The sequence below is a fragment of the Dendrobates tinctorius genome, unplaced genomic scaffold (assembly GCF_039654945.1).
Source record: "Dendrobates tinctorius isolate UK_male_01 unplaced genomic scaffold, ASM3965494v1 ptg000172l, whole genome shotgun sequence".
Taxonomy (NCBI): Eukaryota; Metazoa; Chordata; class Amphibia; order Anura; family Dendrobatidae; genus Dendrobates; species Dendrobates tinctorius.
Window position 1 is genome coordinate 1,197,709 of NW_027361839.1, and position 144,179 is coordinate 1,341,887.

Below are 144,179 nucleotides of genomic sequence, written 5' to 3' on the forward strand. Positions count from 1 at the left end.
ATGGAGCATTATGTCGGGATAGGGGATGACTTTCTGTATGTTGTGGATCTGACCACTGGGACCCCCATGATCCTGGGAAACATGTATCACACACACACGTATCACACACACACACAGCTCACACGTATCACACACACAGCTCACACGTATCGCACACACACAGCTCACACATCGCACACACTGCTCACACGTATCACACACACAGCTCACACACACAGCTCACACGTATCGCACACACAGCTCACACGTATCGCACACACACAGCTCACACGTATCACACACACAGCTCACACGTATCACACACAGCTCACACGTATCGCACGCACACACACAGCACAAACGTATCGCGCACACACACATAGCTCACACGTGTGACACACACAGCTCACAAGTATCACACACACACAGCTCACACGTATCGCGCACACACACACAGCTCACACCCAGCTTACACGTATCACACACCCAGCTCACACGTATCACACACAGCTCAACGTATCACACAAACACACAGCTCACACGTATCACACACACTGCTCACACGTATCACACACACTGCTAACACGTATCACACACACATCGCTCACACGTATCACACACAGCTCAGACGTATTGCATGCACACACAGCTTACACGTATCGCACGCACACACAGCTCACACGTATCACGCACACACACAGCTCACACATATCGCACGCACACAGCTCACACGTATCGCTCACACACACAGCTCACACATATCACACACAGCTCACACGTATCGCACGCACACACAGCTCACACGTATCTCTCACACACACACAGCTCACATGTATCTCACACACACAGCTCACACGTATCACACACCCAGCACACACGTATCACACACAGCTCACACGTATCACACACAGCTCACACGTATCACACACACACAGCTCACATGTATCGCGCACACACACAGCTCACACGTATCACACACAGCTCACACGTATCACACACAGCTCACATGTATCGCGCACACACAGCTCACACGTATCACACAGCTCACACACCCAGCTCACACCTATCGCACACACAGCTCACATGTATCGCGCACACACACAGCTCACACGTATCACACAGCTCACACACCCAGCTCACACGTATCGCACACACACACAGCTCACACGTATGACACACAGCTCACACGTATCGCATGCACACACAGCTTACACGTATTGCACGCACACAGCTCACACGTATCGCACGCACACAGCTCTCACATATCACACACACAGCTCACACGTATCACACACCCAGCACACATGTATCACACACACAGCTCACACACACACGCAGCTCACACGTGTCACACACCCAGCTCACACCTATCGCACGCACACACACAGCTCACATGTATCACACACACACAGCTCACACGTATCACACACAGCTCACACGTATCGCACACAGCTCACACGTATCGCACACACAGCTCACACGTATCACACACACAGCTCACACATATCACACAGCTCACACGTATCGCATGCACACACAGCTTACACGTATCGCACGCACACAGCTCACATGTATCACACAGCTCACACACACAGCTCACACGTATCACACACAGCTCACACGTATCACACACATAGCTAACACGTATGACACACAGCTCACACGTATGACACACACAGCTCACACGTATCGCACGCACACACAGCTTACACGTATCGCACGCACACAGCTCACACGTATCGCACGCACACAGCTCACACGTATCACACATCCAGCACACACGTATCACACACGCAGCTCACACGTGTCACACACCCAGCTCACACCTATCGCACGCACACACACAGCTCACATGTATCACACACACAGCTTACACACAGCTCACACGTATCACACAGCTCACACGTATCGCGCACACACAGCTCACACGTATCACACAGCTCACACCTATCGCACACACACAGCTCACATGTATCGCACACACACAGCTCACACGTATCACACGTATCACACAGCTCACATGTATCGCACACACACAGCTCACACGTATCACACACATAGCTCACACATATCACACACAGCTCACACGTATGACACACAGCTCACACGTATCGCACGCACACAGCTCTCACGTATCGCACACACACAGCTCACACGTATGACACACAGCTCACACGTATCGCATGCACACACAGCTTACACGTATTGCATGCACACAGCTCACACGTATCGCACGCACACAGCTCTCACATCACACACACAGCTCACACGTATCACACACATGTATCACACACACACACAGCTCACACGTATCACACACACACGCAGCTCACACGTGTCACACACCCAGCTCACACCTATCGCACGCACCCACACAGCTCACATGTATCACACACACACAGCTCACACGTATCACACAGCTCACACGTATCGCACACACACAGCTCACACGTATCACACACACAGCTCACACATATCACACAGCTCACACGTATCGCATGCACACAGCTTACACGTATCGCACGCACACAGCTCACACGTATCACACAGCTCACACACACAGCTCACACGTATCGCACGCACACAGCTCTCATGTATCGCATACACACAGCTCACACGTATGACACACAGCTCACACAGCTTACACGTATTGCATGCACACAGCTCACACGTATCGCACGCACACAGCTCTCACATATCACACACAGCTCACACGTATCACACACACACACAGCTCACACACACACACAGCTCACACGTATCACACACACACGCAGCTCACACGTGTCACACACCCAGCTCACACTTATCGCACGCACACACACAGCTCACATGTATCACACACACACAGCTCACACGTATCACACAGCTCACACGTATCGCACACACACAGCTCACACGTATCACACAGCTCACACGTATGACACACACAGCTCACACGTATCGCATGCACACAGCTTACACGTATCGCACGCACACAGCTCACACGTATCGCACACACATCTCACATGTATCACACACCCAGCACACACGTATCACACACACACGCAGCTCACACGTCACACACCCAGCTCACACCTATCGCACGCACACACACAGCTCACATGTATTGCACACACACAGCTCACACGTATCACACAGCTCACACACAGCTCACATGTATCGCACACACAGCTCACACGTATCACACAGCTCACACCTATCGCACACACACACACAGCTCACACGTATCGCACACACACAGCTCACACGTATCACACAGCTCACACCTATCGCACGCACACACACAGCTCACATGTATCGCACACACACAGCTCACACGTATCACACAGCTCACACCTATCGCACGCACACACACAGCTCACATGTATCGCACTCACACGTATCACACACACAGCTCACACGTATCGCACACACACAGCTCACACGTATCACACACACACGGCTCACACGTATCACACACATAGCTCACACATATCACACACAGCTCACACGTATGACACACACAGCTCACACGTATCGCACGCACAGTTCACACGTATCGCACACACACAGCTCACACATCACACACAGACAGCTCACACACCCAGCTCACACGTATGACACACACAGCTCAAACACACAAGTAGCTCACTCACGATGACAGACAGCAGTCCTGCATAAACCAAGGAATGATGCGCACAGGACCTGTGATGAGGTCACGGGAGGGGAGGAGTCATGGGTCACATGATCAGGGGGCCCTGACACCTTCCCTCCTGTGACCGCATCAATTACAGCCTCTTGCACGTCCGCAGCATCAGCGTGCAGAGGCTAAATTGTAGGTGCTGCGGGTAGAGGAGCGCATAATGCCGCCCCCTGCTGCCTGCCGCTTGAGCAGCTGGTGCAAATCGCCTCATTATAGGTGCGGCCCTGGGTGAATGCCATCAGGGCCTGGTGATTTGTCCATTTTAATCTTACTGAGGCGGTCCTGCACTTCTTCCTGGGTTAGGCAGGTAATACTTAATGGGGAGTTTACATTATCACTCTGCATTTCCCCTGGCAAATCCTTTTCCTGTGTGAACACTGTTGAGAAAAAAGTATTTAAAACATTTGCTTTTCCCACATCGCTCTCTATGATTGTCAGAGAGAAAAAAAAAAAACACTACAGAAAAGCCAAAAGGCAATGACCAGTTCCATTTACCAAAAAAATATGGAAAACCTTTATCTCATGGAGTTCACCAGAATAACCTAACCCACAGAAACCAAACATAGGCTACGTTCACATTAGCATTCAGGGGCTCTGCAGAGAGCTGCGTACTTCCTCCGCTAAGCCCCGCCTACTTCTGCTTGCGTCCTGCGTACCTATCTTTAACATTGGGTATGCAGGGCATGCGGATGCGTTGTTTTGATGCGCCCGCCAACCGCACGGGAACGCAACAAGTTCAGTTTTGCGCACGTATCCGTATACATCCGCATGTCCTGCGTACCCAATGTTAAAGATAGGTATGCAGGACGCAAGCAGAAGTAGGCAGGGCTTAGCGGAGGAAGTACGCAGCCCTCCGCAGAGCTTCCGAACGCTAAAGTGAACCCGGCCTTAGCCAGGATCCTGGATTTTCTGCAGGAAGGACTAAAGAAAGGTCTCAAACCTAGCACCCTCAAGGTGCAGGTGGTGGCCTTAAGCTCATACTTTGATCAGTCATTAGCCGAACACCGTTGAATTAGAAGGTTTATGATTGCCGCATCTTGCATATGTCCAAAGGCTATGAACTTAGTTTCATCCTGGGACTGCAATGTGGTCTTGAAGGGACTCGTACTACCACCCTTTGAACCATTGGCATCAATAGATGTAAACAGACTTTCCTGGAAAACAACCTTCCTGGTAGCAATAACTACAGCCAGGAGTGCGCGAAATATAGCGCTCTCTATCAGTGAACCCTACATGAAGATCTTGCAGGACCGACTCATTCTGCTACTGGATCCGTCATTTCTTCCCAAGGTCGTCTGAGTTCCACAGGTCTCAAGAGATTATTCTTCCCTCTTTCTTTCAAGAACTGAGAAATAAAGAAGAACAATACCACACCTTGGATGTTCGAAGAACAGTATTCCATTATCTCCAGGTGACGGAGAAAATTAGGAAGGACCAAACCCTTTTTATTCACCTTCAAGGTCCAAATAAGGGGAAGACTTCCAGATCCACAGTCGCCAACTGGATCGAGAAAGCAATCTTCAAGGGATATCAGGCACAGGGCATTCCACCACCAAAGAAATTTACAGCTCACTCTATGAGGGCAGCATCTGTCTCCTGGGCTGAGAAAGCCAGTGCTTCCATCGAGCAGATATGCAGAACCGCTACCTGGTCCTCGGTCCATACATTTTCTAAACATTACAGGCTAGACCTGATGTCAAAAGAGTACTTTGCCTTCGAGAGAAAAGTCCTTCGAGCTATAGTCCCTCCCTAAATGATACTCTTGGGTACTGCTCCAGGTGTGCTGTCGTGGGGGGTTACTAAAGAAAATAGAATTAGACTTACCGGTAATTCGGTTTCTAGTAACCCACGACGACAGCAGGAGTAATCCCTCCCTTTGCTTAATTTACGTTCTTAGAGAGAATAAATATAATTTGAAGCATTCTTTTCCTGTGGTCCTTTATAGTAACACTGAAGGGGGAGGATGTGGAGGGGTATTTAACCTCTTTGTCAAATCCTGTCCCTATTAGGAAGGTGGAACATCCTCAAGGTGTGCTGTCATGGTGGGTTACTAGAAACCGAATTATCAGTAAGTCTAATTCTATTTTATGCTGGTCAAATTGCTGAAAAATCAAACAATCTCAATTTACATGTCACAATTTTTGAAAGTTGAACGAGAATTTAGTCACATAAACGATTTGATGAGTTATGAGCAAATGTATCCGTACAGATCGTTCGGTTGCTCTAACCATTCATGTTACACAATTATCGTGAATGTTGGATCTGACAGATCATCGGATCTCTCTGGTCTGATAGCCTCAGTGTGAACCATCTCTGTACTATGAGTATCTGCAGCTTGTGTAGCGAGAGGAGACGAGAGATCTATGGATCTGCAGACGAGTCATCACTGCCAGCAGCCTCTAGATTTGGAAATATTTTGTTACACATCATTGCTACGTGTTCTGTGCCGAAATCTGTTTCAAATAAGCTCATCCCTCCCATTGTTCTCACTGGGAATTTCTGCTTGTGATGTTTTGTTTTTTTCACAGCACCTGAATGACATTTGGTCAAATCCCATTCTCTTTGCTGCTGCAGTATTATTTATCCACCCTCATATGAAATAGTAGTTTTGCTGCTTGCTTAGGGCACAATCATTTGTTCTGCATGCTCACACAATGTAAGATTGTCTGTGGGCACTAGGGTGACCGCAAAAAATCGATGTCGGAATTTTGTCCGTCTGGACCCCAAAAACGATTCCCCTTTCCAGATATTGAGATAGCCAAAATTTGAGCTCGATCAAACGACGTTAACCCGTGCCGCTCGTCGCTCAAAGTTTGAAAAAATCCAAATTGAGGTATTTTTAGATTTAGGTATTTTGCATAGTCTGTTAGACTATAAAGAATGTGACAACAACATTGCAGAAATAGCCCTGACCAAATTTTCGAACCATTTGTGGTATTTGAATGCAGAGTTGGTGGGATTATCGTTTTTTGATCCCACCATTACAGACAATGAAAACAGAGATTAGACCTACTGGTAATGTTATTTCCAGGAGTCCATCCTGACAGCACCATGGGGGTTGACCTTTCATCCTTACAGGGACAGGAAATACACGAGAGGTTAAAAGGTCCCCTCCCACACCACACTCCAGTGATTTTCCAAGTACCACACCAGTATGGATGCAATTAAAATTTATTGAGATTTAGTACAAGCATATTGACACCAATACAAATCCTAGGGAGGGAACTACCAGTGCTGTCAGGATGGACTCCTGGAAATAACATTACCGGTAGGTCTAATCTCCGTTTTCCAGGACGTCCTATCCTGACAGCACCATGGGGAATACCAAAGTAGGAATTCGCTTAGGGTGGGACTACTGCTTGTAGCACTCTACGACCGAAGGTCGACTGGCTAGCTGTCAAAGTGTCCAACTTATAGTGTCTACAGAAGGTGTTCGGTGTAGACCAGGTGGCGGCCATACAAATTAGATCTACTGAGGCCCCCGCCCTCTCTGCCCATGATGTCGCTATTGCCCTGGTGGAATGGGCCCTAAGTTCTACCGGTATAGGAAAACCTTCGGCCTCGTAACCCGAGGTGATAATTGTCTTAATCCACCTTGCCAGGGTCTGTGTAGCTGCGCTTTTACCCTTATTTTTACCGCCGTACTGGATAAATAGTTTTGTGTCCTGTCGCCAATCCCGGGTGACCTCTAGGTAGCGGATGACTGCACGTCTAACATCCAGGGAATGGAACAGTTTTTCTTTATCATTTTTTGGGTCTGGACAAAATGAGGGTAGGATTATCTCCTGGTTTAGATTCTGCGGAGATGCTACTTTCGGGAGGAACCTCGGGTCTAACTTGAGCACTATGTGATCCTCAAAGATCTGAATGTAGGGGTTCTGGACTGAGAGGGCCTGGATCTCCCCTAAGCGCTTGGCTGAGGTGATCGCTACCAGAAATACGGTCTTTTGTGTGAGCTTTGCAATGTCTATCTCTGATATTGGCTCATAAGGGGGCCTACACAGAGAGTTGAGGACTAGATTTAGGTCCCATGGGGGGACCGTCCTTCTTAATGTGGGTCTTAACCTCTTGGTGGCTTTGGTAAATCGCGCTATCCATGGATGGGAGGATAGGGAGAAATTTAAGAAAGTACTTAAGGCCGCTATCTGGACCTTGAGAGTGCTCGGGGTTAGGCCCTTATCAAATCCTGCCTGTAGGAAATCTAGGATTTGAGGGATATTGGGCCGAGACAGGTCTAAAGGGGCACTACCACTTTCTGAGCAGAACCTCTTCCAGATCTTATGATATATTGCCCGCGTGACAGGTTTACGGCTGGCCTGTAATGTAGAGATCACTTGGTCCGAGAGGCCACTGGACTTCAGGATGTCCCTCTCAGGATCCATGCTGCTAGTTGCAAGCTTCCTGGGTTTGGGTGTTGAATTGGGACCTGGGCAATTAGGTCCAACGACGTTGGTAGATGGAGTGGTCCCTTCTGAGCCATTTTCTTGAGGAGGGGAAACCAACTCCGCCGGGGCCAAAAGGTTATGATTAGCATCACCCGAGCTCCCTCCTCCTGGATTTTCCTGAGAACCCTTGGTATTATGGCGATAGGGGGGAACCCGTATAGTAGTCCCCCTCTCCAGCTCTGGTTCAGGGCATCGATCTCTTCCGGGTGGTTCGCTGGACTGAGGGAGTAGAACCTCTCCAGTTTGGCGTTTCTTCTTGTCGCAAAGAGGTCCAGTTGGGGTGTCCCCCAGCGACGGCACAAGTCTCTGAAGACTTCTTCTTTTAGCTCCCACTCGGTGGCCCGGACTTCTTGCCTGCTTAAGTAGTCGGCTATAATGTTTTGGGAGCCTTCCAGGTGTATTGCAGACAAGGAGCGGGTGTTGTTTTTTGCGAGCCGCTAGGTCCTGAAGCTTCCCGTGCCTTGGACCCCCTTGGTGGCGTAGGAAGGCCACTGTGGTCACGTTGTCCGACATGATCTTTATATGCTGGTTCTGTAGGCATGACTTGCTTCTCTTCAGTGTTTCCCAAACCGCTTGTAGTTCTCGGTAGTTTGAGGACTGTAAGCTGATGTTCTTGGGCCATGTTCCCTGCAGGTATCTTCCCTCTAGGTGAGCTCCCCATCCTTCTCTGCTGGCATCCGTGGTGATGGTCACACATGGAGATAGGATCCAAGGAACCCCCTGGCTGATATTTCTGTGGTTGGTCCACCACTTCAGGGATGATCTTAAAGCTGGAGACGGCCGGAACTTCTTGTCCAGTGAGGACTGACGTCTGTCCCATCTTGACAGGATCTCCCTCTGCAGGATTCTTGTGTGGGCCTGGCTCCACATAACGCAGGGTATGCATGCGGTTAGGGTGCCCAGAATCTTCATCGCGGTCCTTATTGAAACCTGGTGCTGATCGAGTTGACGAACCTTGTCCATGATGGGCCTTTTCTTCTCTTCGGGTAAGAGTGAGATTCTTCTTCTGGAGTCCAACATGACCCCCAGGAATTTTTTCTGAGAACTGGGCCGAAGATCTGACTTTCCTCTGTTCAGGATCCAACCTAGGCTCTCGAGCCTGGAAATTACTGAAATGAGTTGTTCCTTCAACTCCTCCGCTGTACGGGATACCACTAAAAAGTCGTCTAAGTAAGGCACGATGATTATGCCCTCTTGTCTTAAATTGGCCACGATCTCGGCGACCAGTTTCGTAAAAACTCGAGGTGCTGACGCCAAGCCGAACGGAAGGGCCTGGAACTGAAAGTGGTAGTATCTGCCGCCTTTCTTTAGGGCGAAACGTAGGAACTTCTGAGATTGAGGATGGATGGGCACGTGATAATACGCACTTTTTAAGTCTATAGTGCACATGAAAGCGTTGTGGTCTATCAGCGGGATGGCGGTTTTCAGGGATTCCATTCGGAATCTCTTGTACCGGACCCATTGATTTAATGGTTTTAAATTTATGATGGTTCGGCTTTCTCCTGACGGTTTTTTTTTATTGTGAAGAGAGTTGAATAGTGCCCCTGACATCTCTCCGCTTCTGGGACAGGAACCACTACCTCGGTCTTTAATAGATCTCCTATGTCGGCCCATATAGGATCTATCAGGGCTCTGGAACAGGGTTCTGTGACTACGAATCGTGCAGGGGGGTTTTGTGTAAATTCGAGGGAATAACCCTGGGAGATTGTATTGAGGACCCATGGGTTCTGGGAGATGAGATGCCAAGCCCCCGCAAAGTGTCTGAGATGCCCCCCTACTGGTATGGCGTCATTGCCTTCTGCTCCTGGAACTTTGCCCGGAACGAGACGCGGGAGCCCTACTTTCCCCCCCCCTCGAATACTCCCAGCGAGGAGATTTCCCCTTTCCTCTATATTCCTGCCTTTGGTAAGGACGGAATCTCTGAAAGGAAGACTGCTTTTTTGGTTTCTCCTCTGGAAACCCTTTTTTGTCGTCAGAGGCACTCTCTAGAATTTTATCTAAAGCCGGCCCAAATACTTTCCCCCCCCCGAGAAGGGTATGGAACATAACTTATTTTTAGACTGGTAGTCCCCTGACCAGGTTTTCATCCATATGGCTCGATGGGCCGCGTTGGATAAAGAGTTATTCCTCGCCGCAAATCTTACAGATTCTGCCGAAGCATCCGCCAGAAAACCAGTTGCGATCTTTAATAGGGGAATGCTCTCAAGGATATTGCCCCTAGGGGCTTTTTCCTTTAATTGTTGTTCCATCTGGTCGATCCATAGATACATGGACCTAGCGACTGAAGTAGCGGCTATGTTTGCTTTCATCACCGCCGCTGAGGCCTCCCAAGCCCTTTTCAAGAGCACGTCGGCCTTCTTGTCCATGGGTTCTTTGAGACTGGAAGAGTCCTCAAAGGGAATTGAGGTCTTCCTCGACACCTTAGCCACCTGGGAATCGATTTTAGGCACCTCATCCCAAATGTTGATGTCTTCCGGGTTAAATGGAAGTCGCAGTTTAAAGTCTCACGGCACAATTAGTCTTTTCTCAGCATCCTCCCATTCTTCCAGGATCATCGCCCGGATATGGTCATTGACTGGGAAGACCTGACGGACCTTGGCTCTTAGCCCCCCGAACATAGCATCCTGGATGGATTGCTCTTTCGGGGCTTCCTCGATCTGCATCGTACTCCTCACTGCCCTGAGGAGCTCGTCCGTATTCTCTGATGTGAAGAGGTACTTTTTCCCTGTCTCCAGGGGTTCAGAGGTGATCTCGCCTTCTTCCTCCGAGTCCGTACCCCGTATCTCCTCCTCTGAAGAGTGGTCGGACTCCCATCTTGGCCTTTTGGATTGGGACCAGTCGGCCGACTGCGTGGGTAGGCATGCAGAGACGGAGGCCTGGACCTCCTCTCTGATCAATGTGCGCATCTCCGTGAGGAACGTGGCCTGCTCTCCTCTGATGATCCGCAGGTTACAGTCCTCGCATAAGGGTTTCTTCCATGTGCTCGGCAGCTTGCTGGCACAGATGGGGCATTTGGGCTTGCTTGACCCCCTAGATGCTGCTGTCGCCGGGGTCGGCGCCGACTTGTCCTAACAAAGGAACAGGAGACTGTTTTACTAACAGCTCCTGCCTTTGAACTCATAACCCACCCGGCCTCCTACTCACGGCCGCCGGGTCTGGCTCGCTCCTGTGTCCGTGTTCTTCGTCCATGATCCTGAAGGTGACCGGTCGCTCTGTACCGCTGCCCGCTTTCCCCCCCCGTTCTTATCCTACCTTGTCTTGCGCTGGAAACGCTTCTCCCGCCATGACGCTCTCTCCTGACGACGCAGGCCCAAACCGGAAGTCGTCATACCCCGGCGACCGGAAGTGACGCGCCGCCGGCTCTCGCGGGAGTCGCGCTGGAGGGGGGGAGCAATACATCGTCCCGGAGCGACGCTCCACGGGACCGCAGGCGGGAAACCCCCCTTAGGGTGGTGCCGCGCGCACCGTCCGACCGGAGGAGTTGGCGGTTGGGACCCCGAACCTCCTGGCCCCGGTAAGTATTAACAGCTCCTGCTGCTTCCTGCCGCCGCCGCTGCGGCGCTCTCGTGCTTGTCCTTACAGGGACAGGAAAAACACTGGAGTGTGGTGTGGGAGGGGACCTTTTAACCTCTCGTGTATTTCCTGTCCCTGTAAGGATGAAAGGTCAACCCCATGGTGCTGTCAGGATAGGACGTCCTGGAAAAGTTGTTAATGGCTAATAAATTGCTCAGTAGCACAGATGAACCATCAGAGCACGCTAGGGTTGTAAATCCAAAAGTTAGGAAAGAAAAATTAAAAGAGGTAGGAAGTAACCGACTTTAACGACCTTCTGACAAAAGATGAAGAACAAAAGCAATATGTCCTGCAAGTTGTAAGCAAATGCCGAGCATTATATTCTGACGTTTCAAAAACTACTTTAACAAAAGCTCTAGAATAGATTAGATAACTATGTAAAATGATCAACTCATGTAGGTTAGCGTGCTCTGATGGTTAATCTGTGCTACTGAGCAATTTATTAGCCATTAACAACTTTTCATTGTCTGTAATGGTGGGATCAAAAAACGATAATCCCACCAACTCTGCATTCAAATACCACAAATGGTTCGAAAATGTGGTCAGGGCTATTTCTGCAATGTTGTTGTCACATTCTTTATAGTCTAACAGACTATGCAAAATACCTAAATCTTAAAATACCTCAATTTGGATTTTTTCAAACTTTGAGCGACGAGCGGCACGGGTTAACGTCGTTTGATCGAGCTCAAATTTTGGCTCTCTCAATATCTGGAAAGGGGAATCGTTTTGTGGGGTCCAGACGAACAAGATTCTGACATTTTTTCCCCCCTATATGAGATCTGGTCACCCTAGTGGGCACTATATGGCTATACTGTGCCCCAGTCCCTTGCTATACGAGGTACCAGTGTCATGTTTTGCTAATGCTAGGTCCCCTGTACTCTGCATCCTGGTTTCTTCCAGTGCGCTTCCATTTCCATGCATCCTGCTTAGAGCTGTCACTTTCCAGGTCTGGCACTCTATGACGTGGATTTTGCTCACACCTACCACTCTCTCTTGATTTAAGTCCTCTGTGGCCAGTATCCCATCCACTTGCAGTCATTCATCTACCTTTCTGCTCACAACTGACGCTCTACAGTCCGGGTTCTCTGGGGTCAGGATTCTGCTTGCATCTTATGCTCTCTATGGTTCGGGTCTCATGCAGTCAGCATTGCACTTGATACTTTTTTTTTCTTGCTGGACCTCATGAGGAAGCGTGTTGAGGTCAGATGGGCACACCTCTGCATGAATCAGAAGCATCTGAAAAGTGGCGTCTGCCACACCACAAGTCTTATTTTAATTCCTGAGTGATGTAATATTCCTGGTGTAGGGAACACCGACACCATAGCTCATCACCAGAGTCCGCTATCGATGAACTCTCTTCATGACCCTTTACAATGTGGTTTCCTTTCTTTACACTCTACAGAAACTGCCCTCACTAAAGTCTGTTATTAACAGCTACATCTGATTATACCTATTCCCTGCTGATTCTCCTATATTTCCGCAGCATTTGACATCATGGATCACCAGTTCCTCTTCAGGATGCTCTACTCTCAGTCTCAAGGACACTGCTATTGTCTGGTTCTCATCTGATCACTATTTCACGGTATCTTTTGCTGGCTCCTCTCCTCCTACTTCTTACAGTTGGGGTTCCTCAGGGCTCAGTCCTAGGTTCCCTTCTCTTACTGTTGGGGTTCCTCAGGGTTCAGACCTATGCCCCCTCCTTTTACTGTCAGAATTCAGTCCTAGGTCTTCTGCCTCTTGCTGATGGGGTTCCTCAGTCCCTATTGGACAATCCACCAGCAGATTTGATTTCCAATACCATCTCTCTGCTGATGACCCCCCCCCCCCCCCCCAATTGTACACTTCTTCGTTTGACATCACCCTCGCATTACTACAAAATACCAGGGATTGTCTGTCCACTGTCTCTAACATCATATCCTCCCTCTATCTGAAACTGAATGTGTCAAAAACTGAACTCCTCATGTTTCCTTCTTCTACCCACCTATCTGTACTCAATATTGCCTTATCTGTTGGTGGTTCTACCATTAATCCCCAGCAGCACACTTGTTGTATGCCGTCACGCCCCACATCCGATCACGTACTCACACATGTCATCTGCACCTCAAAAACATCTTTAAAATCCAACCTTTTCTTACCTTTTGACTCTCTAAAGTTCATAATTTTGCTCCTATACGTTCTCGCAAGGACTACTCCCAACTCTCTACTAATCGGTCTGCCTCTTTCTAAACTTTCCCCTCTCCAATCCATCTTGAATGCAGCAGCCAGGTTGATATTTCTGTCCAGCCGTTATACTGATGCCTCCACCCTGTGCCAGTCATTGTACTGGTTATCCATCTGTTACAGAGTACAATATAAATATATCCCTGTCACTCACAAAGCACGCCACAGTGTTGCACCACCCAATATCTCCTTCCTCATCTCTATCACCCTATTCTTCCTGCCCACAGTGCTGCACCGCCCTACATCTTCTTGTCATCTGTCTACCACTCTACCCATGCTAACCAGAATGCTGCACTGTCCTGCATCTCAACTGTCATACATACTCAACATACTCATTCACTCCACATTACTACATCACCCTACAGTTCTTCTTCATCTCTACCACCCTTCCTGTTTCTTTGAGGTTCTGCACCAACCCACATTTCCTCCTCATCTCTGCCTATCACCCTACCCATCTTCTGCAGGACCCTACATCTCCTCATCTCTGTCTAGCATCCTCTCCACAGTGCTGCACCGCCTTACATCTCCTCCTCATCTGTCTACCACCATAACTTTCCTCTCCACAGTACTGCATCACCCTACATCTCATCTGTCTACCACCTACCCATCCTCTCCACATTGCTGCACCACGCTACATCTCCACATCTGACTACCACCCTACCCATCCTCTCCACATTGCTGCACGCTACATCTCCACATCCGACTACCACCCTACCCATCCTCTCCACATTGCTGCACCACGCTACATCTCCACATCTGACTACCACCCTACCCATCCTCTCCACATTGCTGCACCACGCTACATCTCCACATCTAACTACCACCCTACCCATCCTCTCCACATTGCTGCACCACGCTACATCTTCACATCCGACTACCACCCTACCCATCCTCTCCACATTGCTGCACCACGCTACATCTCCACATCTGACTACCACCCTACCCATCCTCTCCACATTGCTGCACCACCCTACATCTCCACATCTGTCTACCACCCTACCCATCCTCTCCACATTGCTGCACCACCCTACATCTCCACATCTGTCTACCACCCTACCCATCCTCTCCACATTGCTGCACCACCCTACATCTCCACATCTGTCTACCACCCTACCCATCCTCTCCACAGTGCTGCACCGCCTTACATCTCCTCCTCATCTGTCTACCACCATAACTTTCCTCTCCACAGTACTGCACCACCCTACATCTCATGTCTACCACCTACCCATCCTCTCCACATTGCTGCACCACGCTACATCTCCACATCTGACTACCACCCTACCCATCCTCTCCACAGTGCTCCACTCTACAACTCCTCATGTGTCTACCACCATAACTGTCCTCTCCACAGTGCTGCACCGCCCAACATCTGCTCAATCATGTCTGTCTACCACACTACCTATCCTCTGCATTCTGCTATTATTCTGAGTCTCCCACTCCTGGCTCCAGAACAATCCTGTATATCCACAGTTTTAAGCCAGCCTTTAAAACACATCTCTTTAGTCTGTCCTTTCCTCAGAATTCTGTCAATTGTATTATCTGTCACCACATCCTCAATGCCCTCAGCTCTCTGTACCTGTGGTTATATACAGCGCTGGCAAAAATTATGAGACCACTGCACAATGTTCAGTTTGTCTGATTTTTCTCTTTATATTTTTGAGTAAAATGTAAATTTCTCTTTTATTCTATAATCTACTGACATGCCTCCGAATTTTCAAGCACTAAATTTTGTATTTATTTTCAGAAAATGAGAAATGGTCAAAATAACAAAAAAAATGCAGTTAATGCTAAGAAAACAAGTTCATAATCATTTAGAAACAACAATACTAATGTTTTACCTCAGGAAGAGTTCAGAAATCAATATTCTGTGGAATCCCCATGATTGTTAATCCCAGCTTTCCTGCGTCTTGGCTGCTTTCCTCCAGTCTCTCACAAGGCTTTTGGGTGACCTTATGCCACTCCTGGTACACATGGCAGCAGTTCTTCTTTGTCTGATGGCTTGTGACTCCATCTTCCTCTTGATTACATTCCAGAGGTTTTCAGTGGGGTTCAGGTCTGGAGATTGGGCGGCCATGACAGGGATTGGATGTGGTGGTCCTTCAGCCACACATTGATTGACCTAGCTGTGTGGCATGGCGCATTGTCCTCAGAGTTGGGGAACATTGCCTGAGCAGAAGGAATCAGCCGTTTTTCCAGGATAACCTTGTCTGCGCCTTGATTCATACGTCCGTCACAAAGATTAACCTGCCCAATTCCAGCCTTGCTGAAGCATCCCCAGATCATCACCGATCCTCCACCAAATTTCAAAGTGGGTGCAAGATACTGTGGCTTGTACGCCTCTCCAGGTCTCTGTCTAACCATTAGATGACCAGGTGTTGGGCAAAGCTGCAAATTAGACTCATCAGAGACTACCTTACTCTAGTCCTCTATGGTCCAATCCTTATGGTCTTTGGCAAACTTCAGCCTAGCTCTCCTTTGTTTCTCATTGATGAAAGGCTTTTTTCTAGCTTTACATGACTGTCATGAACTCATTTTCTGCTCCATCAGTTGAGAGTTCCTCTTCCGTTCTCCCTCTGGTGGTGACAGGAGGTAGTGCTGTTGGCTTAAGTGGTAGTGATCTGCCACCTGATGAGGAAGATAACAATTGGATCTCTGGATAATCAGACTGGATATAAGACAGCAGACGCCCTATCCGGGTGCTGGTGATTCAGTCTGCTTCTCAGGTCCTTGACTTCAGCTCTCTTCCAGTCTTCTCAAGTTAAGTTTGTTTTTTTGCTAATGTTCACACTTGCGCTTGTTGGTCAATTCAGTTTTTTGTGTAATCAGCCTGCCCCTGCTGGGGCTATGCTGAATTTCCACTCCTATTAGTAAGTATTTACCAATCTGCTTTTTGTCCCTTATTAGATTGGCCTCTTTTTTGCTCTGTCTCAGAATATTTCAGAGTGCTGATATAGGTTTAGAAGTCTAGTGACTTCAGGGTTAATTTTGCTATCAGAAGTGTTGGACAATATTTTTGTAGGTTTTTTTTTGGCAGATTGCAGACAGTGTCTTTCCTTTCCTGTCCTTTTAAGTTAGCTGGGCCCTATCGTTTGCTCAGCCTATTTCCCTGCCTTTGTTTTTATTTTCATCTTGTTTCACCGTCAATACATGTGGGGGGCTGTCTTTTCTTTGGGGTCTGCTCTGGGGCAGTTAGTTTTCCTCTTTTCCTGCTTTAGGCTTATGTAGTTCTCCGGTTGTGACGAGGCGTCTAGGACCATCGTAGGAACGCTCCACGACTGCTGCTAGTTGTGCGGTTAAGATCAGGGATCTGCAATCTGCATAGTTACCAACTTCTCTGGTTTTATGAGACTTAGCTTGTTGTCTTTTTTTCCTCCTCGGTTACCCATTCATAACACATGACTTGAGCCCTGCCTCTAGGAGCCGGTTACGAACTGCTCTTGCCGTGCACTTCACCCCAGCTGCCATTCCTTTTGTAGGTCACTTGATGTCATCCTGTGGTTGCTAAGTGACATTCTAATAAGATGATGGTCATCCTGGTCAGTGAAGAGTCGTTTTCGCCCTCTGCCAGTCTGTAGCTTTGTTGTCCCCAATATCTGCTGCTTGACCTTGTTGTAATGGACTGCCGTCTTAGAAATTTTAAGGATGGAGGCAACATGATGCTCACTGTATCCCTCTGCTAGTAAAGCCGGAATTGAGCCCTTGTTTTCCTCACTCAAGACTTTTCTTTTCAACTCCTCTGGCATGGTTAAAAGTTATTTTTTCATTCCTATTACTTTTGGGATATTACTAGCACTTGTTTTGTCATCCAGGTTGTCCTATTGCAAGAGGATTGTGAACACCACAGCAGGATTTTTATACTTTCCTTTGATAAATAAGATTTGGTTCAGGTGATCACTAATCAGAAGCACATTAAGTAGAATAAGGTGGACTCTGGTTAGAATTCAACTGACACTGGAATGGAGGAATGGCTGTCAGACATGGAGAGAAGTGGATTTTTATAAAACTGTGCAGTGATCTCAATTTTTGCGACAGAGCTGTAGATCCTGGCTGATGACTGGATCATGCACCTTTATTTGAAAATCCCCTAATTTATATTGATGGTTGGACTTTACAGTACAAGCACTTTTTGTGCCTCCCCAGAAATCTCAGGGATTAGATGATGTGAGTGACTTAAATCATGATTTTGTTTAGTGTGCAATTGTCTATTCAGAGTCTCAAAACCCATCCTTTTACTAATACGCAGCTCGCAAGGTGGAGAAGAGCAATAAATTAATTTTGCCGATCCTCTGGAACATGCTCTGGCCCCTACAAGATTCTTAGGTTGGACAGAGATGCAAAAATAACTCTTCTCCATGAAACGTGATAGGAAGGGTCTCGATCCATTTTTGGATCTGTGGCCGATCTGGCTTCTCACATTAAAACTTTTTTTTTCCTTTCAGGCCAGTGGGGGTTAAATGCAGTTTTTCCACCGCTGGCATGCTGGTGTTACTGCAGTGCTTCTGGGTCAGCTGTTGATCCTTTAAAAGGTCACTTGTTGCATCAGCTGACTGTTGGTGATACAGTTCCTCTTTGGAGACCAACCTTTTCAGAAGCAGCTCTCTGGTGCCTGCCAAGTGTGGTGTTTGGAGTTCTGTTGCTGTGCTATCTGTGCTGTGGAGTTAAGCAGCGGTGTGCACAAGCCAAGTGTTGTATTTTTGTTACCTCGTCCCTTTGGTGTCTGTCACTTCCCCCTGTGTTTTATCTGCAGAGGTGAGGTTAGCGCAGCTTGCCAGCCAGTGCACTAGCCAGAGCAGATCTAGGTGACTAATAGGGACAAGGTATCCTGACGTCGGCAGGGGGAAGGACCTGCATAGGGTGTTAGGTGAGAACAGGGCCAGTCTCAGGGTGAAGCTTAGGATGTGACCGTTCCATGATTCCCTATTGTCAGGACCTTCCTCTCCCCTATTCCATTGGTGTTGTGCTGTTATGCCGTTTGGTGACCGACCAACCGTTGGGTCGCGTCACACTGGTCAGTCACTCTGACATTATCACCAACCGCTCATTTTTTTTCCTGGTGAGCCATGGCTCAGATGCAGGCCTTTGCCCAACTGCTCCAGACCCTCACCGATGAGCTCAAGGTGCTGCGTGGTGAGGTGGTAAAGAAACAAGACAGAAGAATGAACGCCTTTGAAATGTTGTGCTATGGAAGGATGTTATAAATATTATGGATGGCAAGAAGGACAAATCAAGACAGACATGTCACTTGGAGCAAGGATCACTAAGTCTTGTGGACACATCATACGAAGAAAGCAATCACTGGCGAAGGACATCATCGTCAGAAGAATAGAAGCAAGAGGGCAAAGAGAAAGACGAGCAACCCGATGGCTTGATGCTATCAAGATAACAGCAAAGACCCTGGTTAGACCTATCTAGGTTGCACAAGATCAATCTTCCTACAAAGCATTCATCCATTAAGACGCCATGGCTCGAGAATGCACTGAAGGCTGTTAAGAACACCGGAGCCTCCTCCGGAAGATCTGATGAGCAGCAATGTGAGGGTCTGGCAGGATATCCACAAGGGCAGCAGTACGGACATTATGGAGATCGGTGGAGATGGAGCAGAATGTTTCCCACCTGTTGATATTATAGTCTCTGTGACCCCTTCACCTTCTCCTGGGCATCTGCCCTCACAGCTCCCATTACCGCTGGTACCAGCGATTCTTTACAGCTGGTGACCGGCGCGGGCTCTTTCCTGGCTGTCAGCGATCCCTATAGGTTGTTCTGCTCACCTGTACAAACATCTGCAGAGCCTATGCCACGGCCAATGTGGTCCAACGTATAGAAATAACTCTGTACAGGGAAGGTAAGCCCACATTAACCCCTTGTTTCCATCATGATTGAGAGGTGCAGATGTCGAGATACCGAGACACCAAACCCATGTGGGGACATCAACAATTTTATCCTCCACGTCATACAAACTCATGGGGAAAGAAAAGCCTATTTTCCTTCTCCACCAGCGCGGCCATATTTTCATGTCTTTGTGGGACGGGTTGATTGGTGCAATTCTGGGGTACACAGAAGCCATTCATCTTTTCTTTAGGCAAAGACAGCAATTTCCACCACATTTTGGAGAGATCTGTGTGTTACTTCTCAAGCAACACACGGACTGGGCCACACAAGTCCATGTGGATCCGTGTCTGTACCTCAGTGATCACCTGGAATAGACGTGACTTCCAGAGGTCTTCTGATTGGTTTAGGAACCAGCCCACCTCTTCAGTGAAAAAAAAAAAAAAAATCGGATGCAACGTGAGGACACGAGAAAAAAATGTTTTGTTTCTTAGTGATGGCAATATCTGTATGAATTTCTGGTCTTATGGAGACAGCATGTCGCAGCCCTTATGGCAGCCTTCATAGCTCCGCACTTCTGGGCCCGGCGGACCACCAGAGATTCATAGCTGAGATTGGACAATTTTGTGCCAAATATGGAAGTTTTATAAGATAAAAAAATATATATATATATTTTCCTGAAGTAATGCTGGACTGAGTCTTTGTTGGCTCACCACCTATATTGGTCCCAAATTCTTTCTGCTGCACCTTCCCACTACTTGGGACATAACATGCTACCCACTTGTCATGAGTAGACTGAGTGACATATGGCTGAGCTGCGGCCTCTGGGGTGGGAGCTGTGACTGTTCTCCGCTCTCATGGTGTCCTAGAATTACAGCAAAAAAGCACATGAAGGATTAACGCCGGGCACAGGTCACGTGACTACAGGGTTCACATACATGATGCGCTAGCGCCTTATGGCCACACACGTGCACATTCCCTCTGTCACGGTTTCTGCAATGTAATGCAACGTAAATTTATATACAGTGGGGAAAATAAGTGTCTGCTCCACTGCCGATTTTGCAGTTTCCCCCCTACACAGAATGGAGAGGTCGGTAATTGTTATCGTAGGTCACTTCACCTGTGAGAGACAGAATCTAAAGATAAAATCCAGGAAATCACAAAGTAGGATTGTTACATAGTTAATTTGCATTTTATTACATACGTATTTGATCACCGACCAACCATCGAGAATCCTGGCTCTCACAGACCTGTTACTCTTTCTGTAAGAAGCCTCCTACTCCGCACTCATTACCTGTATAAAAGACACCTGTCCGATCACTCTCCAACCTCTCCACCATGGCCAAGACCAAAGAGCTCTGTAAGGACACCAGGGACAAAATTGTAGACCTGCACTAGGCTGGTAAGCGTTACAGGACAATAGGCAAGCAGCTAGGTGAGAAGGAAACAACTCATGGCGCAATTAATAGAAAATGGAAGAAACACAAGATGACTGTCAATCTTCCTCGGTCTGCGGCTCCATGCAGGATCTCTCCTGGTGGGGTACGGATGATTCTGAGAAAGGTCAGGGATCAGCCCAGGACTATACGGGAGGACCTGGTCACTGACCTGAAGAGAGTGGGGACCACAGTCTCAAACAATACCATTAGTAACACACTACGCCGTCATGGATTACAATCCTGCAGAGCACCCAAGGTCCCCCTGCCCACACCAGCACATGTCCGTGTCCGTCTGAAATTCACCAATAACCAGTTGGATGATCCAGAGGAGACTTGGGATAAGGCCATGTGGTCAGATGAGAACAAAATAGGACTTTTTTATATTAACTCCACTCGCCATGTTTGGAAAAAGGAGGAGTGGTACAACCCAAAAGAACACCGTTCCAACTGTGAAGCATGGTGGGAGGAACCATCATACTTTGGGGTGCTTTTCTGCAATGCATACAAAACAACTGCCCTGTATTGTAGGAAGGATGGATGGGGGGTCATGTATCGTGAGATTTTGGCCAACAACCTATTTCCCTCAGTATAAGCACTGAAGATGGATCGTGGCTGGGTCTTCCAGCATGACAATGACCAGAAATACACAGCCAGACAACTAAGAAGTATTTCAAGGTCCTGGAGCGGCCTAGCCAGTCTCCAGCCCTGAACCCAACAGAAAGTCTTTGCAGGAGCTGAAACTCAATGTTGCCCACCGAAAGCCCAGAAACCTGAAAGATCTGGAGAAGATCTGTATGGGGGAGGGGGCCAAAATCCCTGCTGCAGTGTGTGCAAACCTGATCTATTTTTGTCTCCTTTCAAAAGATGTTTTTATCCCTAGTCTATGAAATTAAAGGAGGTATTCCCATCTCCAAGATCCCACCCCAATATGTAGTAGGTGTAACAATAATATTAGCACATACCAGTTTTTCTGATTTCTCTCTTTCCTCATGTGCAGGCATTGCAGGACCTTAGGTATCCATGGTTACAACCACTAGCTACTTGCTGTCACTATATCAGTGGTTGTAACCATAGACACCTAAGGTCCTGCAATGCCTGCACATGAGGAAAGTGACATGATCAGAAATACTATACTACGTTTCTAATTGGAGGAATGTGCTAATATTAATATTGTTACACCTACTACAGATGATGTTGCAGATGCACAAAATAAAAAAAAATGTTCTTTTACAACCTTTCAGAGCGAAAAGTCGCAAATTCTGCTCCAATGTTGCACCAAAATGTCAGGTGCACATAAAATTACTCTGCTGGGAGGGGAGGAAGGGACAGGACGACATTTGTGACAAAATGTACAACTTTTCAAATGCAAATATATTTGGGAACAGCAGCAAATAAAAAAACAAAACAAACATACAAATACATAAAAAAGGGACTTAAAAAAAAAGGTGCAATCGGAAAGATAGATGAGGCCCAAAAATAAAAGGAAGCGCAAATTAGACAATACTCAACAGAAGAAAATTTGAACGGAGCGCGTATCGCCATGAGCACCGTTCCGCCTCGGGCTTCCCTGCGTGCACCAGGTCTGACTGATGCGCATGCCAGTCCTCACGCCTGGTTCAGCCGCCTGCGCATTTGTGGCGTTTTCCCGTTTCATGGCTTGGGTCTGTACATGGAGGCGTGCCGATACCTGGACGGTGATGAGCCGTGCACCTGTGCATCCATCACGTGACCAGGACTGTAACTAATAAAAGATGGCCATTGGGGAGGGGAGCTTGTATCATCTGGTGTGTATACTTTTACAGCAAATATTATTAATGCTCCAATAAAAAAGCAAAAACGCAAAAAATTGTATTTATTTTAAAAAATAATGCCAGTGTTGCATCTCCATGGCAACAGACTACAAACAAACCCTGCGCAGTCTGATTCTGATCATGCAGTCATCCCTGCATCTGCGACCAGCAGGAGCGGCACACGACTGAAGACCCCTCCAAGTGGTTAGTCCCTAACCAGAGAGACACAGCGGTTGGTGGAGGAGCTGCGAACACACAACGGGACTTTCGCTTTTTTTTTTTTTTTTATAATGCACTGGAGCAAAAAAAGAATGTTGGAAAAGTATACACACCCATCACCCCGGCAATGCTGGTCAGGCCTGGAGCGCTCCAGTCCGGTCCCCACGTTGTTGTTGCTGACGCCCTGGTTATGGCATTCGCCCCTTTCCTTGCACCGTGATGGTGCGGGGAAACATTTCTGCCACAACTATTGCAGTCGACACAAGAGCATCTATTCGGGCCTCCTTATTGCAGTGAGGTACGCGGTCTCCCCACATCCCCCCAGTACCAGCACCCCCCAGTGGCAGGAAGGAGCCCAATGCAGTGTATGTACAATGTCTTTAATCTCCTGCTTGTGGTGTTGCTCATGCCGCTAAAACCCCAAAAAAGTGAAATTAAAAGAGGAGGTGGGAAAGTCCCGGGGTGCGGTGTCAGAGGTGGGGACGGCTTTACAGAGACCCCTACTAATGGTCCTGATGACTGGCGCTTACATCAACACCCATACTTGATTTTCTGAAGTCGTTCCAGTCCCCTCCAGCGGGGGGCGCTGCAGTCTGCTCTTCTCCACAGTCGCTGGGATAGACGTAAACTTTGGCAATGGCGCAGGATAGAAACCAGACAGTGCAAATCTGCCGCAAAGTGCAGGTAATAGTCTTGTCCTGAAACTTGCTCCGGACCCCCTATTTACCCTCATAAAAGCCCCAGCCCTGGATTTTGGCCCCGTAGTAATCCCCTGCAGTAGCAGCCTGGTCAAGCAGAGCAGTTTGGTCAGTGATTGCCTCCCTCCAACGTGCTCTTCTGTTGCTGGCGGCCAACGGAGGCAACAGAGAAAGAGAAATGACAGTAAAATGGAATTGTGCCGGGAACAACGTGTCGTCCCAGTCCTGTAAGAGGAGGTCTCCGGGAATAGCCCCCATATGCCTGCAAGTCTGAAGAAGTGGTCCCAGGATAATGGTCCTATCGCGCCACGTGGTTTCCCGGCAGCGTGCTGTTGGCCGTGCGGATGACCGGTAACGGGTGCGCCTCCGTGTTAAACACCCAATTCTCTAATGGTAGAAGGTCGTCACTGGAGAAGAGTAGATACAGGTACCTGGGGAGGAGAGGGTTAATGAGATAAGTGATCAGTGAAAGGGTGAATAAGATGACTGATCAATACCGATATTGGTCCCTTCTGGTAAAGTAAGAAAACCCCACACTGGTCAGTGAGATAACCGGACACCGGCAGCAGTAATCTGTGAGCCCACCTGGACATCAGTGATGAGGATCAGACTGTGCTGTTTTGCTGGGGACTACTGCCCTGGCCCAGACACTACTGACTCTACTGCCCTGGACACTATGGACCTTACTGCCCCAGACACTAATGTCCTGGCCCAAACCCTACTGCTCCAACCCAGACCCTTCTGACCCAACCAGGACCCTACTTCTCCGCCCCGGACAACATTGACTATACTGCCCTGGTCCAGACACTACGGATCTTACTGCCCCAGACACTACTGCCCTGGCCCAGACCCTACTGCTCTAACACAGACCCTTCTGACCCAACCCGGACAATATTAACTATACTGCCCTGACCTGGACACTCCTGACCTTACTGCCCTGACTACTCTCCTTATTGCTCCACCCAGACCCTAGTGCTCCATCCCAGACCCTTCTGACCCAACCCGGACCCCACTGCTCCGCCCCGGACACTACTGACCTTACTTGCCCTGGACCCTACTGCTCCAACCCAGACACTACTGCTCCAACTCAGACACTACTGACCTTACTGCCCCGGACAGTACTGACCATACTGCCCTGACCTGGACACTACGGACGTCACCTGGACACTACTGACCTTACAGCCCTGGACCCTACTGCTCCAACCCGGACACTACTGCTCTAACTTGGACACAACTAACCTTACTACCCCGGATCCCAACTGCTCTGTCCCGGAAACGACTGGCCATACCACCCTGACCTGGACAATACTGGCCTTACTGCCCCGGACCCTACGGACCTTATTGACCTGACCCTATTTATACATAGTTAGTCATCATACATTGTTACATAGGTTGAAATAAGACCTAGCACCATCAAGTTCAACCTTTCTCCACCAATTGTAGATATTGTCACTAAATTATCTCTAATCCACAATGTTCTGTGTATCAAGGATATCATCCAGCCCTTGACAGCTCTTATAGCTGTCATAGTGTCAGCCATTACTACCTTTTGTGATAGGGTATTCCATAGTCTGACTGTTCTATCTGTAAAGAACCATTTCCTCTCTAGCTGTCGGAATCGCCTTTCTTCCACCTGTAATGAGTGTCCCCTGGTCCTCAGTATGGTGTTTGGAAGGAATAAGTCAGGTGCCAGTGTTTTGTACTGGCCACACATACAGCTCTGGCAATAATTATGAGACCACTGCACAATGTTCAGTTTGTCTGATTTTTCTCTTTATATTTTTGAGTAAAATGTAAATTGCTCTTTTATGATATAAACTTCTGACAACATGTCTCCGAATTTCCAAGCAATATATTTTGTATTTATTTTCAGAAAATGAGAAATGGTCAAAAGAACAAAAATGCAGAGTTCTTGTAGACCTCAAATAATGCTAAGAAAACAAGTTCATAATCATTTAGAAACAACAATACTAATGTTTTACCTCAGGAAGAGTTCAGAAATCAATATTCTGTGGAATCCCCATGATTGTTAATCCCAGCTTTCCTGCGTCTTGGCTGCTTTCCTCCAGTCTCTCACAAGGCTTTTGGGTGACCTTATGCCACTCCTGGTACACATGGCAGCAGTTCTTCTTTGTCTGATGGCTTGTGACTCTCCATCTTCCTCTTGATTACATTCCAGAGGTTTTCAGTGGGGTTCAGGTCTGGAGATTGGGCGGCCATGACAGGGATTGGATGTGGTGGTCCTTCAGCCACACATTGATTGACCTAGCTGTGTGGCATGGCGCATTGTCCTCAGAGTTGGGGAACATTGCCTGAGGAGAAGGAATCAGCCGTTTTTCCAGGATAACCTTGTCTGCGCCTTGATTCATACGTCCTTCACAAAGATTAACCTGCCCAATTCCAGCCTTGCTGAAGCATCCCCAGATCATCACCGATCCTCCACCAAATGTCACAGTGGGTGCAAGACACTGTGGCTTGTACGCCTCTCCAGGTCTCCGTCTAACCATTAGATGACCAGGTGTTGGGCAAAGCTGAAAATTAGACTCATCAGAGAAGATTACCTTACTCCAGTCCTCTATGGTCCAATCCTTATGGTCTTTGGCAAACTTCAGCCTGGCTCTCCTTTGCTTCTCATTGATGAAAGGCTTTTTTCTAGGCTTTTGACATAACTTGAGCCCTGCCTCTAGGAGCCTGTTACGAACTGTTCTTGCCGTGCACTTCACCTCAGCTGCCATTTGCCATTCCTTTTGTACGTCACTTGATGTCATCCTGCAGATGTTGAGTGACATTCGAATAAAATGACGGTCATTCCGGTCAGTGGAGACTCGTTTTCGCCCTGTGCTGGGCTGTAGCTTTGTTGTCCCAAATGTCTGCTGCTTGACCTTGTTGTAATGGACTGCAGTCTAAGAAATTTTAAGAATAGAAGCAACATGACGCTCACTGTATCCCTCTGCTAGTAAAGCCAGAATTGAGCCCTTCGTTTCCTCACTCAAGACTTTTCTTTTCAACTCCTTTGGCATGGTTAAAAGTTATTTCTTTATCGCCTTATTGGGGGACACAGATTACCATGGGTGTATGCTGCTGCTGCTAGGAGGCTGACACTATGCAAAGACACGAAAATTGGCTCCTCCCCGGCAGTATACACCCACCGACAGATACCAAGTACCTCAGTTTTGTGCTTAGTGTCTGTAGGAGGTGGACCGGGATCTTCTCAGATCCGCAGTTACTAATTCCTTTCTTTCCTTAGGTGTTTGTCGAACTTTTTAATCCTTTCTCGTTTGTTTTTCAGGTTCTCGGTCAGGAAACAGGGTGCAGTTATCACCCTGATTTCCCATATCAGGCGGCTGAGCGAGCAGTGTGGTGTCATCCACATCGCAACTCTCAGTACCGCAGGCAGGACTTTTCCCCTATCACCATTCGGTGCTATGGGCTGATGACGGATGGCCGGTCCTTGCCAAAGCAACTCCTCACCCCTCTCCCGGGACAGGGCTGAGAGGAAGACGGCGGCAGCCAGTGGGCTATCCTTCGCTCCCAGCAAGAAAACGCCATCTTCTGCATGACAAAGGGTAAGAGGACCTCTCCCAGCGGCCAGTCTGCTCGCATGGCCCCTGCGGTCATCCTCTTCAGGGACGTCAGGTAAGAGTCTGATCGTTCCCTTCAGCCCTGCATTTCTCTGAGCACCATTTGAATTTCCCGCTCCTCCTTCTCCACTACAAGCCGCGCACCTCACGCTGCAGCCGCGCTCCCCTCTGTGCAGAGGCACACAGCGATCCTACATGGAGCGGTCTCCTGAGTTATCTGCGGGGGCTTTATTTTATCACAGGGGGGGTTTTCACAGCGGTGTGGCGCAGGCTCACCTCTATGTATCGGTGCCGCGGCCATTTCAGTTTACAGTTCCAGGCGGGGGAGGAGACCGCATCACTTTCACTTTCTCTCCTCCTCGCTCTGGACGCGCTCATTTCCTCACTCTGGGCGCGCTTTTTTCGCGCCCATTCCACCCTATCACAGGACGCCTTTCCTTTTAGAGGCATCAATCTCTTTTATTACCGCGCCCCTCTGTTGCCATTGTGCAATCATGGCCTGGCGCCAAGCTCCGCCCACCGACTTCACTGCCAGCTTCCATCCTGCAATTTCACTTGCTTCCTCACTGCTTGGGGGACACTTCAGGGTCCTGCTGCTCGTCAGATTCCCGGTAGGCTCGGCGCTTTATGGCAAATTGGCTCTCCTCTGCAGTCCCTGTCTATTCAGTGCGGCCATAACGAGTGACCCACCTATGCCCAACCCTTCAACGGCGCTTTCCTTTAAGCCCACAGTTACTCACTACGCCTGTGCACGCTGTAAAAAGTGGGCTTCGGGTCAGTCGTCACCCTTCTGTCCGTCCTGCAGTCCTTCAGCTATGTCAGCCTCTCAGGAGCACACCGATTCCTGTTATGAGGGTACTTCCCCTCTCCCAGAGTGGGCCATTGCTATATCTCAGTCGGTCTCTGATCTGACTAACGTGTCTCAGTCCCTGGTCCAGGTCCTAGAACGACTACCACAGCTATCTACTGCCACCTGTGCGCCGACCGCCTCTCAGGGTGTGTCGTCCGCTCCTGACCGCGACCTTCCGAGAGACAGGGCAGGAGCTCTAGGAAGCGGGCTCTGTCTACTTCGTCCTCTAGCTCGCAGGGTCCCTCCGTGTCTGCCAGGTTTCATTCCCCTTCCTCCGATGACGACCCTAAGTCTGGCGATGAATCTCAAATCGGATTCTAGTTCAGAAGCAGACGTTTCTAAAAAACGGGACGTGGTCGATAGTCTCATTTCGGCTATATTTCAAACCCTTAAAATTAAGCAAGATAAGGCTCCCCCTCAGGAATGCTCTGTGCTCCTTAAACGAGCAAGACCTCCGTCTCGAACCTTTCCCAATCACAAAGAGTTCGATACTACCTTGTCCAAACACTGGGAGCGCCCTGAGCAACGTTTCTCAGGCCGCAAGTACTTAGACGTGCTGTACCTTTTTGAGGCAGACCTGCTCACAAAATGGACCAAGGCTCCCGAGGTGGATCCCCCAGCTTCCCGGATAGCCTCTAAAACGGTTCTATCCCTGCCAGATGGGGCATCGCTTAAAGATCCTGTGGACAGGCAGATTGAATCTCTGGCTAAGTCAATTTTTGAGGCATCCAGTGCCTCCCTCTGTCCTATTTTCGCACCCGCCTGGGTATCGAAAGTCATATCTGCTTGGGCAAAAATTCTTCGCAGGGGAATCTTGGCGACAGCTCCTCAGGACGAGTTGGCAGATCTGGAAGATCAGATTAACCATGCAGGTAAATACCTTTTGGCCGCCTCCATGGACGCGGTCGGGTGCGTAGCAAGGGCTAATAGCAACATAGTAGCTATACGCCGAGTCCTTTGGCTAAAGTCAAGGAATGCGGATACCACTTCAAAAAGGTCCCTTACTAATCTGCCATTCCTCGGTTCTAGGCTCTTTGGAGCCAAGCTGGATCAGCTAATCTCCGATGCCACTGGTGGTAAAAGCACTTCTCTTCCCCAGTCTCGACCAAAACGTTTTTTTAATAGAAAGGGTTTTCGGCCGTTTAGGCCTTTTCGTCCCTTCTCTTCCACGGACAGATCTGCCCAACAAGATCGCTCCTCTGCCACTAGAGAGCGAGAACAGAAAAAAACATCTTACAAGCCCGCTCCCCGCTGGCGATCTAGGAGGACAATACTCCAGGTCTTCAGGCGCTAGTTCAGGCAGGTTTTCCTCCAAGTGACGGGTCACCCCCACCTGGAAGTTCTTCCAGGGTGGGAGGCAGACTTTCCTTTTACGTGGATGCTTGGCTGTCTGTTGTCGACGACGCTTGGGTCAGAGAAATCGTTGCATCCGGATACAAGATCGAATTTGCTTCCCCCCCGAACAGACGTTTTTTCCTGTCTCGGCCTCCGTGACAGCGGTCCCAGATTCCGGGGGGTTCCTCCAGGCCATTTCCTCCCTTCTTTCCGCCGGAGTGATTGTCCCCGTCCCCCCAAACGAACGGTTTTCAGGGTTCTACTCAAATCTCTTCATAGTCCCGAAGAACGACGACTCCCTTCGTCCAATTCTGGACCTCAAATTGCTCAATCGCCACGTGAAGATTCTTAATTTCAAAATGGAGTCTCTTCGGTCGGTGATAGCCTGCATGGAACCCTGGGAATTCCTCTGCTCTGTGGACATACGGGACGCCTATCTGCACATTCCGGTTTGTATGCAACATCAGAAATATCTTCGATTTGCGATTCAGGGAGATCTCTATCAGTTCACGGCTCTTCCCTTCGGCCTAGCTTCCGCTCCCCGTGTTTTCACGAAGGTGATGGCGACAGTCATGGCCATCCTTCGCTCCAGAGGGATCCTCATCATCCCTTATCTGGACAATCTTTTGATCAAGGGCTCGTCCCGTCAGGAGTGCCTTCAGAGTCTTCCGATAACCCTGGACACACTCTGCCGCCTCGGTCGGCTAGTCAACAAGGAGAAGTCCATTCTGATCCCCACTCAGCGTCTGACCTTTCTGGGCATTGAATTCGACACGAATGTAGCCCGGGTTTTTCTTCCGAGGGAAAAATTTGCGGTTCTTTCCAAGGGCATCAGAATTCTCAAAACGGCCAACTCCCATTCTCCCATTCGGTTCTGCATGAAGGTTCTGGGGAAGATGGTGGCTTCCATGGAAGCAGTGCCCTTTGCACAATTTCATCTTCGCCCCCTCCAGCTGTCTCTGCTTTCAGCCTGGGACAAGACCACGATGTCCTTGGACCGTCCCATTCTCCTCCCTCTCAGAGTGAGGCAATCCATCATTTGGTGGTGACTGCCAGCGTCAGTTCTCCAAGGAAGGTCCTTCCTTCCACCTCAGTGGCAAGTCATCACCACCGATGCCGGCCTTCTAGGATGGGGAGCCGTGTTCCATCAGAAAGCGGCCCAAGGACGCTGGAATCCACAGGAAGCTCTTCTCCCTATCAATCTTCTGGAGATGAGAGCAATCTTCCTGGCCCTTCTTCACTGGCAGCCTCTCCTCTCCAGCAAGCCGGTCCGTATTCAGTCGGACAACGCCACGACTGTGGTGTACATAAACCACCAGGGGGGCACGCGCAGCAAGCAAGCAATGTCAGAAGTGGCCAAGTTACTCCGCTGGGCAGAACGTTACGTTCTGGCAATCTCCGCCGTTCACATTCCAGGTGTGGAAAATTGGGCTGCCGATTGGGTCGTCAAGGCCTAGCATCAGGCGAATGGTCCCTTCATCCCACAGTCTTCAATCAGATATGTCACCGTTGGGGCACCCCGGACTTCGATCTCATGACATCTAGGATGAACCACAAAGATCCGCGTTTCGTAGCCAGGTCCAGGGACCCTCTAGCCGTCGCATGCGAGACACTAGTAATTCCGTGGTCCCAGTTCTAACTTCCTTATCTGTTTCCGCCTCTGGCCTTGATCCCACACGAGTGGTCAAAAAGATAAAATCGGAAGGAGTACCAGTGATTCTAGTCGCTCCAGATTGGCCAAGACGACCTTGGTACGCGGAACTGGTGAACATGCTCGCGGACGTTCCCTGGAAACTTCCAGTCCATACAGATCTTCTCTCGCAAGGCCCCCTTTACCATGAGAATTGTCAGTCTCCGAGTTTAACGGCATGGCCATTGAGGCCGCCATCCTGAGAGAATCAGGTTTGTCCAATCAGGTGATTCAGACTATGATCAGAGCCAGAAAACCAGCCTCTTCCTGTATTTACCATAGGTACTGGAAGGCTTTTTTCCGTTGGTGCGATGATAAAAAAGTCTTTCCAATGTCCTTCTCCATTCCATCTATACTTGGTTTTCTCCAGTCTGGCTTAGATGCGGGGCTGTCCCTCAGTACCCTCAAGGGCCAGGTCTCCGCTCTTTCTATCCTCTTCCAAAGAGAGCTCGCTTCCTTACCGCAGGTCAAAACCTTTCTCCAAGGGGTCGCCCATGTGGCTCCTCATCATTCGCCGATAGACCCGTGGGATCTCAATCTCGTCCTTAGCACTCTCCAGAAGGCGCCGTTCGAGCCTATCCAGGACATTCCTTTGTCCCTTCTCTCGTGGAAGGTAACCTTTTTGATTGCCATTACATCCATCAGAAGAGTTTCTGAGTTGGCGGCCTTGTCATGTCGTTCCCCTTACCTGATTCTCCATCAGGATAAGGTCGTCCTCAGGCCCGTTTCTTCTTTTCTTCCAAAGGTGGTATCCTCTTTCCACATCAATGAGGATATCGTTCTCCCATCTTTTTGTCCTGCTCTTTCTCACCCTCTTGAGAAGTCACTCCACAAACTAGACGTAGTTAGAGCCCTGCATGTCTATCTCGCCAGGACCTCTTCTTTTCGTCAGTCCGATTCCTTGCTGGTCATCTCTGATGGTCGCCGGAAAGGGCTTCCAGCATCCAAATCCACGATCGCTCACTGGATTCGTTCTACCATTCTGGAAGCGTACCGACTTCAGGAAAAACTGCCCCCTCCGGGAGTAAGACCTCACTCCACCCGGGCTGTGGCGGCTTCGTGGGCAGTTTGTCACCAGGCTTCGGCCTTGCAAATTTGCAGGGCCGCAACCTGGTCGTCCTTGCACACATTTGCAAGGTTCTACAGGGTTCATACCCAGGCCCTGTCTGATGCAGTTGTTGGTAGGAAGGTTCTGCAGGCGGCGGTGGCTCACCGGTCGACCTAAGCCTTTCTGGTTCTTTCGTTCCTTATTGCTGTTCCCGCCCTTGGGACTGCTTTGGAACGTCCCATGGTAATCTGTGTCCCCCAATAAGGCGATAAAGAAAGATGGATTTTTGGTTCTTACCGTAAAATCTCTTTCTTGGAGCCTTCATTGGGGGACACAGCACCCTCCCTGTTTAAGTTGTACCGTGATGGGCTTTGAGCTCCTTGTTGGGTTGGTACATATGTTTAAAGTTCCATGGTTTCTCCTACTGTTTTCTCACCAACTGAGGTACTTGGTATCTGTCGGTGGGTGTATACTGCCGGGGAGGAGCCAATTTTCTTGTTTTTGCATAGTGTCAGCCTCCTAGCAGCAGCAGCATACACTCATGGTAATCTGTGTCCCCCAATGAAGGCTCCAAGAAAGAGATTTTACGGTAAGAACCAAAAATCCATCTTTTTTCATTCCTATTACTTTTGGGATATTACTAGCACTTGTTTTGCCATCCAGCTTGTCCAATAGCAAGAGGATTGTGAACACCACAGCAGGGTTTTTTATAATTTCCTTTGTTAAATAAGATTTGGTTCAGGTGATCACCTAATAGGAAGCACATTAGGTAGAATGAGGTGGACTCTGGTTGGAATTCAGCTGACACTGGAATGGAATGGCCGTCAGCCATGGAGAGAAGCGGATTTTTATAAAACTGTTCAGTGGTCTCGTAATTTTTGCCAAAGGTGTGTGGGTGTGTGTATGTATGTATATACACACACACGTAAATGAGATCTCCTGTGAGGAGTCTTCTTTCTAAACTAAACAAGCCCAACTAATCCAACCTTTCATCATATGACAGGCCTCCATGCCGTGTAATAGAGGAGAGGCCTCCATGCCGTGTAATAGAGAAGCCTCCATCCCGTGTAATATAGGCAAGATTTCCATGCCATGTAATAGAGGAGAGGCCTCCATGCCGTGTAATACAGGCGAGACATCCTTCCCGTGTAATATAGCGGAGTCCTCTTTCCCGTGTAATATAGGAGAGACCTCCATCCTGTGTAATAATCTAGTTGACGGTCTTTGAAGTGATTCTAACTTCTGAATATCCTTTTTAAAATGTGGAGCCCAAAACTGGATCCTGTATACTGCTCCGCTCAGGACACTACTGACCATACTACCCTGACCTGGACTTTACAGATGTGACCTGGACATTACTAACCTTACTGCCGGGGACCCTACTGACTGACCTTACTGCCGCGACCTGGACACTACTGGCCCTACTGCTCCGACCCGGAACTTACTGCCCAGGACACTACTTATTCTACTGCCCCAACCTGGACACAAATGATGGTCCTGTAACTTAATGTGTTGTACAACCTTGTGAGGCACTCGCTGCACACAAAGGAATTCTCTGTCTCTCAGTAAGAATTCTGCCCCCGTCCACTAGTATTTTGGCTCCTCGTGAGCACATGGCTTCTTATAGCTCAAGTGTGGAGACGTCTTCTTCAGACTAAAGGTCTCCACTCTGTCCACAGATATTCTGTAGGATGTTGATCAGGGTCATAGAAGCTTCTTCAGTAGAGTCCAATGAGTTCCTCTCAGCCTTTCTTGGATGTTCTGTGTGATTGGGTCATTATCCTGTTGGAGGAGCCATGACCAACGATCAGACAGTTTTCTCACACTCAGCAGCACATTTCTTTCCAGAATGCTGGATAATCTTGAGATTTCATTGTACACTGAATGGATTCAGGACCCTTGTGTCAAATGCAGCAGTCACCCCAGAACATTCCCAAGCTCCTCCATGTGTCAGATGCAGCAGAGTTGCCCCAGAAAATCCCCATTGCCTCCTTGTGTCAGATGCAGTCACTCCAGATAATCCCTGAGTTTCTGCATGTGTCAGATGCAGCAGTCACCCCAGAACATCCCCGAGCTCCTCCATGTGTCAGATGCAGAAGAGCGGCTCCATAACATCCCCAAGTTCCTCCATGTATCAGATGAAGGAGTCGCCCTAGAATATCCCCGAGCTCCACAAGGTGTCACATGCAGCAGAGCTGCCCCGAAACATCCCCGTGCTCCTCCATGTGTCAGATGTAGCAGTCGTCCCAGAACATCCCCGAGTTCCTCCATGTGTCATATGCAGTAGAGCCGCCCTGAAACATCCCCGTGCTCCTCCATGTGTCAGATGTAGCAGTCGTCCCAGAACATCCCCGTGCTCGTGTCAGATGCAGCAGTCGCCCTAGAACATCCCCGTGCTCCTCCATGTGTCAGATGCAGCAGAGTCGCCCCAGAATATCCCCAAGCTCCTACATGTGTCAGATGTAGCAGAGTCGCCCCAGAATATCCCCAAGCTCCTCCATGTGTTAGATGCAGCAGAGTCGCCCCAGAATATCCCCGAGCTCCACAAGGTGTCATATGCAGCAGAGCCGCCCCGAAACATCCCCGTGCTTCTCCATGTGTCAGATGTAGCAGATTCCTCCCAGAACATCCCCGAGCTCCTCCTTGTGTCAGATGCAGCACATTCGTCCCAGAACATCCCCGAGCTCCTTGTGTCAGATGCAGAAGTCACCCTAGAACATCCCCGAGCTCCTCCTTGTGTCAGATGCAGCAGATTCGTCCCAGAACATCCCCGTGCTCCTCCTTGTGTCAGATGCAGAAGTCACCCTAGAACATCCCCGAGCTCCTCCTTGTGTCAGATGCAGCAGATTCATCCCAGAACATCCCCGTGCTCCTCCTTGTGTCAGATGCAGAAGTCACCCTAGAACATCCCCGAGCTCCTCCTTGTGTTAGATGCAGCAGATTCGTCCCAGAACATCCCTGTGCTCCTCCTTGTGTCAGATGCAGAAGTCACCCTAGAACATCCCCGAGCTCCTCCATGTGTCACAGCTGGCGCAAAATTCTTTTCTTCATGTTTCCATCTATGAACATAAAGTTGATGTGAAACCACAAAGCTCCATCTTTATCTCCTCCATCCACAGGACATTCTTTTGAAGCTTTGTGACTTTTGCTTTCAGTTATCTTCCATGAAGTCCACTTTTGCCCTAGCAGCGGCGGATGGTGCGACCAGATACTGATGGACTTCGAAGTTCACCTGTAATCTATCTGGAAGATGTTCTTGTCTCTGTGGCTCCCATTCGTATCATCAGTCTCTTGTGGCTGCATCCAGGGCACTCAGCTACAGCCCCATAGACCTTACACTTAGCATGTCCAGCGAGGGACATCCGTCTGTAGATGTCTTAAAGCCTTCACTTCTAACATGTTGTCTAGAATGTGCTCTCTCCTCAGCTTCTTCCATGTCCAGTGCAGACACACCATGATAACAAACAGCACAATAACTACTTTTCACCCTGTAAATAGGCGACTGATGACCAGGCTACAGCCACCGATGAGGATAATTATGGGAAGCACCTTAGTGTCACACATCCCTATGGTCACATCACTGTTAATCTATTCTATGGATCCATCTTTTGTGTTCAGGGTCATTAGTTATTTACATTGGTTGAACCAAAATTCAAAAGCGAAAAAAGTGAAACCTAATCCTCATCATCAATATTCAGAAAATTTACAATGAAAATTACTCGTCAGTGTCCAGTTATCTCAGGGATTATTGTGGGTCTTTTTACGTTACCAGAAGGGACGAACGATTGTGTCCATGAGTGTATGATGACGGATCACTATTCGGGGAGCAGAGAGTTAATAGGATGGTGGCTCAACCCTGTATTTTAGGAAGAACCTTACATATATGAGGGGACCGATCAGATCCTCTGAGGGGTGGTAAGAACCCCCCAGAATAGGCAGATACAAGTGAGATCACACTGATCAGCTCCATCTAGAGAGAAACCTGGCAGAAGGTGGTCAGCTCCCTGCAGCGCCGCCACAGGTGACATAAAGCATTACACAGTCCATCCACACCTATGGGAGATGTGAATAATGCAGGACAAGGCGGCTCCCCCAAGGAGATCTGCTTTTTACTGCAGCTCTCAGCCCAGGTCATTGGTCAGCAGGCATGGCATGGTAAAAGTGCTCATGTTAATATATCTGTGACTTTAGCATCTATTAGAGATCATCCTGCAATCAGGATTGGGCTCAGTAACTACAGACAGTGTCAGGTCGGCACAGTTAAACCGATTACAATGATACCTAGTGATGAAATCTGTCTTGTGGTTGTTGTGGAATGTGGATTTCTAATTACTCAGTTAATGAGATTCTCGTGCTCCGGGGCGGGCTGTGCGCAGCCTGTGGGCAGCATGTGCACGTGACTTTATGTGGTGCTCTGCTTAGATATTCATCTGTATGAGCGAAACTGAATAGTAAATTTCAGCGTCCGTACCAAACACTTACTGTTCGGGCACGGATACCGAACACAGACTTCACCAGGAAATCCGTGTTACTGTTGGGTTCGGGCCCTCGAACACCGGGTGTTTGTCGCACGACGGAGCGGAACACTGCTTCTGATCGGTTGTAAAATCATCACCGCCAGTCAGACAGTGTGAGCCCGCAGCTATGATTGAAGGTAAAACGTTTACCTCTGGTCACTGGCATCAGGTGAGAGGACTACTACTCCCATCTGTCGGTGCCCACGCCCTAAATAAATAATTAACAAAACGAATGGGTACCCCTATATTTTTGATAACCAGCCAGGCAAAACTGACAGCTGCGGGCTGAAACCCTCAGCGGTCAGCAAGGCTGGTTATCAAGAATGAAGGAGTCCCCACACCGTTTTAAATAAAAAAAAAAACGGCCTGGGGTCCCCCCATTTTTGACAACCAGTCTTTCAAAAGCAGACAGCTGGGGGCTGGTATTCTCAGGCTGGTAAGTGGCCATGGATATTGGCCCACAAACCTAAAAATAACAGGCAGCTGCAACCCAGGAAAGACATATCTATTAGATAAAAAAAAATAAAAAAAATAAACAGTTATACTCCCCTAACGCCTAATTCAACTGAAGCCCTTGTCTCCTGTAATAAAATGAAAATACATTACAATATCCCTCACCTGTCCATCGTTCTCTCCCACACCGTAATCCATGTCTGGGGATAAATAGTTTTCAACCTGGACGGTGTCAAGATGTGAAGGTCCAGGCTGAGAACCACTGATGAATTAGCTGCTGCGATCGCAGCATCAGTGACATCATTGAGGTTACTGCTGATCACTGAGGCTGCGTTCCCAGCCAGGCCCCTGAACTGCGATGATGAGATGACCACTTACACCGAGAGAAAAAGTCTCACGATGCAGCGGTGAGTTCACCGGGAGAAAGTTCTCACGGTGAACTCACCTCTGCACCGTGACCCTTTTTTCATTGTGCTAGCGGTGATCAATGCAGTTCAGGGGACCGGCTGGGAACACAGCCTGCATAACCTGCAGTAACTTTGATGATGTCACTGATGCTGCACTCGCAGCAGCTCATTTATCAGTGGTTCTTAGACTGGACGGTCGCATCTTGGCACCGTCCGGGTTGAAAAATAATTATCCCCCAGACATGGATTACAGCGTGGGACACAACGACGGGCAGGTGAGGGATATGGTTGTTTTTATTTTTGTTTTGTTACTGGAGACGAGGGATTTGGTGGAATGGGAGAAGATGCGAGTATGGTTTAATTTAGAATCATTTAAGGAGTGTGTCATTCTTTCAATTAAAAGGACTTTATTCTGGTTGTGTCTTTTTTTTTTTTTTTTTTACAATATATCTATAGGATTAGTAATGGATACTAAGCCATGGGCTTGATGTCACCGGACAATACAAAGGTGACACCGACGCCATACATAAGAACCCCACTGCCACGGCTACAGGGTGTCATGAAAATATGAACCATTTTCCAGGGGTTCGAGTACACTTCCAGAACTTTCCGCTGCAACTACTGGGACACACATGCTGCCATTCTCCCTATTAGGTTGTACAGTACACACACAAGCTGCAGCGTCCAACCCGCTCCATCTCTCCCGGCCAGCATTCTGTGATTCTCTCTCACTCTTTCCCCCCATCCTCAGGAATGTGTTTGTGCTCAGCTCACTCAGCTGTGTGCAAGAGCACATGGTTTTGAGAATCTCTTTGTCCCTTTAAACTGGTATATAATAACAGACTAGGTGTGGAAGTAGGAAACCTATATTTTTGTGATCTACATCATGAAAGCTATCCTCAGTGGCATTTTCCGGCTTATGTGCGCCTCAAGAACTGAGAAAAGGGTTCCTGCCTTCCCCTAGCCGGCAGATAGTTCTCGTTTGGTATCAATAGAAAGCTTATTTCGTAATAAGAAAAATGATAGTCCTGCCGTAATCCTGTTTGTAACATCTTTTTATATTTCTGTAAACACTGCCTATCTTTTCTGGAGTAAAACTAAAAATTTACTAGCTTCGTTTTCCTTGCTCTAAACCTATTGCCAGGTCCTCTGGGCTAAATTCATGCTACTATTGAGTTGGCGCCTGACCCGATATTGATTTTAACATCAGAACTAGAAGTTGGTGGCAGCAAAGTGTGTCCGGGGATATTTGGGGAGACTCTGGCAGTGACGAACAGAGGTTATTATGTGTATTACCCACCTAGGCCTGGATATACATACCGCCCTCCCTGCAGAGTGCCCAATAGCCAGTACATGACGAGGCAGCCTTTCTGGCGGCTACTTATCCTAAGTGTAGTTCCCTGACTGACCTGAGGGTAAGGGGGGCATCAGAGAGCTGCAAGTTCCAAAACAGGAACTGAAGATGGGATCGTGAAATAGGATCCCTGACACAGGGCTAGTGTGAATAGCAGGGGAACGCGACAGAATTGGCACATCTAATAGATGTGCCTTTTCTGGGCAGCTGCCCACTGCTATTTTTAGGCTGAGTGGGGGTCCCAATATCCATGGCCCCTTACCAGCCTGAGAATACCAGCCCCCCAAGTGTCTGCTTTAGCTTAGCTGGTTGTAAAAAATGAGGGGGGACCCCATGCCGTTTCTTTTAAATTATTTAAATAAAAAAAAACAGCATGAGGACCCCTCTGTTCTTGATAACCAGCAGTGCCAAAGTTGACAGCTGAGGGTTGCAGCTGAGTTTTGCCTGGCTGGTTATCAAAAATACAGGGGAACCCACAACATGTTTTAAAATTATTTATTTAAAGTCTCACAGTGAAGCGCTGATATCAGAAAGTTAACCAGGAGAAATTTCTCACAGTGAACTACGGTGAACTCTGAGCTCAGCGCTATACCATGAGACTTTCTCACTGCGTTAGTGGGGATCTCACCGAGGTCACCGCAGTTCATTGACCCAGTTGGGAAAGCAGCCTCAGTGTCCGGCGGTAACCTCGATGACGTCACCACTGTTCATTGATGCAGGTCATTCCTCAGTGGATTACGGTGTGGGACAGAACGTTGGACAGGTGTTCGACCGAACATGAACGTCCAGGGGTCCGCCCATCTCTAATACTGCATATACTATTGTGAGGTTACACGCAATAGCGTGTATAGCAATATGCCTATAATATTGCTGGGTAAAAAGAATGTAACTTCATCAAAATGGCGGCGCATGCACAGTAGCATCTATCGGAACACAACAGATGTTACTGCACATGCGCCGCTATTTTGATGGGGTTACTTTTTTTTTTTACCTGGGAATATTGTAGGCGTAATGTTATACACGCTATTGCGCAGGCGCCATTTTGCTTAATGTAATATTTTTTTTTAGAACCCCACAATAGTATATGCTGTATACAGATGAATATGTAAGCAAAGCCCCACAAAGAGCCCCACCCACAGGCTGCGCACAGCCCCACCCACAGCTCTGTCCAAGGGCCGCCCCGGAGCACCAGAATCTCATTAATTGAAAACTTTTAACATTTATTACACAGCAATCACAAGACAGATTTCATCAGCAGGTATCAGTGTAATCAGTATAACGGCACCGACCTCACACTGCCTGTAGTCACTGAGCACAATCCTGATCACAGGTATCAGTGTAATCAGTATAACAGCGCCGACCTGACACTGCCTGTAGTCACTGAGCACAATCCTGATCACAGGTATCAGTGTAATCAGTATAACGGCGCCGACCTGACACTGCCTGTAGTCACTGAGTAAAATCCTGATCACAGGTATCAGTGTAATCAGTATAACGGCACCGACTTGACACTGCCTGTAGTCACTGAGCACAATCCTGATCACAGGTATCAGTGTAATCAGTATAATGGAGCCGACCTGACACTGCCTGTAGTCACTGAGCACAATCCTGGTCACAGGTATCAGTGTAATCAGTATAATGGAGCCGACCTGACACTGCCTGTAGTCACTGAGCACAATCCTGGTCACAGGTATCAGTGTAATCAGTATAATGGAGCCGACCTCACACTGCCTGTAGTCACTGAGCACAATCCTGGTCACAGGTATCAGTGTAATCAGTATAACAGCGCCGACCTGACACTGCCTGTAGTCACTGAGCACAATCCTGATCACAGGTATCAGTGTAATCAGTATAACGGCGCCGACCTGACACTGCCTGTAGTCACTGAGTAAAATCCTGATCACAGGTATCAGTGTAATCAGTATAATGGAGCCGACCTGACACTGCCTGTAGTCACTGAGCACAATCCTGGTCACAGGTATCAGTGTAATCAGTATAATGGAGCCGACCTGACACTGCCTGTAGTCACTGAGCACAATCCTGATCACAGGTATCAGTGTAATCAGTATAACGGCGCCGACCTGACACTGCCTGTAGTCACTGAGCACAATCCTGATCACAGGTATCAGTGTAATCAGTATAATGGAGCCGACCTGACACTGCCTGTAGTCACTGAGCACAATCCTGGTCACAGGTATCAGTGTAATCAGTATAATGGAGCCGACCTGACACTGCCTGTAGTCACTGAGCACAATCCTGATCACAGGTATCAGTGTAATCAGTATAACGGCGCCGACCTGACACTGCCTGTAGTCACTGAGCACAATCCTGAGCACAGGTATCAGTGTAATCAGTATAACGGCGCCGACCTGACACTGCCTGTAGTCACTGAGCACAATCCTGAGCACAGGGTACTTTAAGAACAAAGCCCTGATCTCAATACTATTGAAAATTTATGGGCAGAGCTGAAAAGGCTGGTGCGAGCAAAACGACCTACAAATTTGGATCAGTTACACTAGTTTTGTCAGGAGGAATGGGCCCAAATTCCAACCAACTATTGTGAGAAGCTTCTGGAAGGAGATCCCAAACGTCTGACCCAAGTCATTCAGTGTACGGGCAATGGGACCAAATACTCATGAAATGGATGGAAACTTCTGACTTTGCAGTAAGTAATAAAAATGTCTTAAAACATTCTCGCTCTCATTCTGGCATTTAGCAAATATTAATAATTATGGTAATCCTAACTGGCCTAAAACGGGAAAGGTTTATTCTGATTTCGTGTCTGATATTGAGAGAAACCTGCAGATGTGTCGTTATATATTGTGGATGGAAACTTCTGGTTTCAACTGTATATATAAATTTTAGCATAAAGGGTTGGGGTATTCCTATAGATTAGCAAAAATTTGTGAAAACCGCCAGAATAGAGGATCCACAAAACATCAAAAGTATTAATAACTAAATATATATACGCATGCAGTATATCTACTTATTAATACTTTTGATGGCTTGTGGCTCCTCCATTCATGACCCCACCCCTGTACTCTGCTTACTAAAATTAAGGGGTCACCTAAATTGGTTATGTTCCCAACCTGGCTACATAGTTTGTGCTCTATAAATGTTTTGATCGTGGTACTGCATACATGCGCTCTGGGCATACTCACTTCAGAGTCTCGGCCAGGAAGAAGCTCTGCTGGACGTCATCGTACGCAGGACCTGACGAGTACACGTCCTTCAGACCTGAGAAGCCGCCGCTAACTCTGCAGTACTTATCGATAGCCTGGAGGGGGAGACAAAGCCACAATGAATCAGCATGGAGCAGAGAGGAAGGGGCAGGACAAAGGAGGAGGACCATCACAGGGGGTGAGGCAAAACCACAGATGGAGCGTCGTGCGGCAAGAGCGCGGGGGGGGGGGGGGGGGGGAGCGTCGTGCGGCAAGAGCGCGGGGGGAGGAGCGTCGTGCGGCAAGAGCGCGGGGGGAGGAGCGTCGTGCGGCAAGAGCGCGGGGGGAGGAGCGTCGTGCGGCAAGAGCGCGGGGGGAGGAGCGTCGTGCGGCAAGAGCGTGGGGGGAGGAGCGTCGTGCGGCAAGAGCGCGGGGGAGGAGCGTCGTGCGGCAAGAGCGCGGGGGGGAGCGTCGTGCGGCAAGAGCGCGGGGGGGGGAGCGTCGTGCGGCAAGAGCGCGGGGGGGGGGAGCGTCGTGCGGCAAGAGCGCGGGGGGGGAGCGTCGTGCGGCAAGAGCGCGGGGGGGGGGGAGCGTCGTGCGGCAAGAGCGCGGGGGGGGGGGGAGCGTCGTGCGGCAAGAGCGCGGGGGGGGGGGGAGCGTCGTGCGGCAAGAGCGCGGGGGGGGAGCGTCGTGCGGCAAGAGCGCGGGGGGGAGCGTCGTGCGGCAAGAGCGCGGGGGGGGAGCGTCGTGCGGCAAGAGCGCGGGGGGGGGAGCGTCGTGCGGCAAGAGCGCGGGGGGGAGCTTCGTGCGGCAAGAGCGCGGGGGGGAGCTTCGTGCGGCAAGAGCGCGGGGGGGAGCATTGTGTTGGAGGGATGGGGGGCAAGAGCATGGGAAGTGTTGAGGTGCAGGAGCGCAGGGGGAGGAGTGGAAGCAGCCTAGAGGTGGGGGGAGGGCGAGAGCACAGTTGGAGAGAGGGAGCAGGAGTGCAGGCTGAGGTGGAGGATGCACTCCGGAGGGCGCACCTGAGCAGCTTCCCAGCCCCAGTTTCGGTATTTGGGGTCGTGAGTGAAGCGCCACATGTACCAGTAAGTCTCGATCACCTCCGGTCTCAGGATGTAATACTTCTCGTTCTGGCGGACGGCCACAGCTTCTGCGCCACCATCAAACTTAAAAGCTTCAGGACCCAACTTCAACACTGTGAGGAGGACAAAAATCAGCACCCGCTGCAGGACTGGCACCTACATGACACCCAGTCACAGCATCACCCAGTGTCACCCACTCCTGGATCCCGGCACTGACCTGTCCTGTCGTAGGACTCGTGACATGTGTGAGCGATCTCCGCGCCCAACTGAAGGTAGTGGCCAGCTTTGTCCCCTGGGGACCCGTCTGCTCCCAGTGCCAACATGCCTCCTGCAAAGCAGGTCAGGTGCCCCATCTTCCTCTCCAGGTGCCCGTTCTTCCACTCGCCTATAAAGGTCAGACCGCCGTTTGATTTGCGGATGAGATGCTTCTCAATGGCCTGGAATAGATAAAAGATGGTGAGAGGACAAGAGATCTAAAACTAAAATCATAGCACCTCAGGATGACCAGGAGGTGGCGCCAGAGAAGGTGATACAAGCTTGCAAAAAGATTCACCCCCTTGGCATTATGTGTGTTTCATACCTCACAACCTGGAATTTCACTGTTTTTTTTAGGTTTTGCACCAGTTCATGTAGAAAACATGTCGACAACTGTGAACATTGGGTTCTCTTTTTATTGAGACACAAACAACAAATAGAACAAAATAACTGAAAACTTCAGTGTGCAAAACAATTCATCCCCCTACAGTCAGTACTTTGTAGAGCCTCCATTTGTGGTAATTACAGCTGAAAGCCACGTTGGATAAGTCTCTATGAGCTTTCCACATATTGCCACTGGGATTTTTGTCCATTCCTCAAGGCAAAACTACTCTCGCTCCTTCAGGTTAGATGTTTCCTCTGGTGAACAGCGATCTTCAGTTTTCAGGTCTGATCATAGATTCTCCATTGCATTAAGGTCTGGGCTCTGACTGAGCCACTGCACAACATTTACACATTTCCCCTTACACCACTCAAGTGTTGCTTTAGTGTTGCTTTGGGTCATTGCCTTGTTGGAAGCTGAACTACCTTCCCAGTCTCAAATCACTGACAGACTGGAACAGGTTTTACTCATTAATACCTCTGTATTTCACAACATCCATCTTCCACCTAGACTCGGACTATTTTCCCTGCCCCTGCTGGTGAAAACCATCCCCACAGTATGATGCTGCCACCACGTTTCACTGTGGGGATGGTGTTCTTGGGGTGATGAGCTGTGTTGGTTTGGCGCTAGACATAGCGTTGACCCTGGTGACCAAAAAGTTCAATTTTGGTCTCTTCTGACCACCTTTCTCCATACATGTGGGGAGTCTCCCACATCTTTTGGCAAACTCAAAACGAACCTTACAATTTTTGTGTGTAACTAAAGGCTTTTTTCTGCGCCCTCTTTCATAAAAGTCCACCTCTATGAAGTGTATGGCTTATTGTGGTCGTACGGACAGATACTTGTCTCTGCTTGGGAAGTCTACAGCTCCTTCAATGTTGCCTGATTATTGCCCACGTTGCCTGGGCTGAGAGTTCTGATGGGCGCCCTCTCTTGGCAGGTTTATTGTGGTACCATGTTCTTTCCATTTAATGATAATGGATTTGATGGTGCTCCGGGGGATCATCAGAGATTGGGATATTTTTTTTTTTTTTTTTTTTTATAACTCAACCTTGTCTTGTACTTCTCAAGAACTCTGTCCCTGACTTGTGTGGAGATCTCCTTGGTCTTCCTGGTGTTGGGTGGAGATCTCCTTGGTCTTCCTGGTGTTGGGTGGAGATCTCCTTGGTCTTCCTGGTGTTGGGTGGAGATCTCCTTGGTCTTCCTGGTGTTGGGTGGAGATCTCCTTGGTCTTCCTGGTGTTGGGTGGAGATCTCCTTGGTCTTCCTGGTGTTGGGTGGAGATCTCCTTGGTCTTCCTGGTGTTGGGTGGAGATCTCCTTGGTCTTCCTGGTGTTGGGTGGAGATCTCCTTGGTCTTCCTGGTGTTGGGTGGAGATCTCCTTGGTCTTGTGTGGAGATTTACTTGGTGTTGTGTGGCGATCTCCTTAGTCTTCATGGTGTTGTGTGGAGATCCCCTTAGTCTTCATGGTGTTGTGTGGAGATCTCCTTGGTCTTCATGGAGGTGTTTGGTTAGTGGTGCCTCTTGTTAATGGTGTTGCACCCTCTGTGGTCTTTCTGAGAAGGTAAAGTGTATATACTGACAGACATGTGACACTTAGATTGCACACAAGGGGACGTCCTGTCACTAAACACAGGACTTATGGGGGGGGGGGGGGGGGAATTACTTGCAGCAGAAATGTTTAGGGGCTTCATAGCAAAAGGGGTGAACACATATGCACATTACAATGTTTAGTTATTTGAGCCCATAAATTGTATTTATGCTGATATTTTTCTCACTTCACCATCTTGGACTATTCAGTGCTGATACATCAAACACAAAACTGATACAAAAATATTTACACACAGGTTGCAATGTAACAAAATAGGTAAAAAGCCAAGGGAGTGAATACTTTCACAAGACAATGTTTATATTTTCACAGACCATATATACTGGAGAATATATAGTCATGGCCAAAAGTGTTGGCACCCTTGAAAATGTTCCAGAAAGTGAAGTATTTCTCCCAGATCATTATTACAAATCCCCATGTTTTGTTATGCACAGGTTTATTTCCTTTGTATTGGAACAACACAAAGAAAAAAGAAACAAAAAATTAAAAAGGCAAATTGGGCATAATTTCAAGCAAAACCACAAAACCGGGTCAAACAAAATTGCTGTCACCTTTCCAAAATTGTGGGTAAACAACTTTGTTTTCAGCATATGGATATGATGCTCGTTCACACTCACCTGTGGCAAGTGTGGGCAGTATGAAAATCGCACCTGAGCTGACACCTCATACATTGAAGTAGAGGCCTCCTGCAGTGGACAGCTAATGACCACAGAAATTTGTTCTGTGAAAAATACACCAAGACCAGGATTCGTTTACGCATAGGCTGGGAAGTACACATCCTAGGGATACAGCTTTCTCTGGTAGAAGCACTGTTCTGAGACATTTTGGAGCCAGTGGTCAGGGATGAATATCGGGATTTGCATCGATACGATATTTACGGAAATACATTCTCAGCGTCATACTAAAGGAACGTATATAACGTAACATCACATTCACTCACCATAAGGCCACACAACCCCTCCAACTTAATATCTGTCAGATGGATGATGTTATCCATGTCATGTTTAACCCATTCATGACATGCGCCGTATAATTATGGCGCAAGTCTGATGCGGGTGTATGGAGCGGGCTCGCTCAGGGAGCCCGCTCATACCCGGTAGGCGATGACTGTATTACAGCCAGGATTGTTAACCTGTTAAATGCTGCTGTTAATCTCTGACAGCGGAATTTAACTCGTACCCGCGCGTCCGTACTTCTGTCCACTGGCGTGTCAATGATCTGTTCTCGGGTTGCCGATGGGTTGTCATGACAGCCGGGGGTCAGCTAATAACCTCCATGGTTGTCATTACGGAACTCCTTTGAAACCCTGCTTGTGGTAGAGCTTCAAAGCACAATCGATCGGACGATCACATCTTTAAGCTCGCAAAGGGGGGGGGGGGGGGGGGGGTAACAAAATCAGTAAAATGTAGGAAAAAAATATTGTGACACAGAAATTAATCTCAATTATACAGACGTCCATTTTCGTGGGGCATTGTCCTGGACGATTATCCGGTATATCCTCCCGCATGGGGAAGCACTTTACCTGCCCCTTTTTCCATCACTTTAGGAGAGGAATCATGTTATACTTTAGGATACCTTTTTCTTCCTCCCCTTTTTTTTATTACTGCTCCCTTTCCCCTATATATATGAACAGTCTATTTATATAATTGCCTTGTAATGTTTTCATTTCCTGTTCTGTCCAGAAGTCACCGTACACCAGAATTCCAACCGGAGGAAGTTCACCGACCGCCATATTGGGACACCCAAGTGATGGGTGTCTCAATATGGAAACTGCTGCTGGTACCAACCTATTGCGCGGTACCACCAGCGGAACAGCGTCACACTGCACCTGTGTAAATTCCGCACAGGCACAGTGAATCATTCGGCTGATCCCGGTGGCAGATGCGCGACGTGTATACAGGCAGAGGAAGCCGGTCACATTAAAGGGGTTTTCCCACGAACGAAAGTTCATTTTAAAATTTGTCTGTGTCTGACTGTGTACAGAGCATACCACATCTACTGGGCAGGGGAGGAAGCAAAGACAATACCGACAGTACAGCAATGGATCACAGAGGATTCTATTTGTGGGGTAAAATATTTCACTGACTGTTTTTAAACAATATTTTACCTCACAAAATGTATCCTCTGCGATCTCTTGCTGTAATGTCAGTATTGTCTTTTGCTTCCTCCCCTGCCCAGGAGCTGTGGTATGTTCTGTACACGGTCAGACACAGGGGTGAGACAGAGCACAGGTGGGAGACAGCTCAACCGGGACAGCACATGAGGGGAGAACACAGCACAGGAAGGAGACAGCAGACAAGGGGGAGAGCACATGGGGTAGACAGGTCAAAGAGGAGAGCTCAGACGGGAGAAGTCAGCACATGGGGAAAGAGAGTGGATAGGTGGGTGAGCACATGGGGGGGAGAGAAAGCCTGCCCCCATCGTGACATTACTGCCGTCCCGATGTGACAGCATCCGGCCTCCATCTAGTAACATTTGATTGTCTTCGGTCTGGTTCCGCTTTGCTGCTTGTTTACTCCTTTGGCACGGTCCATAATAATTTGCAATTCATAGAATCATAGAATCGTAGAGTTGGGTGGGACCTCCTGGGCCATCTGGTCCAACCCCCTGCTCAAAGCAGGATTCGCTAAATCATCCCAGTCAGATGTCTGTTCAGCCTCTGTTTGAAGACTTCCATTGAAGGAGAACTCACCACTTCTCGTGGCAGCCTGTTCCACTCACTGATCACTCTAACAGTCAAAAAGTTTTTTCTAATATCTAATCTGTGTCTCCTCGCATTCAGTTTCATCCCATTGCTTCTAGTCTTTCCTTGTGCAAATGAGAATAAAGTTGATCCTTCTACAATGTGACAGCCCTTTAGATATTTGTAGACAGCTATTAAGTCTCCTCTCAGTCTTCTCTTTTGCAAACTAAACAATCCCAAATCCTGCAACCTTTCCTCATAAGCCAGGGTTTGTAGACCGGTCACCATTCTGGTCACTCTTTTCTGAACTTGCTCCAGTTTGTTGATGTCTTTTTTAAAATGTGGTGCCCAAAACTGGACACAATATTCCAAATGAGGTCTGACCAAAGAGGAGTAGAGGGAAATAATGACTTCACGTGATCTAGACTGTATGCTTCTGTTAATACATCCTAGAATTGCATTTGCCTTTTTTGCTGCTGCATCACATTGTTGACTCATATTCAGTCTGTGATCTATTAGTATACCCAAGTCTTTTTCACATGTGCTGTTGCTTAGGCCTATTCCTCCCATTCTGTATATGCTTTTTTCATTTTTATTGCCCAGATGTAGTACTTTGCATTTCTCCCTGTTAAAAACCATTCTGTTAGTTGCTGCCCACTTCTCCAGTTTATTTATATCTTTTTGAATCCTCTCTCTCTCTTCTCTAGTATTAGCTATCCCTCCTAGCTTTGTGTCATCAGCAAATTTAATCAGTTTACCCTCAATTCCTTCATCTAAATCGTTGATAAAGATGTTGAACAATACAGGGCCCAGGACAGAGCCCTGTGGTACCCCACTTGAGACATTCTTCCAACTGGATGTGCAGCCATTTACGACCACTCTTTGGGTCCGATCACTAAGCCAGTTATGAATCCACCTAACAGTTGCCTTGTCCATTCCATACTTAGTCATTTTTTCAATAAGGATTGTATGAGAGACTTTGTCAAATGCTTTGCTGAAGTCAAGATATACTATATCTACAGCATTTCCCTGATCCACCCAATCAGTGATTCCGTCATAGAAGGAAATTAAGTTAGTCTGACATGACTTATTAGTTACAAACCCATGCTGACTCTGTTTAATCACTTCATTCTTATCCAGGTACTGACATACATGTTGTTTAATAATTTGTTCAAAGATCTTTCCTGGTATAGAAGTCAGACTCACTGGCCTATAGTTGCCTGGGTTCACCTTCTTCCCCTTTTTGAAGATAGGAACAACATTTGCTCTTCTCCAGTCTTCTGGGACTTCTCCTGTTCTCCAAGAATTTTCAAAGATTATGGAGAGGGGTTCAAAAATTTCTTCTGCTATCTCCTTCAGTACTCTGGGGTGTAATTGATATATGTACCAGAACTAGACTCAGGCAACTAAGTATCTGCCATCCATTGACCTCAGGGGTCTGTGGCACTATGTAGGGGAATGGATGCAGGGTTGGGGCAATAGCTGGATTCTCACCTCCAGGTCCGATTTTGTATTCTGACCTACACTTATTTGTGATTACTATCCTTGTCTTTTTAATTTTGATTCCAAAAAATATATTAATATTTTTAGTCTTCATACTTTGTCCTATAGGGCTACATGCTTCCTTGTTTCTGTAGGTTTCTGATGATGCAGGGCGTTGTCCCTGTTCCACTAGTCGCATGTTGATTATCTTTACCCAGTGTGTCGGTTTTGTTACTTATCTTTATGTTGACTCTTCTTGTTGGTTGAAGTTTGTTGACTTACCAACATTGAAGGATAAACTATAAATAATCAAACAATGCGAGTTAACCTCATCACCCCTGCCCCTTGATCTGTGGATGATGGCTTGAAGGAATAGTTGTGAATAAAGTGGGATAAGCCTCTAACAGAATATTGAAGAGAACCAGAGAGCCAAAGAACGAGAGACTTATCAAAACCACAGCGAGGAACACTCTACAGCAGTGTTCCCCAACTCCAGTCCTCAAGAGCCACCAACAGGTCACATTTTCAGGATTTCCTTAGTATGGCCCAGGTGATAATTGCAATACCTGCACAGGCAATAATTCCATCACCTGGGCAATACTAATGAAATCCTGAAAACATGACCTGTTGGTGGCTCTTGAGGACTGGAGTTGGGGAACACTGCTCTACAGGACAGCTGCCAGATCATGGCTCCATCACAAGGGACGCAGATTTCACATTCTACAGGATGCAGCTTAGGGGACCACGGTCCTGGCTGAAAAAATACAGATCTGCTCCACTTACCATGGCGAATCCATGGATACATTTGGGATAGTCCAGATTTGGCCCCACCGGTCACCTGGCTCCATGGATACGTTTGGGAAAGTCAGGATTTGGACCAACCAGTTGCCTGGCTCAATGGATGTTTGGTGAAGCCAGGTTGTGACCCTCAGGTCAACTGGCCTTGTACCTGAATGGACTGTCATCTTCCTACGCTTGTTGTTACCTTCTCTCTGTGTGCATTGCACAGATGGGGTAGTCGACCCGGGAAGGTCTGAAGTCGTAGCTGCTCTTATTCCAGCGACTCAGCAGAAGGTTGAGACTCTAATGTGAACCATCTTGGGGTATTTTGCTGGGACTGTTCTATATGATATTTGTCTGTTTTGTGGTTCAGTAAAGTAATGTCACACTGTTTGCCCTCACCCTGTGTTGTAAGAGTAGTATTACACCCACGGGGAGAGAGAGTGGACGTTCGGTGGGACGATCCCTTGTTCATGCGGTTTCAGGCTAGTAGAGTAGAGCACCCACTGGCCCCGTGTCTCCTCAAATATGGAAAAAAAATAAATAAGAGTTCACCCCAGTGAAGATATAGATATTTGTCCCTGAAGGTATATACACTGCTCAAAAAAAAATAAAGAGAACACTTAAACAACAGAATATAACTCCAAGTAAATCAAACTTCTGTGAAATCAAACTGTCCACTTAGGAAGCAGCACTGACTGACAATGTCACATGCTGTTGTGCAAATGGAATAGACAACAGATGGAAATTGGCAATTATCAGGACACACTCAAAGGAGTGGTTCTGCAGGTGGGGACCACAGACCACACATCAGTACCAATGCTTTCTGGCTGATGTTTTGGTCACTTTTGAATGTTGGTTGTGCTTTCACACTCGTGGTAGCATGAGACGGACTCTAGAACCCACACAAGTGGCTCAGGTAGTACAGCTCATCCAGGATGGTACATCAAAGCAAGCTGTAGCAAGAAGGTTTGCTGTGTCTGTCAGCGTAGTGTCCAGAGGCTGGAGGCGCTACCAGAAGACAGGCCAGTACACCAGGAGACGTGGAGGGGGCCGTAGGAGGGCAACAACCCAGCAGCAGGGCTGCTACCTCAGCCTTTGTGCAAGGAGGAACAGGCGGAGCACTGCCAGAGCCCTGTAAAATGACCTCCAGCAGGCCACAAGTGTGCAAGTGTCTGCAGAAACGGTTAGAAACCGACTCGATGAGGATGGTCTGAAGGCCCGACGTCCACAGATGGGGGTTTTGCTCACAGCCCAACACCATGCAGGACCCTTGTCATTTGCCACAGAACACCAGGATTGGCAAATTCGCCACTGGCGCCATGTGCTCTTCACAGATGAGAGCAGGTTCACACTGAGCACTTGTGACATGCGTGACAGTCTGGAGACGCCATGGAGAGCGATCTGCTGCCTGCAACATCCTTCAGCATGACCAGTTTGTCAGTGGGTCAGTAAATGTATGAGGTGGCATTTCTTTGGGGGGCCGCACAGCCCTCCATGTGCTCACCAGATGTAGCCTGTCATTAGGTACCGAGATGAGATCCTCAGACCCCTTGTGAGACCATATGCTGGTGCGGTTGGCCCTGGGTTCCTCCTAATGCAGGACAATGCCAGACCTCATGTGGCTGGAGTGTGTCAGCAGCTCCTGCGAGATGAAGGCATTGAAGCTATGGCCTGGCCCGCCCGTTCCCCAGACCTGAATCCCATTGAGCACATCTGGAACATCATGTCTCGCTCCATCCACCAACGTCACATTGCACCAGAGTGTCCAGTAGTTGGCGGATGCTTTAGTCCAGGTCTGGAAGGAGATCCCTCAGGAGTCCAATCTTCTGCCTCATCAGGAGCATGCCCAGGCCTTGTAGGGAGGTCATACAGGCACGTGGAGGCCACACACAATACTGAGCATAATTTCCTTGTCTTGAGGCATTTCCACTGAAGTTGGATCAGCCTGTAATTTAATTTTCCACTTTGATTTTGAGTATCCTTCCAAATCCATACCTCCATGGGATATTCATTTTGACTTACATTGATAATTGTTATGTTTTATTGTTCTCAACGGATTCCACTATGTAACTAATAAAGATTTGCAATTGGAATATTTCATTCAGTAATATCTAGGATGTGGTATTTTAGTGTTCCCTTTATTTTTTTTGAGCAGTGTATATATATTTTATATCCTGCAGTACACAGTGTGAAAAAGTGTTCACCCCCTTCCTGATTTCCTATTCTTTTGCATGTTTGTCAAACTTAAATGTTTCCGATCATAAAGCAAATGTAAATATTAGACAAAGAACACAAGTAATCACGAAATGCAGTTTATAAATGAAGGCCTTTATTATAAAGGGAAAAGAAATTCAAACCTACAGATCCCTGTGTGAAAAAGTGATTGCCCCCTAAACCTAATAACTGGTTGGACCACCCATAGAAGCAACAACTGCAATCAAGCATTTGTGATAACTGGCAATGAGTCTCTTACAACGCTCTGGAGGAATTTTGGCCGCTCATCTCTGCAGAATTGTTGTAATTCAGCCACATTGGAGGTTTCAGAAAATGAAGCACCTCTAAGGGTACCGTTACACTGAACGATGTCCCAGCGATCCCACCAACGATCCGACATGGATGGGATCGCTGGGACATTTTAGACAGCCCCTCCAGCGATCAGGAACAGCGAGCATGCTGGTATCCAACGTAAACATCGGGTTTCTAAGAGCCGTGGGGCCCTTAGAAACCCGATGTTTACCCTAGATACCAGCGTGCACTGCATGGCGGGAGGTAGAGACAGAGCGGCGCACAGACAGACCTGAGTAGCAGATAGCAGAGCTACTCCGGTCGGTGCTCCCACCCTGCAGTGCACGCTGGTATCTAGGGTAAACATCGGGTTTCTAAGAGCCCCGCGGCTCTTAGAAAACCGATGTTTACATTGGATACCAGCGTGCAGCGTCACTCATCGCTGGCTCCCGCTACCACACGCAGCGATGTGGGTGGGGGGGGGGGGGGGCGGTCGCTGCTGGATGTCACACACAGCGATATCGCTGGAGAGAGCTTCTCAATCTGATTAAGGTCAGGACTTTGACTAGGCCACTCCAAAGTCTTCATTTTGTTTTTCTTAAGCCATTCAGAGATGGACTTGATGCTGTTTTGGATCATTGTCCTGCTGCACAACCCAAGTGTGCTTCAGTTTGCGGTCACGAACACACGGTCGGACGCTCTCATCCAGGATTTTTTGGTAGACAGCAGAATTCATGGTTCCATTTAACACAAGTCTTCCAGGTCCTGAAACAGCAAAACAGCCTGAGACCATCACACTACCACCACATTTTACTGTTGGTATGATGTTCCCATTGTGAAATGCTGTGTTACTTCTATGCCAGATGTAATATAGACATACACCTTCCAAAAAGTTCAACTTTTGTCTCGTCAGTCCACAGAATATTCTCCCAAAAGTCTCAGGGATCACCAAGATATTTTCTGGCAAAACTTAGACAAGCCTTTATGTTCTTCTTATTGCTCAGCAGTGGTTTTTGTTTTGGCACGCTGCCATGCAGGCCATTTTTGCCCTGTCTTTGTTATGGTGGAGTCATGAACACTGACATTAAAAGAGGAAAGTGAGGCCTGCAGTTCTTTGGATGTTGTGGTAGGGTCTTTGTGATTTTTTGGACAAGTCATCACTGCGCCCTTGGGGTAATTTTGTTCGGCTGGACACTCCTGGGAAGGTTTACCACTGTTCCATGTTTTCACCATTTGTAGATAATGGCTCTCACTGTGGTTCACTGGAGTCCCAAAGCTTTAGGTTACGAAACCATTCCTTTTCCAGACTTACAGATCTCAATTACTTTGTTTCTCATTAGTTCCAGAATTTCTTTGGATTGCGGCATGATGTCTAGCTTTTCAGAATATTTTGGTCTACTTCTCTTTGTCAGGCAGGTCCTATTTAAGTGATTTCTTGATTGAGAACAGGTGAGGCAGTAATCAGGCCGGTGTGTGGTTGGGGAAAGTGACCTCAGCTTTCCAAAGATGTGATAAACCACAGTTACTTCATGTTTTATGATGTTTTTATGATTTGTTTGGTGATTGGAAAAATTTAAGTGACAAAGATGCAAAAGAATAGGAAATCAGGAAAGGGGGGGATACTTTTTCACACAACTGTATATGGCCTATATAATATACAGTGAAGGAAATAATTATTTGATCTCTTGCTAATTTTGTCAGTTTTTAAGTTTGCCCACTGACAAAGACATGAACAGTCTATAATTTTAAGGGAAGGTTAATTATAACATTGAGAGATAGAATATCAAAAATAAAATCCAGAAAATCACATTGTATATACTATATACATTTATTTGCATTTTGCAGTGAGAAATAAGTATTTGCTCCCCTACCAACCATTAAGAGTTCTGGCTCCTACAGGTCAGTTACACGCTCCTAATCAACTCATTACCTGCATTATAGACAGCTGTCTTACATAGTCACCTTTATAAAAGACTTCTGTCCACAGACTCAGACTGTAACCTCTACAACATGGACAAGACCAAAGAGCTTTCTAAGGATGTCAGGGACAAGATCATAGACCTGCACAAAGCTGTAATGAGCTACAAAACCATAAGTAAGACGCTGGGTGAGAAGGAGACAACTGTTGGTGAAATAGTAAGGCTATGTGCACACGATGCGGATTGGTCTGCGGATTTTTCAGCGCGGATTTTGCCCTTTGGTTTATCACCTCTACAATGGAGGAGATGGTAAACCGCAGAAAAGAATGACATGTCAATTCTTTCTGCGGATTGGAAACCGAAGCAAAATTCTGCACCGTGTGCACTGCGGTTTCCATTTCTCATAGGTTATAACGGTGCTGTACAACGCAGCAGATTCTGCTGCGGTTCCGCAGGGCCAAAACCGCTGTGGATCCGCGGCAGAATCCGCAGCGTGTACACATACCCTAAGAAAATGGAAGAAAGACAAATGTCTGTCAATAGACATCGATGTGGGACACCATGCAAAATCTCACCTCGTGGGGTATCCTTGAGAGATCAGCCTAAAACTACACGGGGGAACTTGTTACTGATCTTAAGGCAGCTGGGTAAACAATCACCAAGAAAACCATTGATAACACATGACGCCGTAAAGATTTACAATCCTGCAGTGCCTGCAAGGTTTCCTGCTCAGGAAGTTCTGGGTAAAAATCCGGTCAGAAGGCAGCGCAAAAAAACGGAAAAAGTGGTTGAAAGTCGTCTTTATTACATGTCCACAATGCGTTTCAACAGACTAATCTGTCTTCCTCAGGTGAGGGTACAGATCACATGGGGGGCAGGTATTTAAAGGACCGATAGCCAATGGAAAATGGCTATTAATTAAAACATCATGGCAACAATAAAAACAAAGTGCATGGGGTAAAAACAAAGTATAAATTAAAAAAATTGGACATAACACATACAATGAACAATCAATATTAATAGAAACAGTAAAATAAGCTAAAATATATTAAAAGCAGCAGGGTGGGTAAAACAAAAAGAAAGGAATGTCAGAAGGGTTTCTCGATTGTGAGATTTAACCCCTCTGGTGCCAGTGTCCCCAATTTAAAAATCCCAAAACTTTCCCTCCTGATTAAACTCTGATAGCAGTTAGTGACGTCATCTCTGATATGTTCTATAACTATAAGTTTCAGCGCACTTGGATTGTTTGGACAAGCTGTGCAGCAGGTCCCCGTTTCTGATATTTTGGCGATGTTTATTCAGTCTATTGTGCATTGATTGAAGGATTCTGCCCACATATTGCAGCCCACAGTCACTCAGTCAAATAGATGACATCATTTGACTGACAGTGGACGTGGCTATTGATTTTAAAAGACGAACCAGTAGTGTGAGATTTAAAATGTTGCACCCCATTCAAAATGGATGTGTAACAGAGGCATTTGGGGGTTCTGCGGGCAAAGCAGCCTGGGTGATGTGAACCATATGTGGTTGGTAGGGGTGAATGTCTGATGGATGTGTTGCTTGGAGCCACAAAGTTACGGAGGGTCCGATTCTTCCTAGAGATGGTCATGGGTTGTGCCGGTATATGGTGTGACAAAATAGGATCACCATTCAAAATAAACCAATATTTTTTTTTATCAGATTGCAAATGCAGGCATGAGACCTATTAAAGGTAGCAATCAGGCCCCATCTCACAAACTCCGCAGGTTCAGCCTTCTTTCTGTGGAGCAATACTTCTATTTCTGATTTTCTCAATACAATCCTTCTGGGAGAAGTGATTAGCCCTAGTGAAGGCGTCCTTCAATAGTTTTTTAGGGTAACCCTTGTCAATAAACCGGTCTTCTAGAATTTTCGCCTCTTTTAAGAAGTCACTGACCTTTGTGCAATTTTTACGGACTCTCCAATATTGCCCGTAGGGAATATTCAAGATCCATTTAGGGAGATGGCCGCTGGAAAAATTAAGGTAGCTGTTGACATCAACTCTTTTAAAATGGGTCGACATTAATCATTAGATCCAGAAATTGGATCCCTGTGGTGGACATGTCAGAGGAAAACGTGAGACCCCACGTATTCTGGTTCAGGGACTGGGTGAATTCAATCGCTTCTGATTCCGAACCGGTCCAAATAATGAACAGGTCATCAATGAAACGTCTATAAAGTGCTATCCTGCCTACCGCCAGAGGGGACTGCGCGATGAATGTGGACTCAAAAGGCGCCCATGAACAGATTAGCATAACTGGGGGCAAATCTCGTCCCCATCGCGCAGCCCCTTACCTGGCGGTAGCAAGTACTCTCAAAAGAGAAGACATTGTTATTAGGAACTAAAAGGATGGCCTGTTTTAAAAATTATTTCTGTGAGGGGGGTAGAGAATCATCATTTGAAAGGAATTGCTGGATTGCATCTATCCCCAAGTCACGACGAATATTCGCATAAAGGGCCTGCACGTCAAGGGTTATCAGGAGACAATTGGTAAACGTGGGTAAGGAGAGTAAAAGATCGATTAGATGAGAGGAGTCTTTAAGATAGGAAGGTAGATTTAAAACATACTTCTGTGATTACAGGTGATTGACTTAACCCCTGAAATGATGGGGCGACCTGGGGGGTTTACAGGGTCTTTATGGATCTTGGGTAAGAAATAGAAGAAGGGTAATCTGAATTTAGAGATATTGAGGAATCTGTACTCCTTCAAATTAAGGATCCCAAGTGATCTAGCCTCTTTTATGAGTGTGGTGTATTCCAGAAAGATGGAGGATGAGGGGTCGTGGGCAAGTTTATCATAATATTCGGAATCATTTAGTAGCCTGAAGCCCTCATTGTTGTAACGGTCTCTATCCATAATCACCACCCCGCCCCCTTTATCCGCGTTTCTGATGATTATGTCCTAATTCGCTCGAAGAGATGGGAGCGCTGTTTTTTCAGCGAGACTTAGGTTCAGAGTTTTATTTGGACCAGGAGGTAGAGAGCGTAGTTCTTTCAGTAGGAGTTGCTGAAAGGTTTCAACGTGCAGGCCTTTATGATGAACAGGATGAAAATTGCCCGAACTACTTTTTGGATTCACATGAATATAGAGATCAGGATTTATCACTTGCGACTCAGGGTTTTTTCTTATTAGCTTCAATGAGAAAGTGTCCCCTGCTCAAGAAGGCACATGTGCAGGCCAGGGCTGTGGAGTCGGGAGTCGTGGAGTCGGTGCTCATTTTGGTGGAGACGGAGTTGGAGTTGGTATAAAATGGACCGACTCTGACTCCTAAAATATATAATAAATTGGGTACAGTAGTTCAATGCAGGATGTGCTGAATATTTTTTCATAGGAATTTGGGAAAGTTATGAAATGTCCTATAAATGACTGTTATATTCCTGATCTAAGGCTACATTCACACACAGCGTTTTTCCTGCGTTATTTGAGGATACGTTTTTCAGCTGCAAAAGCAGATCAGCTTTTTAAAAAACGGCATCAACTGAAAGGCTTTTGAGCTCATAGATAATGTTTTCAATAGCAAAAGCAGATTAGAAATCTGCTCTATCTATCCATTTATCCATATCTGTCTATCCATACCTTATCTGTACCAAAAAGAATGAAAGCCGGGTAGCACGCAGACTAACACTCTCCTGCCAGGCAAAGGAGGAGGAAAGAGCGTCTCAAACATCATTAACAAGACATTTTGTAAGTGACAAAGTTCCTGTAACAGTGACAGCAGATATGTCTAACAGACGGCTCCTCCAGCTTGTTGTGAAGGACGGTGTACCATTATCACTATTGGCACGACCGGCTCTTACACCTCTTAATGGAGAAATGGCCGCAAACTTGGTGTTTCTTTGGAAAGAGAAAGTATTAGAAAATTAGTGATTGAAGAAGCCCTTAAACAAAAGGAAGATCTTAAAAAGACTCTCAAAAGACGCTGCATGTTTCTTACAATGGACGCCTGCACACGTCACAGAGTGAACTATTTTACCATCAATGTTCGATATGTTTGTGACAACAAAGAAATTGTTACCAACACGCTGGCAGTAACAGATACTAAAGCTCCTCACAGCAGCCAGTGTCTCCAGGCCTTAGTGGAAAAAGTGCTGCAAGATTACGAACTCAAAAAAGAACATGTTCTTGTTATTGTAACGGACAATGCTTCAGACATAAGTGCAATTACACTGATGAGTGAGAATAATGAACAGCAGCTAGAAGAACATTCAGGATTCAGTATGAGATGGAAGGCCACAGTGCTGTTCATGTAACTGAGGAACAAACAGATATTACTACAGAAGAACATTAACATTATACTGTAGAAATAGAAGCTGCCTCACACCTCTTTCCTATTCATCACATGCGCTGTGTTGTGCACACGCTGCAGCTGGCAATAAGAGAGAGTCTGCAAGAGGGACATGCTGGAAATCTGATTGGAAAAGTGAGGAAATTGGTTATTGCCGCCAGAACCCCTAAAATTGATTCCATCTTGAAGAGACGTGCTGGAAAAGGGCAATTGATCAACTAAAACCGTTTCTTATAGATATGGCGAACCCTCAGGTAACCCTAAATGAAGGTCAATGGACACAGGTGGCTGAATTGAAGGAATTGCTTAATCACCCATTTACTGTGACTAAAAAATTACAAGCTGAGGATTTAACTCCTGGCATTTTCACGAGGGAGCGGAAGAACTTGCTATTTTGCTGATTAATCGCAGATGGCATTTCTGCTTCAGTGAAACGGAGAGAGACACAGCTATTGGAAAATACAATTCTTCTGGCAGCTGTTTATGTGGACCCAAGTCATCGTATACTGCTTGATGATCAACAGCTTACTAAAGGAAGAGAATCTCTGACTGAGGTAGCAGTTAGGAAGAGTGGTCTACAGGAGGACTGCCAGGCGCAAGAGGACTCGGGTCCTGACAGCGCTACTGCTGCCATATCTTCATCCTCATCAGATGAGGAGTTTGACTTTGACAAGTATTTGGATGACATGGAGCCGGCAAAGCGTTGCCGCAAGGAAAAAGATTCCACTCCGTCTCCTATAGCAGCAGATTGACCATATTTCAGCAAAATGTTTCACTTGTTCTCAAATAAATAGAAAAATTCAACCGTTCATCAAAACTGACTGTGCACGAGGCAATTCCTTTATACCCGGAAATTGTTAGAGATGTTCCCATGATGTTATTTAGTATGTTTTTGTTGAAAACTGTTTTTTGCCACTTACAGATTATTACATAGTGAATATATATATATGATCGATACTACATAGTGTATTACATATTTACAATTTATTACAGTTTTTTGTATTCTAAAGTTGTATTCCAATAAATAGATATTATGTTCTATCTAAATATCTTGATTATTGTATCATAAAAGTGATTTAATGTCAGATGTTCACATTGTACTACAATACATTTTTCACTTAAATATAAGCAATATATGTGGGAGTTGGAGTCGAAGTCGTGGAGTCGGTGTAAGGGAAATTGAGGAGCCGGAGTCGCAGGTTTGGCTTACCGACTCCACAGCCCTGGCAGGCCAGTCTGAAGTTTGCCAGTGAACACCTGGATGATTCTGTGAGTGATTGGGAGAAGGTGCTGTGGTCAGATGAGACACAAATTGAGCTCTTTGGCATTAACTCAACTCGCTGTGTTTGGTGGAAAAGAAATGCTGCCTATGACCCAAAGAACACCATCCTCCAGTGTCAAGCATGGAGGTGGAAACATTATGTTTTGGGGGAGTTTCTCTGCTAAGGGCACAGGACTACTTCACCGCATCAATGTGAGAATGGATGGAGCCATGTACCGTAAAATCCTGAGTGACAACCTTCTTCCCTCCGCCAGGACATTAAAAATGGGTAGTGGCAGGGTCTTCCAGCAAGACAATGACCCAAAACATACAGCCAAGGCAACAAAGGAGCGGCTCAAAAAGAAGCACATTAAGGTCATGGAGTGGCCTAGCCAGTCTCCGGACCTTAATCCCATAGAAAACTTATGGAGGGAGGTGAAGCTCCGAGTGGCCAAGCGACAGCCTCAAAATCTTACTGATTTAGAGATGATCTGCAAAGAGGAGCGGAGCAAAATTCCCCCTGACATGTGTGCAAACCTCATCATCAACTACAAAACACGTCTGACTGCTGGGCTTGCCAACAAGGGTTTTGCCACCAAGTATTAAAGGGAATCTGTCACCCTTTTTTTTTTGCCCATCAGCTGACGGCATTGACATCAGGGGCTTATCTCCAGCATTCTGTAATGCATTCTGTAATGCTGTAGATAAGCCCCCGATGTAACCTGAAAGATGTGAAAAACACATTAGATTATACTCACCGGAGGGGGCGGTCTGGTCTGATGGGTGTCGCGGTCCGGCGCCTCCCATCTTCATAAGATGACGGCCTTTTTCTTATCTTTCAGGTTTCATCGGGGGCTTATCTACAGCATTACAGAATTCTGTAGATAAGCCCCTGATGTCAATGTCGGCAGCTGATGGGCAAAAAAAAAAAAAAAGGGTGACAGGTTCCCTTTAAGTCTTGTTTGCCAGAGGGATCAAATACTTATTTCTCACTGCAAAATGCAAATAAATTTATAGAATTTATACAATGTGATTTTCTGGATTTTATTTTTGATATTCTATCTCTCAATGTTAAAATTAACCGACCCTTAAAATTATAGACTGTTCATGTCTATGTCAGTGGGCAAACTTACAAAATCAGCAAGGGATCAAATACTTATTTCCTTCACTGCATATCTCCTGCAGTATATATGACCCCCAATATATACACACACATATCTCATGTAGTATACGGTACTCACTTCTATCGCGTTGTCATAGATGCTCCGGGCCTCGGTATCTGTCCGGTCCGACACCAGCCAGGCCTTCAGAAGGTACTCGTAAAAACTGTCCCCTAATCCCCCCACTGACGTGTGGTCTGCAAGGACATGAAGGGTAAATTTTACACAGCTCTGCCTCACCCCTCCATCTGTATGTGCGGATATTAGGAGTTGTTATTCTACCACTTACGTTGCCCCCAACGCCCCGTCCTGGGATTCAGGTAGTTCGGGTAGAGCCCATTGGGACGATCCATTTTCTGCAGGAGTTTTCTGATGTGCATGACCTAAAAATCAGAGGTTGTGAGTCTACAAGAGGTGGGGGGTATAACAGGCAAGGGGGTACAATGGGCAGAGTGCGGACCCGTAATAGCAGCTGATCAGGTGAAATGAAAGGAGGACAGAGCAGGAGAGAAGAACAATGGTCCCAGAATACCCCAAAGCCCAATGAGAAGAGTAAAGGGGACCCCAAACAACACCATGAGTAGGCCTAGGAGTCCCTCATATCCCCTCAGTAAACTGGAGACCCAGACACTTCCTGGGTAGGCTGTGGGGGGGCCCCGGAGACCCAGACACTTCCTGGGCAGGCTGTGGGGGGGTCCAGGAGACCCAGACACTTCCTGGGTAGCCTGTGGGGGGGGGGGGGGCCCAGGAGACCCAGACACTTCCTGGGTAGGCTGTGGGGGGGGGCGGCAGGAGACCCAGACACTTCCTGGGTAGGTTGTGGGGGGGCCCAGGAGACCCAGACACTTCCTGGGCAGGCTGTGGGGGGCCCCAGGAGACCCAGACACTTCCTGGGCGGGCTGTGGGGGGGTCCAGGAGACCCAGACACTTCCTGGGCAGGCTGTGGGGGGCCCCAGGAGACCCAGACACTTCCTGGGCAGGCTGTGGGGGGGTCCAGGAGACCCAGACACTTCCTGGGTAGCCTGTGGGGGGGGCCCAGGAGACCCAGACACTTCCTGGGTAGGCTGTGGGGGGGGGGGCGGCAGGAGACCCAGACACTTCCTGGGTAGGCTGTGGGGGGGGGGGGGGCCCAGGAGACCCAGACACTTCCTGGGTAGGCTGGGGGGGGGGGGGCCCCAGGAGACCCAGACACTTCCTGGGTGGGCTGTGGGGGGGCCCCGGAGACCCAGACACTTCCTGGGCGGGCTGTGGGGGGGGGGGGGGCCCAGGAGACCCAGACACTTCCTGGGTAGGCTGGGGGGGGGGGGGGCCCAGGAGACCCAGACACTTCCTGGGTGGGCTGTGGGGGGGGGGCCCCAGGAGACCCAGACACTTCCTGGGTGGGCTGTGGGGGGGGGCCCAGGAGACCCAGACACTTCCTGGGTGGGCTGTGGGGGGGGGGGGCCCAGGAGACCCAGACACTTCCTGGGCGGGCTGTGGGGGGGGCCCCGGAGACCCAGACACTTCCTGGGTAGGCTGTGGGGGGGGCCCCGGAGACCCAGACACTTCCTGGGTAGGCTGTGGGGGGGCCCCGGAGACCCAGACACTTCCTGGGCAGGCTGTGGGGGGGCCCAGGAGACCCAGAAACTTCCTGGGTAGCCTGTGGTGGGGGGGGGGGGGGCAGGGGACCCAGACACTTCCTGGGTAGCCTGTGGGGGGGGGGGGGCCAGGAGACCCAGACACTTCCTGGGTAGGCTGTGGGGGGGGGGGGGGGGCAGGAGACCCAGACACTTCCTGGGTAGGCTGTGGGCCCAGGAGACCCAGACACTTCCTGGGTAGGCTGTGGGGGGGGGCCCAGGAGACCCAGACACTTCCTGGGTAGGCTGTGGGGGGGGGGGGGCCCAGGAGACCCAGACACTTCCTGGGTAGGCTGGGGGGGGGGGGGGGCCCAGGAGACCCAGACACTTCCTGGGCAGGCTGTGGGGGGGCCCCGGAGACCCAGACACTTCCTGGGCAGGCTGTGGGGGGCCCCAGGAGACCCAGACACTTCCTGGGCAGGCTGTGGGGGGGGCCCCGGAGACCCAGACACTTCCTGGGTAGGCTGTGGGGGGGCCCCGGAGACCCAGACACTTCCTGGGTAGGCTGTGGGGGGGCCCAGGAGACCCAGACACTTCCTTGGTAGCCTGTGGGGGGGGGGCCAGGGGACCCAGACACTTCCTGGGTAGCCTGTGGGGGGGGGGCCCAGGAGACCCAGACACTTCCTGGGTAGGCTGTGGGGGGGGGGGGGGGGCAGGAGACCCAGACACTTCCTGGGTAGGCTGTGGGCCCAGGAGACCCAGACACTTCCTGGGTAGGCTGTGGGGGGGGGGGGCCCAGGAGACCCAGACACTTCCTGGGTAGGCTGTGGGGGGGCCCAGGAGACCCAGACACTTCCTGGGTGGGCTGTGGGGGGGGGCCAGGAGACCCAGACACTTCCTGGGTGGGCTGTGGGGGGGCCCCGGAGACCCAGACACTTCCTGGGCGGGCTGTGGGGGGGGCCCCGGAGACCCAGACACTTCCTGGGTAGGCTGTGGGGGGGCCCCGGAGACCCAGACACTTCCTGGGTAGGCTGTGGGGGGGCCCAGGAGACCCAGACACTTCCTTGGTAGCCTGTGGGGGGGGGGCCAGGGGACCCAGACACTTCCTGGGTAGCCTGTGGGGGGGGGGGCCCAGGAGACCCAGACACTTCCTGGGTAGGCTGTGGGGGGGGGGGGGGGGGCAGGAGACCCAGACACTTCCTGGGTAGGCTGTGGGCCCAGGAGACCCAGACACTTCCTGGGTAGGCTGTGGGGGGGGGGGGGCCCAGGAGACCCAGACACTTCCTGGGTAGGCTGTGGGGGGGCCCAGGAGACCCAGACACTTCCTGGGTGGGCTGTGGGGGGGGGCCAGGAGACCCAGACACTTCCTGGGTGGGCTGTGGGGGGGCCCCGGAGACCCAGACACTTCCTGGGCGGGCTGTGGGGGGGGCCCCGGAGACCCAGACACTTCCTGGGTAGGCTGTGGGGGGGCCCCGGAGACCCAGACACTTCCTGGGTAGGCTGTGGGGGGGCCCCGGAGACGCAGACACTTCCTGTGCAGGCTGTGGGGGGGCCCAGGAGACCCAGACACTTCCTGGGTAGCCTGTGGGGGGGGGGGGGGCAGGAGACCCAGACACTTCCTGGGTAGCCTGTGGGGGGGGGGGCCCAGGAGACCCAGACACTTCCTGGGTAGGCTGTGGGGGGGGGGGGGGGGCAGGAGACCCAGACACTTCCTGGGTAGGCTGTGGGCCCAGGAGACCCAGACACTTCCTGGGTAGGCTGTGGGGGGGGGGGCCCAGGAGACCCAGACACTTCCTGGGTAGGCTGTGGGGGGGCCCAGGAGACCCAGACACTTCCTGGGTGGGCTGTGGGGGGGGCCCAGGAGACCCAGACACTTCCTGGGTGGGCTGTGGGGGGGCCCCAGGAGACCCAGACACTTCCTGGGTAGGCTGTGGGGGGGCCCCGGAGACCCAGACACTTCCTGGGTAGGCTGTGGGGGGGGCCCCGGAGACCCAGACACTTCCTGGGTAGGCTGTGGGGGGAGGGACCAGGAGACCCAGCCACTTCTTGGGTAGGCTGTGGGGGGAGGGACCAGGAGACCCAGACACTTCTTGGGTAGGCTGTGGGGGGAGGGACCAGGAAACCCAGACACTTCCTGGGTAGGCTGTGGGGGGAGGGACCAGGAGACCCAGACACTTCCTGGGTAGGCTGTGGGGGGAGGGACCAGGAGACCCAGACACTTCCTGGGTAGGCTGTGGGGGGAGGGACCAGGAGACCCAGACACTTCCTGGGTAGGCTGTGGGGGGGCCCCGGAGACCCAGACACTTCCTGGGTAGGCTGTGGGGGGGCCCCGGAGACCCAGACACTTCTTGGGTAGGCTGTGGGGGGGCCCCGGAGACCCAGACACTTCCTGGGTAGGCTGTGGGGGGAGGGACCAGGAGACCCAGACACTTCCTGGGTAGGCTGTGGGGGGAGGGACCAGGAGACCCAGACACTTCCAGGGTAGGCTGTGGGGGCCCCGGAGACCCAGACACTTCCTGGGTAGGCTGTGGGGGGGCCCCGGAGACCCAGACACTTCCTGGGTAGGCTGTGGGGGGGCCCCGGAGACCCAGACACTTCCTGGGTAGGCTGTGGGGGGAGGGACCAGGAGACCCAGACACTTCCTGGGTAGGCTGTGGGGGGAGGGACCAGGAGACCCAGACACTTCCAGGGTAGGCTGTGGGGGCCCAGGAGAACTAGACACCGCCTGAGTATGCTGCAGGGGGCCTAGGAGATTTTCTCCATCCAGCAGACTGAAGCGCTCACCTTGTTGTAGTACACAGGGTTGCCGGTCAGGTACGTCAGGTGCACAAACTCCAGGTGGAGGGTCCCGAATTCTGCCAGGATACTGCTGCCTGCAGATGCCCAGCCCCAGTTCCTGCCAACACCACTAGAAATAGGAGCGGATGTCAGATGGCGCCCTTGGTGCCGAGGTGTAAGGAGCGGGGCCCCTGATGCCGGACACCACCCCCCCAGCCCTCACCTCTTGAGATTCACCATGGCCCAGGGGATGCCGGTCGGGGTGTTAAATGCGGGGAGCAGCTTTTCCGCCAGCAGCACGGCCTTGTTCTTAAACACCTGGAGCGAGGACAAAGGTTTAATCCATGTGAAGATGGGGAGGCTGGGGAATAAAGTACTACAACTCCCAGGAGTGGATGTGAAGGGTTAATCAGCGGTGGGCGCTTCACCTCTTAAGGAGAGTCAATCAACCACTTAGTGGGGAGGACAGCGGACGCCTCCTGAGCCGCGAAGTGCTAAAAGCCTCTTAATATCCGCGTGTGGCCGGACCGCCATCACTGACACGGGGGGACGACCGAGAATTAAAACAGCTGTACCTCACAGCGGCCCTGAGGGGTGGGGGGTCTGATGGACCCCACTGGGTGCTGTCAGCCGTTCACACCAAGTGCCAGGACAGGACGCAGGTAATGACGTGTTCACGGGTGGGGACTACTATCGATTGTCCTCTGTTATCTGCCATTTCAGGCCGTGGTGTGGCAGGAATTATGGGGTTACAGCCATATAAATGATTCCCATTCCTGACGAGCACTACTACCCCCACCGTCATTGGTAAGTGATGCGCTCAGCATGGCGGTATGTTTATGTGGACGATTAGTGTGCATACGGACCGCAGAGACCCCTGGGGAGCGCGGACCACTCAGCGGCAGTTCTGCTCTGATTTACAGGAAGTTGCTGCGGTCGGCGAGACGGCAGACACTATATCAGCGCACGTAGCAAAGCTGCGCACCACCCAGCGCACGCCGGAGGGGCCGGGAGCACGGGGAACTCACCTCTTGTCCGGACAGGTAGTATGCCGCCAGCAGACCCCCGATGAAGCGGATATTCACCTCAAACACAGACACCTCCGAATTCTGGAAGATCATTGAACATACAGGAAAATGAAAAGGAGGCACCAGGGCCACACCCCCCGCCCCCTGGCCACCACACACACTAAACTCTCCCCCCCCCCCCCCCGGGGGGCCCGGCCACCACACACACACACTAACACCCCCCCCGGGGCTCGGCCACCACACACACACACACACACACACACTAACACCCCCCCCAGGGGCCCAGCCACCACACACACACACACTAACACCCATCCCCCCCCCGGGGCTCGGCCACCACACACACACTAACACCCCCCCCCCGGGGCTCGGCCACCACACACACACACTAACACCCATCCCCCCCCCCCCCGGGGCTCGGCCACCACACACACACTAACACCCCCCCTGGGGCTCGGCCACCACACACACACTAACACCCCCCCTGGGGCTCGGCCACCACACACACACTAACATCCCCCCTGGGGCTTGGCCACCACACACACACTAACACCCCCCTGGGGCTTGGCCACCACACACACACTAACACCCCCCGCCGGGGCTCGGCCACCATGCACACACTAACACCCCCCCCCCCAGGGCTCGGCCACCACACACACACACACTAACACCCCCCTCCCAGGGCCCGCTCCATGGCAGTTACCACTCCGAAGTCCAGGTTATTCGTCACCCACTCCTGCCCATCGCGGAATTCGTCCAGGAGCCCCATGATGTAGAGCGTGTCTAGCGCATCCACAATGGTGGCGCCCATCTGCGAGTTCCCTATGACAAGCAGAACAAGGGGTTAACAGATGCCTGGTGGTGCCAGAACCTCCTGCTGTGAGAATGAGGATGACCCCAAGCCGCCAGTCACCATATGGGTCAGCGCAACGCCCACGTATATTGCCATGCTCAAAGGGATGATCTGTTCTTCTGTAACAACTCTCTAATAAGCACTGTGTGCCCTCACCTTTTATAAGATCCCTGCTGCTGTCAGAGGAAAAGACTACGCACCTCCCACAGCAGTGTGAGCAGGACGCGGTCAGCACTCACCGAATATATTGGTGGAGTGCCCCTTCCGGGCGATGGGCTTCAGCTCGTTGTGTCCCCAGCCGTACTGTCTGTAGTTGTCCCAGGCGTGCTTCATCATCTGCGGAGGACACGGGTCAGCGGCATCTAACAATCCCCCCAGTATCAGATAATGCGACCTGGGAGGGTGACGGCGCAGTCGCCAGCAATAGAGGGTACGTTACAGACGCCAGCGGCCGGAGGGGGACGATGGCGCAGTCGCTAGCAATAGAGGGTACGTCACAGACGCCAGCGGCCGGAGGGGGACGACGGCGCAGTCGCCAGCAATAGAGGGTACGTTACAGACGCCAGCGGGGGACGACGGCGCAGGCGCCAGCAATAGAGGGTACGTTACAGGCGCCAGCGGGGGACGACGGCGCAGGCGCCAGCAATAGAGGGTACGTTACAGGCGCCAGCGGGGGGACGACGGCGCCGGCGGCCAGAGGGGGACGACGGCGCTGGCGTGGGAGTGGTGGGTTACAACAAAGAGCAAAACAACTTAACAAGGTGCACTACAATAATTATATACAGTATATAGGTGCTATATCCAGTAGTAAAAGCAAGAGTACAATTAGAAGAGGAGGATAGTACTACAGAAATGATGTGCACAATCTGGAAGATATACAAGAATCATACAAAATGTTTATTTTAACCAGAAAAGACATACACATAACAAAACCATATGATCGTCCAACCAACATTGCTCATGACCATATAATATGCATGCAATAAGCAATCAGGGGAGGCCTGTACGCTATCCAAAAATCAGGGACACAACGATATAATGAATTGCCCCCTGTGGTTGAAAAACTCTAAACCTTGTGTAAACCATCGCCAGTGTGCAGACAATATGAAGACGTGTACCGTGTAGTAATGTAATGTGCTCCCTCACTGGGGCTAATAAGAGTCACCGTAATGTCAATCTCCACACACAAAATAGCAGACCCAGAAAACTCCCACTATGTGGCATGCTGTGCCGTCGGGGGGGTACGAAGGCACAGACGCAAGCGACTGCAGGATGGAAGGTTGGGTTGACGATGGCACAGACACCAGTGGCCAAGGGCCACGTCTCCACAGACGCCAGCAGCCAAGGAGGATGGGTTGGGTTAACGGTGGTACAGATGCCAGCAACCGGGGAGGGGGATGGGTTGGGTTAACGGCGGCAAATCCACCAGCGGCTGTGGGGGTATGATGCCACAGATGCCAGCAGCCAAGGAGGATGGGATGGCTTAACAATGGCACAGACGCCAACAACCGGGGGGGATGGGTTGGGCTTACGGCAGCAAAGATGCCAGCGGCCGAGGGGTGTGACGCCACAGACAAGGGAGGATGGGTTGGGTTAGGGGGGCAGACACCAGCGGCGTACAGCGGCACAGACGCCAGCAACCAGGGAAGGGTGGGTAAAGAATGAGAACTGTGCAGAGCAGAAGTGGTGTAGACCAGCTGCCAAGTCCCGCCCTCTGGTGCACAGTTGTGATATAGGCTGTAGAACTTGGCCCATCCAGGGCGCTCTCTCTGCCCGGCGCCCCCTGATCTCACCTCCTTGATCTTGTCCCGCTTCTCTCGAATGTCAGGGTCCCCGGGGTCTCCATTCTTCAGCTCAGGCAGGTTGGGCACGGGGGCGAGGGGCACGGGAGGGTTCTCCTTCTTCTTCAGCTCCTCCAGCAGTTTGTTCTTCTCAGTCTGGATCTCGGCCCGGATCTCGTCCCGGGATTTCTTCAGCTTCTCCTTGGCCTCCTCCAGGGCTCGCTCGTGGTCCGCTCGGATCTTATTCCTCAGCTGCTCTTCCTCCTCCCTGCAGAAAGATGGAGAACGTCAGAGAACGAAGAATCGGGAAAAGAGGGGAGGAAGGAAACGAAGGGCAGCGGTGGAGTGACCTGGGTACAGACGAGTCCTTAGAAGGTGAAATGAATGCTCCTATTCACCAACAACAGCACAAGAATCAACTGCATCATGGAACAATGCGTCCGACCAGCAGCAGATTCCAGAGCCCACATGTATGCTGAAGACCGTCACTAGTGTATGGGCAGAGGCCACACATACCGACATCACCGGTGTACGGGCAGAGGCCTCACACACAGACGTCAAAGTACGGGCAGAGGCCTCACACACCCACGTCACCAGTGTACCGGCAGAGGCCACACACCCACGTCACCAGTGTACGAGCGGAGGCCACACACCCACGTCACACACACACACACGTCACCAGTGTACAAGCGGAGGCCACACACACACACCCATGTCACCAGTGTACGAGCGGAGGCCACACACACACACACACGTCACCAGTGTACGAGCGGAGGCCACACACACACACGTCACCAGTGTATGGGGCGGAGGTCTCACACACCCACGTCACCAGTGTACGGGGCGGAGGTCTCACACACCCACGTCACCAGTGTACGGGCAGAGGCCTCACACGTCACCAGTGTACAAGCGGAGGCCACACACACACCCATGTCACCAGTGTACGAGCGGAGGCTACACACACACACGTCACCAGTGTATGGGGCGGAGGTCTCACACACCCACGTCACCAGTGTACGGGCAGAGGCCTCACACGTCACCAGTGTACGGGCAGAGGCCACACACCCACGTCGCCAGCGTACGGGCAGAAGCCACACACGTCACCAGTGTACGGGGGGGGGGCTGTTATGAATGGGTCACCGAGGAGGAAAAAACCTAAACATGCTAAGCCCAGAAAAACCAGAGAGGTTGGTAACTATGCAGATTGCAGATCCCTGATCCTACCACAGAACTAGCAGCAGCCGTGGAGCATGCCTACGATGTTCCTAGACGCCTCGTCACGGCCGGAGGACTAAATAAGCCTAAAGCAAGAAAAGGGAAAGCTAACTGCCCAAGAGCAGACCCCAAAGGAATAGACAGCCCTCGCACATGTATTGACGGTGAAACAAGATGAAAACACAAACACGGGTAGAAAAATAGGCTGAGCAAACAATGGGGCCCAAACTAACTAGAAAGGAGAGGAAAGGACAGACACTGTCTGCAATCTGCCCAAAACCCTACAAAATAATGTCCAACACTTCTGATAACAAAATTAACCCTGAAGTCACTAGACTTCTCCCACTATATCAGCACTCTGAAATATTAAGAAAAGGGGGAGACAGGGCGCTTCCAATGAGTAGGTTTGTATGGAAAGTAGATGAGTGCACGGCAAGTGTTAGGCTCACCTGATAGGGTTGTGAGAGTCACAACACCTATAATCGCATAAAACAGCTGCAGCAGTCTGCACGAGGTCCAAGGACTTGGTACAAAGAGAAGGCTGGTAGTGCAATAAGAGACTGCGCTGCTGTGGTAGAATTCAAGATATCTTTATTGCCCCACAGGCAATAAAGATATCTTGAATTCTACCACAGCAGCGCAGTCTCTTATTGCACTACCAGCCTTCTCTTTGCACTCTGAAATATTCTGAGACAGAGCAAAAAGAGGCCAATCTAATAAGGGACAAAAAGCAGATTGGCAAATACAGATAAATAAGAGTGGAAATTCAGCACAGCCCCAACCGGGGCTGGCTGACCACACAAAAAACTGAATAGACCAACAAAATCAAGTGTGAACATTAGCAGAGAAACTTAGCTTTAGATGACTGGAACAGAGCTGAAAACCAAGAGCTGACAAGCCAGAAGGAATCACCAGCAACTGAATAGGGCGTCGGCTGTCTTAAACCCAATCTGAGACTCCTGAGATCCAATCGTCATCCTCATTCTCAGGTGGCAGATCTCCACCGATCAAACCAGCCGCACCACCTCCCGTCACCACCAGAGGGAGTCTGGAAGGAGAACTCACAACTGGTGAACCAGAGAATGAACTCACAACAGGGGACCTCACACACCTCCACGTCACCAGTGTACGGGCGGAGGCCTCACACACCCCCACGTCACCAGTGTACGGGCGGAGGCCTCACACACACACACCCCCACGTCACCAGTGTACGGGCGGAGGCCACACACTCACACCCCCACGTCACCAGTGTACGGGCGGAGGCCACACACACACACCCCCACGTCACCAGTGTACGGGCGGAGGCCACACACACACACACACCCACGTCACCAGTGTACGGGCGGAGGCCTCACACACACACCCCCACGTCACCAGTGTACGGGCGGAGGCCTCACACACACACCCCCACGTCACCAGTGTACAGGCAGAGGCCTCACACACACACACACACCCACGTCACCAGTGTACGGGCGCGGAGGCCTCACACACACCCCCACGTCACCAGTGTACAGGCGGAGGCCTCACACACACACACACACACACCCCCACGTCACCAGTATACGGGCGGAGGCCTCACACACACACCCCCACGTGACGTCACCAGTGTACGGGCGGAGGCCTCACACACACACCCCCACGTCACCAGTGTACGGGCGGAGGCCTCACACACACACCCCCACGTCACCAGTGTACGGACGGAGGCCTCACACACAGATCAGGTGTGCACAGAGCTGTGACATCCACCATCTACAGGGCAGACTCGAGCCATATCCAGAACTGCACTCATAATTCTGCATGCTGCAGTTAGTGCTCAGGATGTGGCGCTGACCTGTGGCTGTAGAACGAGCTGCAGTGCAGTGTGGAAGGAGGTCAGTAATACAGCAGAGAGCAGGATGAGGGGCAGAAGAGTGGCGACTGCAGCTCTGGCTGTGACTGGAGTCATGATGTGGAGTTGGGTATGGGCAAAGGTCGGATTATACAGACCAGATGCCAACAATGAGGGGCACCAGCCGAGGTCTGCAGCCCCTGTGGAACCTCCATCCTGGCCCAGACCTCACATTAGCTAGGACCCTCATAATCTGCTGTCGTCACTGCAGTCCTGAGAGTCTGATGTTATTCTCAGTACTGGTTGTGTGGAGGACAACAGAGTCCAGAGGGAGGAGTTTGTAGGGGAGCCCAGGGGGAGAAGCCTAGCGGGGACGGATTAAAGTCGCACACTGATTTCAGGGTTGTGAGTGCAGCCCTCCAGTGTGTTGTAGGCTTGGATGCCCTAGACTGTGCTCACACTTAGGGTCCTGACCAGTTGCTGTGCAGTGGTTCATCTATAGTGCTCTGTGGTCAGTGATGGATCTGAGCTGCGGCCACATCACATACAACACTCCTATATTACCCGAGACGTATGCAGCCATATGGCGGCATTATTCCAGTGTAAGCTGTGAGTGCGGTCATGTGCCCTCCCTCAAGATCGTGGCCCCTAATGTGCTGCACGACAGGGGCTATAAATCCACTTAACATTTCATATCGGCAGGCGTAGCATTAATATTTCACATCCTCAGTCCTCCCCTGGCTCAGGTAAAACCTCCTGTCAATTATAAAAGAAAAGCCGTATACCGGACTGGGGGCCAAGGGCCTGAGCGACATAGTATAGGCAGACAGTGGACCCATGATGGAACAACACTACAGGCTCTGCTACAACACAGGACTCCTGTGATCTGGGCTCCGGAGATTGATTGGCTGCCGACCTGTCGCCCGCGGTCCGTCTGCCGTGACGGCTGCAGACCTGTGGCCCGCGGACTCCTGGCACGTCAGGAATGATTTATACAGTGACGGCCTGGGGGGCAGCTGCTGACAGACTGTGCTGTCCTGCTATTCTGTATGGTTGGCAGCATCACCACCAGCAGAGTAGCCTCCTTGGGTGTCCTGCAGCTCCGGGACATGGCAGAGCTTCATCGCTAGGTGTCATTATACATACGGCGCAGGAGGCGTGCCCGCCCGAGCCCCGCAGACGGCGCAGGAGGCGTGCCCGCCCGAGCCCCGCAGACGGCGCAGGAGGCGTGCCCGCCCGAGCCCCGCAGACGGCGCAGGAGGCGTGCCCGCCCGAGCCCCGCAGACGGCGCAGGAGGCGTGCCCGCCCGAGCCCCATTTCCAATACATGTTGTATATGATGCTTTCTGCTTGTTGTCACTGAATTACTTGTCCGCTGACCATGGCATAAACCTAGAACAACGTAATTGGTGGGGGCCTATTCGCTATGGAGACCTTCTCCCCCAAACCGGCACTCCAAGGGACATTAAATAGTGGGGATTCCTCCTGGGTGGTACAGGTCACAGTGGATTCCGGGGCAGAAGGGAACTTTATGTCCTCGTCCTTTGCCCAACAGCATGCTATCCCGTTGGTAACACTTCCTCACCCAGTGCCCATCAGGGTGGTAAACAGATCGACCTGGTCATCCCAGATTACCCACCAAACAGCACCCCTTAGGCTCTCAATTCCACCATCTCATCAGGAGACGCTGTCCCTGCTCATTATGCCAGAGCGCATCGATCAGGTGCTCCTCAGGGTCCCCTGGCTCCGTTGCCATTCCCCTCATATAGAGTGGTCCTCGGATTCGGGGATCCTCGGCCATTCTTCCTTGCAGATCCTCTCCAGTTCTGTCAGGTTGGATGGTGAACGTTGGTGGACAGCCATTTTCAGGTCTCTCCAGAGATTATTCATTGGGTTTAGGTCAGGGCTCTGGCTGGGCCAGTCAGGAATGGTCACAGAGGTGTTCTGAAGCCTCTCCTTTGTTATTTTAGCTGTGTGCTTAAGGTCATTGTCTTGTTGGAATATGAACCTTCGGCCAAGTCTGAGGTCCAGAGCACTCTGGAAGAGGTTTTCATCCAGGATATCTCTGTACTTGGCCGCATTCATGTTTCCTTCAAAGGCAACCAGTTGTCCTGTCCCTGCAGCTGAAAAACACCCCCATAGCATGATGCTGCCACCACGTTTCACTGTAGGGATTGCATTGGGCAGGTGATGAGCATTGCCTGGTTTCCTCCACACATGCCACTTAGAACTTTTTGGTGATAATTCTATCTTCGTCTCATCAGACCAGAGAATCTTATTTCTCATAGTCTGGGAGTCCTTCATGTGCTTTTTAGCAAACTCTATGCGGGCTTTCATATGTCTGGCACTGAGGAGAGGCTTCCGTTGGGTCAGTGCCATAAAGGCCCGACTGGTGGAGGGCTGCAGTGATAGGTGACTTTGTGGAACTTTCTCCCATCTCCCTACTGCATCTGTGGAGCTCAGCCACAGTGATCTTGGGGTTCTTCTTTACCTGTCTCCCCAAGGCTCTTCTCCCACGATTGCTGTTTGGCTGGACGACCAGGTCTAGGAAGACTTCTGCTGGTCCCAAACTTCTTCCATTTAAGGATCAGATTTATTACACACAGCTGGACTCCAATGAAGGAGCAGAACCATCTCAAGGAGGATCACAAGGAAATGGACAGCATGTGACTTACATATGCGTGTCTGAGCAAAGGGGCTGAATACTTATGACCATAGGATATTTCAGTTTCTTTTTTTTAAATAAATTTGAAAAAATGTCTACATTTTTTTCAGTTAAGATGGGGTGCAGTGTACATTAATGAGAAAAAAATGAACTTTTTTGAATTCACCAAATGGCTGCAATGAATCAAAGAATGAAAAATGTAAAGGGGTCTGAATACTTTCCATACCCACAGTACAACTCCCAGCATGGACTGTGCCCATCGTCATACTCCCACAATGGATAATATGGACCAGAGAAATCGCTGATCAGAGCTAAGGAAAAATAAGAGCTTAAATCCTCACAAGATCTCCTCCTCTACTCCCCTCTTATCTCCTCTTCCCACAACCACATACAAGACTTCTCCCGTACTCTGGAACTCTCTACCACAACATATCAGACTCTCGCCTACCATCGAAACCTTCAAAAAGAACCTGAAGACCGACCTATTCCGACAAGCCTATAACCTGCAGAGATGTGAATGGGGCGTACGCAGCACCCATGGCTGTCACTATAGGGGTGCGGGGTGAGATCACAAGGCCTGACCAGTACAGAGGACAGCTGTATACAGTGGCATGTAAAGTTTGTGCACCCCTGGTCAAAATTATTGTGAACAGGTGTAAGCAAGCTCAATAAATGATCCCTAAAAGGCCTAAAGTTACAGGTGACATTTCTTTTGTATCTTAAGACAAAAAAAAAAAAGAAGCTATATATACATATTCTAAAATAGGTTACGACCGTCAGACAAGAAAGCGCCCAATGTGCTGCCCAGACCTTGGACAGACCGGTTGGGGCAGTCCTCCCTGCACATTACACATTGGGCGTCTCCTGTTTAACACCTGGATTATTTACTGTTCTGGGTCATTGGAGGCCGCGGGTCACACAAGACACTCATCACCCAGCAAGTAACAATCCCCAATATCAGGACAAGGGGGGGCGAGAGACAGCGGAGGACCACGGGATCGGGGCCAGAGTATCAAACACCAGAAATATTACTCCCCCACCAAAATACACAAAGGAGGAAAAAAGCCACCAGCCCTAGAGCTAATGATAGCCATACAGCACTCCAGAGCTGCGCTCACTATTCTGCTGTCCTGTAAGTCTCTTATACACTTTGTACTGTCCTCTCGCTGACCATACAGGTAGTATTTCGTGTTGACCCTTCCGCCCTTGTGCTACTCACAGGAGGGTTTTTTTTGCACCTACACTGATGACACTGTCACGCACCCTCAGCTGAGTGAGCAGGATTTCTGTATCTCCTTGGCTATAAACAAGGATTCTTCATTCACTGAAAGCAAGCAGAGGTCTCAGAACACAGAGTAAGGCCGGGGTCACACATGTGAGAACCTCGCATGAGTGTCGCATCTCAATACTCGGCACTGCCGCCGGCACTCTTTACCGGAGCGTTCAGCTACGTAGAGATACATGCAGCCACACACTCCGGTCCGAGTGTCGGCGGCAGTGCCAGGTATTGAGATGCGACTCGTGCGAGTTTCTCGCATGTGTGACCCCGGCCTATTAGAGATTTCCCTAAACCTTTGGTCTGTGCTGCGGAGGGTGTAACCTGCACCCACTTAAGGGCCCCAGAGCCTCCAATGCTGTCATGTGACTTACTTGATGCACCCGATTGGCTGATCTATCCAGTGGCAACTACCCACAGACCTGTGACCACACAGCGATGACCCCTCTATTACATGTCACAGCAGGATGGGGCTGAGGCCTGGGGATGCCCCCGTGCAGCATATCTGGGGGCAGCTCGGCTTTGATGCTTTCAGCATTGATTTGTTTAGAGTTATCATCTGAGGAGATGTGGTAGGAAATGATGAGTGAGCGCCGAGTGCCCCCAGGACCGCCAACTGCATTAACCTCTTCACTGCCAACACGCAACAAGTGATTCCTGGGGCTTCCCACAATACAAAGACAATCAGGTCTACGCCTGGGGGTACAGTCAAGGAAAGGGAACTGTAGGCAAGAACAGGAGCACGGGGCAAGAAGATCCGGGGAGAGAGAAGGCCACCGGCACAGAGAGAGAGAGAGAGAGAGAGGCGGCCGCCGGCCACCTGGACACAGAGAGACGGAGAGGCGGCCACCGGCACACAGGGAGAGGCGGCCACCGGCACACAGGGAGAGGCGGCCACCGGCACACAGGGAGAGGCGGCCACCGGCACACAGGGAGAGGCGGCCACCGGCACACAGGGAGAGGCGGCCACCGGCACACAGGGAGAGGCGGCCACCGGCACACAGGGAGAGGCGGCCACCGGCACACAGGGAGAGGCGGCCACCGGCACACAGAGAGAGGGAGAGAGGCGGCCACCGGCACACAGAGAGAGGGAGAGAGGCGGCCACCGGCACACAGAGAGAGGGAGAGAGGCGGCCACCTGGAGAGAGGGAGGGCCTAGAGAGGAGATCTCCAGAAACCGTGGCATGGGTTGAGGAGACACAGAGGAGATCCTTGCTGTGGGCTTTCTGTGGCCCCGATCAGCGTTACCTGCAGTGGTTCTGACTCCTCTGGTTCTTTGATGGCAGCGACTCTCTACCAGGCACGACTATAGCTCAGTTTCGGGCATGTGTGGAGCCCTGTGCCTGGCTGCAGTGTCATGGGGTCCACCTGTGCTGCCCTTACCTGTGGCGGTGGTCGTCGTGGCCCAGGCCGTGGATCAGGAATCCACCCGTGTTCTTGTCCCCCTTGTTGGACTCGATGTGGGGGATGAGCACGTCCTCCAGCCCCAGGTCGAAGCGCTTGTGCTTGGTGGAGTCCGGCAGGAAGAAGAAAGCACCAAAGCAGAGAGTGATGAAGGCACTGAGGATGAGGAGCAGGATGAACTTCTCCGAGAGCCTCAGTGTGGCGCGGTGGTGAGGGATGGACGATGTGCCCAGGCTGAGGGGAGGGATCCTGCGCCCGGACAGTGGCAGCAGCGCTGGGGTGGTCATGGCCGACAGCGGAATCAGGTGATGCCAAACGTGCAATGCATCGAGGGACTATGGGCGGTCAGAGGCCCTGCCAGGCAGCACCCTGGGCACCAGACGGGCGAGGCCAGCAGGGGGAGAGTGTAGACCCCAGGGGGCCAGGTGCCACTCGCTGCCGGGGGCCCAAGGGTGCCACTCCCTGCCGGGGGCCCAAGGGTGCCACTCCCTGCCGGGGGCCCAAGGGTGCCACTCCCTGCCGGGGGCCCAAGGGTGCCACTCGCTGCCGGGGGCCCAAGGGTGCCACTCCCTGCCGGGGGACCAAGGGTGCCACTCGCTGCCGGGGGACCAAGGGTGCCACTCGCTGCCGGGGGACCAAGGGTGCCACTCCCTGCCGGGGGCCCAAGGGTGCCACTCGCTGCCGGGGGCCCAAGGGTGCCACTCGCTGCCGGGGGCCCAAGGGTGCCACTCGCTGCCGGGGGCCCAAGGGTGCCACTCGCTGCCGGGGGACCAAGGGTGCCACTCGCTGCCGGGGGACCAAGGGTGCCACTCGCTGCCGGGGGACCAAGGGTGCCACTCGCTGCCGGGGGACCAAGGGTGCCACTCGCTGCCGGGGGACCAAGGGTGCCACTCCCTGCCGGGGGACCAAGGGTGCCACTCGCTGCCGGGGGACCAAGGGTGCCACTCCCTGCAGGGGGCCCCGGTATCTGTGGGGTCTCCTCACTGACAGATATTCCTGGGCTCCGTCACTGACAGCCTCACCCTGACTGTCAGCAGCGCCGCCCGTGCCCTTCAGTCCCGGCTGCGCCCCGGGCTCGGCCTGTGCGGTCTCCGCGCTCCCGTGCCGCTCGGTGCACACTGTGTCCAGGCCGCTTCCTGAGCGAGGAGAGACGGCGCCGCTTGCCGCTCGGGGCTGACGCCTCGGCCGCTGCTGCTCCCAGAGATCTCCCGGCTGCTCCTCTTCCGTCTCATACGTTAATCGGTCCCTTCGCCATCTTGGCCGGGTAGGCGGAGCGAGGAGGGGCTGCCATGGAGACGCCAAGTCCACAGCAACCAATCACAGCACCAAATGCCCCAGAGTGAGAGACACGTCACATCCGGCGGCGACAGTCACATGATCCGTTACGTGTCCTACAGCCGCCATCATTATAGAGGGCAAAGGCCAAATCACCACAGGATGAGATACACAGGAGAGGATGAGATACACAGGAGAGGAGGAGATACACGGCTCAGCAGTCAGTATCACACAGGAGAGGATTAGATACACGGCTCAGCAGTCAGTATCACATAGGATAGGATTAGATACACGGCTCAGCAGTCAGTATCACACAGGAGAGGATTAGATACACGGCTCAGCAGTCAGTATCACACAGGAGAGGATTAGATACACAGCTCAGCAGACAGTATCACATAGGATAGGATTAGATACACGGCTCAGCAGTCAGTATCACACAGGATAGGATTAGATACACGGCTCAGCAGTCAGTATCACACAGGATAGGATTAGATACACGGCTCAGCAGTCAGTATCACACAGGAGAGGATTAGATACACAGCTCAGCAGACAGTATCACATAGGATAGGATTAGATACACGGCTCAGCAGTCAGTATCACACAGGATAGGATTAGATACATGGCTCAGCAGTCAGTATCACACAGGAGAGGATTAGATACACGGCTCAGCAGACAGTATCACACAGGATAGGATTAGATACACGGCTCAGCAGTCAGTATCACACAGGAGAGGATTAGATACACGGCTCAGCAGTCAGTATCACACAGGAGAGGATTAGATACATGGCTCAGCCGTCAGTATCACACAGGAGAGGATTAGATACACGGCTCAGCAGTCAATATCACACAGGAGAGGATTAGATACACGGCTCAGCAGTCAGTATCACACAGGATAGGATTAGATACACGGCTCAGCAGTCAGTATCACACAGGATAGGATTAGATACACGGCTCAGCAGACAGTATCACACGGGATAGGATTAGATACACGGCTCAGCAGTCAGTATCACACAGGAGAGGATTAGATACACGGCTCAGCACACAGTATCACACAGGATAGGATTAGATACACGGCTCAGCAGTCAGTATCACACAGGAGAGGATTAGATACACGGCTCAGCAGTCAGTATCACACAGGAGAGGATTAGATACACGGCTCAGCAGTCAGTATCACACAGGAGAGGATTAGATACACGGCTGAGCAGTCAGTATCACACAGGAGAGGATTAGATACACGGCTCAGCAGTCAGTATCACACAGGAGAGGATTAGATACACGGCTCAGCAGTCAGTATCACACAGGAGAGGATTAGATACACGGCTCAGCAGTCAGTATCTCAGGATAGGATTAGATACATGGCTCAGCAGTCAGTATCACACAGGAGAGGATTAGATACACGGCTCAGCAGTCAGTATCACACAGGATAGGATTAGATACACGGCTCAGCAGTCAGTATCACACAAGATAGGATTAGATACGCGGCTCAGCAGTCAGTATCACACGGGAGAGGATTAGATACACGGCTCAGCAGTCAGTATCACACGGGAGAGGATTAGATACACGGCTCAGCAGTCAGTATCACACAGGATAGGATTAGATACATGGCTCGGCAGTCAGTATCACACAGGATATGATTAGATACACGGTCCGGCAGTCAGTATCACACAGTAGAGGATTAGATACACGGCTCAGCAGTCAGTATCACACAGGATAGGATTAGATACACGGCTCAGCAGTCAGTATCACACAGGAGAGGATTAGATACACGGCTCAGCAGTCAGTATCACACAGGAGAGGATTAGATACACGGTTCAGCAGTCAGTATCACACAGGAGAGGATTAGATACACAGCTCAGCAGTCAGTATCACACAGGATAGGATTAGATACACAGCTCAGCAGTCAGTATCACACAGGATGGGATTAGATACACGGCTCAGCAGTCAGTATCACACAGGAGAGGATTAGATACACGGCTCAGCAGTCAGTATCATATAGGATAGGATTAGATACATGGCTCAGCAGTCAGTATCACACAGGATAGGATTAGATACATGGCTCAGCAGTCAGTATCACACAGGAGAGGATTAGATACACGGCTCAGCAGTCAGTATCACACGATAGGATTAGATACACGGCTCAGCCGTCAGTATCACACAGGAGAGGATTAGATACACGGCTCAGCAGTCAATATCACACAGGAGAGGATTAGATACACGGCTCAGCAGTCAGTATCACACAGGATAGGATTAGATACATGGCTCAGCAGACAGTATCACACGGGATAGGATTAGATACACGGCTCAGCAGTCAGTATCACACGGGATAGGATTAGATACACGGCTCAGCAGTCAGTATCACACAGGAGAGGATTAGATACACGGCTCAGCACACAGTATCACACAGGATAGGATTAGATACACGGCTCAGCAGTCAGTATCACACAGGAGAGGATTAGATACACGGCTCAGCAGTCAGTATCACACAGGAGAGGATTAGATACACAGCTCAGCAGTCAGTATCACACAGGATAGGATTAGATACACGGCTCAGCAGTCAGTATCACACGGGATAGGATTAGATACACGGCTCAGCAGTCAGTATCACACGGGAGAGGATTAGATACACGGCTCAGCAGTCAGTATCACACAGGAGAGGATTAGATACACGGCTCAGCAGTCAGTATCACACAGGATGGGATTAGATACACGGCTCAGCAGTCAGTATCACACAGGATGGGATTAGATACACGGCTCAGCAGTCAGTATCACACAGGATAGGATTAGATACAGAGCTCAGCAGTCAGTATCACACAGGATAGGATTAGATACACGGCTCAGCAGTCAGTATCACACAGGAGAGGATTAGATACACGGCTCAGCAGACAGTATCACACAGGAGAGGATTACATACACGGCTCAGCAGTCAGTATCACACAGGAGAGGATTAGATACACGGCTCAGCAGTCAGTATCACACAGGATAGGATTAGACACACGGCTCAGCAGTCAGTATCACACAGGAGAGGATTAGATACACGGCTGAGCAGTCAGTATCACACAGGATAGGATTAGATACACGGCTCAGCAGTCAGTATCACACAGGAGAGGATTAGATACACGGCTCAGCAGTCAGTATCACACAGGATAGGATTAGACACATGGCTCAGCAGTCAGTATCACATAGGAGAGGATTAGATACACGACTCAGCAGTCAGTATCACACAGGAGAGGATTAGATACACGGCTCAGCAGTCAGTATCACACAGGAGAGGATTAGATAAACGGCTCAGCAGTCAGTATCACACAGGAGAGATTAGATACACGGCTGAGCAGTCAGTATCACACAGGAGAGGATTAGATACACGGCTCAGCAGTCAGTATCACACAGGAGAGGATTAGATACACGGCTCAGCAGTCAGTATCACACAGGAGAGGATTAGATACACGGCTCAGCAGTCAGTATCTCAGGATAGGATTAGATACACGGCTCAGCAGTCAGTATCACACAGGAGAGGATTAGATACACGGCTCAGCAGTCAGTATCACACAGGAGAGGATTAGATACACTGCTCAGCAGTCAGTATCACACAGGATAGGATTAGATACACGGCTCAGCAGTCAGTATCACACAAGATAGGATTAGATACGCGGCTCAGCAGTCAGTATCACACGGGAGAGGATTAGATACACGGCTCAGCAGTCAGTATCACATGGGATAGGATTAGATACACGGCTCAGCAGTCAGTATCACACAGGATAGGATTAGATACATGGCTCGGCAGTCAGTATCACACAGGATAGGATTAGATACACGGCCCGGCAGTCAGTATCACACAGTAGAGGATTAGATACACGGCTCAGCAGTCAGTATCACACAGGATAGGATTAGATACACGGCTCAGCAGTCAGTATCACACAGGAGAGGATTAGATACACGGCTCAGCAGTCAGTATCACACAGGAGAGGATTAGATACACGGCTTAGCAGTCAGTATCACACAGGAGAGGATTAGATACACAGCTCAGCAGTCAGTATCACACAGGATAGGATTAGATACACAGCTCAGCAGTCAGTATCACACAGGATAGGATTAGATACACGGCTCAGCAGTCAGTATCACACAGTAGAGGATTAGATACATGGCTCAGCAGTCAGTATCACACAGGAGAGGATTAGATACACAGCTCAGCAGTCAGTATCACACAGGAGAGGATTAGATACACAGCTCAGCAGTCAGTATCACACAGAGCAGGATTAGATACATGGCTCAGCAGTCAGTATCACACAGGATAGGATTAGATACACGGCTCAGCAGAAAGTATCACACAGGAGAGGATTAGATACACGGCTCAGCAGTCAGTATCACACAGGATAGGATTAGATACACAGCTCAGCAGTCAGTATCACACAGGAGAGGATTATATACACGGCTCAGCAGTCAGTATCACACAGGATAGGATTAGATACACGGCTCAGCAGACAGTATCACACAGGAGAGGATTAGATACACGGATCAGCAGTCAGTATCACACAGGATAGGTTTAGATACACAGCTCAGCAGTCAGTATCACACAGGAGAGGATTAGATACACGGCTCAGCAGTCAGTATCACACAGGAGAGGATTAGATACCCGACTCAGCAGTCAGCATCACACAGGATAGGACTAGATACACGGCTCAGCAGACAGTATCACACAGGAGAGGATGAGATACACCGGAGAGGATGAGATACACCGGAGAGGATGAGATACACAGGAGAGGATGAGATACACAGGAGAGGATTATATACACGGCTCAGCAGTCAGTATCACACAGGATAGGATGAGATACACGGCTCAGCAGACAGTATCACACAGGAGAGGATTAGATACACGGCTCAGCAGTCAGTATCACACAGGATAGGATCAGATACACGGCTCAGCAGTCAGTATCACACAGGAGAGGATTAGATATACGGCTCAGCAGTCAGTATCACACAGGAGAGGATTAGATATACGGCTCAGCAGTCAGTATCACACAGGAGAGGATTAGATACACAGCTCAGCAGTCAGTATCACACAGGATAGGATTAGATACACAGCTCAGCAGTCAGTATCACACAGGATAGGATTAGATACACGGCTCAGCAGTCAGTATCACACAGTAGAGGATTAGATACACGGCTCAACAGTCAGTATCACACAGGAGAGGATTAGATACACGGCTCAACAGTCAGTATCACACAGGAGAGGATTAGATACACAGCTCAGCAGTCAGTATCACACAGGAGAGGATTAGATACACAGCTCAGCAGTCAGTATATTAGATACACGGCTCAGCAGTCAGTATCACACAGGGCAGGATTAGATACACGGCTCAGCAGTCAGTATCACACAGGGCAGGATTAGCTACACGGCCCAGCAGTCAGTATCACACAGGAGAGGATTAGATACACGGCCCAGCAGTCAGTATCACACTGGATGGCATTAGATACATGGCTCAGCAGTCAGTATCACACAGGATAGAATTAGATACACAGCTCAGCAGTCAGTATCACACAGGAGAGGATTAGATACACAGCTCAGCAGTCAGTATCACACAGGACAGGATTAGATACACGGCTCAGCAGTCAGTATCACACAGGATAGGATTAGATACATGGCTCAGCAGTCAGTATCACACAGGAGAGGATTAGATGCATGGCTCAGCAGTCAGTATCACACAGGAGAGGATTAGATACACGGCTCAGCAGTCAGTATCACACAGGATAGGATTTGATACACGGCTCAGCAGTCAGTATCACACAGGATAGGATTAGATACACGGCTCAGCAGACAGTATCACACAGGAGAGGATTAGATACACGGCTCAGCAGTCAGTATCACACAGGATAGGATTAGATACACAGCTCAGCAGTCAGTATCACACAGGAGAGGATTAGATACACAGCTCAGCAGTCAGTATCACACAGGGCAGGATTAGATACATGGCTCAGCAGTCAGTATCACACAGGATAGGATTAGATACACGGCTCAGCAGACAGTATCACACAGGAGAGGATTAGATACACGGCTCAGCAGTCAGTATCACACAGGTTAGGATTAGATACACAGCTCAGCAGTCAGTATCACACAGGAGAGGATTATATACACGGCTCAGCAGTCAGTATCACACAGGATAGGATTAGATACACGGCTCAGCAGACAGTATCACACAGGAGAGGATTAGATACACGGATCAGCAGTCAGTATCACACAGGATAGGTTTAGATACACAGCTCAGCAGTCAGTATCACACAGGAGAGGATTAGATACGCGGCTCAGCAGTCAGTATCACACAGGAGAGGATTAGATACATGGCTCAGCAGTCAGCATCACACAGGATAGGACTAGATACACGGCTCAGCAGACAGTATCACACAGGAGAGGACGAGATACACAGGAGAGGATGAGATACATAGGAGAGGATGAGATACACCGGAGAGGATGAGATACACAGGAGAGGATGAGATACATAGGAGAGGATGAGATACACAGGAGAAGATGGGATACACAGGAGAGGATGAGAAACACAGGAGAGGATGAGAAACACAGGAGAGGATGAGATACACAGGAGAGGATGAGATACACAGGAGAAGATGAGATACACAGGAGAGGATGAGAAACACAGGAGAAAATGAGATACACAGGAGAGGATGAGAAACACAGGAGAGGATGAGAAACACAGGAGAGAATGAGATACACAGGAGAGGATGAGATACACGGCTCAGCAGTCAGTATCACACAGGATAGGATTAGATACATGGCTCAGCAGTCAGTATCACACAGGAGAGGATTAGATACACGGCTCAGCAGTCAGTATCACACAGGATAAGATTAGATACACGGCTCAGCAGACAGTATCACACAGGAGAGGATTAGATACACGGCTCAGCAGTCAGTATCACACAGGAGAGGATTAGATACATGGCTCAGCAGTCAGTATCACACAGGAGAGGATTAGATACACGGCTCAGCAGTCAGTATCACACAGGATAGAATCATAGAATCGTAGAGTTGGAAGGGACCTCCTGGGCCATCTGGTCCAACCCCCTGCTCAAAGCAGGATTCGCTAAATCATCCCAGTCAGATGTCTGTCCAGCCTCTGTTTGAAGACTTCCATTTAATGAGAACTCACCACTTCTCGTAGCAGCCTGTTCCACTCATTGATCACTCTGTCAAAAAGTTTTTTCTAATATCTAATCTGTGTCTCCTCCCATTCAGTTTCATCCCATTGCTTCTAGTCTTTCCTTGTGCAAATGAGAATAAAGTTGATCCTTCTACAATGTGACAGCCCTTTAGATATTTGTAGACAGCTATTAAGTCTCCTCTCAGTCTTCTCTTCTGAAGCTAAACATTCCCAAATCCTGCAACCTTTCCTCATAAGACAGGGTTTGCAGACCGGTCACCATTCTGATCACTCTTTTCTGAACTTGCTCCAGTTTGTTGATGTCTTTTTTAAAATGTGGTGCCCAAAACTGGACACAATATTCCAGATGAGGTCTGACCAAAGAGGAGTAGAGGGAAATAATGACTTCACGTGATCTAGACTGTATGCTTCTGTTAATACATCCTAGAATTGCATTTGCCTTTTTTGCTGCTGCATCACACTGTTGACTCATATTCAGTCTGTGATCTATTAGTATACCCAAGTCTTTTTCACATGTGCTGTTGCTTAGGCCTATTCCTCCCATTCTGTATATGCTTTTTTCATTTTTATTGCCCAGATGTAGTACTTTGCATTTTTCCCTGTTAAAAACCATTCTGTTAGTTGCTGCCCACTTCTCCAGTTTATTTAAATCTTTTTGAATCCTCTCTCTCTCTTCTCTAGTATTAGCTATCCCTCCTAGCTTTGTGTCATCAGCAAATTTAATCAGTTTACCCTCAATTCCTTCATCTAAATCGTTGATAAAGATGTTGAACAATACAGGGCCCAGGACAGAGCCCTGTGGTACCCCACTTGAGACATTCTTCCAACTGGATGTGCAGCCATTTACGACCACTCTTTGGGTCCGATCACTAAGCCAGTTATGAATCCACCTAACAGTTGCCTTGTCCATTCCATACTTAGTCATTTTTTCAATAAGGATTGTATGAGAGACTTTGTCAAATGCTTTGCTGAAGTCAAGATATACTATATCTACAGCATTTCCTTGATCCACCCAATCAGTGATACCGTCATAGAAGGAAATTAAGTTAGTCTGACATGACTTATTAGTTACAAACCCATGCTGACTCTGTTTAATCACTTCATTCTTATCCAGGTACCTACATACATGTTGTTTAATAATTTGTTCAAAGATCTTTCCTGGTATAGAAGTCAGACTCACCGGCCTATAGTTGCCTGGGTCCACCTTCTTCCCCTTTTTGAAGATGGGAACAACATTTGCTCTTCTCCAGTCTTCTGGCACTTCTCCTGTTCTCCAAGAATTTTCAAAGATTATGGAGAGGGGTTCAAAAATTTCTTCTGCTATCTCCTTCAGTACTCTGGGGTGTAATTCATCTGGACCTGGAGACTTGAATTCATTTAGGTTAGCTAAGTATTTCCTCACTATCTTTCTGTTTATAGATATCCTGGATTCTTCTATTCCCTTAATAGGACAGTGAATAACAGTTGATGTTACATTTCCTTTCTGAGAGAAAACAGATGCAAAATAGGAATTTAAAAGTTCAGCCTTCTCAACATCCTGTCTTACCATTTCATCATTTTCATCCTGTAAAAATCCTATAGCATCTTTGACTTTTCTTTTACTTTTGACATATCCCCAAAATCCTTTATTATTGCTTTTGACATCTCTTGCAAGCCTCAATTCATTTTCAGCTTTAGATAATCTGATCTGTGCCCTGCAGGTTCTGCAGACAGCATTATATTCTTCTTTAGATATGCCTCCCTCTTTTGATTTTATAAACATTTTTTTCTTCCTTTTTAGCATGTGCTTAAGTTCTGTGCTCATCCATCCTGGCTTCCTTAAATGCTTCCTATTCTTCCCTCTTTTTGGAATTGTTAACAACTGTGCTTTGAGAATTTCATTTTTCAAGATTTCCCATCCTTCCTGGACATTTTTGTCTTTAAGGATATCCAGCCATTGGATCCCTCCAATTCTCTTTCTGAATCCCTTAAAATCTGCCTTTCTGAAATCTAACCTTGACGTCTGAGTCTTCACAGGTCTTCCGCCTCTAGTTATCCAAAATTCTAAAATAGCATGGTCGCTACCTCCTAGGGTCCCAGCCACTTTTACCTCCTCAACCATTTCCTCCCTGTTTATAAGGATTAGATCCAAGGTAGCAGTTCCCCTTGTTTTCTCCCTTACCTTTTGGAAGATAAAGTTGTCAGCAAGAGAGGATAAGAATTTCTTTGACCTGTTAGTTTTGCCTGAGAGAGATTCCCAACAAATGTCTGGATAGTTGAAATCTCCCATGACAACTATGTCATATTTTTTGGAGAACTTGGCCATTTGATGCATAAAGAGTTCATCCATAGCTTCAGCTTGCACAGGCGGCCTGTAGTAAATGCCTACAATGGTGTCCTTTCCATTGTTCTGTCCTTGTATTCTTACCCAAACAGTTTCCACAGAACTCCCAGTCTCTGAAGCTTCAATCTCTGTGCAGATATACGCGTTTCTAACATACAATGCAACACCCCCTCCTCGTTTATCAAGTCTGTTTCTTGCAAATAAGTTGTATCCTTCTAGTCTTGTATTCCAATCATGTGTATTGTCCCACCAAGTCTCAGTGATTCCAATGACATCATATTTCTTTTCCTGTGTTAGTAGTTCCAATTCTCCTTGTTTGTTGCCCATGCTTTGTGCATTAGTATAGAAACATTTTAGTTTGTGATTGGTTTCTCTTTCTCCAATATTTTTATTAATTAGATTCTTTCGTCTTTGTTCTTCCTTTCCACTTCTAATAGCAGAGTTCTCAATAGCATTTGTCAGGTGTATGGCTTTTTCTGGTCTTTTGCTTCCCTTCCCATGTTGTTCTAGTTTAAAGCTCTCCTTACAAGTGTAGCAAGGCGACTTCCAAATACATGTTTTCCAGTCTTCGTAAGGTGCACCCCATCTCTAGCAAGTAGTCCATCGTATAAGTAGTTCACTCCGTGATCCAGAAATCCAAATCGTTGCTGACGGCACCATCGATGTAGCCAGTTGTTCACCTGCAGAATCTTATTCCACCTCCTTGTTCCATGGCCATCCACTGGGAGGATGGAAGAGAAGACCACCTGCGCTAGGATTAGATACACGGCTCAGCAGACAGTATCACACAGGAGAGGATTAGATACACGGCTCAGCAGTCAGTATCACACAGGATAGGATTAGATACACGGCTCAGCAGTCAGTATCACACAGGATAGGATTAGATACACGGCTCAGCAGTCAGTATCACACAGGATAGGATTAGATACACGGCTCAGCAGTCAGTATCACACAGGATAGGATTAGATACACGGCTCAGCAGTCAGTATCACACAGGAGAGGATTAGATACACTGCTCAGCAGTCAGTATCACACAGGATAGCATTAGATACACGGCTCACCAGCCAGTATCACACAGGATAGGATTAGATACACGGCTCAGCAGTCAGTATCACACAGGAGAGGATTAGATACACGGCTCAGCAGTCAGTATCACACAGGAGAGGATTAGATACACAGCTCAGCAGACAGTATCACACAGGAGAGGATTAGATACACGGCTCAGCAGTCAGTATCACACAGGATAGGATTAGATACACGGCTCAGCAGTCAGTATCACACGGGATAGGATTAGATACACGGCTCAGCAGTCAGTATCACACAGGAGAGGATTAGATACACGGCTCAGCAGTCAGTATCACACAGGAGAGGATTAGATACACGGCTCACCAGCCAGTATCACACAGGATAGGATTAGATACACGGCTCAGCAGTCAGTATCACACAGGAGAGGATTAGATACACGGTTCAGCAGTCAGTATCACACAGGAGAGGATTAGATACACAGCTCAGCAGACAGTATCACACAGGAGAGGATTAGATACATGGCTCAGCAGTCAGTATCACACAGGATAGGATTAGATACACGGCTCAGCAGTCAGTATCACACAGGAGAGGATTAGATACACGGCTCAGCAGTCAGTATCACACAGGAGAGGATTAGATACACGGCTCAGCAGTCAGTATCACACAGGAGAGGATTAGATACATGGATCAGCAGTCGGTATCACACAGGATAGGATTAGATACACGGCTCAGCAGTCGGTATCACACAGGATAGGATTAGATACACGGCTCAGCAGTCGGTATCACACAGGATAGGATTAGATGCACGGCTCAGCAGTCAGTATCACACAGGATAGAATTAGATGCACGGCTCAGCAGTCGGTATCACACGGGAGAGGATTAGATACACGGCTCAGCAGTCGGTATCACACTGGATAGGATTAGATACACGGCTCAGCAGTCGGTATCACACAGGAAAGGATTAGATACACGGCTCAGCAGACAGTATCACACAGGATAGGATTAGATACGCAGCTCAGCAGTCAGTATCACACAGGATATGATTAGATACACGGCTCAGCAGTCAGTATCAGACAGGATAGGATTAGCTACATGCTCAGCAGACTGTATCACACAGGAGAGGATTAGATACACGGCTCAGCAGTCAGTATCACACAGTATAGGATTAGATACACGGCTCAGCAGTCAGTATCACACAGGAGAGGACTAGATACACGGCTCAGCAGCCAGTATCACACAGGAGAGGATTAGATACACGGCTCAGCAGTCAGTATCACACAGGATAGGATTAGATACACGGCTCAGCAGTCAGTATCACACAGGAGAGGATTAGATACACAGCTCAGCAGACAGTATCACACAGGATAGGATTAGATACACAGCTCAGCAGTCAGTATCACACAGGATAGGATTAGATACACGGCTCAGCAGACAGTATCACACAGGATAAGATTAGATACACGGCTCAGCAGTCAGTATCACACAGGATAGGATTAGATACACGGCTGAGCAGTCAGTATCACACAGGATAGGATTAGATACACGGCTCAGCAGTCAGTATCACACAGGATAGGATTAGATACACGGCTCAGCAGTCAGTATCACACAGGAGAGGATTAGATACACGGCTCAGCAGTCAGTATCACACAGGAGAGGATTAGATACACGGCTCAGCAGTCAGTATCACGCAGGATAAGATTAGATACACGGCTCAGCAGTCAGTATCACGCAGGATAGGATTAGATACGCGGCTCAGCAGTCAGTATCACACAGGAGAGGATTAGATACGCGGCTCAGCAGACCGTATCACACAGGAGAGGATTAGATACGCGGCTCAGCAGGCAGTATCACACAGGAGAGGATTAGATACGCGGCTCAGGAGTCAGTATCACACAGGAGAGGATTAGATACACGGCTCAGCGGTCAGTATCACACAGGATAGGATTAGATACACGGCTCAGCGGTCAGTATCACACAGGAGAGGATTAGATACACGGCTCAGCAGTCAGTTTCACACAGGAGAGGATTAGATACATGGCTCAGCAGTCAGCATCACACAGGAGAGGATTAGATACACGGCTCAGCAGTCAGTATCACGCAGGAGAGGATTAGATACACGGCTCAGCAGTCAGTATCACACAGGAGAGGATTAGATACACAGCTCAGCAGTCAGTATCATACAGGATAGGATTAGATACATGGCTCAGCAGTCAGTATCACACAGGAGAGGATTAGATACACGGCTCAGCAGTCAGTATCACGCAGGAGAGGATTAGATACACGGCTCAGCAGTCAGTATCACACAGGAGAGGATTAGATACACAGCTCAGTAGTCAGTATCACACAGGATAGGATTAGATACACGGCTCAGCAGTCAGTATCACACAGGAGAGGATTAGATACACGGCTCAGCAGTCAGTATCACACAGGATAGGATTAGATACACGGCTCAGCAGTCAGTATCACACAGGAGAGGATTAGATACACAGCTCAGCAGTCAGTATCACACAGGAGAGGATTAGATACACGGCTGGGATTAGATACCTCAGTGACCTCTGTATCACACCTGTACCCGACGTCGGTGATAGTGGAGTCTCAGGGGTCTCTGTGGTGTTGGGATCTCTTGATCGCTGTAACGGCCAATCAGAACACAGATATCGGACGCTGCGACCATGTGACTCCTGGTTGCTATGGGTGACAGCCTGGAGGATTTGGATCTTTGTGTGAGGAAAGGGAAGAAATCGAATTGTTGGTCACAGGTGCGTTGTCCTCGGTCGTCATAGTAACACGGACCGGAATGGTGGAAGTAAAGGGAATAATTATTAGCAGGAGACCTGGGGGGACAGTCGCACTCTCTACATTGATGTTTGGCCTCTCTTCACCGGGCGGTCGCTGTCGTGATTAGTGGTCTCTGTGGCCTATAGCGACCAATCACAGCGCAGCTCTCATCGTCCGTTCTGCCCTGTAAGGTGAACGCTGCACTGTGATTGGTCGCTCTGGCACCACAGGCCGTTCATGTACCCAGTGCTATACAGCTGCCTCCCTGCGACGGGTAATGAAGGGTTAACGTCCCCGGGGAGCGCGGTGTGAGCGATCACCGTGACGATTACCGTATGTCCCTGACACTGTAATTACATGTTGGCCCCGGGGGCGTTGTGGAAAATTGGGCCATAAATTATCCACACGAGCCCTGGGTGCACCCGACAGCGCGTACAGTCACGGCCGAAAGTGCTGGCACCCGTGGCGTCAGTCCGGACCTTTATTACGCTCCCCATGGCTTGTTATACACGCGATTATTTCCTTTGTGTTTATTGGAACAACAGAAAATAACAGAAAAAAAGGCAAATTGGCCAAAATTTCACAAAAAAAACCCCCCAAAATGAGCCGGACAAAAGTATTGGCGCCCTCCCAATATGGCGGGTGTCATAGAGGAAAATTAATCTCCGTAAGTCGTGTGCCCCTCACAGTCAACATATGGGGACGTGGGAGAATGACACTTCAGAGCCTCTGAAATAGGACGAGCCCCGGAACGCCTGGGATTAATGAAACCCAGGGAGAGAGAAAGCAACTACAGCCTCCTCTGAAGCAGAGGTCTCCTGCGGTGAGCAGGTGATTAACCCCCTTCACCCCCAAGGGTGGTTTGCACGTTCATGACCGGGCCAATTTTTACACTTCTGACCACTGTCCCTTTATGAGTTAATAACTCAGGAGCTTCCATGGATCCCGGTGATTTTGACATTGTTTTCTCGTGACATATCGTACTTCATGTTAGTGGTAAAATTTCATTCATATAACTTGTGTTTATTTGTGAAAAAAAATGGAAATTTGGCGAAAATTTTGAAATTTTCGCAATTTTCCAACTTTGTATTTTTATGCCCTTAAATCACAGAGATACGGCACACAAAAAACTTAATAAGTAACATTTCCCACATGTTTACTTTACATCAGCACAATTCTGAAACCAAAATTTTTTTTTGTTAGGAAGTTATAAGGGTTAAAAGTTGACCAGCGATCTCTCATTTTTGCAACACCATTTTATTTTTAGGACCACATCACATTTGAAGCCACTTTGAGGGGTCTATATGATAGAAAATACCCAAAAGTGACATCATTCTAAAAACTGCACCCCTTAAGGTGCTCAAAACCACATTCAAGAAGTTTATTAACCCTTTAGGTGCGTCACAGGAATTTTTTGAATATTTTAAAAAAAATGAACATTTAACTTTTTTTCACTAAAAAAATACTTCAGGTTCAATTTTTTTCAATTTACCAAGGGTAACAGGAGAAATTGGACTGCAAAAGTTATTGTTCAATTTGTCCTGAGTACGCTGATACTTGATATGTGGGGGGGAACCACTGTTTCGGCGCATGGCAGAGCTCAGAAGGGAAGGAGCGCCGTTTGACTTTTTCAATGCAAAATTGGCTGGAATTCAGATCGGACACCATGTCGTGTTTGGAGAGCCCCTGATGTACCTAAACAGTGGAAACCCCCCACAAGTGACCCCATTTTGGAAACTAGACCCCCCAAGGAACTTATCTAGATATGTGGTGAGAACTTTGAACCCACAAGGGCTTCACAGAAGTTTATAACATACAGCCGTACAATTAAAAAAAAAATCATATTTTTTCCACAAAAATGATCTTTTTGGACTGCAAAAGTTATTGTGCAATTTGTCCTGAGTACACTGATACCCCATATGTGGGTGTAAATGACCATTTGGGCGCATGGCAGAGCTCGGAAGGGAAGCAGCGCCATTTGACGTTTTTGGCTGGAATTGAGATCGGACACCATGTCGCGTTTGGAAAACTCCTGATGTACCAAAACAGTAGAAACCCCCCACAAATGACACCATTTTGGAAACTAGACCCCCAAGGAACTTATCTAGATGTGTGGTGAGCACTTTGAACCCCCCTGTGCTTCACAGAAGTTTATAACGCCCGTGCGTGAAAATACAAAAATCATATTTTTTCCACAAACATCATCTTTTAGTCACCAATTTTTTCATTTTCCCAAGGGTACAAGGAGAAATTGGACCCCAAAAGTTGTTGTCCAATTTGTCCTGAGTACGCTGATACCTCATATGTGGGAGAAAACTACTGTATGGGCACACGTCGGGGCTCGGAAGGGAAGTAGTGACGTTTTGGAATGCAGACTTTGATGGAATGGTCTGCGGGTGTCATGTGCGTTTAGAGAGCCCCTGATGTACCTAAACTATTGAAACTCCCCACAAGTGACCCCATTTTGGAAACTAGACCCCCCACGGAACATATCTAGATGTGTGGTGAGCACGTTGAACCCCCAAGTGCTTCACAGAAGTTTATAACGCCTGGGCGTGAAAATAAAAAAATCATTTTTTTCCACAAAAATGATATTTTTGCCCCCAATTTTTTATTTTCCTAAGGGTAACAGGAGAAATTGGACCCCAAAAGTTGTTTTGCAATTTGTCCTGAGTAGGCTGATACCCTACATGTGGGGGTAAAACACTGTTTGGGCGCATGTCAGAGCTTGGAAGGGAAGGAGCACCATTTGACTTTTTCAACGCAGAATTGGCTGGAATTGAGATCAGACACCATGTTGCATTTGGAGAGCCCCTGATGTGCCCAAACAGTGGAAACCCCCAATTCTAACTCCAACCCTAACCCCAACACACCCCTAACCCTAATCTGAACCCTAGCCCTAACCCTAACCCTAGCCCTAACCCTAGCCCTAACCCTAACCCTAATGGGAAAATGGAAATAAATACTTTTTTTTATTTTATTATTTTTCCCTAACTAAGGGGGTGATAACGGGGGGTTTGATTTACTATTTATGGCGGTTTTTATGTTTGGCGGCTGTCACACGCTAAAAGACGCTTTTTATTGTAAAAATAGTTTTTGCATCACCACATATTGAGAGCTATAATTTTTCCGTATTTTGACCCACCGAGTCATGTGAGGTCTTATTTTTTGCGGGACGAGTTGATGTTTTTATTGGTACCATTTTCGGGCACGTGACATTTTTTGATCGCTTTTTATTCCGATTTTTGAGACGCAGAATGAACAAAAACCAGCGTTTCATGAATTTCTTTTGGGGGGGGCGTTTACACCGTTCCGCGTGTGGTAAAATTGATAAAGCGGTTTTATTCTTCGGGTCAGTACGGTTACAGCGATACCTCATTTAGGTCGTTTTTTTATGTTTTGTTGGTTTTTTGCAATGAAAACAATTTTATATAAAAAATAATTATTTTTGCATCGCTTTATTCTGCGAGCTATAACTTTTTTATTTTTTCGCTGATGATGCTGTATGGCGGCTCGTTTTTTGTGGGACAAGATGACGTTTTCAGCGGTACCATGGATATTTATATGCGTCTTTTTGATCGCGCGTTATTACACTTTTTGTTTGGCGGTATGATAATAAATCATTATTTTTTGCTTCATTTTTTATTTTTATTTTTTAAGGGGTTCGCTAAAGGGGTTAACTAATGGGACAGTTTTATAGGGCGGGTCGCTACGGACGCGGCGATACCAAATATGTGTACTTTTATTGTTTTGTTTTTTTCAAAAAACTAATTTATTGGGGAATATTTTTTTTTTTTTTTACTAATTTATTTAGCGATTTTTTTAAATTATTTTTAACACTTTTTTTTTTTTTTTTTTTTTACTTTATTACCTTGTCCCAGGTTGGACATCACTGTCCTGTGACAGATCGCTGATCTGTCACATCACAGATCACTGTGACAGATCAGCGATCTGTCACAGGCACTACTGCAGACTTCCTCATGCCTGCGCTTTGCAGGCACTGAGGAGCCAGCTCACTACAGGCCCCCGAAGGCCCCCGTCACCATCTTGGATCCGGGGGCCTGTAGGGAAAGAGACCCCCACAGCAGCGCTGCACATTGCGCTGCCGTGGGGGGCTCAGGGAAGCACGGAGGGAGCCCCCTCCCTGCCGAAGCTTCCCTTTAACTCCCGGTACACCGCGATCGTGTTTGATCGCGGTGTACAAGGGGTTAACGTGTCGGGGGCGGACACATTGTGCCGGGTGTCAGCTGTGATAATCAGCTGACACCCGGCCGCGATCAGCGGCGCTCACCACGTGGGCGCCACTGATCGCTATGATGTACTTGGGAATTAAGTCCCAGGGCACATGGACGGAATAGTACGTCTAATGGCAGAAAGGAGTTAAGGCCGGGGTCACACTCGAGAGGAGTACGGACGAGTGCTGTGTGATGAAACATCTATGCGGCAGAGCAAATCAGCGGTTTTATTATGTGTGAGTGAAGTCCCAGCTTGCAGCGCTCATCACCGGCACTCGGCCGAGTGTCGGCTCACTCACACCTATATAAGCCTACGGGTGCGAGTGAGACGACGCACATCACTCGGATGTCATCAGAGTGCTGTGCGCTATACGCTGCCCCCGCCATGGAGGAGATGGAGGGGTGAGTTTTTCACACAATGAAAGCCTATGAGCGCCGCAATGCGCCGGATCCGGTTTTTTGGTCTGAGCATGCTCAGTAGCTCTGCCCACAGGAGATATATAAAAGCAAGACAATGGGACCCTCAGCCACACCCAACATGCCACCCAAGCCAAGAACCAGGAGCAGGAGAAGGCAGCAGACATCTGCAGCAGCATCACCATCAGCACCACCCCAAATGGAGCAGCAAATGGAACATGCTGAGGAGGGGAGTCCAGCAGCAGATGAGAGACGGTAATTATCAAATCCCCCATTCCTCCAAACTAGGGCCATGGAATATCAAGATATTCATTGGCCCTTTGTTTCTCTTTATTCAACAGCCGCCAAAGAGATGCAGCAGCAGCAGCAGCAGAAATGGCATCACTGGCAGCAGCAACAGCAGCAGCAATACCCACAGCCATGGAGTCTGGCCATCAACAGGACAGCACATCTTCTTCTGGGAGCCCTCCCTCGCATCGTCAGCGTTTGACGGTAAGTTTTTATTTCCAAAATCCATCTTCTCTGTAATATATGTCTATTCATTGCCTTTTATTTCAAAACAGGAATCACAAGATGAAGAGGAGCTCCCAGAAGAAGAAGGAAGGGGTGGACAGACACCTGGAGTGGGCTCACAATTGGTAAGTTTTTTGCATCAAACGCAGAAACACAACATCACACTACACACAACACATAGAAAACAATGTTCTGCAGACCACACACAGCAAACAAATGCCTACATCCAAAGACATAACATTTTTTGTTTTCTTCTCTAGTCTTCCCAATCTGGTGCTCGGCCAAGAGGTCCTCGCAGTGCCTCCCAGGGTCGTCGGCGACAGCAACGCGGCGGTCACCAGCGTGTAAGTATAAATATTTTTGCTTTGTTTTTTTGCACTTTTTATTTCATTTCTTTTGTGGAGGCTAATTATGTTATTTTTGTCTTTTTCTTTAACAGCCTTCACAGCGTGCTCCCGACTCTGACGGTGAGGATGGAGGGATTGATGTGGACCGCCTCATCGATCTCGTCAGAGAAAGGGAGCCGCTCTGGAATATGGCTGACCGCCGCCACGCTGACCTGATCGTTACCCGACGACTCTGGGAGGAAATCTGTTCGCTCCTTGTGGGCCGCTGGGAGGACCTCGAAGCTCGGGCCCAGATTACAGAGCGTAAGTATATACAGTACCGGTTGCTTGATGTAAACCAGTGTTTCCCGAACTCCAGTCCTCGTGGTCCCCACGGATCATGTGTTCAGGATTTCTGTTTACTATGGAAATCCTGAAAACATGACCCCTGGGGACCATGAGGACTGGAGTTTGGGAAACACTGATGTTGTATACTAACCACTCCTTTCTCGTTTCAGGGAACAGAATTGTGAAGCGGTGGCGGTCTGTGAGGGATCGTTTCAAGAAGGAGTTCAATAAAGAGATGTGGGCCCCGAGTGGATCTGGAGGACGCAGGAGCAAGTACAAGTACGCACGAGCCCTGTCGTTCCTCCGGGAAACAATGGTCACCAGAAGGTAAATATTACACACCACATGTGAAAAAAATGTTAGATGTAAATTTTTTTTTTCAGCCAGGGCCATACCATGTCAGTATTTTAATTGTTTTTTTTTCTCTTTATTCCACAGCACGGTGAGCAGCACTCGGGAGCCGGCACGATTGGACCCTTCTGAGGCGATCCCTGAGGAGACCGGCACCGAGGGACACTTCGACCGCCCCGGTACATCTGCACCTTCCCAGCCTTCCCACACATTCGACCCATCTGTCCCATCCACCAGCACAGGAGCATCGTGGCTGCCTACATTACATGAAGCTGCTGGTGAGGAGATCGCTTTCCCTTTACCCCAGCCTTCTGCCCCTGCCACCTCTAGTACACCTGCGGGTACTGGGCGGCAGCGGCAGAGGGGTCAGGAAAAGAGTTATGCGCCAGAGTTCTTGCATCTGAATGCATCTTTCCAGAACTGTCTAAAAGTCTTGTCAGAGCAAATCTCCGCAGGCTTTCAGCAGATCAACTCCAGCATTCTGGAGGTGAAGACACTTCTGCAAACCATGCATTCAGAAGCAAGATCTTCGCCAAACCACACCTTTTTCAGGTCTGTTGTGGAGCGCATGGCAACATTATCTCCTACCCAGCAGATGCATGTAATGCATTCGTGCCACGGTGCTCTACAGCAGGTTACCTCCCAACCTCCACCTCCCACCACTGTAGTTCCTCCACCTGCACCCCCTCCAGCCACTTTCCATCCTCCCCCTCCTATTACATCTGCACCCCCTCCAGCCACTTTCCATCCTCCCCCTCCTATTACATCTGCACCCCCTCCAGCCACTTTCCATCCTCCCCCTCCTATTACATACCAGCAACCTCACCAGTACCAGCAACCTCCCCAGTACCAGACATCTCCCCACTTCCAGCAACCTGCCCCGTACCAAACTCCTTCCCCATACAACTTTCCATCAACATCATCTGCTCCTACAGTCCCTGCCCAACCCTCCACTCCACCGCCCACCACCTCTTCTGCCTCCCACATGTCCACCCATTCTGTAGCTTTTTCCACACCTTCACCTCTAACTGTTCCTTCCCCACCACGATCCCAGTCCTCTCTCCACACACCCAGTGTCGAAGTGTCCCGCAGCCCCTCCAGCAGTATTTCCACCCCACAGTACACAGATTTGTAATGTGTGTTTTTTGTAATAAAAATGCCCATTGGGTTTAAAACCTTTATTAAAAAAGTTTTTTGCACTTTAAAAACATTTTACAAAAAAAAAAAAATTTTAAATAAAAGTTAAATTATCGTTTTACAATGGTTGTCTGTCATTTCTTTCTGCGGCGAACTATGTTTTAAAAAAGGTTAAATACAGGGTATTTCAAAGGTAAAAAGGTATTCAAAACCAGGTATAACTGTGGGTAAATTTTAGCTTTTTGCCACAGTTGTGTTCCTGGTTGTGTTTGAAGCAAAGTATTTCACCTAAAAAGTTGTGTTTATTGTTGGTGATTTCCTACCAATGTACACAACTTTTGTTAAAAGGTGAAATACTTTGCATAAAACACAACCAGGAACACAACTGTGGCCTAAAGCTAAAAATAGTAAGACCATGACAAGATAGCCAACTTTGGTTGGCAAAGGTATATACTGTTGGTCCAGAAGGTACACAAGTTTGGTTAGGGCACAAATCTTTCACACTCTGTCATCCTGCCAGTGTACTCTGCCTTGAGGTGACATAAAGTATAGTGGAAAATTGTCCCTGAAACCGTCACAGAACTTCTAGTGGTAATATTTCCAATGACAACATCCATCTTCGCCAGTAACTTGCTCTTCTCTCCAACCTGCACTTTCTTCTCTACAACCTGTCAAAGAAGGGCTGTAGGAACACGCTATATATAGTTTTCCAGTAGCCAATCCCGTTCGGAAGGCCACAAGGGTCAATTTTAAAAACCGGATCCGGCGTAATCCGTCGAAAAACGGATAGAAAAACGGATGAACCGGATGAGACGGATCCGGTTTTGTCTGTCAAGAACAAGACGGATCCGGCAGAAAACCGGATCCGGCACATCAGGTTTTACAAAACATTTGCCGGATCCGGCATTCCGGCACGACGCCGGATCGCGCCTGACGCCGAAAACCTGATGTGTGAAAGTAGCCTTACTGCATGTGGAACTGTTTGTGGACGGTAGTTCTTTTCCCTCTACAGCCTTCGTGGACTGCGGATTGTCGATTAATCTCATTGACTCACAATTGGTCACACGCTGCAAGATAGGGTCAGTTAGGCTCAAGGTTCCGATCAAGGTGATGGCCATTGACTCCTCTCCCCTCACTAAGGAGGGAATTCTCTTTATGTCTGACTTGTTTTCGCTCAGAGTGGGCGCTACTCATGTGGAAAACATAAGTTGTTTTGTGCTGGACAATCTACCTGCAGGGTTGGTGTTAGGCATGCCCTGGTTACAAGGCCATAACCCAGTTATTAACTGGAAAACGGGGGAGATTGTTCAATGGGGGTTTAATGATTTTAAGTTATGTGATAAATCCGCACTGCTGGTTGAACCTGTTAAATCTGTGTCTGTATCATCTGTCGAGCTGGAAGGTATTCCGGAATGCCTGAAGGACTTCGAAGATGTATTCTCCGAAAGCGAGGCCGAGACGTTACCGCCACATAGACCCTTTGACTGCGCTATTGAGCTGGTCCCGGGGGCTAAATTACCTAAAGCCCGTCTGTTTAATTTGTCTGGTCCTGAGCGCTTGGCTATGAAGGAGTACATTGCTGAAAGTCTGCGCAAAGGACACATATGTCCTTCAGTCTCACCTGTGGCGGCAGGTTTCTCTTTTGTAAAGAAAAAAGATGGCGGGTCATGTCCCTGTCTCGATTTTCGGGAGCTTAATCAGATTACTGTACGGAATACGTACCCCCTTCCGTTGATTCCCGATTTGTGTAACCAACTATCAGGGGCAAAGTGGTTTTCTAAACTGGATCTTCGGGGGGCATATAATTTGATAAGGGTCCGAGACGGGGATTAATGGAAAACTGCGTTCCTCACGACCGAGGGACTGTTTGAAAATTTAGTCATGCCATTTGGTCTTACCAACGCCCCCGCCATATTTCAGAATTTCATCAACGTGGTATTCTCGGATCTCATTGGTCGTTTTGTCGTTATCTACTTAGATGATATTTTGATATACTCCTCCGACAGGCATTCTCATCTGGAACATGTACGAACTGTTCTCCAAAGACTGAGAGAAAATCATCTGTATGCCAAATTGGAGAAATGTGTATTCTGTGCGCAAGAATTGTCTTTTTTGGGATTAATTGTATCCTGTGAGGGTTTTCGCATGGACCCCAAGAAGGTGCAGGCCATTGCGGATTGGGTGCAACCCAGAGATCTTAAGGGTCTTCAGCGCTTCTTGGGGTTCGCCAATTATTACCGCAAATTTATCCTGGGGTTTTCGCAGGTGGTCAAACCTCTCATGGATCTAACATGTAAAGGTGCGGATGTGAGAAATTGGTCCTCGCTCGCAAAAGAGGCCTTTGCAACGCTGAAAAAATGTTTTATGTCTGCTTCTGTGTTGGTACAGCCAGATCCTTCCAAACCATTTGTGGTGGAGGTGGATGCCTCTGAGGTGGGGGCAGTGTTGTCCCAAGGGCCTGCCACTCTTACCAACCTCAGGCCATGTGCTTTCTTTTCCAGGAAGTTCTCTGCTGCTGAAAGAAATTATGATGTAGGCAATAGAGAGCTTCTTGCGGTCAAGTTGGCGTTTGAGGAGTGGAGGCACTTTTTGGAGGGGGCTAGTCACCCGGTTACTGTGATCACTGATCACAAAAATTTGTCATACATTGAGTCTGCTAAAAGATTAACGCCCAGACAGGCCCGTTGGTCACTTTTTTTTTTTCTCATTTCCAGGGTCAAAGAATGTCAAGGCTGACGCCTTATCTCGTAGTTTTCACCCTGTGTCTGCCCCTGAGCCACCGTCCTCCATTCTGCACCCTGGGGTGGTGTTAGCAGGGATCTCGTCTGAATTGGAACGGGAAATTGAGGGGGCCCAGTCGCTGGCTCCTGCGGCCAAGGCAGGGGGAAAGTTGTTTGTCTCAGAGCAACTTCGCCTTAAACTCTTGCAAGAGTTCCACAAATCCAAGTTGTGTGCTCACCCTGGTATATCAGCCACGCGACTGGCAGTGGCTAGGATCTTCTGGTGGCCTACCCTTGGTTCTGATATAAAGAAATTCATTTCTGGTTGTGGGGTCTGCGCACGTTCTAAAAGCTCCCATAGCCGGCCGGTGGGGGAGCTGATGCCCTTGGAAGTTCCCGAAAGACCATGGACCCACCTGTCTATGGATTTTATTACCAATCTTCCGTCTTCCAGGGGTAAAACGGTGGTATGGTGTCATGATCCCAGTGCAGGTTTTTGAGCTGCACACCGGGGGTTAATGTCTGGAGCTCTGTGCAGGTTTTGACCTGCACACTTGGGGTTAATGATTGTGGCCTCTTTTTGGTTCTGGGAGAGCTTCATAAACCCCTGGGTAGCTTCAATCCTTGCCAGTTATACTTTTGCCTTTGGCCGAGTGTGCTGACCCCCGTGTGCCTGTTTGTTGCTATAGCTTGTTTATATGGTTCTGACCCGCCTCTGTTTCCCGTTGTGAGTTTGCCTGTTGATTTTGTACTGCGTTATTATCTGTGTATGACTCATTGCCTGTGACCTGACTACTCTCTGCTCGCCCCTCTTGTACCTTGCAACTATCTGTGTATGACTCATTGCCTGTGACCTGACTACTCTCTGCTCGCCCCTCTTGTACCTTGCAACTATCTGTGTATGACTCATTGCCTGTGACCTGACTACTCTCTGCTCGCCCCTCTGGTACCTTGCAGCTATCTCTGTGTGTGACTCATTGGCTACGTCCTGACTATTCTCACTGTCTATGCCCCTTGGTAACTTTGTCTCGCAGTTACTCTGCTAGGAATTGTCTTGCAGCTCCTAGCTCTGTGGAGTTTAAGCCACGCCTCCAGCAGTCACGTGCTTCAGGTCCTGCGGGTCTGAAGTACACATCTATTCGGTTGCTGCCCGCTCCACAGGTAGCTTTGAGCACTGTTCGCTTTACTCAGGACACGCGCACTGGCTCAGTGAGCAAGTTCAGTGCGGTGTTCCTGACATTATAACTGGCCTACAATTTTTTTTTCCTCTCCTCACTTCTGCAGCATGGACCCAATTTGTGCTTTATCTGAGCAGGTGAGAAGCTTTACTCAGTCACTGCAGAAGCTTAGTTTGGAACACCAAGCTCTGGCCCAGTCCCAACGGCGGGTTGAGGACTCAGTTCAGGGGGTACTTTCCGCAGGCTTCCAGCAGGTGGGGAATAGAGATGTCATTTTATTCCCACCTGAATCCCCGGTTAAATTACCAGGTATGTTTTCTGGTAACAAGGATGATTTCAGGGCATTTAAGGAGGGCTGTAAGCTTTTTTTTTCTTTGAGACCCCGCTCCTCTGGGGATGAGAAACAGAGGGTGGGGGTGGTGATGTCCCTGCTTAGGGGGTCCCCACAAGCCTGGGCATTCTCGCTTTCCTCTTCTGCCCCTGAGAGAATGTCTGTGGATGCATTTTTTGAAGCCTTAGGGCTTATTTATGATGAGCCTGATAGAGTGCGGTTGGCTGAGGACAAAGTGATGAGTGTCTGTCAGGGGGAGCACTCGGCCGAGTGGTTCTGTACTGAATTCAGATGTTGGGCAGCGGAGATTTCCTGGAGTGATGCCGCCCTGCGGGGGCTGTTCCACAGAGGCCTGTGTGAACGTCTGAAGGATGCTTTGGCACTCCATCCTCCGCCTGACTCCCTGGAGGATGCCATGGTCCAAGCGGTTCGCATGGATCGCAGGCTGCGGGCTAGGGGCATTATGCAACGGGAAACGCCCTTATTCTTCAGTGGAGATGAGACCCAGACTCTTCCTATGGCTATGGAGGTGAGCGCTGTCACCTGTGAGGGAAAGGAAAGAAGACGCCGCCGGGAAAAGCAGTTGTGCTTCTACTGTGGGAAATCTGGACATTGGAAGAAGGACTGCCCCTCCTGTCCGTCATCCTCCAAGATTGCGGGAAACGACTAGGTCTGGGTAGTAATCGAGGAGGCTACCCAGACCTTCAGGTACAATTTTCCTCATGTGCAAAAATGGTGCTGCAGGTGGAACTGGAACTTGGTTATGGTCCTGTTCAGACTACTGCTTTTATTGACTGCGGTTCTGCTGTGAACCTGATTGATACCAAGGTTATGACTCTTAATAAGATAGGGACAGTCAGGCTTCACGATCCTGTTAAACTTGTGGCAATTGACTCATCTCCTCTTACCCAAGATGGTATCTGTTGCAGGTCTGAACTTTTTTCTCTAAAAGTGGGTTCCACTCATGTGGAGAAACTAAGTTGTCTGGTGCTAGATAACTTGCCTGCAGGACTGGTACTGGGAATGCCTTGGCTTCAACGCCATAATCCTACCATTGATTGGGTTACAGGGGAGATCACTCAATGGGGATGCAATAATAAATGTGGTAACCAGGGACATCTTGTTAACGCTGTTAAATCCGTGTCTGTGTCGTCTGTCGATCTGGAAGGTATTCCGGAGTACCTGAAAGATTTCGAAGACGTTTTTTCCGAAAGTGAGGCTGAGGCGTTGCCACCACATAGACCCTATGATTGTGCCATTGATTTAGTACCCGGAGCCAAGTTACCTAAGGCTCGATTGTTCAATTTGTCTGGGCCTGAGCGCCAAGCCATGAAGGAGTACATAGCTGAGAGTCTCCGCAAAGGGCATATCAGGCCTTCTGTGTCACCTGTGGCAGCAGGGTTCTTCTTTGTGAAGAAAAAAGATGGTGGTTTGCGGCCGTGCCTCGACTTTCGGGAACTGAACAAGATAACGGTTAGGAACTCTTACCCACTTCCCCTCATCCCAGACTTATGTAACCAGTTAGCTGGGGCCCAATGGTTCTCCAAGTTTGATCTGCGGGGGGCCTACAATCTGATAAGGGTTCGGGAAGGGGACGAGTGGAAAACGGCATTCCTCACATCAAAAGGACTCTTTGAGAACCTGGTAATGCCATTTGGGTTAACTAATGCACCCGCTATTTTCCAAAATTTCATCAATGTTGTGTTTTCTGATCTGATAGGCCGTTTTGTTATTATTTATTTGGATGATATTTTGGTGTATTCCCCGGACAGTCAATCTCACTTGCAACATCTAAAGACAGTTCTCCAGAGACTCAGGGAGAACCAATTGTTCGCCAAATTGGAAAAATGTTCGTTTTTTGTACAGGAGCTGACTTTTTTGGGGTTGATTGTGTCCTGTGAGGGGTTTCGTATGGATCCTAAGAAGGTGCTGGCGATCGCTGACTGAGTTCAGCCTCGAGATCTCAAGGGGCTCCAACGCTTCTTAGGATTTGCAAACTATTACCGGAGATTCATTAAAGGTTTCTCACAAGTGGTGAAACCACTCACGGATCCTACCCAGAAGGGAGCTGATGTAAAAAATTGGTCTGTACTCGCTAAGGAATCCTTCTCAGCGATTAAGAAATGTTTTATGTCTGCCCCGGTGTTGGTGCAACCTGACCCGTTCAAACCATTCGTTGTGGAGGTGGATGCTTCTGAAGTGGGGGTGGGGGCTGTGCTGTCCCAGGGTCCGTCCACCCTTACCAATCTTAAACCCTGTGCCTTCTTCTCCAAGAAGTTCTCTTCAGCTGAGAAAAACTATGATGTAGGCAATAGAGAACCTCTTGCGGTCAAGCTGGCGTTTGAGGAATGGAGGCACTTTTTGGAAAGGGCGGTTCACCCTATCACGGTTGTCACGGATCACAAAAATCTGGCATACCTTGAATCTGCTAAGAGGCTTAGGCTGAGTTCACACGTGGCGTTTTTTTCGCGTTTCCGCGGCTGTTTTAACCGCGCGATTTTGCCGCGAAAACGCGAAAAATAAGCATTCCATGCATTCCTATGGGATTCTGCAATGCTGTGCTAATGCTGCGGTTTTTACCGCGGCGGAATCGCTTCGCGGTAAAAACCGCAGCATGCTCATTAATTTGCGGAATCGCGGCGATCCCGCACCCATAGGAATGCATTGTTCCGCTTACTTTCCACATGTGGCTGTGCACACCATGCGGAAAGTAAGCAGAACAATTGCGGATGGTACCCACGGTCCGGAGGAGAGGAGACTGTCCTCCGGGCTGTGGGTACCATACCCCTGTAAAAAATAGAATTTAAAAATAAAAAATATTGTTATTCTCACCCTCCGACGTCCCGCGCGGTCTTCCCGCTTCTCTTCACGCTCCCGATCCCGCGAGAACAGACGTCATCGCGGGCATTTTTGCAAAGGATTACTGGGAACGGATGCGCGGGACGTCGGAGGGTAAGAATAACACCATTTTTTATTTTTTTTTACATTTTATCTTTTACTACTGATGCTGCATAGGCGGCCTCAGTAGTAAAAAGTTGGTCACACTCGTCAAACACTATGTTTGACGAGTGTGACCAATCTGTCAATCAGTTCTCCCAGCGATGCTCCAGATCGCTTGGAGAACGCTAGCATTTTGCAAGCTAATTAAGCTTGCAAAATGCTAGTTTTTCCACGGGAAAATCGCGGGAATTTAAAATGCGATTTTCCCGCGGACTGGAATTCCGGAATTCTCGCGGTAATTTCCGCGAGAGTTCCGGTACGTGTGCACTTAGCCTTACTCCTAGACAGGCCCGTTGGTCACTTTTTTTTTCACGATTTCAGTTCTCAATTACTTTTCGACCAGGGTCCAAAAATGTTAAAGCGGATGCCCTGGCCAGAAGTTTTGATCCAGTGTCTCCCCCTGATCCGCCGTCCTCCATTCTTCCCCCAGGGGTGGTAGTGGCGGGGGTCTCAACTGAGTTGGAACAAGAAATCCTAAGGGCTCAGGCCCTAGCTCCGGCAACCAGGCCAAGCGATAAACTGTTTGTTCCAGATTCATTGCGGCCTAGACTTCTGCAGGAGTTTCATGATTCTAGGCTGAGTGCTCATCCAGGTATCACGGCCACTAGAGAGGCAGTAGCCAGGGTTTTTTGGTGGCCTTCATTAAGGTCCGATGTCAAGGAATTTGTTTCTGCTTGTGACATATGTGCCCGTTCCAAAAGCTCGCATAACCGACCGGCTGGGGAACTCATACCTTTACCGGTTCCTGATAGGCCATGGACTCATCTTTCCATGGATTTTATTACCGGTCTTCCACCTTCCAGGGGCAATACCGTGATCTGGGTGGTGGTGGATAGGTTTTCTTAACAGGCCCATTTCATTCCCTTGGCAGCATTACCTTCAGCAGAAACGTTGTCAAGATTGTTTGTGCAGCATGTGGTCCGATTGCATGGGGTACCCCTGAATGTTGTGTCTGACAGAGGTGTGCAGTTTGTGGCCAAATTTTGGAGGGCGTTCTGTATGAAATTGGGCATCTCACTCTCCTTCTCGTCGGCATATCACCCGGAGAGTAATGGTCAGACAGAACGCACCAATCAATCCCTGGAACAAATTCTCAGGTGTCTGACCTCCGCCAGACAGGAGGATTGGTGTGATGCGTTACCGTTGGCTGAATTCGCTTTTAACAACTGGGTGAGTCAGTCCACCAACATGTCCCCATTCCTGATTAACTATGGGTTTAATCCGCATTTTGGGGAGTTTTCTCGGGTGGATTCCGGTTGTCCAGGAGCAGAGGTGTCCGTTCAACGGTTAAAAAACCTCTGGGCTGAAGTCCGGCATAATATCTCTCGAGCCCAGGGGAGATACAAATATTTTGCGGACAAAAAGAGAGCCTCAGGAGACATGTTTCAGGTGGGAGAGAAGGTTTGGCTCTCCATGCGTAACATCAACTTAAAGGTACCATCAGTTAAGTTGGGACCAAAGTTCATTGGTCCGTACGAGATTATGGAGATAGTCAACCCTGTGGCATATAGGTTGCGTCTCCCCGCCTCCTTAAAAATATCTAATGTGTTCCATAAGTCTCTGTTGAAACCAGCAGGATCTGTCAAAGAGAACTCTGAGACTGTTGTTCCTCCAGTGCTGTGAAGGGTCAATTGGAGTATGAGGTCGGACATATTGTGGACTCTCGGCGGGTGCGCCGCTCTTTGCAGTACCTGGTCCACTGGAAGGGATATGGACCAGAAGAGCGCTCATGGGTCCCTGCTCGCTCGGTACATGCAGATCGCCTGGTTCAGGCGTTCCATGCCAAGTACCCGGGGAAGCCTGGGGGTCCAGAGGCCCCCCGTTGAGAGGGGGGTACTGTCATGATCCCAGTGCAGGTTTTTGAGCTGCACACTGGGGGTTAATGTCTGGAGCTCTGTGCAGGTTTTGACCTGCACACTTGGGGTTAATGATTGTGGCCTCTTTCTGGTTCTGGGAGAGCTTCATAAACCCCTGGGTAGCTTCAATCCCTGCCAGTTATACTTTTGCCTTTGGCCGAGTGTGCTGACCCCCGTGTGCCTGTTTGTTGCTATAGCTTGTTTATATGGTTCTGACCCGCCTCTGTTTCCCGTTGTGAGTTTGCCTGTTGATTTTGTACTGCGTTATTATCTGTGTATGACTCATTGTCTGTGACCTGACTACTCTCTGCTCGCCCCTCTTGTACCTTGCAACTATCTGTGTATGACTCATTGCTTGTGACCTGACTACTCTCTGCTCGCCCCTCTGGTACCTTGCAAATATCTGCGTATGACTCATTGGCTACGTCCTGACTGTTCTCCCTGTCTATGCCCCTTGGTAACTTTGTCTCGCAGTTACTCTTCTAGGAATTGTCTTGCAGCTCCTAGCTCTGTGGAGTTTAAGCCACGCCTCCAGCAGTCACGTGCTTCAGGTCCTGCGGCTCTGAAGTACACATCTATTCGGTTGCTGCCCGCTCCACAGGTAGCTTTGAGCACTGTTCGCTTTACTCAACACACGCGAACAGGCTCAGTGAGTAAGTTCAGTGCGGTGTCTCTGACATATGTGTAGTGGTGGACAGATTTTCAAAGCAGGCTCATTTTGTACCCCTGTCCGCACTACCGTCAGCTGAGACGTTGTCCAGGTTGTTTGTGCAGCTTGTGATCCGGTTGCATGGGGTACCCCTGAATGTGGTGTCTGATCGTGGTGTGCAGTTTGTGGCTAAGTTTTGGCATGCTTTCTGCAAAAAATTAGGGATATCTCTGTCCTTTTCGTCTGCATACCATCCCGAGAGTAATGGTCAGACGGAATGCACTAATCAGTCTCTGGAACAGATCCTCAGGTGTCTAACCTCTGCTAGACAGAATGACTGGTGCGATGCACTGCCGTTGGCTGAATTTGCCTTCAATAGTCGGGTGAGTCAATCCACTGGTATGTCCCCTTTCTTGATCAACTATGGGTTCAGTCCTCATTTTGGTGAGTTTTCGCGTCTGGATTCGGGGTGCCCCAGGGCTGAGGACTCTGTTCAGTGGTTAAAAGATACATGGGCAGAAGTCCAGCGGCGTATATCTAGGTCTCAAGGCAGGTATACGTTTTTCGCGGACAGGAAACGAACACCAGGGCCCATGTTTCAGGTTGGAGAGAAAGTTTGGCTCTCCACGCGAAACATTAAGTTAAAGATTCCGTCAGCCAAGTTGGGCCTCAAATTCATCGGCCCGTACAAGATTGTGGAAAAAATCAACCCAGTGGCGTACAGACTGTGCCTTCCACCCTCTTTCAAGATCCCTAACGTCTTCCATAGATCTCTACTGAAGCCTTTTGAAGCAGTCCGGGGAGAATCCGAGTTCGCTGCTCCTCCGGTTTCGGTTGAGGGACATGTGGAATATGAGATTGGTCACATCGTAGATTCTAGGTTGGTACGGCGGTCAGTACAGTACCTAGTTCATTGTAAGGGGTATGGGCCGGAGGACAGGTCATGGGTGCCGGCCCGGTTGATGCATGCGGATCACCTGGTTCGGGCTCTCCATGCTAGGTACCCAGGCAAGCCTAGGGGGCCAGAGGCCTCCCGTTGAGAGGGGGGTACTGTCATGATATCGGTGCTGGGTGACCGGCACTTTTGGGGTTAATGTTCTGATCGCAGAGCAGACTCTTACCTGCACACCTGGGACCTATTATGGTGGTCTCTCATTGGTTCTGGGAAAGCTTCTTATAGCCTCAGGAAGCTCCCATCCCCCGTCAGTTATACTTTCGCCCTTGGCATAGTGTGGTGACCCCTGAGTGTGTTAGTGCTGTGTTCTGGTTGCTTGAATCTCTGTGTACGACTCGGTCTGTTCTCTGGATATTGCTTTGGATTCTGCTTGGTACCTTCTATGTCTGTTTGGTTTTGACTTCTGCTTGGCCTGACTATCCGTTCTGTCTCATCCCTGGTACTTTACTGATATCTCTGTGCATGACCTCTGATTTGCCTGACTCTGAGTATTTCTGTATAGTATCTTGCCATTTCACTAAGCAGGATGCTAAGCCCCGCCCCCTTGCAGTCACAGGACCGTAGGTCCTGTGACTGCTTGCTAAACTTCAGCGTCCACAGGTCCTGTGCATCTGTACTTTCCGGCTGTACCTGACCCCGGGCCCCACTACAGTGCGGGTGAGTCCCTGCTCAGCGGAGGCTGCACGCCGGCGCTGACAGGATCCTGACACCGTTGCTGTCCATTGTTTGCTAGAATGAAAGCCTATGGGCTCAGGATCCATCGTCATCCGTCGAACTGAGCATGCTCCTGTCAGGTTAAAACACCAAAGAATAGATATATACACATAGAATACATATATATATACATGTCATTGAGACATATATATATGTATGTATTTATAGTTTATAGAGTTCTACATAGCATAATAGCCACTAAGTCAATTGCCGGCTTCAGTAAAATAATTCCCGAACCCGACATGATATGACACATGGCTACACATCCAGTTGGAAGAATGTCTCAAGTGGGGTACCACAGGGCTCTGTCCTGGGCCCTGTATTGTTCAACATCTTTATCAATGATTTAGATGAAGGAATTGAGGGTAAACTGATTAAATTTGCTGATGACACAAAGCTAGGAGGGATAGCTAATACTAGAGAAGAGAGAGAGAGGATTCAAAAAGATATAAATAAACTGGAGAAGTGGGCAGCAACTAACAGAATGGTTTTTAACAGGGAAAAATGCAAAGTACTACATCTGGGCAATAAAAATGAAAAAGCATATACAGAATGGGAGGAATAGGGCTAAGCAACAGCACATGTGAAAAAGACTTGGGTATACTAATAGATCACAGACTGAACATGAGTCAGCAGTGTGATGCAGCAGCAAAAAAGGCAAATGCAATTCTAGGATGTATTAACAGAAGCATACAGTCTAGATCACGTGAAGTCATTATTTCCCTCTACTCCTCTTTGGTCAGACCTCATCTGGAATACTGTGTCCAGTTTTGGGCACCACATTTTAAAAAAGACATCAACAAACTGGAGCAAGTTCAGAAAAGAGCGACCAGAATGGTGACCGGTCTGCAAACCCTGTCTTATGAGGAAAGGTTGCAGGATTTGGGAATGTTTAGTTTGCAGAAGAGAAGACTGAGAGGAGACTTAATAGCTGTCTACAAATATCTCAAGGGCTGTCACATTATAGAAGGATCAACTTTATTCTCATTTGCACAAGGAAAGACTAGAAGCAATGGGATGAAACTGAATGGGAGGAGACACAGATTAGATATAAAAAAAAACTTTTTGACAGTTGGAGTGATCAATGAGTGGAACAAGCTGCCACGAGAAGTGGTGAGTTCTCCTTCAATGGAAGTCTTCAAACAGAGGCTGGACAGACATCTGACTGGGATGATTTAGCGAATCCTGCTTTGAGCAGGGGGTTGGACCAGATGGCCCAGGAGGTCCCTTCCAACTCTACGATTCTATGATTCTGTAAGGTATCAAGCAGGAACTCGGGATGCAGTGACAGGACGCAGGCAGAGAAAGGGTTAACAGGTTTATTTAAAGGGGAATACTCCACGCAGGGAGGTAAAGGGTTAAACAGCATGAATGGAAAAGGATGTAGGGAGACAAAGGGTTATACAGGGGAGACAAATAGTACATTAAATCAAAGGATATCTTTAGGTGAAGAACAACGTTTAAGTAAGGGCAGTCCTTAAACTGCAGCTCCTGCTGCGAACTCAATGGCGCTGGCAACGGCTGGCGCTGTGTCCTCTCCAGTGGGGTCAGGCAAAAGACAATACCCCGTCTTCTGCTAACAGTGGTTGGTCTCCGGTACCTTCCACTGCCCCTATACTGTCCATATACTGTAGATGCCTACAAGGGTGCGGGCCACGATACTGTCTAAGCCCGACGTGTCACCTGCACAACTCTCCTCACAGTCTCAGTCAAACGAGCCCAAAGTGGCTGACGGTAATGCGGGTCACGGCTCGGCAGGTGTTTACTGGCATAGTCAGGGTGCAAGTGTCTGTCTTGTCCCTGGTCACTGTTATGGGCCACGTGTGTTGTACTCACGGACACGGTACGCTCTGCATCCTGCTTTTTGGTAGTCACCAGCACACCCTGCACATTCCTGTCCCCCTCTGGTCCCCGCTGCTGGCGATGGGGAACGGGGAACGGCGGTCGCTGGCCTGCGCAATGCTGGTGCTGCCAGGACGGAACACTTCTCTCTCTGTAGCTGCTGCACGGCCGGCTCTGCCCTGTCGTGTGTGCACGGCTCTGCCCTGTCGTGTGTGCACGGCTCTGCCCTGTCGCGTGTGCACGGCTCTGCCCTGTCCTGTGTGCACGGCTCTGCTCTGTCCTGTGTGCACGACTCTGCTCTGTCCTGTGTGCACGGCTCTGCTCTGTCCTGTGTGCACGGCTCTGCTCTGTCCTGTGTGCACGGCTGTGCCCTGTCCTGTGTGCACAGCTCTGCTCTGTCCTGTGTGCACGGCTCTGCTCTATCCTGTGTGCACAGATCTACCCTGTCCTGTGTGCACCGCTCTGCCCTATCCTGTATGCACAGCTCTGCCCTGTCCTGTGTGCATGGCTCTGCCCTGTCCTGTATGCACAGCTCTGCCCTGTCCAGTGTGCATGGCTCTGCCCTGTCCTGTATGCACAGCTCTGCCCTGTCCAAGTGTGCATGGCTCTGCCCTGTCCTGTATGCACAGCTCTGCCCTGTCCTGTGTGCACGGCTCTGCCCTGTCCTGTATGCACGGCTCTGCACTGTCCTGTGTGCATGGCTCTGCCCTGTCCTGTATGCATGGCTCTGCTCTGTCCTGTGTGCATGGCTCTGCTCTGTCCTGTGTGCATGGCTCTGCTCTGTCCTGTGTGCATGGCTCTGCTCTGTCCTGTGTGCATGGCTCTGCCCTGTCCTGTATGCACAGCTCTGCCCTGTCCAGTGTGCATGGCTCTGCCCTGTCCTGTATGCACAGCTCTGCCCTGTCCAGTGTGCATGGCTCTGCCCTGTCCTGTATGCACAGCTCTGCCCTGTCCAAGTGTGCATGGCTCTGCCCTGTCCTGTATGCACAGCTCTGCCCTGTCCTGTGTGCACGGCTCTGCCCTGTCCTGTATGCACGGCTCTGCACTGTCCTGTGTGCATGGCTCTGCCCTGTCCTGTATGCATGGCTCTGCTCTGTCCTGTGTGCATGGCTCTGCTCTGTCCTGTGTGCATGGCTCTGCTCTGTCCTGTGTGCACAGCTCTGCTCTATCCTGTGTGCACGGCTCTGCCCTGTCCTGTGTGCACGGCTCTGCCCTGTCCTGTATGCACAGCTCTGCCCTGTCCTGTGTGCACGGCTCTGCCCTGTCCTGTATGCACGGCTCTGCCCTGTCCTGTGTGCACGGCTCTGCCCTGTCCTGTGTGCACGGCTCTGCTCTGCCCTGTGTGCACGGCTCTGCTCTATCCTGTGTGCACAGCTCTGCCCTGTCCTGTATGCACAGCTCTGCTCTGTCCTGTGTGCACAGCTCTGCTCTGTCCTGCACCCGGCTTCTCTCCTGGTAGCGGTCACTCTGTAGCCGGTCGGACCCTGCCATAGTGCCGGTACTCAGTGGGGGAAGGGGCAGCCGAGTGCTCTGCTCACCGCTGTGCGCTGCTCCGCGTTGGCGCCAAACTCCAGTCCTTATAAGTTATAAACCTAGCACTCAACTTTAGGATATTCAGAAGAATATTTATTGTAGTACGTAAAAAAACGTTTCGGTCAAATTTTGACCTTCTTCAGTTACGTACTGTACCAAATACGTGGTAATAGGTAATAAACCTTTTGTGAAGATTCATGTGGTCTTAATTGGGGTGGTCCGTCCCACTGCCTGATGTAGTATGCTTATAGAAGCCAGTAGATGGGGAAAAATATGCGCATATGCTGTTCACTGGGGAGATCTGTCCCACAGCCCTGTGCTAAACTCCAGTCCAACACGCGCTTTTTCCTCTTATCCCCTGCTGCACACCCTTTTATCTCTCTCCCTGCCCTCCTGAGACTCCAGGAAGGTCCGCCTCACTATCGCTTCCCCCAGGAAATAGGGGAAGGTCCTTCTCACTCAGGCTTCCCCCCCCGGAACAGGGGATGCAGCCTTCCTAGTTCCGGACTCGGCATGCAGGTACCTGTGGTCCGGTCTATCTCCTTACAATTCTATGATAATTGTAGGGAACAAAGTGAATGTTGATATATTAAACACGTACAATAGAAAAGAAGCAAGTGCAGTCTCAAAAATAGTAAGAAATGAGCGCAAATGCCACAACTAATCCCCATCAAAAAGGGATAAAACAACAGAAAAGAGGCAAATTTACATCATACAAATTATTTAAAAATGTGATTTATATACCTGTGTACAGAACGACCTGCACGGTGGTCCCTCCTGTAAGAGGGTGAACTGTGATAACATCAGGAAAGCATTAGGACCCTGCTGTTTCTGCATGTCTGAGCTGAGAGCAAAAGCCCGGGAAACTGTGTGTGCTGGGGGGGTGGGGCCTAGTGTCTGCTGTTTAGGATGCTGGGAAGTGATGCTTCAGAAAGGAGAGAGACTGCCATGTGAGATGCTGTGTGTGAGGCAGCTGATGATGTGAAGTACAGTATTCAGATGTACGGGACATCTTGTTCTCCGGGATCCATTTTTGTGCTTGCGACGCCATTTTGTTGTTTACAAGTTAAATTTTGTAACTTAACTAGATGAAAGTTCACGGCTGTTATGAAACTAGACTGTTCCAGCTTGTACAAATATGAGATGAGACCCTAAAAGAATGTGCTATTGTTCTATATTCTACGTCACGCAGCTGGGGACATATTTCGATTTTCTTGCAATACTATTGGCTTAAATGTATTACGATTCTATTGGTAGCTGTATACTTTGCATAATTAAGTAGAATGCTATGTAATGTGAGATTCAATAAATGGGGTTAGTGGTCTGCCTCGATCCTCCCGTACAGAGACCCCGTCTCCGTGTGGTCATTCCCAGTTGCTAGCAATGCCCTGTAAATTAATTTGGAAATCACTGGCTCAACCGTGAAGGGTTAATTTAGCCCTACCTCAACAGTTTGGCGCCCAACGTGGGGCCCCCGAGTAGGGACGCCTCTGCCCCCCCGGAGGACAACAAGACAAAGGACCCTCGGACCGGACACAGGTGCTGGAAAATTGGGACTGATCACCCCCCCACGACAACCACGGTAAGTTGGCAGTTATACTGTTCAGACTGACCGTTGGTGTGGTTTTCCTGTGCTTGTTGCTGCAAAGAGGATCTGAGGTTTGTCTCCGTGGTGGGGTGATTCATGGGTGGAATCATATAGAGGTGCAGTCCCGTTGGGGGCCCAGTGCTCGAACCGTACCTCATAAGGGACGGACACCCCGGATTGACCAGTGATTGTGACTCTCTTTATAGTCAAAATATCCTGAAATCCTGAATTCACAGTTAGTAATCAGGCGTGGTCATGTGATCGAAGATGGGTAGGATACGTAACTCAGGTATATATAGATATATATATATATATATAACCAGAGGTGTCCGGAGGGATAGTCTGAGGCGCCCTCCTCCTTTCACTGAGTACCGCGAATTTTGGGCAATCCCAGAGGGGGATTATTGACCCTGTGGAACAGACTGATACGGCCGCTCCAGATCTGTGCACAACTGAAGTAAGGATATTTAGCTCTAAATGAGAGAATCCGTGGAAGGAAAAGAAGAATTTTGTGGCTTGGCACATGATTTGTGTGACGAAGGTGTTAGGAAGAACAGAGGAAGTGAATTCTGATTGTTTCTGTTACTGCTATGTTGAAGAAGGAAAAAATGTCTATTATTATGGCAAGGACGGGATGTATTGTGGTTCAAGCAAGTGACTGTGGTGTGAGGAAGTGATTGATTAAGAAGGAACTAAGATTTAGACTAATGTGTTAGGCAGATGAATAGTTAAAAGTGATGATTTGAAAGAAGAGGTCTCCCTGCTAGATGACAATTGTACAAGAAGACCGAGAGGCAGCCCCCACCTTTTCTTTGTTAAACGCTCACAGTATCTATTATCAGCGACCGCTGCCAGCCTCAGTCCCCGCTAAAAAAAAAAAAAAAAAAAGTTTTCAGAAGAATTTAACCTGTCTGTTCAGCGTACAGAGAAAAAAAAAGCAAGCTAGCAGCCAGCAGCTGCTCCAGCCCCCACCATTGTGCCCAGCGAGGCTGCGAGTTCACAATCCCTTATCAGTATCAGTGTGCCCTTCTGCCCACACAGCAGACTCTGGCCCCCCCCTCAGACTTCAGCTACTGGGAACCCTGCTCCTCAGCCCCTCCCTGCCAATGCTGGCACTGACTCTGACACTTTCAGAGATTGTCATTCCCCTGCTGTTTTGATCGGAGTAGATGGCAGACCCAATTAATATACTTTTATAAATCCTATTTCTGTGGGACCTTTTCCCAAGGTTACTGTTCAGTTCGTAATCTCTCCCATATGTCCAGTAAATTTACTAGGGGCAGATTTAGTATCACAGTTCCGCTCCGGAATACAATTCCAAGATGATGGTCAGATGGTTCTTATGTTATAAAATCCCTATGCAGATGAAGACCGTGAGGAAATCTGTATTTTGCATGCCCTTCCTACAGTTATGATGGCCCTGATAGGCTCAGATCCACCCCCAATATTGCCTGAGGATCAACAACTCACCCCATACCTCTCAGAGATACCATCTAAACTCTGGTCAAAAGGGCCAAATGATATAGGGAAAATGCCTGTAGAACCAGTAAAAGTGTTTCTCAAACCTGGTGCCTAATCCTCATACTCTTTTGTCCCAAATACCCCAGGATGCTGCTTGGTTTACAGTTATTGATCTTACCAACGCCTTCTTTAGCATTCTGTTACACCCAGACTGCCAGTTTCTATTTGCATTCACTTATCAGGGACGACATTTAACATGGACAGTTATGTCACAAGGGGCCCAAAACAGTCCCAACCAGTTTGCAAAAAAATATGAGCAGGTGTCTTTAGCCATTTCTGCCATTGTTAGCCTCCTCAAGTATCTGGCAGCACTGAACTGTCGGGTTTCGGCCTCGAGACTTCAGTTCTGCCTTGGTCAAGTGATATTCTTGGGTCACTGTCTCCTTCAGGGTGTCGGACACCTCGCAGAAGAAAGAATAATAGCTGTCAACTCCCTTCCTTTCCCGAAAGATGAAACTGGACTCCAGCGTTTTCCTGTGCACTTATTGTTGTCAGTGGATACCGGATGCATCCCGCATAATGCAACCCCTTTACAACGCCTTGAAAGACGGTATAATGAGCTATAAGGAAAGATGGCAGTGATGAGGATTACCTCCAACATGATTGTTCCCAACTTCTGACTGAAGAAACAGCTACTCCACCAAATGTCAGTGAGAATCCACTCCCAAATCCTGATTTGGTGTTATACACGGATGGTTCAAGATATGCTGATGAGTTTGGTAGATTCCACACGGGATATGCTGTTACCACAGAGGACACTGTAGTGCACGCAGCTGCGCTCCCGCCCTCACAGTCAGCACAAGAAGCAGAACTCCAGGCTCTGTCTACTGCATGTATTTTGGCCAAGAACAGACGGGCTAATGTATACATGGACTCACGGTATGCATTTGGTATTGCTCATGATTTTGGGGCTCTATGGGCCAATTGAGGGTTTATTACTACTGCCGGAACCCCAGTGAAAAATGCTGAAGCTGTTAAAACCCTCATGGGCTCGATCAAATTACCTACTCAGGTGGCTATTATCAAAGTTAAGGTGCACGGTCCTAGGAATAGTCCACAGACTGTTGGCAACACATTTGCGGATATGCAAGCAAAAGCCGCCGCTCTCTTACCCGTTGAACCAACCATACCAACTATGGTGACCACACGCTCTCAGCGTAAACAGTTACAAGAAGCATTGACCCTACAAGAACCTGATGATCTACAAAAGACTGAAGTTTTCTGTCGGACCCTGCGAGACCGCTTAATGACGATGCAGAGAATGTTTCCAAAGGAAGAGGTGAAGCAATGGAAGACTGATGGGACACGTATGGATAATGGACTCTGGAAAAAGGACAGACTTGTGTGTCTCCCTAAGCGGATGTACCCTGCTATTGCCATATGGGCACATGGGCCTACACATCGAGGAAAGAATCAGGCCCTCGCACTGGTGCAAAAATTCTTCTGGGCTCCGGGAATTTCCACAGTTTTGACAGCGCTCAACCGTTCCTGCAATATCTGTCAGACTTGTAATCCCGGTCAACTTCAACGTGTACCCCGAAGCATCTTGCTAAGCCCGACTATCCTTTCCAAAGGTTCCAGGTGGACCATATCACGTTGCCCAAGTCTGGAAGGTATGAATACTGTTTGGTTGTTGTTGACATGTTCTCCAGTTGGCCGGAAGCATTCCCTGTTACCAACATGACTGCAAAAACCACAGCGATGAAACTGGTGATGGAAGTTATATGCAGATATGGGGTTCCAGAAGTTGTTGAAAGTGATCAAGGTCCGGCCTTTTCTTATCATGTGTACCAAGAAGTTCTGACAATGCTTGGATCCACTGTAGCCCTCCATACTCCGTACCATCCACAATCCAGTGGGGAAGTTGAGAGGTTGAACGGCACACTGAAGGAACAATTGATCAAAATGATGCAGGAGACTACGGCTCCATGGCCAGAGCTCCTACCCATTGTACTATACCACATTTGTACTACCCCTATTGCAAAACCTGTCCTGTCCCCATATGAGATATTGTTAGGTGCTACGCCCCCAGTTGCAAATTTCCAGCCTCAGCAGTTATCAGAAGAAACTGACCGTGCTGTTCATTGTGTTATTCAGCTTAGCAAGATTTTTTACTAACACCCATATTCTAGTTTCTTCTTTTCCAGATTCAGCAGAAACCGACACCTGCTATATCCTGAAGCCTGGTGATTTGGTTGTCGTGAAGAGGCATGTCAGAAACCACGGACTAGAACCCTTGTATGACGGTCCCTATGAAGTCCTCCTCATCACCCAACAAGTCAATAGCAAATAAGGGGGCATAATGTTTTGGTCTTTCGCATTTTCCATATTATTGGTAACCGCATGGGACAGCCTAAATTCCCCAACGTCCTTGAATAATAAGTTTTTACAACATCATGAAAAATTACTGAGAGATTTGTTGGACAATTTCCAGTCTCTGGCAGACTGTTGGATTTGCACGTATTCACCAGTGTCAGCCACAAGCATCCCCTTTTTGGCTATCCCTGGTCCACCCGAGGAGTTATTTGCTTGGACTGACTGCTCTGACACACTCGCTGATAATGCCACAGATAATGCTAAGTTATGGAATTTAACTGTTGGTATACCTATTGTGGGATGGGTGGGATACCCCTGGTGGCAAGGTAACCTTTCAGGAAGTAATACACAACTCCAATATTTGGCCTACAAAGGAGGGGCTTGGGTCCCTAAGAATAAGACTAGTCTAACCAATCTGGGGCAAGTTCTGACGTATGGTCTACAAGTCAGTTTCAATGTAACTTCACACTCTACTGACGCCTTCAAACCAATGTTGTTAGAATGAAGGTTACATAACACGTCATGGGAATTTTCTAATTTGTTTCCACAGGGTTCTAACGAAACCTGTGCCAGTATTCCTGGCAATATATCTTGTAATGAGTCCTCTGAATATGTGCCAGGAACCCCCACTTGTGGAAATCCCGATGTAGGTTATTGTAGTCCTTTAGGGCAATCCCCAGCTTGGTGCATGCTTCAGAATGCATCTGCGTTCATAGACTTAGCTCATAGATTGGTGCTGCAACATTCAGCCCTATGGGATTTACCTGATGACATGTTCTGGGTATGTGGAGACAATGCTTATAAATGGTTGCCAGTAGGGGTAAGAGGTACTTGTACTCTGGGTCGCCTGACCCCGGCCACCTTTGTTATTCCGAACAAACAGTTGGATACACAGGCTATACCCAAACATACATTATACAAAAGAGCTGCGGACAATTCACCCCGCCCTTCAGGGAGACCACATATAGTGCAGATGAGTGTGGCCAATAAAGTTGTCAGTTCTATTTTCATTTACCCATTGATTACACAAATGTGGGATAAATTGGTTAGAGCCACAGACTATCTAGATGATCAAATTTGGGATATATTGGACATACTTTACACTACTGTTGTTGTCCAAAATCAACTTCTTATAGTCACTAATCAACATCCTATAATGCTGGACTACATAACAGCAGCACAAGGTGGTATGTGTCAGGTCATTGGACCCGCTTGCTGTCATTATATAGATCCTAACAGTACTATGAAGTTAAAGTTAGAAGATATTCAATGACTCAGAGATCAATACAATAAAGACAATGATCGTACTAAGGAGAGTTGGTGGTCAGACACCTTCTCCTTTCTCAATCCAGCCAATTGGTTTAGGGGAATTGGGGGCTGGATAGCTGGGATCTTACAGAGCTTGTTACACACTGCTGCCTGTATCCTTGTTGTATATGTGATACTAAAACTTGTTCTTTGGTGTATTTCTGTATGTATTAGGAAATTCTGCGTTAAGCCAGCTAATGATGATACCAAAGGTGTCGTTGCCCCTGCTCTTCTCTGCACCGATCTTAAAAGGCTACTTGATGAAGATGTTGAAGCCAAGCACATGGCTACCTACAAAAGATCCCCACCACCATCATCAAAAATTGTTATTCGTGAACTGTAGTATACAGGGGGGACGGGTGCGCCGCGACAGCCATGACTGACAACACGGCATCAGTCATGTGAAGACCAGTACCCCTCAAGCTGTTAGCTTGGGATAGCACCTCTGATGCTGCATATGTGTTAACAAAATTTATCTAGGTGGAATTGTGAAGTACAGTATTCAGATGTACGGGACATCTTGTTCTCCGGGATCCATTTTTGTGCTTGCGACGCCATTTTGTTGTTTACGAGTTAAATTTTGTAACTTAACTAGATGAAAGTTCACGGCTGTTATGAAACCAGACTGTTCCAGCTTGTACTAGATATGAGATGAGACCCTAAAAGAATGTGCTATTGTTCTATATTCTACGTCACGCAGCTGGGGACATATTTCGATTTTCTTGCAACAGTATTGGCTTAAATGTATTACGATTCTATTGGTAGCTGTATACTTTGCATAATTAAGTAGAATGCTATGTAATGTGAGATTCAATAAACGGGGTTAGTGATCTGCCTCGATCCTCCCGTACAGAGACCCCCGTCTCCGTGTGGTCATTCCCAGTTGCTAGCAACGCCCTGTAAATTAATTTGGAAATCACTGGCTCAACCGAGAATGGTTAATTTAGCCCTACCTCAACAATGAGAAGAAAGGTGTTTGTGAGGGTGCTAACCCCTTCCTCCTGTGAACCTGTGGTTCTGCTGTGGAACGATAACAGTGCATTCATGAGAGATGTGTGACTTTGGAGCTCTGTGGAGTCTCTGCTGTGCTGAGCTGAAAAGCAACAGAAAACATTTATCCTGTGCAGATTCAGGCGGATTGCTGTCAGGAGAATTTATGAGTGACTGCAGGAGGAGAGACGGTATCCTGTACCATTCGTATTGAGAGGGATCCAGACAAGCCCCGTTGAAGTGCTACCCCGGACCGTATCCTGAGGCTTCAGAACTGTAAGTCCCCGGCGTATGGGCTCAGCATTGGTAGACAAGACGCTGAACCTTGCTTTCCTGTGGTTGTTTTGGCGCCGAACAGTTTGGAACTGGCTTCAGCCGATGCAAATTATATGCCTGAGTAGAGACTCACCTCAGGTTAACGGTACCGTAGTAATAGATACCTAGATATCCCCAGATTAAGTGTTTAAGAACTTCTCATATGTATTGTTCTGGTGGGTTTTGAACGGTTTATACTCAGTGTGCCATCCTAGGGGGTCCCATAATACCACCCCATCCGATTTACACCTGTTTTCTTAGCACCTGGTTTGACCTTTTGGACATGTAAATTTATTCTAAACCTCAGTGTAAGGGCAGAGACACCAGCGATTAAAAAAGTGGTCCGATTTTGATGCAGGAGAGTCGGACGAGTGTAATGCAATTGTCAGGCGAGTGTCAGGCATTTTTTGTGCGAGTACAATCAGATTTTTACACCTAGCATCCGATTTACACCAGACTGCAGTGCGATTTCACCATGCGCTTTTACATAGAGCACTTCTCTGTCATTTAAACATCGTTTTAAAATATTATTCAAAACACGCATATATACTGTAATATATATATTACCGAATTTTCCGGCATATAAGACGACTTTTTAACCCCTGAAAATCTGCTTAAAAGTTGGGTGTCATCTTATACGCCGAGTGCATATGGCGGGGGAGTGGTCCCGATGAAGAAGGGAGGGTGTAGGTGGTGTTATCATCCCCTTTTACCTCATTGGTGGCAGCAGTGTGGCGGCTCTGTGTTGGGGGTTGGCGGCGGCTCCTGTTTGTCCAGCGTGGGGGCGAGATCTGAATCTGAGCTTGTGCGGACTCCAGCGGCCATTTTCCCGGAGGCCACCGCATCGCAGCAATGGAGCTGCCTGGGCCTCCGGGCTATGGGGAATTGCCGGAGGAGCCCCGACACTGGACAGAGCCGCTGCAACCGCCCCCCAGCACAGCGCCCTCACGCTGGACAAAGAAGAGCCGCCGCCGACACCCAGCACAGAGCCGCCACACGGCTGAAGGAGGAGCCAACGATCCCCACAGCACAGAGAGCCGCAGCACCACTGCCACCAATGAGGTAAAAGAGGGATGATAACTCCACTTACACCCTCCTCCGCCATATGAAGATTGCTCCGCACCGGCATATAAGATGACACACGGCATATAAGAAGATCCCCGACTTTTAAGAAGATTTACTATTTTAACTGGAAAAGTTGGGGGTCGTCTTATACGCCGGAAAATACGGTAGATATATATATATAATATATAATAGAAATATCTATAATATATTTTATACTGTATATATACTGTATATATCTAATATATATATTTATAATATATATAATATATACTGCTCCAAAAAATAAAGGGAACATTAAACAATACACCGTATTGTTTAGTGTTCCCTTAATTTTTTTTAAGCAATATATATAACATATATATAATATATACTGTATATTGCGTAGAGATTTAGATAGAAGATTAGCTGTTAATTCATTTGTTGGCTTCTGTAAAATCATTACCGAACCCGACAGGATATGACACATGGTTTACATATAGTAAACCATGTCATATCAAAATGATTTATATAGGTCAGTGTTTATTAAATTGTTTAATGTGTGTTAGGAAAAGATTGGAACTCTAGGGGTTAAACTAAAGGCTATAATCACAGAAAAAAATTGTGTGGGCTCCGGCATACTTTTATCCGCCAGAGAGGGAAAGCCAGTGACTGAGGGCAGATATTAATAGCCTAGAAGGGGGCCATGGTTATTGGCCCCCCTGGATAAAAACATCTGCCCCAGCCACCCCAGAAAAGGCGCAACTATAATATGCGCCTTTTCTGGCACTTAGCCTCTCTATTCCCATAGCCCTGTAGCGGTGGCATATGGGTTAATAAGGGGTTGATGTCGCCTTGTTATTGGAAGGTGACATTAAGCCGGGTTAAAAATGGAGAGGTGTCAATTAGACATCAATCCATTATTAATCCTATAGTAGTAAAGGGTTAAAAAATACACACACATTAATTAAAAAATATTTTACTGAAAGAATGACACATAGCTTTTGACCAAATTTATTTCACTGCCAATCCATCTGAAGCCATTATTCACCTGTAAAAAAATAAAAATAAAAACCAACAATATCCATACCTGTCTGCAGTTCAGTCATGTCCCCTGCCGCAATCCTTCACAAGGGGTTAACTAGTTCACAGCTGGGAGGCACCAGCTGTACACCACTGCAGAATGAATGAATTCATCTCTGCGCAGCCTCGCTGGCTGACTGGAGATGAACTCATAAGCGTGGGAAAGTTTCTGAACTTTTTCTCACGCTCCTGAGTTCACCTCACGTCAACCAGGGACTATATGCAGCTTCTGTGACGTCAGCGGTAGTCAGTGAGGCTGCGCAGAGTCCCTGGCTGACCTGTGGTGAACTCAGGAGCGTGAGAAAAAGTTCAGAAACTTTCCCACGTTTATTAACTCATCTCCAGTCAACCGGGGAAGCTGCGCAGAGATTAATTCATTTGGCAGTGGCTTACAGCGGGGCCGGTAGCATTAGAACCGCTCCCGGCTATAAACTAGTTAACTCCTGGGATTTATTGCTGCAGGGGACCTGACTGAACTGCAAAGAGGTATGGATATTGTTGTTTTTTTATTTTGGTTTTTTCTTTACAGGTGAACAAGGCCTTTTAATGGATTGGCTGAATAATAAATTTGGTCAAAAATTGGTGCATTTATTTCATTAAAATATTGTTTAATTAATGTGTATGTGTATTTTTTAACCCTTTACTATTCTAGGGTTAATAATGGAGAGGTGTCTTATTGACACCTCTCCATTATTAACCCGGCTTAATGTCACCTTCCAATAGCAAGGTGACATTAACCCCTTATTAACTCATATGCCACCGCTACAGGGCTATGGGAATATTGAGGCTAAATGCCAGAAAGGCGCATGTTATAGATGCGCCTTTTCTGGGGTGGCTGGGGGCAGATGTTTTTAGCTGGGGGGGGGGCAATAGCCATAGTCCTCTTCTAGGCTAGTAATATCTGCCCTCAGTCACTGGCTTTCCCTCTCTGGGGCAATTTTTTTCCGTGATTATAGCCTCGGGGGTGTCAGATCATACTTCCCCCCCCCGGCACGGTCTCTGCAGCCCCCCCGCTTCTCCCACGGTCTCAGGCACCCTCCTTCAGCGGTCACGTGGTACCGCTCGTTAAAGTCATGAAAATGCGCATATTCATGACTGTAATGAGCAGTACCACGTGACCGCTGAAGGAAGGAATAGCTGCCGGAGAACATGGGAGAAGGGGCTGCAGAGACCGCGCCAGGAGGGGGTAAGTATATGCGATATTCACCTGTCCCGGTCCACCGCTGCGTCCGCTCTGTCTTCCGCGTCCTCTGTCTGTGATGTTTAGGTCAGAGGGCGCGATGACGTAGTCAGTGCGCGCCCTCTGCCTGAACAGTCACTGACAGAGGGACCCGGAAGACAGAGCGGCGCGCAGCGATTGACCGGGGACAGGTGAATATCGCCAGTGCTGGGGTCCTGAGCCAGCGGTGACACTGGCACCTGTCCCCCATAGCGCGCCAGTGTCCCTGCCTGCTCAGGACCCTGGCACCTGGCCCCCAGCGACGAGAGGTGAGTATGTCATTTTTTTTAATTTATGGGGGCATAATGTATGGAGTATTTTATGGGGGCATAATGTATGGAGCATCTTATGGGGCATAATGTATGGAGCTTAAGGGGGTATAATGTATGGAGCATCTTATGGGGTATAATGTATGGAGCATCTTATGGGGCATAATCTATGGGGCATTTTATGGGGCAGCATATGGGGCATATTATTCTATGGAGCATCTTATGGGGCACAATGTTTAGTGGTAACACATTTTTATTGTTTCATTATATTTGACCATTCCTGCGCCTGAACATGCGATACTTGCCTTATTTTGTGTGTCTGGTTTCAATATTCTGTATGGATATTTTTGTCTATTTTTGTGTTTCATAAAAACACTACCGTGGTTTTTTTTTTTTTCTTCAGTTTTGCTACTTCTTTTCTCATGATTAAGGTTTTTTGTTTTACAAGTTATTCTACGCTCATTTGATATTTTATCATTATAGGCGTTGTTCACACTGTCTGACCTTTTGTTGATTTATTTTTTTGGGAGACAATATTCTCATTACTGTGCACACCACCGCTTCATTATATCCTGTGTGCGTTTGACTGTGTGGAGTGTTGGCGTGTGCGTTTGTTGTTACATTTTATCGCATCTTAGTAACGGGGATTTGTTTCAATTCTCATGATTAAATGACCCAATATGCCTAACTACTACTATGACCAGCATCTTTCCTGATCACCATGACGATTAAGTCTCTCTTGCCGTAAGCGCAGCATGGTCTGTTTATGATGGGCACTTGTAATGACCACAGGTGCATTTACCTGGAAATAACCACGCCTGGTTGTTCATATATCTGATCCTATTGCAAGGGTGCGCTATTTAGCCTTCATTTTCTAAAATTTGATCAGGTTCTAGGACCACTGTGGCAATTACCTTCTCCACATTTGCACAATGTTTAGTGGTAACACATGTTTATTGTTTCATTATATTTGACCATCGCTAAACACCAGCGTCCTCTGGTTACTATGACCACCATGTTCTCAGCGCATGCGCAACATGAGTCACTTTGTCTCTCCTGCTTCCACCTGGAAGGAGTGGGGAGTCACGGGTCATGCATCCGGACCCTGTCTGATGATGCGTCCTCGCGCCTCCATACAATGCGTCTGATTAGGTAAAGCCTCTCAGCTGCTATTTATTAAGTCTATTAGGATATGTATATATAAGACTTCCAGTGCATACACCCTTCAGTGTTGTGAGTTCATTTTCCCCTTCACTACTGAGGCCCGAGGAACTCCCTCTTATGGTAAAGAAAGGTAGTGAGCCTGATTATCAAACACCTGAGCCTGATGATGATGACTGGCTGAGTGGAGTTACTGACTGGATAGAAGGCTGCCAACGCCCTTCTGCCCTGCGGGTGATTTGTCTGTGGGATCCTTGGAGACCAGTCTGAATTCCTGCTCTTCTAAAGCTAAGTTTTCTGCTCGGCTTTTTGCATTTGTGCTTTGACTTTGTTTTGCTTTTCTGGATTTCTGCCATTCCCTGCTGGGGTGAGCTGAATTCCTTTAGCTCTGTCTTCTGAAAATACCTGAGTGCTGATTTAGTTTTTGAAGCCTAGCTGCTTCAGGGTCTTTTTCCATATCAGCTTGTTGGCTTATGTCTTTGATAGGGTTTTGGCAGATTGCAGACAGCAACCTTCCTTTCCTGTTCTGTTTAGTTAGCTTGGGCCCCATCGTTTGCTCAGCCTATCCTTCTATCTGTGTGAGTGTTTTTTCATCTTGCTTCACCGTCATTATATGTTGGGGGCTGCCTTTTACTTTGGGGTCTGCTCTGGGGCAGTTTAGATTTCCTTTTCTGTCTTTAGGCTATTTAGCTCTCCGGCTGTGATCGAGGGGTCTAGGGCACCTTAGGAACCCCCCACGGCTACTGCTAGTTGTGTTGATAGGTTCAGGGGTCTGCAATCTGATAGTTGCCAACTTCTCTGGTTTTCTGGACGTAGCTTCTATTTTTGTGTCTGCCTCCTACGGTGACTCAATCATAACACTTCAGCCCCTGACGAAGCCACCTTGCGGTGGCGACACGCGTCGGGCAGGGCACTCCACAAGCTCCCCCATATGTAAGAATGTTATCAGGACATTGCAGGCAGTATTTTTTATTTATCTCTTGCAGAGCATTTTGTGCCTCTATCGTTAGATGATGTAATACATGGGTCTTATTTACCTTGGCTTTATTTCAGCTTGTCATCTTATCTTCATTAGTGGTATTTATATTACATTGAATTGTGATTGTTCTGTACTACTGTCATAATTGTTAGTGATAGGGGATGTTGACATTGTTGTTTTTTTGACTCAATTACTACAATTTTTACATCAAATTACACACTGCTCTCTTTAGGTTATTTGTACCACTTTCATATTACATTTAACTGCCTAGCCATTTTCTTAGGTATATGGGGGATGTCTTTTTGGCTTTATTAGGAGCCTAGTGTACAATTTGTCATGTGTTATGACTTTTAATTGTTTTTATTTTGGTGTTGTTTATGGTTGTCTAATAAAATTTATTATACTGTTTTGGTGATCCCTGCTTGTTTTTGGTCAGTAACTTTTCTACTTCTATATAGTATCTGTCTTTTGCTGACTGCAGGAGGATCCCAACATTTCATTTGGTGGTGCCCTCCTTTGTTTCACTACTGCATCTTATGGGGCCATTATTAACCTTTGTGCAGCATTATATGGGGTGTATTTTGTATGGAGCATCTTATGGGGCCCATCATGAACTGTATGGAGCATTATATGGGGCTCCTGATTCAATATGGATATTCAAAAACATTTAACCTACTGATGTCTTAATTACTTTCACTTTTATTGGTATCTATTTTTTTTTTTAAATTTACCAGTAGCTGCTGCATTTTCCACCCTAGGCTTATATGCGAGTCAATACGTTTTCCCAGTTTTTTGTGGCAAAATTAGGGGGTCGGCTTATACTCGAGTATATAATCACAGCAAATCGCAGCATGCTGCGATTTTTTTCCAGCCCGATTGTGATCCGATCCAAGCTGGAAAAAAAATGCAGATGAAGATACAATGATAGGTTAACATTGGTACGAATTCAATCCGATTTTTTATAGGATTGAATTCGTCCAATTTAATCGCAAGTGGGCATGAGCCCTAACACACTCAAAACAGGAACTTTGGGATTGGCACATTGATTTCAGCTCTGGTTGAGTGAGTGTAATTAAGATAATTTCAGTCTATTTTCGTCAATACTAGATCTCACTCCAGCTTTCATCTTAACCCCTTTACCCCCGAGGGTGGTCTGCACGTTCATGACCGGGCCAAGTTTTACAATTCTGACCACTATCCCTTTATGAGGTCATAACTCTGAAACGCTTCCATGGATCCCGGTGATTCTGACATTGTTTTCTCGTGACATATTGTACTTCATGTTAGTGGTAAAATTTCATTCATATAACTTGCGTTTATTTGTGAAAAAAATGGAAATTTGGTGAAAATTTTGAAAATTTTGCAATTTTCCAACTTTGAATTTTTATGCCCTTAAATCACAGAGATACGGCACACAAAAAAATTAATAAGTAACATTTCCCACATGTTTACTTTACATCAGCACAATTTAGGAACCAAAATTTTTTTTTGTTAGGAAGTTATAAGGGTTAAAAGTTGACCAGCGATTTCTCATTTTTGCAACACCATTTTATTTTTACGGACCACATCACATTTGAAGCCACTTTGAGGGGTCTATATGATAGAAAATACCCAAAAGTGACACCATTCTAAAAACTGCACCCCTCAAGGTGCTCAAAACCACATTCAATAAGATTATTAACCCTTCAGGTGCTTCATAAGAATTTTTTGAATGTTTAAAAAAAAATGAACATTTAACTTATTTTCACAAAAAATTAATTCAGGTCCAATTTTTTTTATTTTACCAAGTGTAACAGGAGAAATTGGACTGCAAAAGTTATTGTGCAATTTGTCCTGAGCACGCTGATACCTGATATGTGGGGGGGAACCACTGTTTCGGCGCATGGCAGAGCTCAGAATGGAAGGAGCGCCGTTTGACTTTTTCAATGCAAAATTGGCTGGAATTCAGATCGGACGCCATGTCACGTTTGGAAAGCCCCTGATGTAACAAAACAGTGGAAACCCCCCAATTCTAACTCCAATCCTAACCCCAACACACCCCTAACCCTAACCCTAATGGGAAAATGGAAATAATTACATTTTTATAATTTTATTATTTTTCCCTAACTAAGGGGGTGATAACGGGGGGTTTGATTTACTATTTATGGCGGTTTTTATGTTTGGCAGCTGTCGCACGCTAAAAGACGCTTTTTATTGTAAAATAGTTTTTGCATCACCACATTTTGAGAGCTATAATTTTTCCGTATTTTGACCCACCGAGTCATGTGAGGTCTTATTTTTTGCGGGACGAGTTGACGTTTTTATTGGTACCATTTTCGGGCACATGACATTTTTTGATCGCTTTTTATTCCGATTTTTGGGACGCAGAATGAACAAAAACCAGCGTTTCATGAATTTCTTTTGGGGGGTGCGTTTACACCGTTCCGCGTGCGGTAAAATTGATAAAGCGGTTTTATTCTTCCGGTCAGTACGGTTACAGCGATACCTCATTTAGGTCGTTTTTTTATGTTTTGTCGGTTTTATGCAATGAAAACAATTTTACATACAAAAATAATTATTTTTGCATCGCTTTATTCTGCGACCTATAACTTTTTTCGCTGATGATGCTGTGTGGCGGCTCGTTATTTGCAGGACAAGATGACGTTTTCAGCGGTACCATGGATATTTATATACTTTATTGATCGCGCGTTATTGCACTTTTTGTTCGGCGGTATGATGATAAAGAATTGTTTTTTGCTTCGTTTTTTTTTTTTTAAGGGGTTAACTAGTGGGACAGTTTTATAGGGCAGGTCGTTATGGACATGGCGATACTAAATATGTGTACTTTTATTGTTTTTTTTTATTTCCAAAAAAATGAATTTATTAAGGGATATTTTTTTTTTTTGTTTTATTTAGCGATTTTTTTTTTTTACACTTTTTTTTAAATTTATTTGGGGATTTTTTATAAATTATTTTTACACTTTTTTTTTTTTTTTACTTTATTACATTGTCCCAGGGGGGGGACATCACTGTCTTGTGTCAGATCGCCGATCTGACACTTAGAACAGCGCTGTGACAGATCAGCGATCTGACAGGTGCTGCACAAGGCTTCCTCATGCCTGCTCTCTGCAGGACCCCGAAGGACCCCGCGGCCATATTGGATCTGGGGGCCTGCAGGGAGTAGACCCTCGGTGCAGCGCGAGCACATTGCGCTGCTCCGAGGTTCTTATGGAAGCATGCAGGGAGCCCCCTCCCTGCGCGATTCTCTCCTAAGCCCCCGGTACACTGCGATCATGTTTGATCGCAGTGTGCCAGGGGTTAATGTGCTGGGAACGATCCCTGACTGCTCCTGGCACATAGTGCCGGGTGTCAGATGTGATAATCAGCTGACAGCCGGCCGCGATCAGCGGCGCTCCCCCCGTGAGCGCCGCTGATCGCCATGACGTACTATCCCGTCCTTGGGAATTAAGTCCCAGGGCACATGGACGGGATAGGATGTTATATGGCAGAGAGGGGTTAATAAAGACAGCATTGTTATTTCTGCCTCAGTCTTGCTTTGTGACCCACTAGGTCTTATTAGGACCTCTGGTCATTATTGTGCCTCCTCCATGAAGAGGTGAGAGGCGCCAGGGAATCACACATGAATGCACCGGTATCTACAAATCTCTCAGGGTTTGTAGAAGTTGGTGATGGAGAATTCAAGATTGCCCCCATCATCAGAAGAGAAGCAGAAAAATGCAGAAAAGCATCTAAAAAATGCTCCTAAACCGGTGAAAAGAGCAGAAATTAACAAAATGTCCAGTACATGGATTCAAAACCAGTCTAACCGGCCCGGGGTCTCACACCTGGTCAGGCAGCAGGGGGGTGAGGACACACGGTGCCTGTATCCGGTGTCATCTGGAGCAGCGCTGGGGGACACTGCACTGTAGTGTATACAGTCATATGTAAAAGTTTGGGCACCCCTATTAATGTTAACCTTTTTTCTTTATAACAATTTTGGTTTTTGCCACAGGTATTTCAGTTTCATATATCTAATAACTGATGGACTCAGTTATATTTCTGGATTCAAATGAGGTTTATTATACTAAAAGAAAATGTGCAATCTGCATTTAAACAAAATTTGACCGTTGCAAAAGTATGGGCACCCTTATCATTTTCTTGATTTGAACACTCCTAACTACTTTTTACTGACTTCCTGATGCACTAAATTGGTTTTGTAACCTCATTGAGCTTTGAACTTCATAGCCAGGTGTATCAAATCATGAGAAAAGGTATTTAAGGTGGCCACTTGCAAGTAGTTCTCCTATTTGATTCTCCTATGAAGAGTGGCATCATGGGCTCCTCAAAACAACTCTCGAATGATCTGAAAACCAAGATTATTCAACATAGCTTTTCAGGGGAAGGATACAAAAAGTTGTCTCAGAGATTTAACCTGTCAGTTTCCACTGTGAGGAACATAGTAAGGAAATGGAAGAACACAGGTACAGTTCTTGTTAAGCCCAGAAGTGGCAGGCCAAGAAAAATATCAGAAAGGCAGAGAAGAAGAATGGTGAGAACAGTCAAGGACAATCCACAGACCACCTCCAAAGACCGGCAGCATCATCTTGCTGCAGATGATGTCACTGTGCATCGGTCAACAATACAGCGCATGCATAACGCCTTTTTGTATGACCAAACAACTCAATCTTTGTTTCATCAGTCCACAGGACCTTCTTCCAAAATGTAACTGGCTTGTCCAAATGTGCTTTTGCAGACCTCAGGCGACTGTTTGTGGCGTGCTTGCAGAAACGGCTTCTTTCGCATCACTCTCCCATACAGCTTCTCCTTGTGCAAAGTGCGCTGTATTGTTGACCGATGCACAGTGACACCATCTGCAGCAAGATGATGCTGCAGGTCTTTGGAGGTGGTCTGTGGATTGTCCTTGACTGTTCTCACCATTCTTCTTCTCTGCCTTTCTGATATTTTTCTTGGCCTGCCACTTCTGGGCTTAACAAGAACTGTACCTGTGTTCTTCCATTTCCTTACTATGTTCCTCACAGTGGAAACTGACAGGTTAAATCTCTGAGACAACTTTTTGTATCCTTCCCCTGAAAAGCTATGTTGAATAATCTTTGTTTTCAGATCATTTGAGAGTTGTTTTGAGGAGCCCATGAAGCCACTCTTCATAGGAGAATCAAATAGGAGAACTACTTGCAAGTGGCCACTTTAAATACCTTTTCTCATGATTTGATACACCTGGCTATGAAGTTCAAAGCTCAATGAGGTTACAAAACCAATTTAGTGCTTCAGGAAGTCAGTAAAAAGTAGTTAGGAGTGTTCAAATCAAGAAAATGATAAAGGTGCCCATACTTTTGCACCGGTCAAATTTTGTTTAAATGCAGATTGCACATTTTCTGTTAGTACAATAAACCTCATTTGAATCCAGAAATATAACTGAGTCCATCAGTTATTAGATATATGAAACTGAAAGAGCTGTTGCAAAAAACAAAATTGTTTATAAAGAAAAAAGGTTAACATTAATAGGGGTGCCCAAACTTTTACATATGACTGTATATAGGAGAGGGGGGATCCAGAAGACCCCAATGCCAAGTACAACCCTCCATCACCTCCTCATATCTCTGCTGCTGTGGAAGGGAGTGGGGCTGCACATGATGAATGGAAAGGACACCATTGTAGGCATTCACTACAGGCCGCCTGTGCAAGCCGAATATATAGATGAACTCTTTATGCATCAGATGGTCAAGTTCTCCAAAAAATATGACATATTTGTCATGGGAGATTTCAACTATCCAGACATTTGTTGGGAATCTCTCTCAGGCAAAACTAACAGGTCAAGGAAATTCTTATCCTCTCTTGCTGACAACTTTATCTTGCAAAAGGTAGGGGAGAAAACAAGGGGAACTGCTTGAATCAGCGATCTGTCACAGGACAGTGATGTCCCACCTGGGACTATGTAAGAAAATAAAAAAAAATAAAAAAAAAGTGTTAAAATAATTTAAAAAAAATCGCCAAATAAATTAGAAAAAAAAAAAAAATTCCCCCAAATAAATCCATTTTTTGGAAATAAAAAAAACAAAACAATAAAAGTACACATATTAGGTATCGCCGCATCCGTAACGACCCGCCCTATAAAACTGTCCCATTAGTTAACCCCTTTAGCGAACCCCTTAAAAAATAAAAATAAAAAACGAAGCAAAAAATAATGATTTATTATCATACTGCCAAACAAAAATTGTAATAACGTGCGATCAAAAAGACGCATATAAATATCCATGGTACCGCTGAAAACGTCATCTTGTCCCACAAAAAATGAGCCGCCACACAGCATCATCAGCGAAAAAATAAAAAAGTTATAGCTCGCAGAATAAAGCGATGCAAAAATAATGATTTTTTATATAAAATAGTTTTCATTGCATAAAACCGACAAAACATAAAAAAACAACATAAATGAGGTATCGCTGTAACCGTACTGACCCAAAGAATAAAACCGCTTTATCAATTTTACCGCACGCGGAACGGTGTAAACGCACCCCCCCAAAAGAAATTCATGAAACGCTGGTTTTTGTTCATTCTGCGTCCCAAAAATCGGAATAAAAAGCGATCAAAAAATGTCACGTGCCCAAAAATGGTACCAATAAAAATGTCAACTCGTCCCGCAAAAAATAAGACCTCACATGACTCGGTGGGTCAAAATACGGAAAAATTATAGCTCTCAATATGTGGTGATGCAAAAACAATTTTTACAATAAAAAGCGTCTTTTAGCGTGCGACAGCCGCCAAACATAAAAACCGCCATAAATAGTAAATCAAACCCCCCGTTATCACCCCCTTAGTTAGGGAAAAATAATAAAATAAAAAAATGTATTTATTTCCATTTTCCCACCAGGGTTAGGGCTAGGGTTAGGGCTAGGGTTAGGGCTGAGATTAGGGTTAGGGGTGTGTTGGCGTTAGGGTTAGAGTTAGAATTGGGGGTTTCCACTGTTTGGGCGCATCAGGGGCTCTCCAGATGCAACATGGCGTCTGATCTCAATTCCTGCCAATTCTGAGTTGAAAAAGTCAAATGGTGCTCCTTCCCTTCCAAGCTCTGCCGTGCGCCCAAACAGTGTTTTACCCCCACATGTAGGGTATCAGTCTACTCAGGACAAATTGCAAAACAATTTTTGGGGTCCAATTTCTCCTGTTACCCTTAGGAAAATAAAAAATTGGGGGCAAAAATATCATTTTTGTGGAAAAAAATGATTTTTTTATTTTCATGCCTGGGCATTATAAACTTCTGTGAAGCCCTTGGGGGTTCAAAGTGCTCACCACACATCTAGATAAGTTCCGTGGGGGGTCTAGTGTCCAAAATGGGGTCACTTGTGGGGAGTTTCAATAGTTTAGGTACATCAGGGGCTCTCCAAAGGCAACATGACACCCGCAGAACATTCCATCAAAGTCTGCATTCCAAAACGTCACTACTTCCCTTCCGAGCCCCGACGTGTGCCCATACAGTAGTTTTCTCCCACATATGGGGCGTCAGCGTGCTCAGGACAAATTGGACAACAACTTTTGGGGTTCAATTTCTCCTGTTACCCATGGGAAAATTAAAAAATTGGGGACTAATTGATCATGTTTGTGGAAAAAATACGATTATTTTATCTTCATGCCCGGGCATTATAAACTTCTGTGAAGCCCTTGGGGGTTCAAAGTGCTCACCACACATCTAGATAAGTTCCTTAGGGGGTCTCGTTTCCAAAATGGGGTCATTTGTGGGGGTTTCCACTGTTTAGGTACATTAGGGGTCTCCAAAGGCAACATGACACCCGCAGACCATTCCATCAAAGTCTGCATTCCAAAACGTCACTACTTCCCTTCCGAGCCCCGACGTGTGCCCATACAGTAGTTTTCTCCCACATATGGGGTATCAACATACTCAGGACAAATTGGACAACAACTTTTGGGGTCCAATTTCTCCTGGTACCCTTGGGAAAATAAAAAAATGGTGAATAAAAGATCATGTTTGTGGAAAAAATACGAATTTTTTATTTTCACGCCCGGGCTTTATAAACTTCTGTGAAGCACTGGGGGGTTCAAAGTGCTCACCACACATCTAGATAAGTTCCTTGGGGGGTCTAGTTTACAAAATGGTGTCATTTGTGGGGGTTTCCACTGTTTAGGTACATCAGGGGTTTTCCAATCGCGACATGGTGTCCGATCTCAATTCCAGCCAAAAACGTCAAATGGCTCTGCTTCGCCTCCAAGCTCTGCCATGCGCCCAAATAGTGGTTTACCCCCACATGTGGGGTATCAGCGTACTCAGGACAAATTGCACAATAACTTTTAGGGTCCTGTTACCCTTGGAAAAATAAGAATTGAGGGTGAAAAGATCCTTTTTTTGGAAAAAATATGATTTTTTAATTGTACGGCTGTATGTTATAAACTTCTGTGAAGCCCTTGGGGGTTCAAAGTTCTCACCACACATCTAGATAAGTTCCTTAGGGGGTCTAGTTTCCAAAATGGTGTCATTTGTGGGGGTTTCCACTGTTTTGTACATCAGGGGTTTTCCAATCGCGACATGATGTCCGATCTCAATTCCAGCCAAAAACGTCAAATGGCGCTGCTTCCCTTCCGAGCTCTGCCATGCGCCCAAATAGTGGTTTACCCCCACATGTGGGGTATCAGCATACTCAGGACAAATTGCACAATAACTTTTAGGGTCCTGTTACCCTTGGGAAAATAAAAATTGGGGTGAAAAGATCATTTTTGTGGAAAAAATATGATTTTTTAATTGTACCGCTGTACGTTATAAACTTCTGTAAAGCCCTTGTGGGTTCAAAATTCTCACCACATATCTAGATAAGTTCCTTGGGGGGTCTAGTTTCCAAAATGGGGTCACTTGTAGGGGGTTTCCACTGTTTAGGTACATCAGGGACTCTCCAAACGTGACATGGCGTCCTGTTGTGAGTTCATTTTCCCCTTCGTCACTGAGGTCTGGTGAACTCCCTATTCTTGTGAAGGAAGGTAATGAGCCTGATTATCAGGCACCTGAACCTGATGAGGATGACTGGCTGAGTGGAGTCACGGACTGGATATAAGGCTGCCGATGCCCTTCTGCCCTGCGGGTGATTTCTCTGTGGACTTCTAGGACACCAGTCTGATTCCTGCTCCTCTAAGCTAAGTTTTTCTGCTTTGCCTGTTTGCATTAGTGTTTTGTTTTTGTTTTCCTTGCTTTTCTGGATTCTGCCATTCCTTGCTGGGGTGAGCTGAATCTCCTTTTGCCTGTAGCTCTGTCTTCAGAATATTCCTGAGTACTGACACAGCTTTTTTGAAGCCTAGCGTCTTCAGGGCCTTTTTCACTGTCAGTCTGTTGGCTCTTATTTTCATAGGGTTTTTCACGGATTGCAGACAGCAGCCTTCCTGTCCTTTTCTATCTAGCTAGATTGGGCCCCATCTTTGCTCAGTCTATCTTTCTGCCTGTGTTAGTGTTTTCATCTTGCTTCACCTTCATTATATGTTGGGAGCTGCCTATTGCTTTGGGGTCTGCTCTGGGGCAGTTTAGTTTTCCCCTTTCTTTCTTTAGGCCTAGCTATTTCTCCGGCTGTGATCGAGGGGTCTAGGGCATCGTAGGAACCCCCCACGGCTACTACTAGTTGTGTTGATAGGTTCAGGGGTCTGCAATCCGATAGCTGCCAACTTCTCTGGTATTCTGGACTTAGCTAGCATTTCTGTTTTTGCCTCCTACGGTAACTCAATCATAACAGAATCACCCGCTATACCGCAGATCCTAGGGTACTCAATAGCAGGAAAGAATTGTGTTTAAAAAAAAAAAAAAAAAGTGTGCGTATATTCTTTTCTCTATATCTCTGAGGCCGTAGGGGGAATTTTTTTTTCTCTCAATGGAGATAAAGCAATTGTTTGATCCTGTGGAGCAGCTCGCTGCGGAAGTGCGGGGAATTTCCGCCTACCTTGCTCGTTCGCATGCTGTTGAACCAAAGATCCCTACACCTGATGTATTTTTTGGGGATCGATCTAAATTTTTGAGTTTCAAAAATAATTGTAAATTATTTTTTGCCTTGAAGCCTAACTCGTCAGGGAGCTCCGCGCAGCAGGTTAAAATTGTCATCTCTTTGCTGCGTGGCGATCCCCAGGATTGGGCGTTTTCTTTGAAACCAGATGATCCTATTCTAACTAATGTGAACGCATTCTTTCAAGCTTTGGGGTTGTTGTATGACGAACCTAATGCTATTGATCAGGTTGAAAAGACCCTGTTGGCATTGAACCAGCGTCAAGATTCTGCAGAGTTGTACTGTCAAAAGTTCCGAAAGTGGGCGGTCCTTACTACCTGGAATCATAATGCCTTGGCTGCTCTCTTTCGGAAGGGTTTGTCAGAAGCCGTAAAAGATACTATGGTGGGATTTCCTGTTCCCTCTGGTCTGGACGATTCTATGTCATTAGCCATTCAGGTTGATCGGCGTTTACGTGAACGCAGGATTGCACGAGAGGTGTTGCCACCGGTTGAACAGACGTCTGAACCTATGCAATGTGATAGAGTTTTGCCTAAGGCGCAACGTCAGGAGTTCAGAAGGCGTAATAAGCTGTGTTTTTTCTGTGGAGATGCCTCGCATATTATTTCTGTTTGTCCTAAACGAGAGAAACGCTTTGCACACACGTTTTTTGTTGGTGGTGTTCAACCTAAATTTCTTCTGGCAATTACTCTGATCTGCTCCCTGTCCACATTTTCCGCCAAGGCTTTTGTGGATTCGGGAGCAGCGCTAAACCTAATGGACTTGGATTTTGCTAAACGTTGTGGATTTCTGATGACACTTCTGCAGACGCCTATCCCTTTGAGGGGGATTGATGCTACTCCTTTGGCTAAAAATAAACCTCAGTTTTGGACCCAGGTGGTCATGCGGGTCACCCCAGACCATCAAGAAAATTGCAGATTTTTGGTGTTGCATGGTCTGCATGATGCCGTTGTTCTGGGGTTTCCCTGGTTGCAAATTCATAATCTAGTTTTGGATTGGAAATCTGTGTCTGTGGTGAGTTGGGGTTGTCGGTGTACCTTTAGTGAGGCTCCGGTTTTTTCCACCTCTCCTCAGTCGCATGATGTTCCTGACTATTTGGCGGACTTTTATGATGTATTTAGTGAGAATGAGTCTGCGTCCTTGCCTCCTCATAGGAGTTATGACTGTGCAATTGAACTAAGCCCGGGGTGTAAATTTCCCAAGGGTCGGCTCTTCAATTTATCTGTACCCGAGCACGAGGCTATGCGGTCCTATATTAAGGAGGCGTTGGAGAAGGGTCATATTAGACCATCCTCTCCACCCTTAGGTGCCGGGTTTTTTTTTGTGGCCAAAAAGGATGGCTCTTTAAGGCCTTGTATTGATTATCGTGCCCTCAATAAAATTACTATTAAATATCAGTATCCGTTACCCCTGATTTCGGATCTACTCTCTAGAGTTAGAGGTGCTTGCTGGTTTACCAAGCTTGACCTCAGGGGGGCGTATAATCTTATCCGCATTAAGCAGGGGGATGAATGGAAGACGGCGTTTAATACTCCGGAGGGACATTTTGAGTACCTGGTGATGCCTTTTGGGCTCACTAATGCCCCTTCTGTCTTCCAGTGCTTCATGAACGATATTTTCCGAGATTTTGTCGATAAATTTTTGATTATCTATCTGGATGATATTTTGATCTTCTCCAAGGATTGGGATTCTCATGTGGAACATATTCGGACTGTGTTCCGGATCTTGAGGGAGAATTCCCTGTATGTCAAAGGATCAAAATGCCTTTTTGGAGTACAGAGGATTTCATTTTTGGGATTTATTTTGTCTCCGTCAACTATTGAAATGGACCCGGCCAAGGTACAGGCCATTTATGATTGGGTTCAGCCCACTTCTTTGAAGGCCCTCCAGAAGTTTTTGGGTTTTGCTAATTTTTATCGGAAATTTATAGCAAAATTTTCTAGTATTGCCAAGCCATTGACTGATCTGACTAAGAAGGGTGCTGATGTGTTGAATTGGTCTCCGGAGGCTGTTGCTTCCTTTCAGGAGCTGAAGCGAAGATTTACCTCCGCCCCGGTTTTGCGGCAACCTGATGTCTCACTCCCGTTCCAGGTAGAGGTGGATGCTTGTGAGATTGGTGCAGGAGCTGTTTTGTCCCAAAAGGATCCTGTAACAGCTAAAATGAATCCCTGTGCTTTCTTTTCCCGAAAGTTCTCTCCATCTGAACGTAACTATGATGTGGGGAATCGGGAACTGTTGGCCATGAAATGGGCATTTGAGGAGTGGAGACATTGGTTGGAGGGAGCTAAACATCAAGTTGTGGTCCTCACTGACCACAAGAATTTGATTTATCTAGAGTCGGCTAAACGCTTGAACCCTAGACAAGCTAGGTGGGCCTTGTTTTTTACACATTTTGATTTTGTGGTCTCTTTTCTTCCTGGAACTAAGAATGTCAAGGCAGACGCCCTCTCTAGGAGTTTCTTTGCTGATTCTCCTGTGGTGACCAAGCCTGCTACCATCTTAGGCGAAGGGGTAGTTCTTTCTGCCATCTCGCCCGATTTGAGACTTGCTCTGCAAGAGTTCCAGGAGGACAAACCTGAGCGTTGTCCCAGTGGAAAGTTGTATGTTCCTGACCAGTGGAAGAAGAGAGTGATGTCTGAAGTTCATTGCTCTGCATTGGCTGGTCATCCAGGTATTTTTGGTACTAGAGATCTGGTGAGTCGCTCTTTTTGGTGGCCCACGTTGTCTCATGATGTCAGGAATTTTGTGCAGTCCTGTGGGACTTGCTCCCGGTCTAAATCTTGTTCTCGTTCTAGTGGGTTGTTGATGCCTTTGCCTGTCCCCAGGAGGCCATGGACCCATATTTCAATGGATTTCATCTCTGATATGCCTGTCTCTCAAAGAATGACTGTTATTTGGGTGATTTGTGATAGGTTCTCTAAGATGGTTCATCTTGTACCACTCCCTAAGTTGCCATCTTCCTCTGAGTTGGTGCCCCTGTTTTTGCAACAGGTGGTTCGCTTGCACGGGATTCCTGAGAACATTGTATCTGACAGAGGAGTCCAGTTTGTGTCTAGATTTTGGAGGACTTTCTGTTCCAAGCTGGGAATTCAGTTGTCCTTCTCCTCTGCTTTTCACCCTCAGACCAATGGGCAGACAGAGAGAACAAACCAGACCTTGGAGTCGTATTTGAGATGTTTTATTTCCGCTGATCAGGATGATTGGGTTTCATTTTTGCCCTTGGCCGAATTTGCTTTAAATAATAGAGCTAGTTCTGCCACTTTGATGTCACCTTTTTTTTGTAACTTTGGGTTTCATCCTCGATTTTCTTCAGGGCAGGTGGAGCCTTCTGCCTGCCCAGGTGTTGACACTGTGGTGGAGAGAATGCACCAGATCTGGGACCAAGTGGTGGATAAGTTATCTCTCTCCCAGGAAAAGGCCCAGCGGTTTTCCAATCGACATAGGACCATTGGTCCCCAGTTTAAGATTGGTGATATGGTGTGGTTATCATCAAAAAATATTGCTATGAAGGTGGCTTCTCCTAAGTTTAAGCCTAAATTTATTGGACCTTACAAGATTTTGGAGATTATTAATCCGGTCTCTTTCCGTTTGGCTCTTCCTGTCACATTTAAAATCCATAATGTGTTCCATAAGTCCTTGTTGAAGAGGTTTGTTGAACCTGTTGTTCCGGGGGTGGCACATCCAGACCCTGTATAGGTTGATGGTAACATGGAATATGAGGTAGAGAAAATACTGGATTCCCGTCTGGCTAGACGGAGACTCCAGTATTTGGTTAAGTGGAAGGGTTATGGTCAGGAGGATAATTCTTGGGTCTCTGCCTCTGATATTCATGCCAAAAGATTGGTGCATGCCTTTCATCGGGCTCACCCTGATCACCCTGGTGGCGTGGTTGAGGGTTCGGTGACCCCTCCTCAAGGGGGAGGTACTGTTGTGAGTTCATTTTCCCCTTCGTCACTGAGGTCTGGTGAACTCCCTATTCTTGTGAAGGAAGGTAATGAGCCTGATTATCAGGCACCTGAACCTGATGAGGATGACTGGCTGAGTGGAGTCACGGACTGGATATAAGGCTGCCGACGCCCTTCTGCCCTGCGGGTGATTTCTCAGTGGACTTCTAGGATACCAGTCTGATTCCTGCTCCTCTAAGCTAAGTTTTTCTGCTTTGCCTGTTTGCATTAGTGTTTTGTTTTTGTTTTCCTTGCTTTTCTGGATTCTGCCATTCCCTGCTGGGGTGAGCTGAATCTCCTTTTGCCTGTAGCTCTGTCTTCAGAATATTCCTGAGTACTGACATAGCTTTTTTGAAGCCTAGCGTCTTCAGGGCCTTTTTTACTGTCAGTCTGTTGGCTCTTATTTTCATAGGGTTTTTCACGGATTGCAGACAGCAGCCTTCCTGTCCTTTTCTATCTAGCTAGATTGGGCCCCGTCTTTGCTCAGTCTATCTTTCTGCCTGTGTTAGTGTTTTCATTTTGCTTCACCTTCATTATATGTTGGGGGCTGCCTATTGCTTTGGGGTCTGCTCTGGGGCAGTTTAGTTTTCCCCTTTCTTTCTTTAGGCCTAGCTATTTCTCCGGCTGTGATCGAGGGGTCTAGGGCATCGTAGGAACCCCCCACGGCTACTGCTAGTTGTGTTGATAGGTTCAGGGGTCTGCAATCCGATAGCTGCCAACTTCTCTGGTATTCTGGACTTAGCTAGCATTTCTGTTTTTGCCTCCTACGGTGACTCAATTATAACAGCGTCCGATCTGAATTCCAGCCAATTTTGCATTGAAAAAGTCAAACGGCGCTCCTTCCATTCTGAGCTCTGCCATACGCCGAAACAGTCGTTCCCCCCCACATATCACACATATCAGCGTACTCAGGACAAATTGCACAATAACTTTTGCAGTCCAATTTCTCCTGTTACCCTTGGTAAAATAAAAAAAAATTTAACCTGAAGTATTTTTTTTGTGAAAAAAAGTTAGATGTTCATTTTTTTTTAAATATTCAAAAAAATTCCTGTGACGCACCTAAAGGGTTAATAAATTTCTTGAATGTGATTTTGAGCACCTTAAGGGGTGCAGTTTTTAGAATGGTGTCACTTTTGGGTATTTTCTATCATATAGACCCCTCAAAGTGGCTTCAAATGTGATGTGGTCCTAAAAATAAAATGGTGTTGTAAAATTGAGAAATCGCTGGTCAAATTTTAACCCTTATAACTTCCTAACAAAAAAAAATATTGGTTCCCAAATTGTGCTGATGTAAAGTAAACATGTGGGAAATGTTAGTTATCAAGTTTTTTGTGTGCTGTATCTCTGTGATTTAAGGGCATAAAAATTCAAAGTTGGAAAATTGCGAAATTTTCAAAATTTTCGCCAAATTTCCGTTTTTCTCACAAATAAACGCAAGTTATTTGAATCAAATTTTACCACTAACATGAAATACAATATGTCACGAGAAAACAATGTCAGAATCACCGGGATCCATGGAAGCGTTCCAGAGTTATGACCTCATAAAGGTACAGTGGTCAGAATTGTAAAAATTGGCCCGGTCATGAACGTGCAAACCACCCTTGGGGGTGAAGGGGTTAAAGACAAAAATGTCCAGGAAGGATGGGAAATCTTGAAAAATGAAATTCTCAAAGCACAATTGTTAACAATTCCGAAAAGAGGGAAGAATAGG

The 144,179-nt window shown here is 48.1% G+C and overlaps 1 protein-coding gene across 1 annotated transcript; it reads right to left on the reverse strand.

Annotated features, from left to right (window-relative positions):
• Positions 1-23,537: 23,537 nt before the first annotated feature.
• On the reverse strand, positions 23,538-78,669 carry MAN1A2 (mannosidase alpha class 1A member 2). The gene is made up of 13 exons (XM_073551022.1): positions 78,058-78,669; positions 69,704-69,959; positions 68,150-68,246; positions 67,761-67,879; positions 67,058-67,138; positions 66,253-66,347; positions 66,036-66,159; positions 61,985-62,078; positions 61,777-61,892; positions 43,570-43,789; positions 43,293-43,465; positions 42,271-42,386; positions 23,538-24,305 (listed from the first exon to the last, which is right to left on the reverse strand). Exons 1-13 carry the CDS (start codon positions 78,363-78,365, stop codon positions 24,173-24,175), a joined length of 1,932 nt encoding a protein of 643 aa, XP_073407123.1. The 5' UTR covers positions 78,366-78,669; the 3' UTR covers positions 23,538-24,172.
• Positions 78,670-144,179: the final 65,510 nt, after the last annotated feature.

Bases quoted from the DNA above. Each gene is read 5' to 3' on its own strand.
- MAN1A2 (XM_073551022.1), bottom strand. From the start codon at position 78,365: ATGACCACCCCAGCGCTGCTGCCACTGTCCGGGCGCAGGATCCCTCCC. The intron at 66,160-66,252 runs GTGAGGGCTGGG...TCCTATTTCTAG, and splicing joins GCCATGGTGAATCTCAAGAG to TGGTGTTGGCAGGAACTGGG. The intron at 61,893-61,984 runs GTAAGTGGTAGA...ATGTCCTTGCAG, and splicing joins GACGGGGCGTTGGGGGCAAC to ACCACACGTCAGTGGGGGGA.